Genomic DNA, 122,714 nt, shown 5'->3' on the forward strand with positions numbered 1-122,714 from the left:
CCACACACGCACTTTTTGCAGCAGTTTTAAGCACTAAATTAAGTGGGTATGTGATCTAGGAAATTCTTACAGTCCATATTCGTAATCAGTAATGAAAAGAACCACCACAGAACAGACACATTAAGAAAAGTTAATGGCAATGAAGTAACATTTGAGAAGCCAGTACATGGGATACCACTAAAACTCTACCACTGCTAAAGTCATCCAAAGTACTCCCTCAGTACTTAAGTAATCATCTCTCTTTCCCAGAAGATGAGAAGATTTTTCAACTACGAGGAAAAAAAAAAAAAAAAAGAACGTTCCTGGCAATACATTGGATTCCCTGTATTAGATTCACAAATAAAGTCAATTAACATCTCATTCCATCTTCGTTAATCTGTTTTTAACTTTGCTATCTTAAAGTGGTGTATTTGGATGAATAAAAAAATATACATGTTCATCCATATTTCAAAGGTTCTCAGCATTTTCCAAACTTTATCTTGAACATCCAGCAATGCAGTAATTGAAAATGCTTTTTTCTGCATTTTAATAAACTGCAGTCTACCAACTTACACCTCGATCTTTGTTCTACCCATCTTGGAATGAAAAATTTCTCAACAAATGTAGAAATACCATAAAATTAGTTTCAAATATACCATTGAAACTAATTTTTATAACAATGAAAGGACTGAATGATTTTTTTTCCCCCCTTACATTATTGAGCACAAACGCTCAACAAGTAATCTGTTTCCTTGGAAATATTTACTTACCTCTTAAAGAAAGTGTGTTAGTGTTGTGAAAACACGGTAATTGTTTACTCCTCAAAATACTCAGGGAGGGAAATATTAGCTCCAAAATACAGCAAGTTTAAAAGGAGTATCTACAACAAAATGGAGCGCAGCACTGAAATCCTAAAATAACAGGAATAATCTCCAAAACCAGTAAGACTCATCCTGAGCAACCTAGTTAGTATTTCCACATGGAGTTCCAAGGAATTGTGTAGACACACTAAAGCTTACAGGGATCTCTACGTTGCAATCCATTACATGACACTGACGTGTTCAAAGCAATTTGCCAAGAGTCACAAAGCATGGTGAAGAGTTAAGCTGAGACTGATACATTTTACAGACTCAGACAACAGAGTTTCAAGAAAACTTCAAATTCCAACCATTACGTCCAAATTAATTGTACAAGAACACTATAAGCCAACCCCAAAGGAGGAGTGCTCCCTTCACACAGCACCAAGAAGTTTGAACCTTGTTCTTTTTTCCATTAAATAGGTCAATCAGAAGTCACAATCAGTACAAGCTCAGTTAAATGGGCTCTTGTCTCCCAGAAGCCCTTAGAGCTCGGAAAAAAGAACATAGACTACACAAGAAGCATAAACCCTAGAACTGCTTTCTCCTTAATCCTCACTCCGTGGCAACTGGCAAGTAGCATCCGACACAAAGCCTAGGACTACAGCAATATTAAATGCAACATGGTATGCAAGAGTTTTGAGTTACAAACACCACAATATCACCTTAATCACATATTTGCTGTATCACCTTCATAGTTTTGGACTCCTTATGTCGTAACCTCATATATAGCAGCACAAGCCCAAGGCTTATTTCACTAACGCTCCCACTCTTCTTGGTATACTTCTGACCAGGGGTGAAATCTTACCCTCACCTACTAATAGAAATCAAGAAAGCATCTATGTATATATATGTCTGTGCATATATAACACAAGCAAAGAAGATCTGGTGCAAGGACATGCTCGCTTACTTGTGATCAATTCAGATTATAAACTAAGAAATAGGGGGGAAAAAAATCTTGATAAAAGCATCATACGTCTTGGATTAATCTTTTGCCACGTACAAAACACTCTCAGCTCATTCAGCAAGTCTGAATAGCTCTTCTCCAGCTGAAGGCAAATCATTTGAGTCCAAGTAATTCTTAAATGTTCTGAGACTGCACAGTTGCATACAAAGCAAATTCTACTACTGGATGCAATGTAAAGACATGCTGTACCAAGAACCTGGAATGTAAACCTTACTAGAAAACACAAATTCCTCATTAAGACAGGAAGTACAAGACTTACTGCTCTAACTGCAGTACCAACCCGTAGCAGCATATATGCAATGACAGTAGGACATTAATGTTAATGCCTAAACTGCAAACCACAATAAAGCTCTAAATTCTTCATCTGGCTCCAATGGGACAACACTCCTTTAAATAATTAAGGGGTAAAGACCAACAGAATCCAGAGTGATAAGTCCTGCTATTACCCATTTTCCAGAACGTCTCCAAGGTTTCTGAATGTCCTTATAAATGCATTTAAGTTAAGGTCCTGCACTAAAAAAGACACCAAATAATTTGCATAGGGGCTCTTTCAATATTGATGTAATCCCACCATAAAGAAAAATGCAAGTGACAAAAGGGAACAAATGATTAACAGTTACCTAGGATTTAGGTAGATCTCTTCATTTACCAAAAAAGTTCAAATCTAACACCAAACCACACCAGTGTTTTAATATTTGTGGCTCCTCCACCAGTTTAAGCCACAGAAAGACATATCCTGTGCAGGTTGTCAAGTGATACCTCAAACAGCCTAGCAAATTAAGCTGGAGAAGAAATCCTGTCTTCTGAAAAGAAAGGCAAAGCCCCTAAGCACCAAAGCTTTATTATAAAATGAAACAAAAGCAGCTAATTAGAATCCCTCAAATACTTACCCACTGTAGAAGTAATACTATGTAACAAATACCTAAACAAGCTGAGTGGCTAAAAGGATTTATGAAACCGCTAGAAAATACAACCAACAGGGATTTCAAAAGGTCATAAGCATAATTCTTTGCCCTAAAGGAGCATCAAATATGACATTCTGACCCAGGTCCATCATCAAGTTGACTTGAAAATATCTTCAGAGATAAGGATTCCACAACCTCCTTGGAAAACCTTTACTCGAGTTTACTTGCTGCCAAGTTTTTCTGAATACTTTATCTGAACTCCTGTGTGGCCATACAAAACTTACTCCTTGTCCCAGCCACCAAGATCAGAAAAAGAAACTTCCCTTCCCTTTCACAGCCATCCTTTATATATTTATGTAATGTAAAATGCCTCCATCAGTATTTTTCCAGACAAAAATCGTTTCAGAACTTGATACCTTTCCTATAGCTCTCCTCTAAGCCCAAATTCTCCACACATTTTTAAAAAGCAGTACATAAACTGCATAAAACAAAGTTTTCTAACTAGAGGTTTTATACGGGAAGAATGCAAACCAAGTTTGAATACCAAAAGTACGCAGATATTTAAATAACAAAGTAGCCTGTAAGATAAAGACTGCCATATTTTACCTTATATGTAATGTTAACCTACCTATTCCTGAATTTGCTCCCGTGATTATAACCACTTTCCCACTCAAGTCACGACCCTGGAGTATTTCCATTGCAGTACTGTTTCCATCATATTTTTGTCTAGTAGTAGGTTTTACTGGGTTATCTTCAACCGTAAAGGCCAGTCTTGGGTCAAGATAGGTAGTCCTTTTGTTTATATGGCTGCAAAAGAACACAAAAATTCAACTGCTTGGACCCTTCTGTACTCTGCATTTAGATTTTAAATGTATTTCAACCACTGTTGTGTACATTTATAGTGTATTACTTAAATTCCCCAAAATCAAATTATTTTTTTTATCATTTTTCCAATTGTGACAGCATCCATTAATAATTGTATTCACACACTTCACAAATCCATTCTGAACTTCATGTGAACCCCTGACATAGAAAGCAGAATTTTGTCAACGGAAAAATCTCATTGTATTAGGGAAGATCATATTCTCTTAGGAGCTCTATAAAATGGGTCTACTCTACTCCCTTGAAACAATATACCAATGAGAAATGTAGCTCAGTACTTTTTTCCTAAACAACTGAAAACAAATAGCTTCACATCAGCTGCTGTGCACAATTTGGGTCAGGCTCACTTTTCCAAAACTGAGTTTTAGTTTTCTTTAGACAATTATCAGAAAGAGACACTAAGCAACAACTTTCAGTCTTTAGTCCTTAATTACAGGACAGAGGCAACACTTACTATTTTGGCCTATGAATACTCTTCATTCTTCCAATTTAGTTTAAGATAACTACCCCTTTTTGACCCTGCCATTGAAAAGATACAAAAAGGAAGTGTTCCCAGAAATGTCTTTCTGCTTCTGTGAACTTCCTCCTCCTTCACCTTTCTAAAAATCTTTGCTAGCTTAATCCCCATCCTCTTTTCTGTCTATGCTTTACACTGCAAGTCAAGAGCTGCAAGAGTCAAAGCTGCAGCAATTTTGTTTTCATCTGATATGTTTAAAGCATTACTGCAATGTTAACAATCATCCATGAAGTTCTGGATATGTTTTTAAAGTTACATATACAGAGTTTACCATTAAAGGCATACAAACAAAATGAGTCTACATTATCCAACGGCCAGCTTGGCAAGTGCCTACAATGTTCCACCTAAACCAGTATTCCCGTGCACATGGAATAACTCAGAAAACCACAAATGTGTATTTAGTTACAAATGTAATATCTGCATATGGATTCTGAAGTTGTACTTATTTGTCTTTTCGGCTGATATTGTCACAGTATCATAACTCAAAAAGGCTACCTAACATAAAACACAGTTGTCCTGCTTGGCCATATCCTATCATAAAACACAGTTGTCCTACTTGGCCACAGTCTATGTTCTGATACACTTACTCTACAAAATAGACTTGTCCGTTTTCATCAGTCTCCTGCTCCCATCCATATGGCAGACCTAGGAAACACATAAAACATTCTGTTTTTTCAGGTATTAGAGTACACTCAGATTTGAAGTTTAAGTGATTTCTCAGACAGAAGTGGCAAAAATCTGCATTATTTCTTCAGGTAATGAAGCTACCTGCTGCACTTGAATATCGGAACTTGAAAGAAGGACCGCTTCCCTAATCACATGCAATTGCTCTCTAACAAAATTACAATATACAGGAGATCTGGTACAACTAGCGTATTAAGTATAACCTAAAAATTCTTTATAAAGATTATTTCATGTTATAGCACAAACCAACAAAATGCAATCACGCTTCCTTGTACACACACGTGTCTATATCGCACACAGTTTACTATCTATCACTGATAAAGTAAATAGCGAAAACATTGAACTAAATGTAGGAAAAGTTACATGTAACACATAACAAAAGTTGGAAGATCAGAACCCTCAAGGGTATGGGATATGTTAAATCGAACCTAAATGATTCTATAAATGATTATGTATATAATATATAAATTATTATATATTATTATTATATATTATATATATTATATAATATATAAATGATTATATATTATATATATTCTAAACGATTATATAAACTTGGAAGGAAAGATAAAAGGACAAAAATGACAAATATTTACAAAATAAATTCTTGTATACAGAAGTACTTATCAGACGGCCTACCCAATATTTCTAATCCTGGCTGAAAAGTATTCCATTATAATTCAATTGGCTCAAAATCTAGTGAAAACATTCCATTATAGTCACATTACCGATGCCAACACAAATACGGCTTGCCAACAGTATAGTACCCCTAGGTTAAGCCACATAGACGTTTCTGGGAAGATCTAATTTAAGACACTGATCCAAGGTCCTTAAGAAGGCAGATAGCTTGGAAGTGTCCTGCAACATTGGCCGTCTTCTATTCTAGCACCAACATTCAACTGGATTAGGGAAAACAAGTAAAATGAAAACTAATGTGACTTCCTTCTGTGACAGGGATATTCTTTGAATAAATATGTTCTTTGAATAATATAATCCAACTATAAATATTCTCTGATAAGCACCAGGATATCAGAATGCAGAGAATTCCATATATGCTTAACAAGCCACAGTAAAACAATTCCTTTATCCTGGAATTAGTACTTTGGCTTTATGGAGCAATATAAGAAAGCCATAAAACTGCAAAATGATCAGTCTACACAGACACAATCACATAGGTAAAACCCCACTGAAATCAGCTGTGTTTTGTAAGCTCAGTTTGCCTAGGTGACTACCATCAACTAGAAGATCAAAATGAGTTCTAGTTCCTGGCCAAACTCCAACTGATGTCTCTAACATAATTTCAGTTCAGTACAAAAGCTTAACACAAACCTCCTGCAACACGTTTCCTCTTCCCAGACTTAGGATGCTCCCACTGTGTTTTTTCTTCCAGGTGGCTGTAGGAAAACAGAAGTTTAACATTTTTTAAAAATTGCCTAATAATTTTTCTGATGCAATCCAGTTTTTTCTGCATACAGTAAATACTGTTTGCTTATTTTTTTTTTTAAATACAGTTCAGTGGCTTGTCTTCCACACAAAAAAAAAGAAGAAACACATCAATCCCTTGTTTAAGAAAGGTCAAAACTGCTGTTAGAAGTTATCAGGCTTCCATATTGCCACGGTTCTGAAGGAAAAGTAACTAACCAGAGAGCACAGGAGTCTATGAAAATGCAAATAAATGTTTGACTTCCAATCTAAGTTTTTTTGCTTACAATGAGAGGAGAGAAAAGCCAAAAGTCATTAAAGAATAACATTAACAGGCTCGGAAAATATCTCAAAAAGATGGTGATCTTTGGCAGGAAAAAGGAAGGAAGAAGCAAGAAAAGAATTTATCAGAAACTAGTAGAAATAATATTAGAAAGTTTTCAAATGACAGAAGCACCTTTCTGTAACTCTTGTCTAATAATATTGATTTGCAAGCTATAAGGTAAAAATGTCCGGATTTCTACACAAGCAATTGCAGCTTTGGACAGATCAGTTTATCCAGAGGCCTTAACTAGCAGACTATTTATTTAATATGGGCAATAATGCTATCACGTATCTTCTAATTCAGAGATTTTATTCAATTAAATCACTATAACAGAATGAATATATTCTATCATAAGATTTTCTGCAACACAGACTAATAAGCAAAGTGATGTGCACATAAACAAGGTCCTAAGATACCCAAAGTACTGAAATCAGACTGGATATTAACATCTTATCTTTCATTAAATATTTCAAAATAATAACCAAGCTTTTATATTAAGAGTCAGTCAGGGATTACTTGAAAGAGTGTCCAAGTTGATAGCGGTCCAAGTACAAAATAAAGACTGACAGCATTATTGAATAAGATACACAAATAATCACTAAACTACAGATCTAGTACCAACAGCAATTTACACACAACATAAGCAACTTTTCCTTCTTATAATAATCATGCCGTTAGCCCACAGTGACAGCATACTGTATGACAGGAACCACAGCTGGTGGTCTCAGAATAAATAAGTACATCTGCATGACCTACAGTAGCACTTAAACTTCAGGACACTCATACACTAAAGACACAAGATCCTAAGTTACTCCTGTCTGATCTGAGATACAGAACCAAATTACCATAGCTTGACAAATGCATGCCCACCGAGCTCCGGTAACTGACTGTGTGCATACCTAACTCTTCACAAAGACTTTTAAAAGTCTTAAACCAAAGTACCCGTAATTCCTGCTAAGTTTAAAGTTCATACTGATGATGAAGGTTAGAAACAAATAGCCAGAATACACAGAGATATCACAGATACAGAGCTTATATTAAAGGTAGCAGTAGCGTAACACCTCTTAATTTTTTTAGACACACCGGGCAAGATTTTCAGCCAGTAAAGATAAATGATTGTCATCTCATTAAATTAAACTGAATCAGTTAAGTTTCACAACAGTTAAAAAACAGACCTATTGAATTGTTTGTGTAAAAATTATGCTCAGTAATAGCTTATTATTCTGTAGGTTTGCTACTTTCACTTTGTGAAAGAGCTTTTTCAGTCAAATGAAATATACCAAAGTTTAACCTAAGAAAAACACCTAGAGAGAATCTGCAGTGTTTTCAAACCAACCATGGATAAACTAAAGCATTCTTTCCAGTGTTTTGTACAGCAGAACTTGGGAGGAAGACACCAACTCACCACAGGTGAGAATGCACTATACTTTTCCCCTTTTTTGGTGGGAGGGACTAAATCTTGCAGCTTTAAACAGACTGAAACAGATTCCAAGATGAGCATGGCTACAGAAATCGCAAGAGAGAATAATATATAAATATATATTCCACTAAGCTAGTTAGCCCTATAGCACATCCCCTTTTGTAATCAGTGAGGCTGCAATCACTTTCAGAGTGGGACAAGCAGATGGTGCCAAATGCAAATTTTCATCTGTTGTCAGAGCTGTGGTGCACTGAAGAGCTAAGGGAGAGCATTTATAGCTTTTAACTTGCATCATACCTGCTTCACCTCTATTCCTACGAAGAAGAAAACTGAGAAAACTACAATATTGTGTAAGGCTTTATTGCCCATACGTATAAAGATTATCCACAGAGCCACGAAGTGCACCGCAACCACTGTGTGACAGCTCACTCCCGCACCCAGGAGAGCCCAGAGCTGCTCAGCGTCCCTCCCGCCGGAGACCGGTGGCCGTGGCTCTGCCCGGCGGGGGTCAGCCTGCAGGGACCCCCGCGGGGCCCAGCCCACGCTCCCCACTCCCAGGCAGCAGGAGGGAAACCGAGTCACACGCAGACCGGTACCGCCACGGAGCCCGGCTCCAGCTCCGGCCCCCGCCTGCCAACGGCGGCAGCTCGCCCCTGAGGTAAAGGGCGGGAAATGGCGTCTCCTGCCCTCCCCTCGCTGAGGGGGCAGCAGCCGCGGCCCCATGGGCGCTGCCCCAGGGCGAAGGAGCATGTGGTCTGAGGGCTGCAGGCGTGCTCGCCCCCCCTCCCTCCCTTACTTCGCGTAGTAAACCCAGCCGTCCTTGGTGGTGCGCTCCTCCCAGCCCGGCGGCAGCTCCTCCTCGCTGTCCGTGTCCTCCAACCCCGCGTACTTCAGCGCCGCCATTGGGACGGGGGCTCGGCGCAGCCCCGCGCCGCCGTCGGCACCGCCCCTTCCGGCCGGCCCAGCCAGTGGCGCGGCGAGGCGCCCCGGGGCACCATGGGAAGTGTAGTTCGGCCCCGGCCCCGGGGCGGGGCGGTGAGAGGCGGGAAGCGCGCGGCTCTTTCCTCATCCTGCCCGGCTGAGGCTGAGCTCTCAGTCTGGGGGGTTTTACCGCTGACACTGAGTTTTTAACACCCAAAGGGGCCTGGATTGAGCTGAAGTCGTCATGGATGGCACAAGTATATCAAATTTGGGGGGCATTAAGTGTTTCTAGCCTTCTGTTTTCAGAGATGGGCGCGAATACAACAGGGCCCTGAAAACCAATGACTAACAAGCTGTTCTTTAAGCTTTTTGACATTAGTTGTCACCTCCTGATCTCTGGGATGAGATTCTGCGCTGTGGTGGCATTAGCCAGAGCTCCTCAGTATCACTTTGCCTGGTGAGGACGGCCTGGACGGAGAGAAGGACCTCACTGGGCTGAGGGAGGCTGCAGGCGGCCTCAGCCACCTGCCTGCACAGGCCCTTTGACAAACCTCTGTCACCTGGTGACGTAAATACAGCCAGCTGCAAAGAATGAAGCACTACAGGTCAGTGAATTGACTATAGTAACTCCCATCCTGGCAGATGAAGCCCAGGCAGCCCACTTTGCAGCCGAGACAGATGAAGTACCTTGTCTGTTACCTTTACTTAGCTGACATGGTGTACGACCCCCGACCTGCCCCGCTGCTTTTCATCCCGTGCCCATATGCTGACTTATTCATACCTATTTATATAACCAAAGCCAACTGTCATTGTCATGCCATAAGCGTCTTCCCATTGTAGTCCTTCGGCAGGTGTTCTAAGCAAAAAAAAAAAAAAGTCGAATGCAGTTTTGGACAGAGACTGTAATCACTGAGGACTGCACCAGGTGGCAGTGCAACCCCACAAATGCACTAAAGTGCTCTGACTCCTTTGGGTAACATTTTTATGCACTATTTGAGACACTGACCTATATGGCTCACTCACTCTCCACTAATAGCATGCATACCTGTCTAGCAAAAGCAGCCTGAACTTTCTCCTGCCCTGCTTCTCCCATCACTTTTCAGGTTCCCCTGAGGAATTACACCAACTAAATTATCTCCTCCTGCTAGAAATAAAAACTCACGCATCATTAAGAGCCTGAGTATAAAAAAAGACTGTGGCCATACACTGTCTTGGGTAAACATATGGGAAGGGAAACTTCAGTAACATGCTCACTTCTGGTCCAGGAAACTGCTGAAATACTCCATAGGTTACGGAGTGAAGAAATGTGCCAGGTCTCAAGAAAATAAAGTATTTAAGTCAATATTTGAAGTACAGAAAGAGAGTATTAATCTAGCAGTAGAGCTGTAGGAAAAGTTATTTTTCGGTTTTCTTCTTGTTGCAGTCTGTTAGAATTCAGCATCCAGCATTCCATGAATTGTGTTCAGTAGGAATGTGGAAATTAATTGTCTGACAGTTATCCCACCCCAACCATCTGTATTGCATAAAGTATGCCTTATGTCCTAAATGTAAACAGCAGCATTACAGCATTTCAGTGCTAAGGGTGTACAGTGTACTTCAGATTAGAAAGAGAAATAGAATCTTAAAACAATGAGTATATATGTGTTCATTAAATAGAACCACTGCCTTTCATGTAAAAATATTTATTGAATGAAAAAGCAAAGGCTTTGTTTGACAGACCAATGTGGATATTAACAAATTGTCTTAAAGTCCTTGGGACATGAGTAATATGATACCACAGAAGTCCTATGGGTTTATATTGTTTTCAGTCCAATTTCAGTTTCTACAAAAATATTTAAGAAACCCCATACTTTCCTCTTTGAAAATTAGAATCAAGTGATTCCAACAGTTATGATACTTTTCACAAACATTTCTTCCCCTCTACTTTTAACAACCTCCTATTTTTCAGGAAGTTTTCACTGGGGGAAAAAAAAGTCACAAGTTTTGATAATTTGGTGACTTGGGTTATTTACTTTTCAAAGTAAATAGAATTTCAAAGAATTACTGTTTCAAAGAATGTTGAAATTCAACCATGCATTTCAATTTCAAATTCTGGCAAAAGGAAGATTCATTCTCTTTCAGAGGGTCAGAGAAGTCCTTTGCCATCTTTTCCAGCTTTTTCTTTTTACATCAATTACCTACATATCTTACTTATATAATCCAAATTGCATCAAGAAACTTCATGCAGACATATGAGATTTAGGTATGATTTCAGTGAGAGTCCATGCAAGTTCAGGTTTCTGTCCATATTAAATTGCAGAACTAGTTCTGTTAGGTTTCTCAAATGCCAGAAAGCAATGGCCATGATTTCTGTAAGAGCAGGAATGTAACTTTAGGACACAGATTGAGGTCTGTGACAGTTTTACCACAAATTAAGACACTTTTTCAGATGCTAAAGTCATAGGAGTAACACAGCCTTCCTCCTTATTGCTTCTTCCCCATCAGCTTTGTGTTAGGAAAGCAAGAAATTATATCTAAATTGATTGAGTGTACACACTTATCTTTGAGGTATACAGTATGTGCATTGTTCTGCTTGTTTTGGGGGGTTTGGGGTTTTGTTTGGTATTTTTTGTAATAGCGGTTGTGTAAAGTTACTATTCGTAGAATCATTTTCTTGCACTGCAGAAAAAGAATGGATCTCTTATTACAGTGATCTTGGTCATCATGTTCATTGAGGCAGGGTAGTAAATAATCCATTCTGCTTAAAAATCTTCTGACACTTGCTTTCAGAGTCATATTTTAGCAAATATTGCTTCAAGGATATCATTCTGATCCATTGCTGCAGCAATCCTGTAAATTAATTCTTCTGATCATTCTAAGCCGCACAGACCAAGATTAATTCCACAGCCTGCCAGAAAGTGGGTAAATTAAAATGAGAACACATTTAGAAATGGTTGCTGATTTCACAATAACACAAATGTCAATTAGAACCTTAATCTCATTTTCTGTTAGCCATACTTTAAACCATCAAAATCAAATGTATTCGTCTAGCTTCTCCATGAGAAACACTGACAAAAATTTGGTCATAAAATTACATTCATAAGCCTAAGGCAGCAAAACCTTAAAATTTCCTTAACATTAGTCGCAGGCTTATATGCTTTGCTGAATCATGGCCATTGTCTATCAAAGATCCGAGTACTGATTTATCTGACAAGGATTTGGGCACTGAGAGTTATCTGGACAAGAGAAAAATAATCGTGACATATTGCAAAAGCATCCAGATGACACAGCAAAAGGTTGATTCACTCTTTTGATAGAGCATGTGTCTATTTGTTAGAAATCATAATTCAGGAATGTGACAAAAATCTGAACAGCCCTCAGATCATAATTTTTCAGGAGCTGCCAAAACATGTTTGCATAGGCTCCAGCTGTTTCTTTTCAGGTGAAAATTCTGCCTCTGTGACTCATGCCTTTCTTACCTCAGCATGAGACTAAAGCAGATAGTCTGCATAAGGCTATGTTTTAATCCACTGGGACATAATAAATGAATATTTGAGCTACTGCCTAGTGTGTATGTGCCATGTTCTTCAAGTGAATGAATTATTTTTTTGTCTTTTTTTTTAGTGGAGTTAAACTCAGCTTTCCATAAAAATGTTTACAAGGTCACTTTTGACTTTCTTTCAAGTTATGAAAACTGTTTAAACTTTTAAAATCCCTGAGTTTTTACTCAGGTTTATTTTTAGAAATATCAAGAATTTTATCCTCCTTCCTTACATATAATAACATCATTTTCAACATAATTTTAAAGTTAATAGGATTCAAATAGGCCTTGTTGTTGATGATCTTCCAGTTTCTTCTGAAAACAACAAAAAGAACATTTTGCATATGGAATCTGTTTATGAAAACTATTTGGAAACTGCGGAGTTGGAATCCCAGTCATAAGAGTTTCTGTGTCCACTTTTTAAAAATTATATTTCCAGAGAAAAAAACATATTAGTAAGATGCAAAAAACTGTGAAATACAATTCTGCTTGGAAACGCTTGTTGGATCAGTAACCTCAGATAGGCCATGTATGAATATTATGAAGTCTATCTTTTATAAATAATTCAATATTCATTTGTTAAGAACATGCACAGTGTGGAAATTAATGGTCATATTAGGGTCATTAAGGGTCATACTAGATGTCCTTACCTGCAAATTCTGATATGTTATTAACAGAAATATTAAACTTGTTCAACACGATTAAAAATTAATGGTAGGAAGTGATATTTAACAGTTTTGGTATAAATGCTAAACAGGACAAGATTTTATATTTTTATTCATCATTCAGAGAAGAACTTTCTGTCACTCTCCAGAAGCAAACCTTACCCACTGCAGAAAAGGAAATGTCAAGTAATTCAAGATGAGGCAGTGTTCAGCCAAACTTTCAGCCTATCTATATGTTATTTCAAGAGCTTATAAATTTTTGCCATATACACTAGTAATTGTCCATGATATTTGTTTCTTTCTAACCTGAGTATCCTTAGCCTTGAGAGCTCTCATTCCACCAGTAGTGGCATTTAGAGGGACAAACAGACTGATAATAAAGAATTTCCTTTCTTGCATACTGCATGATCAAGAAGTGTCTTTTTTCCCCATATCTTTAGATGTATATCAGCATGCATGAAAGCCTGTTAGGTAAATTCCAAACTGACCCAATTCCAAATTTAGTGTCAAAATTCATCATTCTGGAAACATGACATTGCAATGACACTGACCCACTCATTGAAGGCAGTTGTAAACCTCCCGTTAGATACCGTATCTCAGTTAATCTCCTGCTACATTGGACATGATGCAAAGTCAGTTCATTCACCCTGGATTCTATATCCATCTTGGAGGCAATTAAAGATTGACGGAATATTCTTCACGAACTGGTTAAAAAGAAGAACAAACAATAGTCAAGCCTCCCTAGGTACAAAACCCATATTTGAACATACAGAGAAATATTTACTCACACCTACTAAGTAATTATTCATCTTCCAGGCTGCAAAATTGGACAGTGATAAGCTAGGGGGGAAAAAAGAAGTGGAAGTCAGCTATCTAAACTCCTTTAAACATTTGGTTTTGATTGCTTTGCACAGACAAGAAAGAAAGAGGTAAATAAAATTAATTAGTGAAAGAACAGATTAATGGCAAATTTCTTCTACCTCAGTGCGATGAACACTTTTATTCACTCTTGGTTTTGCAATCTCTCTCTGTGTTCAGGGATACTACTCCCACATCTGAAGTTAAACATGGAAATGTTTGTAGCATCAGACATGGAGGGTATAGGAGAATGTCTGGTTCATTTTTTACTATTAGTCCAGATCCTACCTGAGGCAACGGTGAGAAAGCTAGAATATGCATGTGCAACATTAGTGGCAATGGAAGAAGGGGAATTACCAGTATATTTTAAAATGAATGTGAGAGTTGATATTTGACCACAGACATGAAAAATACGAAGTTTTCATTCTGAGGTATTTAAAAGCATTCAGATGATTTGTCTGTAATTTCTCAGGAGAAATCAAAGAGATATTGCATAACTAAAAGAAAATAGAAAAATCATTATAACTGTTTATAAATATTAATCACCAGTATCCTTTCTTAATTAAATTAGCTCTAACTCCTGATTAACCTCATCTTTAATGGGCTTCACGCTTATAGCAACGCGGATGCAGTACATGCACAATGAATGCAGTTCAAACACAGTTGTTGTTTAGATTAAACTCTAGCAATTTTCTTAGAAAAATTGTTCTCTCCAAAAATTATTTCAGCACAATAGCCCATTTTAATGAAGTAACTGCATGCTCCTTCCCTTGATCTAGCAGGTTAGTGACTAGCACTGCCTTATTTATGAAAGCAACTCATTAGAATAAGTATTGAGCACTGGTGATACACAGTCACTTTACAGCGCTATGAAAGAAAAGGTATTATTTAGATACAGGATTAAGAAGGTCAAATGGAAAAGACTTTCTCTCCACTAAACAAAGCTTTCTAATCCATATCAAGCTGCTAGGAAAAAACAGAACTGCTACAAAGAAAAACAGTATTTCTCATAAATTTTACAAAAATACTGTAGTGGACTTTTTTTTTTCCACAGGCTGGCTGCTGGATTATGTCAAGGAATAACAGGAATAATATGTCAGAGAAGTTAGTGCAGTATGGACGCAGTAAACTTATTTTGGAAATACTCTGAAAAATCTTGAGCTGATTCTGATCTTGCTTAAACTATCAATAACTGACATAGTGACATTTCACTTGTGAGAGATTTGAATCCAGCTTATATTTTAAAAGAACTTTAGTGTATAATACGTTTGCATAAAGAGGTATCATAAATCCTTCTACACTCCCCTCTCAGTTACCTTTGGATGACTGTATGCTGTTTGTTTACCTGTTTGAAAACCTTGCTCTTGTGTCCTTCTCTCTCTGAATCTCTAACAGTCACCCCAGTGAAGCACATCACATATGGTTTGCAGTAATAACTTTATATCCTTGGTAAAACTGTGGGAATTCTTCCTCAATGCACATTACATAGAGCCCTGTAACAGCATTTCAAGCTGTCCAATAGAACTTGATTTGAAAGATGCTTCATCAACTGGTTCAGGATATCCATATGTTTGGCGTGAGTGATACTGTACCTCTTAGAAAAACATCCACGAATACAGGGGAAAGGGACAAGCCATCTAAATTCAGCTGAATTTCATTCATATTGCACGTGATCTGCAAAAAAACATATCATGAAAATCTTGGTGTAAGACCACCTATAACAAAAAAATGATGGCAAAACAGTTCTTAGGGCATGTGTGGGTTATGACGGGCTAGCCAGTAGGTTTAGACACAATAGAAAAAGGGTCCTCATATCAGGCTTACTGAGTGTCAGAAGGGACAGAGAGAAGCCTGGCAGCACAGACTAGTGACAAACACCTTGTTTTTGTAAAATTTCTGTGTCAGTCATTAGTCATGTTTCTTTGTTTGAAGTTAAATGGTCTACAGTCTCTGAGAGCTGAAAATCTGTCCTGTAGAGTCAGCCTTGCCATCTAAATAAAATAAATTAAATAGCGTGAGGCCTGATGCATGTCCCTGAGGCATTTCACTGGGTACTTCTCCTTAGTAGTCTATTATCTTCTGTTTATGGTCCTTCAGCCAATTTTCGCTCTGCCTGAAAATCAATTTGAATTCAGTAAAAGTCTAGCAGTACATTCATTTACATTCCTGACATCTACTGATTCTGTAATTCAGTAACAAAAAAGCAGAAACAGCTGCTTTATCTACTAACTTAGTGTTAAGATCATCTAATGAGAACAAAAGCATTTATGGAAGTGCAAATTAATGGATTCGTTTGATTTCATTTCAAATGTTACATAATGCCCTGGAAAAGAGAGCATTTCACTGAATGGTGTGTCCCTATTGGAGAAAAATTTCAAATGGCTGAGATCTCATCTTGGCACCACGTAGCTGGATTTTCAAAAGGGCTTAAGTTATTGAGTGTTGAATGCTATTGAACCTTGGGTCTTGAGTCTGAATGTACTCTTAAAAACCTGGTCATGAGTTCCCTTGGAAGTCTAGCTTTTATTGTACAAGATGTTTGAATTAAGGTATTCACCTTTCTATATATTCACAGAATATATGTTCTGTGGTTTTAAAGAGGGACCAAAGGGAAAGTTACTTCCAAAAATAGTCTGTGCTTGTTCAGCCTTTAAAAATGAAAAATAGATCTTTAAAGAGTAATGGTTAACAATGTGTCCTCATTACTCATGTTTAAATTGCTTTTCTTGGCACAAAACATTTCTATGCTGGAGCCTCTATTCCGAGGTTGGAAAGAATCCAGCATTTTAAATCTTTGATCAAACTCACAAAACTCTTCACAATTACTCTATCTTCGGTGGTAAAATGAAACCCTCAAAATGTGTTAATAAAGGTTTTCAAACACACACTTTTGTATCTCTAAGCCAGACACAAGACTTTAATAGGGATCTTCTGCTACAAATATTCAACAAGTGTTTGGAATACTCACGTGTAGGATATGACAGTGTTAAAAAGCAGATCTCAGACCTCTCAGCTAAAGATCATATTCCTGAATGTTTTTCACGTTATTCATTAGCTTCTAATAACAACTGTGATTCCTCTGGGAGTAGAGCTTGATAACATACTATTTAACTTTTTCCTCAATGAAAGTCAATTGTATCTTGATCTTACAGAAGAATGTGAGGACCTGTCCTAGTTCCTGACACAAGACAGGGAGCAGGGATGCCTACATACCTACATACAGCAGTAGTATACATACCACTGTCAAGCCTGAAGGTGGGAAGATGCACAAGTAAGAGAAGCAAAGTTTCTTACCTTACCAAGATATTTCCAGCAAAGTTTACTGTAGTTTGACAAAAAGATAGTATTAAAATCACCTTTTAATGCTGTCTGGTTGACATGACAGCTAAGGAAGACTTGTGAAAGAGTCACAGATTATAGCAGTTGGTGTGCTCTCGCTTTCTCAGGATTTAGTTTAAAGACAAAGGATGCACCTATAGCATCTGAGGCAGACAGCTGTTGTCAGCAGAGCTTCTCAGCTCCACGCTTAGTGACTACATAGCTTCCAAAAAGGAAACTCATGTCTAGCTGTCTCAGGACATGTAATTTAGAGGATTTGACACTGTAGACGTACCCTATTCATTCTATCCTGAAGAGTATCTGTTCTCATCAGCTGTTTTGGAGAGGTTTTGGCTTGTACAATTGCTACCAGGCAAAGTTGATCAGAGATCAACTTTTAATTTTTTTGGTTCCTTTCTCCTTACCCTCCTTCCCTGGATCCAATCTCTCTTTCTTCTTCCCTCCAAGAAACTAAAATTAAAAAAAAAAAAACAACAAAAAAAACCCTCACAATTTTCTGCTTAGTTTTATCATTTTTCCCCTGCTGGTTTTTTGGTTTGACCACAAAACCAGACAACCCATTATTCACCCAGCTTTACTAATGAGCTCCTTTCTCATAGTCTTTGTACCCTGCATAATGAAGAACATCTGCATCTTGCGTAAAGCTTGACATTTCCCTGCCTATTCACCAATAGCCTCTTTCTCTTTTCTTTCAATGACTGAATGGATTAACACTGCAATACTACTAATGCAATGCATGGGAAAGGAAACTGGCAGAGTCTCCAGAACATTCTATTCTTATCACCTTCCCTTAATATTTCAGTAGAATTACCCAATTCATATGGTAATCATTTCCTTCTAATCAACGTTTCATATGTAACCTTGCTTATTCACTCCTACTTATTCCTATTTGCCAAGAAAGCTGAATGAGACTATTGGGGGTATCTGTCTTCCATGATATTGAGAACAGATTAACAATGCTGGCAGCAGACTAACAAAAAGATGTTTTTCATTAATTAACACTTACAAATAATTTGTTAAAGGTTACACGGTGCTTAATGTATGCCTTAATAAACAGCTATTACATGGCCCAGCCAACCAATAAATTGCTTATAACTATAAAAGCTCTTCTGATGTGCTTAGAGTACTTCTCAACCTTTCTAAAAACAAAGGGCCACCTACTAACCTGAGAAAAATGCTGACTGCCTAGTCCTGTAGAAATGGAGTATTTTGTGCATCACTGCCCTAAAGTGTTTCATATGAATTTATTATGGTTTATCATTCATAATAACATATCCCTTTTTATTTTGCCTTGACAGTTTAGTCATGTGCATAGGATTGTTTGTGAGACCATTTTTTTTGAAGGGACAGAGACCATTTTGCAGCCTACCTTGTGATGTGTGGCAAACTATTAATTATCTAGGTTGAGGCATAGTGATGTATGGTACACACTGCTCATGTAAGGTGCTATTAGCAGTTTCTTTATTAACTCTTACTAGAATTGTACTCATGGACTTAGATTTCAGTCATTAACATGACTGAACAGTTGCATACACACGTGTGCGTGCAGATACAGTTTATATTTCCTAAGACCATCTGGTTATAATTTAACACTAGTAGAATATCGAGTTTCAGTAGGGCATCTAACGAAGAATGAATAAATCTGGATTTAAAAATTTGAAAAAAGGCAGCGAAGTTTGTCTTCTGATGGGTAAGGACTATATTAAGTCGCCTAGTGTTCCTGCTATGTCGGCAAAATCCAGTGGATGTTACTTAATTGCCATATATTGGCAAAAATATTGTACAAAAAGTCATAGCACTGTGCAAACAAAAGTTTGAGAAGATTCACATGGTTATAAAATCCCTGTAAACCCATTGTCTTCCATTTAATAGCAGAGTATACAAAAGAAAGGCAAAGCTGTTTTCTTTGTTGCCTGTCTCTGATGTCAAAAGCTGCGTTTGGTCCATATGCATTCCAAGATTCCATAATGTAGTCTGGGCTGATCCCAAGAAATGAAATGGATTCTCCACAAGATCCATCCACCTTGACAGGATTTTTTGGCCAGTGTCAAGACAAATGCTTCCTTACAGAATCTCCTGAAAAATATTTTCTTAAAAAGGATATTTACATGTGATTATCGTATATTTACTAGGGAAAATGCATGAAGTAGTTCACATTCTTTATAATGAATATACCAGGAAAATGACCTATGAATATGTATGTAGTCCTATGTCAGTTAAACTCAATAGAAATAAGTAACAAGAAAACATAAACATTACAGCTTGTTTGAAAGATCCCTTGTCCAGACTAAACACACCTGCCAATTCTTTAGAAAGATCTCAAAGTACTGCAGCAGTATTTGTAAAATTTTGCACCTGATAACACTTCAAACTAGTTCTGTATGTTCCATTTTATAGACATGAGATGCAGCCTAGGAGATTAATCAGTTAGAATTTAATTTCATTTAAAGCAGTGGAGAAATTCCGCTGAGGTTTTTGCGTAGAGTTAGTACTAAAGTTTTCATGAACTGGAGACTAAGCAACGTTCACATAACTGTCTTTACACAATGGATTTTATGAAATGTAGGATTTATGGTGGCTGAAGGGCTTCTTAGCAATGCCTTTGAACCATCTTTTATAATGTTCCAAAATGGTTACAGTGATTCTTAGTAAGTAATATTCTCGGCAAATGTTGTGTTTTAATCAGCAAAAGAACATGCTAAATGGTTGCAGTTAATACATAGAATGATTAACAATGAGTGGGTTGATAATGTCAATAACTCCAGAGCCAAGATAAAGTTAGGCATGAGTAAACATCTTGGAAGATAATGTTTGAACCTCTGACCTTGGCGCTCAGAACAGAGGAAGCTGTTTCTCATCTAGTGTACCAACATAATTATGCCTAGAGACTACAGTCTTAAATCTTTACATTAGCCATATTTTTATAGGAAATGGTTTAACTACGTGTAGCATGTATGAAATATATTTGCAATAGGAACAGAAGTAGTTTTCTCTTCTTTCCATTTCTCTAACCAGTTAAAATTGTAACATTACAAATATTCAATACATATTTGAACCAAGACAAATATCTCAGTCTTCAGCAGACTACACTGAAATTAACTGAATAGTGCCTTCTCAAACCTGGACAGATTTCCAAAAATAAATTCACATGCAGTATCCATGTTTGCTCTTCACCATATTGTTCTCTGCCTAATTAGGTACTAGGCACAGTTTGTGTTATGCTTTTAATCTTGATATTTTTCACATTGCTTTAGCGAGCTTAGACTGATTGCTCAGCTAAATATATAAGATGATAATTACTTTAACAGCATGTTAGATTTATAGGGCAGTTCAACAGTAACTCATTATTGGCTACACTAATTACGTAGCACACACTAGCATAATTACTCTAGATGTACTGGAGTAAATATGAAATATAATATTTATCAGTTGAATGCTTGGCATAGCATTACCTGACCCAAGAATCAAAAATAGAGTTAATTTGATATGGGCTTTTTCATAGGAGGGAAATACAGTGTCTCTGTCAGAAGACAGGGTAGTTCCGGCAGGGACAGTCCTTGCCCTCCTCACTCTCCCAGCTGTCATCTTTGCTCTCTGGCACCTGGATCCTTCAGCCTGGTCAGTCCCTGTGTCACTCCCACATGTGGTCCAACTGCCATGCTCAGGATGGAGGGGTACATTTGTTGTAACTCATCACACCCCCCAGATCTGACTCTTGGGAAAGAAAGATAACCTGGTGGCTGAGATATGGGGTCCAGAAGATTTCATTTTCTTTTCCTTGCTTGACAATGCTTTATTTCAACCCTTGATTTCTTAATGCTCCAGCTTCCCCTTTGTAAAATGGGGTTAATAATCTTCCTTTTGTCTAGACTGTAAACTTTTTGGAACAGATGCTTTATTTTACCATGTACACAAGAAGATCCTGAGCACAGGACATGCTAATACTTTAAGTTAGAATAAGTAACTCTGATTACATATAGGGAAAAATTAAACAAATCAGCCATCTTTTGAAAAGGGCTAGTTCTGCAGCTGCTGGGCACTTCTGGTTAAAGCTGATTTTGCCCTAAGAAAACAGCTTTCTTTTTTAATCCTTACCTCTCCCCTTTCTCAAGAGTCCCACAACTCTTTATTCTCTTTATCATACTCTTTTTTGCACTCCATTTCTCCAAAAGCAGACAGCAGGACTAGCAAGGACACATTTTCCCACCAACGTGTTGAATTCATGGTAAATATGTTTTTGTCCAGACAGAAACTGTGATCAAAACCACATTTCAACAGATTTTCTAGGTGTCTTGAACAACATCTCACAGAAGAGCAATACCCCTGATATTGCACACTCACCCCAGCTCCACAAAAAAAAAAAAAATTGGCAAAAGGTACCCCAAAAACTTAAAGAAAATCTCCTAAAATCCTACGTATTTCAAATCAGTCCTACTGTCCTCCGCGGCGCTCAGTGGAGACTCGGCGAAGCGCTTCAGCACCGGGAGCGACGGACAGCGCCCCGCCCAGCGCTGCGGTCCGGCCACAGCTCCATCGCTGCTGGCCCCGGGGAGCAAAAAACTCACCTCCAAAAATAAATAAAAGCCCAGCTAGTAGCGAGCTGGCCATTATGGAGATCTGCGTCTCCCGGACCGGCAGGTCCCGGTGCCCCGGCATACGGCTCTGTGCCCCGGGAGCCGCCGGCGTGTGGGCGGTGAGTGCTGTCTGCGTGCGCGGGGGAAAAGCGTGGAAACAGCTCCTGCAGCACGCAGCAGCTTTCCTCTCTCTGGGTCCCAGCAGAGCAGGCAGGAGAGCCGCTCTCGCGGTGGGGATTTCTCAGCAGGGACCGTCGAGAGACAGCAGTGATGTAGCAGATGTCACCGGTATTCAGGGCAGCCAGCACTCATGGGCGTTGCTGGGCTGGGAGACGAAATCTCTTGCTGCTGAGGTACCCACTTAGCCCACTGAGGATTCACGCTTCTTTGGGGGGATAGGAAATCATAGGAAAAATATTAGGGTTGTCTCTGCTTCTTTCCTACTTGAGTTGATGTCTGAGTTTAAATACCTCCAGAAATGAAACCAGGGTGACAGCCAGTAAAAATAGAAGAGGAATGACAAATTCCTGTTTTGACCCAAAGTCTGCTGAAGTAAATTGAAAAACAGTCCTTTCCCTTCAATAGTTTGCACATCAGGCCTTCACACCATGAATGGATTGAGGGATTTCACTAGTGAATACATCTCCAAAGAAAACACCACTAAAACCTAGTTCTGCTTCTGTGTTTCCTTCATTGGAAGGCAAAATTCACTGCTATTGAAGGAGGAATCAGTCTTTTCATTTACAGCTGAATTTTCTGAAAAAGCAAAAGGACCTGGCAACACCATCTTTTGAAGAGCCATCTTCTGCAGGAGCACTTGAGAATGCTTGCCTTAAAGCAGATTGTACTTCAACATTTGTGTACTAAGAATTTGCGATAAACTGGTTGAAACCCCCTTGATTTCAACAGGAGTCTTTCCATTCACTTTAAAGAACTTTGGGTCGTGCCCTAATAATGCAACAATAAGATGTTTCTGCTCCATTTTCCCTAAAGATGTACACTTTATTTTTGCAAAATCATTACCATTACATGGGCAAATAATGTAGTACTTTAGTAGAACAAAGAGAAATGCTGCTGTGCTACTGAGGAGGTTGAATATCCCTGGAAAAGCTATATTTCATTATATTTGTTTAAATTACAGAGAGATGGCTTTAATTTCAAAGGGTTTATTAATTACTAGCAGCTCTCATAGCTGTGATACGGTACAGAAAAAAAGACAGCTCATTTAAAAGTACATTGTTTAACAAATAAACCACCTCTAGAGGCTTGTCCCTGCTGCTCTGCTGCTTTTCTTTTAACTATATTAATCTTTGGCTATTCTGACAAAAGGGATCTCTGTTTGTGGAATTTTCCACATTGCTTCTGCATAAGCATAGAACAATAAATCATGGTGCTTTAGTACTTGTATCATGTTCCCATGATTTAGGTCTGAATTTGGGTTCCCATTTAGGTGTCTTATGGGCAGCATGTCTAATTAACGGTGCCATCTGCAGACGCCTGGCCATACTAGATCAGAACAGGCTTTATTCACTACCAAAAAAAGTTTTCAAACTTTTTTTCTACTTAGTTGACTGCAAGTATGAGCCAAAGTAATACTCTGAATGTCATAGGGTGATTTTCTCAATAGAAACCACAAGTGTTACAAGTTTGCTCAAACTAGATTATTTACATTCAAACACCTGTACTATAAATTCTTTTCTGCACAGACAGTGCAAAGAGGCAGAAGCAATGTTCTGTGTGCACCCCAGCCGCTGGGCTATTCCTTACTAGCAAGTCAGAGTTTGTCCATCTGTACCGTCATCTCTGGTGCTGCTGAAGGAGAAGAGGCTATCTGTCACACTGCAATACCGTGTCCCTCTATTTCTCCGAGCCTATACAAAGCTGCAACCTAAGAGAGCAAAGATATCTTTAAAATACTCTCAAGCCATCCCCTTCTGCCTAAAACTTGGCTGGGGGGAGGAATGCTGTATCAAGACCATCACTCCAGGGAAGTTATCTTTTGTTTAGACAACACCAAGTGAGATTGGTGTTATATTTGTCAGTGCAATAAACTGTTTCTAAGGTATCCATCATTTGGTTTCCAAGATCTAGTGCTGTTTTTATCCTTCTCTAAAGTGATCCACAAGATGGAATTTAACAAGAAAAGAGAAGCTATGGAGGCTTTGTAGGAGAGAATCTATAAAAAACCTATATAGTAAATAGAAAATCAATAAAGAAGGAAATATTTCCAAACTTTGAGGAGTAATTGCAGGCCACAGAGGGGAAGAAATAAACAGAAAAATAGAGTTCCTTTAAAGAAGAAAGCATGCATAGTTAAGCCTTACTTTTTTTTTTTTCCCCCCCAGAAAATAGTGCTGGTGCTTTTAGAGGTTTAGCTAAGCCTACATGGGCCAAATTCTGCTTCAATTTGTAAGCAGTCATCCAGCTTCTAGGACAAATGCAAACAATCTAAGATTATGCATCATATTTTTATTTTAAAATTGGATCTCCGACAGCCTATCTGCAAGTTACTTGGTCACTGGTAAAGCTGGCCTGATTCATGGCAGATATTCCTTTTTCATGTGTTGATAGTCATCAGTAACAGCATTTGAGACTTCTTGAAGAAGATAAAGGTGGAGGGACAAGGCCTGTACTAATGAGAAAATTCTCATGCAGTTCAAATGAGGTACAGCAAAACCCCTTTAGTACTTCTGTTGTGCATAGCAGAGAGGTTGCAAGGCAGGAGTCTACATGCCTGTGATGTGTCCTGCTCCCAGTGGGCTAATCCAGCTCCTACTGGAGGCTTTGAGCTCACCTGGTACACATATGCCTGGACTGCTGAGCACAGAAAGGTGGCATGCAGAAATTTTAGCTGGGATTATGTCTTCCAAACCCATATCTTGGAGTCTGGTAGAAGAGAACTTTCTCCTTTTATAAACACCCCTACAGTGGAAGGAACACAGGTTTCCCAATAGCATAGCCATCTCTGTAGTCTGTAAAGCTGGCTTAATCCCAGAAGAAGGTTTAAACTGGAAATTAAGACCAAGAGAGCTGAAATTTAAAACTCTTTCCCAACTTTTTGTGGATTTCCAGTTAGTTAGTAAATAATTTTACTATTTTCCATTTTTAAAGCTTCTGCTGCTGAAATCCATAGCATGCATTACTGTATCAGACAGCCTGTGCATCAAGCACAGCCAAGAACTTTTCACTGCAACACAAGCATTTTAGTGGGGATGGGTGCTTTATCTATGCTAACGACCTTGGGCTGAGCTTAAATACGAGCAGAGCCTTCAGCTGAGGCTCTTTGCTCCTACAGAGGAATCTCCCTAGCTCATTGATATTCAAAGGTAAGGCTCTGTGATGTTGTTTCATGTTGTTTGCGTATACAATTACTGTCCCTCAGCAATTTCACAGATTTAGGTAGTTGCAGTGTGCGATTCAGATAAGCCATATGCCCCCGTGACATAGCAATAGGTGACTTCATAACTAGTCTGAGATTACTAGGGCAACATCAGTGCCTCAGAAACACTGAGTGCCCCACAAGGTACTAGGATGTTGCTGATGGATGGAAGGAGTTTAACAAGGCTAAATTTTGCATTGGTACTAGGGTGAGTACTCAAGAATAGATCTTTAATGTCTTTTACATTATAGACCTGGCTATAGAAGCCAACTACTATGCTCCTAGAAAATTTTCCTTCCCAGGGGTTAACATGCGTGCATAGAAAAGAACCTACAGAGAAAAATAAATGGAAGGATTAAGTCAAGAGAGAAAGGTGAAAAAGGTGAAAATATCAATAAATAAACATACTGTGCGTACACACAAGGATGTAAGGTCAGGTCTGAGCTTGGCTTTGGACTGTAAGTTTGTTCCACTCCAAACGGCTCTACTTTGAGCCTTACACTCCCTACTAAGCTCTCTAATGAAGTTTAGGGCAAATCAACAAGCCCTGGGCTCTGCTGTGCAGTTTGAAAAGCATGGGAGATGCTCCTGAGCACCTCTCAGCTAATATCAAAACTTTCTTTTCAGGAGCAAACTGAGTAGGGTAACTGTAGTACAGCTAAGCTCTTGGCTGGACGCAGGTGCCAGTTTTTCTTCCATATCAGAGGCTCCCCTTGCTGGCAGGCAGTGTCAGCAGGCTCCCTCAGATGATTTAATAGACACAGGTAGGGTTGAGGTGGTCAATAAGAGAGAGGAAGGAATGAAGCTGAGTTGTTGAAAATCCTGTGAGATGTAGCACAACTGAAAACAGACCAAATGATACTGGGTGTATATCATGTGTAATGAACAGGATGAAAGAGTTTCTCCTTCTGACAGCCTCTGGTAACTACAAGCTCTTACACTAGAAATAAATTACTGCTAAAACACATAGCAAGGCAGAAGCAAGGAGATGTGAACTCTGCAAGGGACAACTTCTAGCTCTAATAAGAGATGAGTTGCCTAGAGACCGAGTAGAGAATGGTGACCTAACCCTTTTCCACCCTGTACAGTAACTTGACTGTGAACATCATCTGTTATCGAGTCATAAAGGCTGGGGAGTGAACTCGCTCATTTAGGTGCCCACAGCCAGCTTTGCATTCCTTTAGGGCAGGAAGGTGGAAGAATAAGACCCCCCCTGGGGTGAGACAAAGGAGGAGGGAAATCCATAGCCACATCAGATGCAAAGTAGGAGGACAAATATAAGTATGAAATAAGCAGGGAGAAAAATCACATACTATTTAACCTGTTGTGGTGCTGTAACGCAAGGAGTGGTTTTAGGGATTTTTATGTTGTCATATCATATATTCAGGGCACCATTCTAGAGGTTTTTATCACAATGATTGCTTGGTCTGTCAAGATAGAGTCCAAGAAACAGTTTGAGTTAAAAAAAATAAAATCTTTTTTCTGCCTAAAATGAAAATTTTGTAATATTTGTCATAAAAAATAAAAAGAATGTAGGTTTAGCAGCTGAATGTTGAGCACTGTTTGAAATTATTATAAAGTCTTTCAAAATAATTATTTTCTATTTTCTTGCAAAGATGCTAGTAGATGTTTGGACATGCTACATTGGACCTTTTTCCCTTATCAAGCAACTAGAAGCAGTATTACAGCAATTGCATTTAAGTAGCACTTAAAACTTTGTAAACTCTGCATTCTCCTGTTATACCACTAGGTGTGAGTGTTGGAGCTTTTTCTGTTGTTGGTTTTGCAGTAATGTGTATAAAAGTTGCTGTCATATGTCCTGTTGAATTCGCAGTCACCCGAGCAATTTCCAACTGAATTGTGATGACTATCCAGTGTGCAAATGGGAAATCCCCAAGTGACTGCCCACTCCATGATACAGCACCCATCTGCAGGGCAGAATACCCCAGATGGATATGAAACTCCAGCTCTTAGATCCCTTTTGCCAGCTGTACATGCATTTACTGGGGAGCAGGGGTCCCTGGTGCATAGTTTTGTGTGACTTTTGCAGACATGAGGAACCCAGAGTTGAAATTTGAAGGGAAAACATCACTGGAAGACCTCAGAGGATTTCAGAGGCTAATTACAGGAGACTGGTGTAGAGAAGGGAGCCTAATCTACTTGAATGGAAAAGATGGGCAATACCACATGTTTATTGGGAGAGAGGAAAGGTAGGGAGCAAAGGTCTAGGGCCAAGAACTGGTGCACCAGCAGGTCAGAGCAGGCCCACCAGGTGGCAAATAAATACTCATCCTCACTCTGAGCTCACTTTGCACAGGCACATTCAGTCATTGAGAGGGGAGATAGTGGCAGTTAATATCCCAGGACAAAGTTTGTTTCCCTGCTGTGTTTCTACTTTGTTTTCTGTCTGTCTTGCTCCCATTGCAGGCATTTCTGGAGGAGTTTTTTATCCTCCTACCATCTCCTCTCCAACTCTATCCACCTGAGTTTTCCTCCATTGTTTTTCCTGTTTACTTTATGTCCCTTTGTTATCTTAATGAAGCATTCTGCTTGGAATCTTCAAATTGATTAGTGATTTCTGTAGGATGGGTTTTGTCTTTGTGCAGTAAATCACTACTGAAAAACCAGTTATTTCTTTCTCTGGTACCTGTATCCACTGGTGAATAAAGGTCCACCAATAATATCTACAAATGTTTCCAATTCCTGCGTACAACTCTAGAAACTTGGCTGAAACAGATTGAATAGGACATAGATTTATAAATTTCTCAAAGGTAAACAAGTTCTGGAATTTGTGGTGAATTTTCAATTTGACCGTAGCTGTATGGATATGCTGAGATACTGACCTATTTCAGAAGCCAGAGGTAAAGAAGCCATACAAAATTACTGCATAAACTGACAAAAATACAACTACAATTAAATACCAGTAATTGCAAATTTATTGCATAATTTAAGAAAATCTTGCACAACTAAAAGATAAAAAGTAGGAATTAGCCTCTAAGCAGCAATATGTTTAAATACTTAAATGAAATTCCTTTACACAAGAGAGAAACTGCCATTTGTAACATGAAGGCAAATCTCTATTGTGAAGTTTAAGAACAGCAAAAAATAATCAGCACATTTTACTTCATTTTCAAATGTCAGGTGCTAAATTGGGAAAATTTGCATCTGGCCAAACGAGCAGTGGTTTGGCCCTACTCTTTTATGCCAATCAGGCATGCTGCCTGCTGTGTGCAGAGAGGTGAATGAGCAGTGGTGCTGTGCCCAGAAGGGGATCCTCCCTCTCTACTTGTGCTCTCAGGCAGTGTTACTGTCTGAATTATAAAGCCTCTTCCTGATCCTGCAGGAGAGAAGGTTTTTGCACATCTTAAAAAGGCATTACATGGTAGAACCATGATCTAATCCCAGGCTGATTTCTTCTACGGAAATGTTCCAAACAACATCTAATATTTAACTATAATTGAGACATTTAGAAGCAAATATGTTTAGACTAAGTGATGTTTTAGAACAACTACTTCCCCCATTTTCTAGCAGTGTATCACTTTTAACTCCACGTAGTTTAAAAATTAACATCAGATTTTTCTGTTTCATTTGGCTTTCTTAACCCATAGGTAAAACTCTTGGTGACAGACCCGTCCTGTTAAAATCTGTAAGGATGATGGTCATTTTTCACAGGAGCTCACATAATCCCAAAGTTCCTCTTAAGCGCTGGAACTGAAAGGATCCCTACACCTTATATTGGCACATGTCACAATACAGCAATCTGTTGTAAACTTTCAATAAATTTACTAGAGTTCTGAGTTCAAGTAAATACTGTCCTACCATGGAAACATGAAGTACAGAAATAGAAGGTGAATTCCAGCAACCCAAACATCAGGCTGAAATAATATGCCAAAACATGATACGATGCGGGTCAAAACATAATATATATTCCTGTACGTAATGAGAGCACTCGCTAAACATAACATTTTTAGCATCTGAATAGAAAATAAATTAATAGAGAAAAATTCTGTTTCAGGAAAGAGTACAATGCAGGAGATGGATATTTTTAACTTGCCACTGTCCAAGTGGGAGGGGTTACTAAAAGGCAAAACTGCATGTTAATAACCCAAAACATGGTCATGGTCACTTGTATATGTAATTATGGGATCAGAAATTCACAAATATATCTTTTGGCAGTACGGCAGACTTCATCTGCCCACTTGCCTTGTGATGATTGAGAAAAAAAGACACAGTTTTCCCGCTTCCCCCCATTTGGTTGGGCACGATCCCAATTGAAGTACTGTAGAGCCATGCCATTGACATCAACAAATTTCCCTTCATTTATCATGTCATTGACACCCAACCAAAACTCAGACACTCTAGGCATACTTTTCTTGCCATAATCTCTCAGAGCATTTGTTTCATCATTATTCCTTGGGATAGCCAGTGTCCCTCCCTTGGCTATGCAGTCTTCATTGGCTTCATGAAAATGTTTGGTGCCTTCTGATGTGAGGTAGCACTTCTTATGGGCCTTTGTCCCACGAAGACAGACTGTGAATAGATATTGGTTTGCATGTTCAGTAAAGCTATAATGTTTCCTAAAATGATAATTTTCTAAAGGTATGTTGGGAATTGAGCAGACAAGTCCCTCAGCAAGTGAAAGGCTCTTGCCTCCACAGAGTGGGCCTGAAAGTAGCAGTAAGATCAGGCTTCCCTGCTATTCCTTCTATTCATGTAGGACCTTGTATGCAGCCAGCATGTTAGCGTGCCTGTGGGAAGTCTGAACCGACTGTTCACAGGCACTCTGCAAAGCACCTTGCACTACAAGGGATGGCCAAAAGCTGAGCATGCTCTTATAGCGGCTCTAGAGAAGAGGCACTTAAGAGGAAGGACAGACATAGCTGTGATCTTAATACCATGACGTGCTTTGAAGAATCTTTCCTGTGTTTATGCTGATAAACCTCAGGCCATGATCTTGAGCCTCAGATTCCCTCCAGCAATATAATTCTCTCAAGGTTTTGTTTGGGTTTTTTTTTGCTTCAGAATGCTAAAATATAACCCAGGCTTCTTGGCAGTGTATCTTATATCTTCTTTTAGCAAATAGCCCTTCTTTCACACATTTTTACTTCATTTCATCAGTCTTAAAACTGATGGAATGAATGAGGTATGGATGTTTGTATTGCTGGCAGTTGTGATTGGTCATCAGGAAATCTCTACTTTATAGTAAAGAGACAGATCTAAAGGTCTTTTCATATTTATGATATTTAATGCCAAAGAAAAGTAAAGTTTTGTGCATTGACTAAACCTAGTTCCTAGCAAACAAAGGCAGGACAGAAAAGTGCTATTTTAAATGTATCCTGCTCACCAGATGAATATTGAAATTCATAATGCAAATCTCTGTCTGGATGAGTGATAGAAGTATATTTCCACTTGCAGAAGAGGACACATTTGTCTCTTTAGTTCTTAATTTCTGGTCTTTCCAGCAAAGTTTATACCTTCGAACTCTACATTCAAGTGAGGTAAATTGACTTAAATCTTTTAAAAAGTGCACACTTACTACTGTGCTTGCATGACAATCTGAACCAAATAATCTAAACATTTGCATTTATAAATCTGTTTTCTTTTAGTTCTACTGGAACATATCAGGGAAGTCTTTATGTAAAGTCCAAATGTACTAGAATATTAATTTGGCATATGCTCTGTAACTGGAATTGCCTTGCAGAACTGCTGTTAGAGTTTTTCCAGCCCAAGGTATGTGTGGGCAGGCTTGCAAGTGAATGCTTAAACTTTGCTTTCCAGCTTTCCTAATGCATATATGTGAAAAACTGATTCTCCCAAGAAAAATACTTACAAGAAGAGAATGCTCCTCAAAGGAGTGTTCCTTCTGAGCTGAGGAAGGTAGCAAAGGTCTTGAATAAACTCCTGTAACAATTATTTTTAGAATCCCGCATGTGCCTACTTCCAGATTATTTCATTTATTGCTTAAACTCATCGTGTACTTATATTAGAAATATGTTGTGAAACAATATGAACATCTTCTGTCCTGATGTTTTTTTATAATCTGTTTCTAATTCCTGTCATCTGTTCTTGTAAGAAAGTATGTATCCGATCAACAGGATATGGAAATCCACTTTGGACCATATACTATATGTCTCAGTTTTTTAGTATTTCCAGTTGTAGTATTCATTGCATTCCTTAGCTGCATTTTCAGGGTCATCATTTTATATTAGGGCTTATCCTTCAAATTTTTTACCTTCCAACTGCTAATGGCCAAAGTGATCAACATATTTGCTAAATGTTGAATTCTTTAGCAAATTTATATTCGTGGGAAAGATCAGAATCTTCAGCAATGCTGCAGTTATGATAGAGACTGGGTCTCTTTAGGGAGAAAGTATGTGTTGCTAAATGACATGTAGCAGCACTTCACAGTAGGTAGAAAGGAGACCTAGGAAATCCAAGCAAAAGAAGAAATATAATTGTAACGTGTCTTTGAAATGTCCATAAACTAAAAAAACACCTCCCTTTTCAAGTATCATAAAGCCATTAATAAACACAGTCAGAGATAGAGGGGTGATAGATCTCTTTTTGCCAAATTTGGAATCCAGTTGAAGAGTGTGGGTTCTGAATTTAGAATATAGCTCAAAATAAGTTTTGAGGATAGAAAAATCTCCTGGCTCTGGTTTAATTTCTAAGCCACTGTATGCTTACTCTCAAATTCCATCTGGAAGCAATACAAGAATTACTTTTAAACAAGAGTAACTTGTCTAGCACAGGCTCCACTCTTTTAAGAAACTTATAAAGTTTTCATATAAGAAATTTAAAATGAAAAATATTTTGTAAAGCTCAAAAAGCTCTATGTAACCCAAAACATAAAACAGGACAAACCAGATATTACCATCCCTAAGGAAAATATGTTCCATTTCATGTGAATGATGTCATTTCCTCTTGTAGTGTCCTCTTGTACATGTTTAAATGCCAAGTTTTGTGTCAACAGCTATGAAAAAGCACAACTGTCTAGTAGGTGCCTGTGTATTTACCCTTCTTATTTTGTTTGGAAATTTCCATCTAGCTTTTTAAATACTTAAAGGACTCTGCACGTTGATATATGGGATACTTCTGAACTCACAGTGGGTATTACTTTGAAGTTTTATGGCAACATTCACATTAGAATGTTGCAAATTGCACGCTTTAAAAAGGCTCAGTCATTTTAGCTTCCTTTTGTGGGTATTCTCAGCCTTTTCCACAAATATTTTTGCCTTGATAGTTAGTCCATGTTCATATCGAAGCTGAGGACCTAACTCATTGACCACCTAAACTCTCAAACCTAGCAGCTCTCATTGTATTGCCTTTGTCTGATTATACCTAAAATTGCACCTTGTGGTTGTGCATAGCAAAGACAAAAGCAGTTCTTGCTACAGATTAATTGCTCTTGGTGAAGAACTGTCGCTTGTACGCCATTAGTTCAGACTGGATTTTACTTGAATGCTTCCTTCAACATTGTCTCACCCTTACAGCTATGGCATACCATGCTTTTAAGGTATGAGTTGAATTTCCCTGTCACAAATCCCTATTAAAGAGAAGGATGGGAGTGAAGGAGAGAGGAAAGGCAGTGATAACTTTTGGAAGCCATTGACCAGTGTAAGGTGCTTTACCTGTCTGAAGTGCTTGCATTTCTTTCAGAGCATTTACTTCTCGCCACAATTTGTCAATCTGGGTCTTTAGGTCATCTTTTTCTTAAATAAAAGAAATACAGATAAATGAACAGATACACAGGCCAAAAGAATATTTTAAAAAGTATATGTTAAGTAGCATGGGTTTCTGCATTGCTGAGATCTTTTGATTTCTTTTAAAGATTTTTCCTTAATGAAAGGATTCCTGCAGGGCTCCTATAAAAAACAGGAGTAACCCACCTTTACCTCTCACCCTCATAGTTTAAATCTCATTTTCAGTTGGACCGTATCCTAGTAACTGTTTGAAAACCATGGATTGTTGCAGCTAATCATTATTTAGCCTGCCAGGACCCAAGTTGTGTTTATTCAAAGAAATGTTATTTCTGTGAGCATGAAAGTTTCACACAACTCTTGTTTTAACGCAGTGAGGGAGAACTAATATAATCCAACTTCACAGTCTGAATGTATGCAAACAAGCTTGCTGAACTACTATTTCCCCTCCCCAGGAGGAGCGTTCCTTTCTCCGTCAGTACAGAGAGGGCCTGGTGACTTTAGTCACACAAATTTAGCCTAAATCACCATTTTGTAGCACTTATAAAAGCACCGAGAAGATGGTGGGACAAGAAAAGAAGCTAATTTGCAGATAACTTCATTTTTCACGTCCTCTTTTCCATTCTTTTTTCTTAATCATTATAATATTCCACCACCATCAAACAACTAGCAGGCATGTTTCCATTGCAAAAGATGACAACGTGATTGCAGCAGTAACCAGACCTTCCAGAAGCCACAGCAATGAACATGAGGAATAAATAAGCTCTTCCACACATAGCAGAACTAACAAAACCACAGTTTCTGCAGATCTGTGTTACATCACCTAATCCTCCAGCTGCACCCCAGAAAGCTCATCTCTTTTCCATACTCCCTACTGCCTGTGGGGATAACCCCAGCTGTCCTTTGCAACTCCCTGCTTCCCCAAGGCAGGACTCCCAGTTCCTCAATCCACGCTCCTCCCTGCGATTCCCAATTCACAGTAGCCTCTCTATGTCCCCTGTCTGCTTCAAAAGAGGCAAAAAGCAGAACAAGCTGAGCTCCTGGTACAATCTTTTCATAGTGAGACACTAATGCAGACCTCTTCTTTTTGTTTTTCTCCCCCCCTGCCCCCTTCATAAAATAGTGGGTAACTTATCCTCAGGAGCTCCATTCTGCCAAATTATTTCAAGCTAAGAAGCAGTGGAAGGTTGACAGACAAATGTGCTGGCAAAACAAATGTATAAGCAGCCTGTCCTTAGGACACCAGGCTAAAAACTATAGAGATTCAAAGGAGAAGGAAGTATATGTAACTGTATAGCGCCAGAGAAGTGTAATAATTTTGTCCAATGGTTTTTGTCTAAGCTGTGGTTTTTTCATTGACTAGGAGTTTAAATATTTGCCATTAGTTTAACCTCCGTCATACCATCTTTTATTAGAAATAAGTCTTTAAATTAAATACACAGACATTTCCAAACAACATTCAGCAGTTTTTTATTTGCTCTCTAAGCTTTGCTCTGGGAATTTATGCTTTATCTTTTTCTGCTAATTCTTTTTCATTAGTTTGACTTGCCATTTCACAGTACTTGTCACACAGGTAAAGTAATATTCCACAAATATTAGACATTCTAGAACAAAGCCCCTCAGGACGTGAATATTTTATTCTGCTCTTTTTCACCATATGTACATGAATTTCCATTCTTCTGGTCTTAGTCAATACAACTATGTAACTAAGAAAGATTGGACAGTCCCCTCTCAGCTGTACCTCTGAGTCCTAAATGTTGACAGAGATGAATAGGCATAACAGACCAATATACTTACAATTGTTATACAACTCTATTTCCATAACTCGTCCTGCCACCTTATTTTCAGCTTTGCTAACTCACATAAAAATATTTTAAAGACAGATATAATATACACTCAACTGTCCTTTATTAATAAGCATTTGTATAATGTTAGTTTGTTTTATGCAATGCTATTTAAGTACATAATAAACTTGCATAGTCTATAAGCTTCTATTCCTCCTCCCAGTTAAAACCCAGTACCTTTCACTCTACGTTTGCTGTGCTTCCTGGCTTTGAATTTGGAAGCCTGGCTGATGGTCTGATCCAACAGGAGTATGCTTATGAGTAGAAAAATCGTAAGTCCAGTTTGTGCCATGTCTCTTCTAAGAATTTAACAAGAAGCTTCAAGAGATTCTGTTTAGCAGCTCTGAGAGCAAGTCACATAGACACATCTCAGTAGGGACTGACTGAGGTCAGTTTTATAAAAGTGTAGTGATAGGGTTGGCTGTGCTCCTTGCTTACGAAATGTGTTTAATACTTAAGCTCACTGTAGCATAAGGCACCCCCTTGTTTTCACATCTCATCTGAAATTCCTATTTCCGTTTTGAGTTCAGCTGGGACAGGTTGCTTCTACAGAGGCTGTACCAGCACTGAACAGTGCTCTGATTGCCACTAATGAGTGCCATATCTCCTGTTTTAGCTTTGAAGCCAAAACGTACTGAAAAGAAGACAGATGCTCAAAACCACCTTGTGCAATGCCAGCCTCAAGGTGAGGTAGCCAAAACATTTCTACAAATACAACAGGCTCACCCTCACCAGAGCACTGACCCAAGCTGGCTAAGTCACAATAGTCATGATCTTACTTACATTGAAACAAAAAAAGAACTTACTCATTCCTGAGTAAATGCAAGCATTGCAGCTACACACACACGTATATACTCTAAGATCACATCATGTGAGGAGTGCGCTTATTTATTTATGAAGAGTTAATTCATAGATATGACTGCATTTCTGATTTAGAACAGGATGTGCTATCAGCAGGGTCTAAGCGGGGGAACAAAAGACAGTGATACTCTTCCAAATGTTCCAAAGTCCTGACTATATGGTCAGAGGAAGAGATGCTACTCTCAGTAAAGCACAAGATGCTGGAAGCAGGACAGGTCTCTCTGGATTCCAGAGAGCTCTCTGCGTACGGATCTCTTTCATTTGCCCTTGGGCTCTGTTGAGTATTGTGGGGCTGCCTTTTAATTGAGGTTGCTGTAAGTACTAGAACCTCTCACTGAATTTTTGGTGAACAAATGAAATTGTTGCAATAATGTGCCCATCCATCACACTCTTCTCCCCCCAAATAAGAGAGGGTTTGTTTAAAATGTTGACAGTGACGTCATCACTGGGTGATAGGCTGCTGGCGGAGGCAGTTCATGCCCCTCAGCGCTGCTATTCCAGACGTTTCTTTGCCATCTCTGCCTTGGTTACATTCTGCTCGCATTGCCAGATTTTTTCAGAACTGTAACAGCAAGAGACATTACTTAATTAAATAAAAGCTGTGATTTAGGGACATGCTGCTATATTATGTGAATGCATATTAGCTTTTTCCAACCCCCACATACAGTCTAAAAGCACTTCAGTGCTTATAATGTAAAACACACCTACGCCATCTTTTTTGGAGACCTATAAACAGTTAGCTGTATTCTAATAATCTATAACTATTAAGCATCTATTAATCATTAGTTAATAAACTTTTCATAAATGCGTCCTGATATGATAAAACTTAGTTTCAGTGGTCCTGCTTCGAACTATTGAAGTATGTTGCATTGCGTAGAGAAACTTCTGGGTCAACAATGTGAAGTCCTCAGTGCTATTATGGAGCATAGCACACCAGAGATGGTTATTACAGGGTCCCACCCATCCAGGTCTGTCTAACAAATCACTCACACAGCTGCTCATTTCATGATGCAGTTAAATGTGGAAAAAGCTGTCATTCCAACTAGCACACCAGAAACTGAAATGTGAGCTGCCAGAGAGGAAAAAAAGGAGCTTTTCAAGGGTATAGTTCAAGATTTAATCTGTCATTTGGATCTAACCCTAAGTTCAGGGTTGATCCATATTTTATCCCAGTAATATTGGGGCATCAATATAAGTTAATTAAGGGCAGACAGCTAAATCAATAACCACCTCCAGTTAGTTTTTCACTTGGTCCTTTCTCAGAGGTTGTGGAATTGCACATGAAGCTGCTCCTGAACCACTGCAGACTGTAGCCTGACATATTAAACTACTGCTAATTTGGGGTTACCTCAGTAAGGGAGCGATAAACCCCTGGAGCTGTTTCACGTGGAGCCTAGCTGTCCCACAGGTTCTGAGAGAGGCAGAGCTGGCAGTTGGGGTCAGCAAGCATTTTAGCGTGTGTGCTGAAGGACTCAGTACCAGCATGTATTTGTTCCTGCTCCTAGGAACTTGAGTTTTCTAACACAGGCTTTATTTTCTTTCTGTGAAATGAGTCTGACAGAAAAAGATTTGTGCTCTACTGAGGCAAGCACGCAACTGGCTTGAAATGGAGCTATAAAGAAAACACAGATTTAGTATTCTGAGAGTTCTTGGCCAAGAGCCTGAGTAAAAACCTGTGCTTTTTGGAGGATGCCATGTTATGTCCTTTTAAGAATAGACTGAAATTCTGTTTTGAAAGCTTCATCCCCCTCGTTCAGTAGTTTCTATGAGCATTTTACCAGTCTGCAAGTAGCTCAGCTGGACTTCAGTCCTGAAACCTAAATCACAAAGCTGTCCTGGCAGCTGGTGTGAGAGACCACAAGGGCATAGGGGCTTGTTTGGCTAAAGTACCTGAGAAATAAGTTTCATACTTATGACCGATCTATAGCAACTGAGGAAACAAGTTTAACTACTTGTATACAGTGCGTGGGCAGGAGAGTCAGAGAGAAGTCAAAATATGTTGCTGAGAAGACAAAGTCCCAGTGCTACTGTGAGGAAGCAGGAAATGGAACCACGCAGGAGGCCTAGAGCCTCACTGAAGTGAGTACCTGGTCTGTGTATGGTCTTGAAACCAACATTATAGTGTTATTTAGAGTTGTAATTTTTCTTTTACTAGCATAGTATAGGAACATAATACAGCCCTATACACATATATGTAGGTGTAACTTTTCCTGGGACAAATTATTCCTCTTTCCATATCAGAATGTGCTATACAAATATAAATAGCCTCATACCTTTATAGCTGCATCCAGACTAGGATGGGATTGCACTCTTTCATTTACACCCATGTACAGACAAAATTGTAGTTTCTCTTGAAGTGCTTAGTTCATTTCAAAGCACTCCTGAAGTGCTTTATTTGATAAGAGTAAAAAGCCATATGCAAAAGCCATAGTTGCTGTATTGCACAGGCATCTGTTTTTATGGCTCCCACCTCATTCTGCTTGCTTTCAGACAACTGAACCATTCAGAGCATAAGCATCCTTTGGTAAAAGGTTTATTTCAGTTTCTCCACAGAGGTTTTTTAAAGTAAGAAGTCTATTCCCCTCAGAGACAGTTCTACCTTTATATGCTCCTGTAAACTGGCTCAGAAAAACTCTTCATACAGTTGTTTTTTCCTCTCCATTCTCAGCCATCACTGGGTTTGTGGAAAGAACATGCAATTGGGCACAGAGTATGAGAAGCTGGTGTGAGATGAGGACTGAATGCTGGGCTGACATCCTGAAATAGGTCTGGCTGCAGAAGCTATTTGCTGCTGTGTGGAGTGAGATCCTATGTAGGGAGATCATGTCCTTTACTTATCTCCTGGGGTAGTTGAACTACAAATAAAACACTACTTGTAAAAAAATTTACAGTCCCCTCCATGCTTAGGAGCTAACTGAGTTATGTTTGACCAAATGGGAAACTGATGGGCTGTATCTGCTACTGAAATCAAGGAGAACGTCGTCTTTTTTTTTCTTTTTTTTTTTTCAGCATTTCAGTTGTGGAAAATTCAACTCAGGGTTTGAAAAAAAAGCTTGTATGTGGGTAACTATTTGTCTCTTCTACCCAGAGCATAAAGAGAAAATGAAAACTGATCATAGCTGTTGCCAGGTTAAGGAATTTCAAGTGGGGCAATCTGAAGAGCCAGTATAGCCAACAAAAGTAGATAACACAAAGGTTAGTAAAAGGTTTATCACCTCCCATGCATCAGTTTTTATGACTGTCTTGGGTGGTAAATGGGATCCACTGGTTGATTTTCATTTATTTTAATTAAATGTAACAAATTTTGCAAATTCTGCTAGTCACGGATTATGTCGTGCTTGGAAAATTACTGTGTGCTTCGTTTCTTTGGCCTTGAAAAGTCTTGCAAAGTCTTTCTTAAGGATTTGATCTCAGTCCAACCAGGTATGAGGCAGGATTATGGCTGACATCCCAACACCAAAGTTATTTAGGGGAAATTTGTACAAACCAACTGTGTGTTTAGAAAAGGGAAGGGCTAGCTTTATGGTATGTGAGGCTCTGTGAAACTTATTAATGATATTTTTGGGTTTTGCAATCAGTTCAAGTTTTTTCCTGTCATGCTAATTTGCTCTTTTGAAAGGAAATTTTCTGGCTACAAATGATCTGCTCTGTTAGAATTAAAGGAGGCTCCGGGTTTATTGCAAAACCAGACTGCCCACCAGTGACCTGCACTGAAGGTCACTGAGCATTGAAATGAGGGCATTCATGTCTTCTTTAGATATGTGACGCTGCTGTCCCAAGTGCATGCCTCAGCTTGGCCCTGCGGCACTGATAATGGGATTGATCAATAAATAGGCTTCTTGACGTGGTATCTTTCAGTTCCAAACCTAGCTGTTATTACCTACAGTTCTGGTGCTTTTCACTTCCCATACTGCAAATACAAGCTTAAAAAAATGAAGAAATTTGAGATATAGATAATATATGTGTATTGAAAAGATGAATCAGGGCAGTATTTCGAGCTCCCGGAATAAGTGCTTTTTGTATCTCTTATTTGGGGTCTTTGTCGCAACAGCATCTCACAGCTGGGTCTTAGCAAGAAGAGAGGAGGGCGAATAATTTCCAAGAGGTAGCAGAAAGACTTGTCTTGCACCTATCAAACATGTTTAAGGCACATATCATTAACTTGTCTGTGACCAAACTATCTCACCTGTACTCCTTTCATTCTCTTGTAACGGCAGTGAATACAGATCATAGGTTGTAAAGCTGAGAAAATACTGCTTATCAAACTCAGAAGAGATTCAGAATTCAGAAGAGATTAAACAAATTACATGAAGCAGTGTTAGCAAAGCCATTGCATTATTATTATTTTTTTGGTTACCTATCCAATGCAGCTCTGCACTGATAAGTTGCCTTCTTACAGGGTTCAGATATTTCAAAAGAGTGGCACAGTTGCCAAATTGTTTTTACTTCAGGCCTTTAGCTGCAAAAATAAGTAGGTGTTTTGCTGACTGTTGTTGCCTATTTCTTTAGGCAGGAAGGACCCCAAAGAAACAGCTATTTATTTAGAGATAAATGTTTTGATGGCTATGTGAAATATGCAAAGAGAGCAAATCATAATCCCTCTCAAAACAGAGACTTTTTTACAGATCAGCTGACTCTGTGTCATTTCTAAAGATAAGGGACTTTAGGAGAAAAATTAAAGCAGTTTCTTTTCAGTTCAGGTGCAAATAAAAGAGTTGAATGGGGTCTTTGAAAATGCTTCTCCTGCGGACTTGGCAAAGTTTCCGTGTTGGGAATTACTGGCAGGAGCTCAGCTTGTTTACCCTTTGGGATGTGTGTGAGAATGTGTGTGTCTCTCTCTCTTTTGTAAACACAAATTACCTGTTGTGCTAATTTTTCTCCTGTAATATGTGCTGCCTTTTTTCCTTCCTGGAAATGATCTGAGAACATCCTGAGCATTTAATTTCTCCCTTCAAATATTTTATTTTTGATCATCAGTGTCTCCCTAATATGAGGTTTTCCAGCTGCACATTAACATGATCTTAATAGGTTCTGCTCATCCTTACCTGTGCCAGACAAAACGATTTGGACAAAGCCTTGATTTAGGTGCTGTGAAGCTCCCCAGACAGTCTGAATTGCACATTCACAGGTTCATAGCAGGTTACCAACAGTGCAGCTTTGCACACTGCCAGTAGGGCCAGCCAGAGTAAGGATTATGCTTTGGCTTGTGTAGATGTTTGTAGGATTTTCCTATACCAGCTGGAAAATCAGACCTTCTGAGGAGTGTGATCATGTCTCCCCTTGGTGGCTGCACTTCACTGAGGACTCAGAGGTTCTGCTCAAGGGATGAGGACTTCTACTTTGACAATCCAGAAACTTGAGTTCACACCTCGTGAATGGCCATATGACCTTTGAAGTCCCTAACTCCTGCACCATGGCCCTTCTACAGAGGTGCTCTCAGAGACGTTCCCAGCACTGCTGCTCCCACCCAGCCTCTGTGGCTGCCCACCAACAAGGAGATGCTTCATTTGGGGACTGCCAGCCTGGCTCGAGGCAAGGAGCCAAACCATGGCTCTGCAATTCAATGCTGTCACAGGACCTGCAAGCACTGACCCTGCTTTATTGTGTCTTAGAAGCAGCACTACCCCCATGCACAAGCATAATCAGCTCATGCACCAGGCCCCAGGGTTGGAAAACATGTGATGTGGTCCAAGTCAAACACCGTTCTTTCAAATTTAAAGGAAGTTTTTTAGCTGCCTGGTCAGGAAGGAAAAATAGCACTAAATGTAAATGCTGGGGAGATGTCTGCTTGTCTCTGGAAGCAAACTCAGCAGTGAGAAGTGGAAAGTGCCCTTGCCTTGCTGGAGGCTGGGAAAGGGGTGGTTGGGGGCAGCGCCTAACTCCTACATAGCAAACTTCTGCGGAACAAGCCCTACCAGCACACACCGTGCACGTCTACTAAGAAAGAGCATTCGTTTCTGGGAATGCTGCCCTCTTGTGAAAGGTCAACAGTATAACATTCCCTCCCATCTTCAGCTCTCTTACCCTTAAGGCTGTGTTTTGATGATACACAGATAAGTTATGTGCTGTTTCTGTATTAGATGTCACTTCAAACGCTGTCCTTAAAATTTTCCTGATTACAACACAGAAATCAGCTTTTTCAAACTCTTGGTTATTTTCCCTGCTGAATTCTAGCTTAGGCAGAAAGAACCATGATGAGGTAGCACAGCATTGGCCTTTCCTGTTAGCTGCTGTCCTTAAGGATTTTAAATCTTAGTGTATGTTTTGGGTGGGTATTGTAGCCAGACTAGCATGGCCTCCAGTGCAAACTAGCAAAACACATACTTATTTAGCTTTCTGCTCTGATATGTTCTGTAGCTTGTTTGCTGATAGCACTCAAGCTATCTAGTATAAAGCCAGCTTGCTAATGTCTATATAAAACACACTCACTGCAGTATCTATGCAGATAGACCCTGGTTGAGATACTGGCAATATTTAATGAGGAGAATTAGTCTGTTTCAGAAACTGTGGGATGTTCTAGATCCTGCACTACATGTTTGGGAGAACCCCAGAGTTTTTAATGCAAAGCTGAAGGGATCAGCAAGAAGGCAGCTGCAGTTATACCTGAGAGGGTGCACTCGCCTGAAATTTAGGAATATTTCAGAAGCAGGGGTTATGGGTCTGGATGTGGCATTCTTTGGGATTCAGAACAGAAGGAATTAATGATATAACATTTGAACTAGCTAAAAGTAACTGTTGGCAATGAAAAGGGGGATACAAATCCCCACTTCTCTTCATCTTCCTGAAAAATTGGATTCCTCTGGTAGAGTTGGGGGATGTGGTAAGACACGTGTGTCTCTGTTCCCTGCTTGGGCTGTGTGTGAACCTCATGTCCCACTCTGAGGATCATTGTCCATCTCACATGTATTTCCAGCCTGGTGCTGCATCCTCTACCTCCACCACGGCCCCTTGAGCCAGATGCCGCCAGAGAACCTGAGCTGTGGGTTTATAGTGTAGGATTAAGCAGCTGAGGATGTGCAAGTGGCAGGGCCACACACCCTGGCAAAATATACAGTGTTCTGGGAAGCTCTTTAAAGAGGACTTGGTTTGCAAGCAAGATGTGTGTAAGCAAGATTTTTAAGTGAAGGGGGAAAGAGATTTGTGTGATCTCCTGTATCCAACTACAAAGGGAGTTGATGCTCACATTCACCCAAAGCCTGAAACCTGGCCTGTACTTTAGTGTCAGAGCTTCTTCCCAGCACATGGTGCTACACATTGTGCATTTTTGTCTGTTGTGTGACCTTACACATCAGGGAAGAAGAGAGTTCAAAGACTGCATTCAGACTTGAAGGTTTTTGAGACTGAAATTTGATTCCTTAGTGGCAATTAGAACAGCAGGAATAAATAGGCTATTTATTCAAATATTTTCAAATAGTACTTCCAAATGGAAAATATTTTGGCATTTGCCAAGAGATTTAGATGCTGTGTACATGTAAACTTCACAGAATTTTTCATTATTTCATTATTCATTCTGTCATGTACATTCTTACTGCAGTTAATTCTCATTTCCAGCAGATGTCTTAAGTGCCCTAGGAATGATTAGGAGAGCTGTGATTTTTATATTGCTTATCCATCAAAATAAAAGAGAAAAGACCAGGCTCTCCTCTGTCTGCTTAATAGTCAGGGTATATCCATTTTGTTGTATCACCTTAAACCAGTGTTACCCAGTAGAGGATCAGGCTCATCATACAGTCTGATTATACAGTTTCTAGAAGCTTCATTACTGTAGGAAGAGCAGTTGCAGACAGATACCCATCAGGTCAAACAGTTGGGGTTTCAGAAGGAATGGGAGATCATTTATGCTGGCTTTGTCAATATTGTTTCCTAAAATAATGCTATGGGCTCTGCCCAGATTAAATCAGCTTCCTATAAAAAGGTGAAATGATTTCACGAGTTACATGGACATCTGACTGATTAATGTGGGTGATTAACCTTCTAAAGATCTTTGACTCTTAGTATCATAAGTGTTTGACACCATTTCAGGGCAGCAGGAGAAAGAACAGGTTAGGTTTGCTTGGATTTGACATTCACTGCCCGTGTTCATTCTTGGTGCCTCTCCAGCCACAGGACAAACCTTTGCAGCTATCAAACCCCTCCCTGCAGGGCCAGGTTCCCTGTTGACACGGAGGCCTACAGCTGACAAGGATCTGCCAAACCTTATGCTTTACTTTGCTCCTTGCTCTGTGCTTCTCCTCTTGCAGCACTGGCAGCTGTAGGCAGCTCAGTGCAGTGCTGGCAAGCGCAGGCTCAGGCTGCAGCCATGTGCCATGGTTCCTCTCCTCTCACGTGCTCTGGGCAATCACATAGTGGAGAGAGCTGCTGTTTTACAGCTTTAGCAAGCCCTGTGCTCTCACTTGCTCAACAGACTTGCACGTTACTGGAAGGCTTTCAGCCCACAGAAATGGGGAAGGGGAAGTTCCTGAGAGATAAATTCTTACTAAAGGCAACAGAGTTTTGCCTGCGTAAGGCCAACGGCCTTTGCTCTTTCTCTGAAAATTAATGTCAAACAGTCAGGGCCCATCTCCCCATGCACAGGAAAAGTGGTGCCAGGTCACCAAAGCTGGACGTGTACAAATGGGCCAGTAACACTTGTGCAGCACTAGATCTGAGCTAGCCCAGCCTGCTGAGATGGCAAGACTGCTTCCAGATATGAGCTGGCAGGTTTGCACAGAGCTACATGCAGCTACATAGACTTAACAGCTTGGGTCTCCATTAGTTTGAGGAACTTGGCACTGCACGCTGTTGCTTGATGTAGATGCTCCCCAGGTTGCAAGCAATGAATAGTCTCTGTCAATGCAGTCCTTTTGCAAAGGATCTATTGTGACCAGGAAACAAAACAGCTGTTCTAAAGAAAGGCTAGCAAATTCATCTCTCAACGCAAGTGCTTGCTTTACATATCCAAGCTTCTTATACAACCTGGCACTTGATGCAGGAGCTTGGCCGGCCTTTGCATGCTGCCTCTGGCCGAGCAGAGGGCCATGAGTCCCCTGGAGTGTCAGAAGCAGCACAGCTGCAAATGCAGAGGAGCAGCTGTATTCTCTGTGCAAGGATTTTCCATTTGGTACTTCACTGACTTGCTCTAGGGGCTCTGTAAAACCAGTATAAACCAATACTGTATCCTCAAGAAAGGTAGCTGGGTTTGGTAATGCATATAGTGTGTTTTAATACAGAGAACTGAGTAAGGATTTAAAAGAAGAATCCTGTGGGGGTTTTTTTCCACTACCAAAAAAGTTATGACACGGAAATAAATATTACTCCCTGAATTTTTAATACTGTAGTTATGACTAGGTTTATTTAGATGACCAATCAGCTCGATGCTGTCCCTGTCAAAGCCAGTGGTAAAACTCCTGTGAGATTCCAGTTTGAATTTACTATCTTAATGGGAATAAGGAAGGAAGCTTGCAACAATTAGCCTTTTATTATCCTGCTTTGCTTGATGATTAGCAAACAGAACACTATGTAATAACTTTATACATTGCTGACATATTGAACAAAATGCAGATCAAAAATCTCATATGAATCATATTATGTATGCTTTATTAAATTAACCTACAATGCCAGGGAATGTGCTGCAAGAAAGACAATATTGAAATGAGACTAACATTTAATATGTGAACTGTGAGAATTGGTTAGAGGAAGTGTCACGCAGCACAGCCAGTGGCATCTAATACGTTTTGGTGAGCAGTTGCAGACTGATCATTCAGATGAGACCTTAAAGACAATTCCTTCTGTAAGTCTCCTGTCAGATGCCTATGGTGAGTCTCTGAGTACTGCCCCTCTCTAGTGACACACTGCATAAACACACCACTGATACGTGGGCCCAACATCACTTTATTATGGCACTCATTTTTACAGCCTAGTATGCAACACCATTTCCCATCTGATCCTCAGGTGGAGCAAGGCAGTTCCACCCGTGAGGTGAGGATGAGACAGATTGTCAGGACCTGCAGTGTTGTCTGAATCCAGGCACTGCTTGTCAGAAAAGGCTGGGTTCAGGAGTCTGGGTTGTTCCTTTCCCTGTGATGTCACACCAGAGGCAATCAGATATATGTGCAGACGATGATCAAGAAAATAGTAGAAAATACTTATAATGGCCACATTCAGTGTTCGTCTAGGCTCTGAGCTATCATATGTGATGAGAAAACAAGGAAAATTTAGACTATTGTCTCTCAGCTGCATATATTTCTGTGGGGCTTTGCTGACAGGGTCTCAGCTGAGGGTATTTAGCATAAGGTTCTGTGCATCTCCTTTGCTTTGGAGCAGATACGATTTGAGACACAGCTTTCAGCCACGAAGGCAAAACTTCCAGCTCAGCTGCTAAGTTTAATCAGGATTCCTTCAGTAAGTGGAGAATTAAATGCCAGAGAACCATAAGTCCTTAAACCAAATGGCAATGATATGGCATTGGACAATTTCCTTAATTTCATTTTTCCTGTCTACAATAGAAATGATCCAGGAACTTAAAGGGATGCTTTTATAGGACCAACGAGATACTTGGCGAGTCACAGGAGGCTTGGTCTGATTTTTATTTTTTTACAGTGGGAAAATATTCTTAATACAAAATGCAGACGCTAGAAGGAAAAAACAGCAGCAGAAAAACAGAAAAATAATCTGCCAAAGCAAACTGACTTAGAAAAGAAAAACACTTCACTTGTCATCATCTCTTCTGTATTAGCAACAAAAGAAATGTTTTCTCCTAGAAGCCTCTGGAAAACATCACTGATCTGACACATCCCCCAGGCCACATGATGCCTGTATCACCAGAAGACACCCCAGTCACCATTCGGCTAACTTCACCCACCAGCCTTTACAAATATTGTTTAGTCTTTAGCTTATCACCTGTCCAGCCCAAGGGCTAGTCTTTTCAGGGAAAGTACAGAAATCCTTATCATAAATAATGCATCTAGCGAATCTGCTGTCTCTGTTCTTCTAGGGCAGCTAAGATGCTGCATCATTTACTGCTGCACTATATAGTGAAGTACATCTCTCCATGTGGGAAATGTATTTACAAAGATTACCCAGCAGAAGAGCACAAAATGATTTGTACTGGAACCTGCAGCTTATCAGGGAAATGCTGTTTGGCAGGGACACAGCTAATGTCTGGCAGAGCGTAGCACATTTCCAGTGCTGGCGGTTGCAGAGGCAGAGCTGATTCCAGCAGGGCTGCAGGTAGCAGGCGGCTGATGGATGGCAGCCTGGCCTTGGAGCTGGGACAGGCAGAGCGCCCCTGTGCCTGGCAGGCACAGCCGCTTGCAGGAGCAGTGGGCACGGGTGCCACAAGTACTTCACAGCTGTAGCTCTAAGAGCAAACCAGCCCCCAGAGAAGCGCTCACCTTCTCTTCCCCAACCCCTAACCCCTCACAGTAGAAGCATTTTTCCTTCACTACTTTCCCAGTTCTTTGGGGCTAATTGTAGCATCTCAGCATGGTCACTAAGCAAGAAAAAAAAGCTCTTCCAAACAGATCCAAATGCTCCTAATCTCAGAAGTAAAACAAGCAAAGCCTCAGCCCTGCAGCCCTCCCTCAATCCCAAACCCCATCCCCAAACCACAGCCCTCCTCCCCTTTTTACAGCTGGCAGTCGCTGTTCCTAAACTAACAAGTGGCATCTCTTAGCCCACCCGTCTAATCCCTGGCTGCCAGTTTGCAAATTTGTTTAGTGGTGTCTGTACCAAACATTAAACATCATAAGGGTTCAGAAACTGCAAGATTAGAGAGTCTTCCTTTGTGTTTTTAGATGATGTTTTAGTTCAGTCAGTTTTAAAGCTTTTACCAACAACTGTGAAGACTGTTCCTTTCTAAATGAAAGCTGATCTTATATTATGGCAAGTGTTTGAGTTTTTAAGGGATGTGCCAATCACTATGAAGGCTGTCAATGCTTGTTCCTGGACTCTTTTTCTCATCTTGCCCAAAATGCGTGCAGAAGAGAAGTTCCCGTATGTGAAGAGTTAGTCTACCTGTGTTAAGTCCACCAGGAGTTTGTCTGTCATTCTCTGCGGGGGATGCAAGTGGACATGATCCAGTGTTCTTCAGGAGGTAAAAAATTAATTTTCCTGAAGTGCTACCAGAGAACAACGCTGATTACTCAGTATTGCAGGGACTCTAGACACCCTGCAGAGAAATGCTGGGACCCCCATGCCAAACCTGGTGAGAGGTGGGGGGCTGTTAAAGCGGATCCGAGGAGGATCCTGACTTCAGCAACAGCAGTGTCAGGCACCCCTTTATACAGTAAAAAGCAGCATCTTTTGAACCTTCCGTTTCGGCTTTGTTCAGGCCTGGCTGGCCAGGGTAGGAAGCAATGGTGCAGCTGCCCCATTCCCCTCCCAGCTCTGTGCTGATCGGCTGTTCTGCAGCCTGGCAAACACGCATGGTTTCATAGAGAGAGAGAGGAGCGAAACTGAGCTCTGAGTACTGAACGCTTTCCCTGAAATGAGTCACGTTTCCAGTGATGTAGTGAAAAACAGAGAGAGACCAGAAAGCCTTAGAGGCTGCCGCACAGGAGTGCAACAGTCTGGGCAGTGACTAGGCTCCACACCTCTAACAAACCCCCCCACAGCCTCCCCTTCACGCAAATAAATCAACATGATTTATTTGTAGATAACATGCTGCAAATTCTACTCACTCGTTACTCTTGGGCAGAGACATACACGATTCGTTGCTTTTTGTACATTCATCTTCTTAACTCTTCAGCATCTGCGCTGCTCTCACACCACCTCCCAGTTTCCGCACAGCACACGGGAGGTGAGGTGCCCGACACAGCAGTGTCACAAATCGCAAAGACCAAGACAATGTTCAGAAAACCATGCCATTTGCTGCAGAGGTAGTTGACAGAGAGAGGGCGGGTAAACATGAAAGGAATGGCTTCGGATCAACCGAGCCCAACTGGTCAGCACAACAGCTCAGACTGAGGAGATAAAACTACATTTGCATTTATACTCTAACCTCTTCTCTCAAAAGAGAACATTAGGATGTTTGCCTAGATGGTACAAATTACTCGGGGGAAAAAAAGTGCTTTGATGCAGATAGCAATTATAGTGTGTTGATTGTTTTGGCTCTTTCTGCAGTGAAACAACAGACTAGCTCACACCAAGGGACTAAGGTGCTGCCAGGGGAGAAACTCCTGCACAGTTCTCTAGGAGCTGGAGGTTTTAGGCAATTTGTGTGCTGGGAATCGTGACCATACTAGAAGAATCTTTTCGGACAAAACCCAACCAAGATTAATCACTAAGCTCACAGAAAATGAGAGGGGAAGCACAAAATGGAGGATGAGGTGAGACCCAGGGATACTTGTTATCCTAGGATGATTTTTTGCATTTTATCTGGCCAGATGCCACCCAAAGGCAGCCTAATGCATCCCTGCTTGCCTGGTAGCAGCCTCTGTGTGTTAGACTGTGTGACAGCCGAGTACAGATGGCCCAGTGGGAAAGCTAGAAAAAGGCAGAGCTTCATTAGTAATCACAGAGAGTTTGCAAAAGGCTATAGCTGTTTGCTTTCAGCCTTATCCTGACCCTGTGATTAGGGATGCACTGGTCATTATTTGCTTATTAAGACTCAAAAACAGAGGGCAGAAATTGACTGTGCTCCTCTTCACAATCAGCTAGTGTTCACATGAGCTTGTAGATTATAGAGCAGATGCAGTAACTACTGAAGTGAGACTTTCCCGGGACATTACAGGCTTTAGGATGTCCTGTATGACTGGAATGAACCAAAGCTAACATTTTCTCTTTGTTTAGATATTAAACTGAAGCTCATTGAACCATTTCTTCCTGTCATGCAGGGAGACATTTAAAGCCATGTACTCAGGCACATGCTTGAGGTGACCAGGAAGGTTTGGTATCTGTAACCAGTTCTTTGAAAGAAGAGGTGTAAGCCTCCTTGCAGCCCTGGGTTAAGACCAGAACCCAGGGAGAGTGGGATTTGAGATTATTCCCTTAGAGCATCTTCATTTCTGAAAGGAACTGTCTCTCTAAGAGTAACTTGTGTGTCAATCCATCTCCCAGTGCAATCTGAGCGCTAAAATTCTGGAAACTAGTTTCTATCTGTACCACAATGCACTTCCCTGAACACTTCATGAATGTTCTTATATAATGTTTTGAATTTCTTAGACTGTAACATTCAACATTTTATACCGAAATTATTAATGTTCTGTAAAGTAGCACCCTCAGCCACTTTAATAACCTCAATGTACTCTGTAATAAAAAAGTTCTTTGTATATCCCTCAGTGACCAAAATGGAAAATAAGACCTCAGATTTTCCTCTTAACCAATTCCAAGTCAGTTCCCTAATGTGACCATAATATTAGAAAAAACATGTAAGCCAAGGATAATGCTATGCTCAATATTTTATTTATATTTTTATGTAAACATAATTTGCTTTGTAGGCACAATATAACAAAAGCTCTAAAGCAACAAACACAATTAAACAGTGTTTCAGTTCACTTCAATCAGGCTTAAGTTAAAGAGAAGCTTTCACAGTTCCTTTAAGGCAAATTGAGAAATAATTTGTTTCACTTGAAGAAACTATCCAATTGTCTTAGAGTTGTTTAAACAACACTGTCAGTAGTAAGCACAAACTTCATTTCTACAACAAGACTTGGTCAGTAGCAAGTCTCAGCATCGTCATTTTGTATAGGATGCCCTCTACCACTTCAGACGCAATACTACTGTTTGTGGTACTCTAAAAGGTACTTAGGGCTTGTGGGCCAAATTCTGCTAGCACAAATCCTGCTTCCAGAACTGATAGCTGAAAAATTTCCATTCATTTCAGTAGTATCCTTCCTCACCTTCATATATGCCATATTAATACCAGTAACACACAGAGCAGAATCTAGTTTGCTGATGATAATACTCTTCTATGTTGCGCTTAGCTAGATCCACAAGTACTCCTTTGTACTCACTGCAATTACCTGATATTCTGCTGATCAGAAAATGGCCCTAAAATTGGTATGAATTAGCATGAAGAGTATTTTTGCCTTGCTAACAAAACCAGAAAGAACTAGCCAAAATTATTTCATTTGATTGTTGTCCCCGTGGTGTCTGTGGCCATGACCAAGATCACCCGTCTGTATTTGTCTTGAAGGGTAATTTAACGGTAGAGCCAACCATAATGCGGTTTATAACAGAAGAACAGATTTGCTATTCTGCTTGCCCTACTAATTTAAGGCCTTGAGAATGCCACTTTACTGCCAGCTCGAAGGTCACCAGCAATATTGCTCACTTTGGCGTCAAATCAAAATTCCTAGTTATGTTAAGGTTTCTTGCAGGACAACATCATTACACTAACTGCAAAACAAAATCGGGCATGTTTCCTACCGTTGTCAGCTTATGAGTCGTGAAAACTTAATGGCCTTTCTTAAAAGCCCAACTGGCAAGCCCAATGGAAAACTCGCACTGAATATATACTTTTTTTCTGTGGACAAAATCCCTGTTTGGGCCTGATACGGCACTGGAAGTGTAGGCAAGCCCAGCTTGAAAAGAAAATCAACTATAGTGAAGTTCTGCATCAACATCCAGAGAAAAATGAAGTTCTGGTTCCATTAATATTTCAAAAGCTTTTTTGGCATATTTCTCCACAGTTATTTCTTCTCATTAATTTTGAATTTGTTTAACCCAAGGGAAACTCCTTCAGAATGAACATTCTGCACAATTATCTGGTATTAGAACAGCAACTTCATGAGTACAGTGTAAAGAGATGGACATTAATACTCAGGCAGCAAGATAAAACTAACAGAAAAAACAAGAGAGAATCTTCTAAAACCACACATAAAAGTCATCCAGACCCACAAGTCCTTTCACATTGAGAAAAGCCTCCACTTTTCTATATAAGCTTTTAACTTCCGTCACTACAGGATACTTGTAGATTTACATGAACAACTAGCCATGCCTGGGGAAATACTTTCTTTTGAAAAAAATATATTAATTCAAAGATATATGTCATTATACAAGGTCTCTGACATTCCTTTAGCATTTCTACTGTAGGTGATTGCAGTTGTTTTAAAATAATTGTTTTAACAAGACAGTTGAGGACCTGAGTAGCTGCTGCTTGGACAGGTGAAAGACATGGAAAAAAGATTTACTTTTGTCATGTTTAGATATAGTTTCCACTAGTGGGAGGTAGATAAGACTAGCTGGTCTCTGAATGCTTAATCCTGCAAATAATTACAAACATAACTATACATATGGAGCAGAGCTTTTGACAGAACTACTCACCTAGATAAAGTTATCCCTGTGCATAATTTCTGAAGGGATTAAGGCCTAAAACTCATTTTTACCAGGGTTAACTTCTGTAGGAGTTCAGCTCCAGCTTGATAGTTGATCGATAGCTGATCATTAGCGATTTCAGAGCAGTAAACTCCGCCAACAAATTTCTTTACACATACTGATCCTTACCAATATGATTTAAAAATGAAATTTAAAATTGGTTTGGATTTTGGACACAGATGAGGCCATGTGTCCTCAGCAGAAGATGTTGATCTGTCACTAACAATGTTCACTGCTCCAGGCAATTAAAGTTCTGGGTCTAAAAAGAGCGGTTTGCTGACCTCCTCCTTTGCCTGTAACGTATGCGGTGATAGCTCAGATCAACAGGAAAGCATGATAGTTGGCACTCTGAATGAAGTGTTTAATTACTGGTGCTGATGACTAACGTGATTATACAATACTAATCAAAGTCTCTCAATTAATGATTTCTTGCACAATTTCAGATTCCAGAATTCTAAATGAGGTATTTTTGAAAATGAAGATAGGATTGCCTATAAAATGATAAAGCATGACTGAGGGTAATGAAAACTCATCTTTTTTGCAACTTTTATCTGTGGTTCATAAAAGGAAAACTATTTTAACAGTGAAAATCACAAACTTAAAATCCTCCCTCCAGTTACGAGAATCTTCCAGACAGCAAGTGGGGATTTTTTTTTTTTTTTTACTGTTTCCAACTTGCAAAAAAAAAAAAAAAAGCCCAAACTCCCCAAATAACTTTATGCAAAATTTTGGAATTTGCATGAGAAAGATGCCCATCTAAAATTACACAGTAAGTTAGTAAGGCTTTTAAACTGGAACAGAAAAATCCATGGGACTCCTACAGGGAAATTGGGTATTACACAGGAATGTCATAATACTGCACTGGATGAGAATGGCACTTGAGTTCAAAACAACAATGATCAACAGCTCATAGCTCAGCTGACTGCAGACAAATACAACACACACTGTACTACAGCATTTGTTCACTGATGCACAGAATAGATTTTCCAGTCTTGTTCCCTTCTACTTCATTAATCTTTCTGCTTCCACCGCCTCTGGCTGTTACTGGATGAATGGCATGCGTTCTTTATTCTCATTGTCCCCTTCATGGTCTTCTTCCTCCTCTCCAGCCTCACTTGTCTCTGTGCTGTCGTTGGCCATCTGTAGGAAGAAAGACGAAGGACATCACAGCACCTTTCACACTGTTTTATTCATTCTTATTTCAGTTTGAGTCATTTGATAATGTGACTTTATAAATGAAGACACCGTTGCAACACAAAAATAAACATTCTGTCTGTGCAAAACTTTTGCTGGCACCACTCCACTTCCAGCTAAAATTGTAAGCTGTTCCCTCAGGGCTTACAGCTGAATTACGTACGGAACAGAAAGCTGCTTTGCAGGACAGTTGCACAAGTGGACTCTGATCTGTGCCGTTGTAGAAAAATGGTATTAAGGCGCTCAGATAGGAATGTGTTGGAAGTTCACAGAATGTGTCAGACCCCTAGTTTACAACTCCTTCTGTATCTGCTCCTCCAGAAACAGGTAACGCTATTCTTTAATGCCAGCTAATGGATGGGATCTGGTCCCACATGAGGCATGGTGTCATGAAAACTCAGAGATAATTGTTTTATGTAAAAAACAACAAAACTTTATAGAGCAGTGGATATGTAGATGCTGGCAAAATATACCCATGACAAATCTTGGATCATAGAGGAGTGGGGAGAAAACTGCCTTTCTATATTTTATTGAAAATGTCTGTACAGGCAGTAGGCAATTGCAGAAATTTGTAGTTCTGGATGGCATTTAAGGAGCACATTGTGGTTTTTTCACATGTGAATATTTATTACAAGCTGTGCAAAGGTGCAAGACTCTCCTGTACTTCACCCTGTCACTTTGACTTGTCTCTGGAGGCACAAGAGCTTGGTTAACTGGACAGATGGTGGTGTTTAACAGCATAGATCAGTATGACTGAATTCTCTTATACAACTTTACCCCTCTTCAGACACAAGAAGATTCTTGTATTTGCTTATAACTATTTCAAAACCAACTAACCAAGGGATCTATTTACTTTTTTTTAAGAGAAATGCAGTGACATTGTACTTTCCCTGTTTGATTACTAGCATCTGCTGGAAATAAAAATAAAAATCTGAAACACAACCTGATTTTAATGGAGAAAAACAATGCTCTTAAGTTACTCATATTTTTGAATTAACACCCTTTCATGGAAGTGTATCAAATTTGTTCTCACCTTCTAACCAATGACTACCATGAATATACAATATCAAGAGAACAGATGGAATAAATGTATTAATGTTGTGTTACGGATTCTTGTTTACAGTTTTAAGATGCAATTCAGCCACAAAACAATGCCCAGTTTCCACATGTGTGGTCCCAAAAGCCACCTTTTCCCTTGCAGCAATTTTGTATGAGATGTGGAGCCAATTTTAGAGTAAGTGTGAGTAAGAGCTTAACTGTAATTCTAGGTTCTTTTCTGCCCTTTTGAAACAGGAGATATCTCAGGTCTGAAAGCAAACTTCATAGATCAGCATTGACTTGAAGTCAGTTTTTCATTATCTTCTTTACTGCTCTTTCCTACATCATCAGAGAACGTTTAGGCATGAGCCTGACTTTCATTTACTACTGCTCTCTGGCGTGTTTCAGTACCATGTTGAGTGCTTCAAATCCAGTGGACCAGAGCTCCATCACAACTATCTTCCTTCAGAACATTTCTAGAAGGAAGTATTTAGATATTATACTTCATATATTATAAAAAAGTAAAAGAAATTCCTACCTTGACTTTTGCATGGGAATCAGAAAGCACTTCTACGTTTGTACACTGAATTAATATTGACTGTCTCTTTCTGTTCAATCCACTTATTTTTATTAACACAGGAATTTTGTATTACGTGAAATGTCTATTTGTTTTCCATCTCAGGGACAGAAATAGATGTGGCAGTTTTACCCTAAAATAACACTCGCAGACACGTTTTTGGAGAGGCAGACAGCCATTCAGTATAGAAAAGTAACTGCTGGGACTCTAGGAATTACAATTATATTTCACTTTGGGTTAAATATATAAATTATGATTATTGGTTGTATTTAGGTGCTATGGATTTAGAAGAAAACAGTATTTAAAAAAATAAATTGTAAAGGACACGTCTCCAGAAGTCACCACCATGCTTTAAGTTGTGTGACCAAACACCTTTGTACTCACCAGGGGAGTGGGTGCTTTCTCCACATCAAGGATTAGTTTTCCTATATTTCCTCGGTCGTGGATTCTCTGCATGGCCTCCTTCACCTGGAAGAAAGATAATCTATTGAAAATTTTCAGGCACACACTAAGAGAAGGCTGAATTCCTTCCTTCCAAACCAGCAATACATTTAAGGCATGGTCATGTGCAAGGTCATTCAAATAGCTGCTTAAAACAAAATTAATAGTTAAACACTTTCTAGTGAATTTGTAAGGCCTGATTTTTGCATTGTTTGCCAAAATGGGATGCGAGTCTTGATGACAGTTTCTGAATAGCGTAAGACATACATAATCTTAATGCAGTACAGAAGTAATGGTTAGCTGAGGTGCAGAGAGAAATACAGGCTCAGGGAGTCAATCCCTACAGGTTGTTCATTAGATTTTATCTTTGCAGAATATTTATCATGAAACCCTACTTTCAGTGAAAGTATGAAATGTTTTTCTAATTGAACTATGATATTTTTCACTTCTTTTTTGTTCCGATAGAGGGAATGCCGTATCCAGGCAGCGGTTGTGATTAATGCAATACTGTGGTTCTCACTGCATAATTGAGTATTTATTTCCTTCTTTTTTCCGCGCTCCCCCCACCCACCCTTTTTTTTTTAATTTTAAATAAGTAGTTTCCTACAGATACCACTAAGACCAGACATTTAACAGCTGGCTGCAATTAGCACATGTGAGACAGGAACAAAACCCTCTTCTTACTAGTGCACCGGAGAGGAGCTTATTTTGATGTATGAAGTTTCAGAACTCATGAGAGCTCAGTGTTGATGAATTGAAATTGTGTGTGTTGCCCTGAATCTTCAATGTGCAGCGTGCAGAGCACCATTAAATCACTGAAAATTGCAAGATGTCAAGAGTTTCCTCACTGTCATGGTGGGAAACTTCAGGAACTGAAAACGTACACATAAAGGCTGTTCCATCTCCCCATCACACCCTTTTTTTGCTGGCATAACAGGGTATGTTGAGACAAGAAAGAGTTTTATGTTAATAGGATCTACCATCTGTGACATAGTTTTATTGGATATTTTAAGAATAATGGCATAGAAGTTTGAAACAACATGCTAACTTGGGAACAGGTGGGTCCCACAGTACATTTAAAAGCTTGAATTGGGGTCCAGGCACCTAAGATCATTACTGAATGTCTAATATATCAGGAGGTATGAGATTTTTAAAGATACCAAGCGAATACAGCTTTCAACTTCCAATTAAATTTAATGGATGCTGGGCACAAAATGTCTTTACCATCTGTCGGCCTTATTTTGAAAGCTGACTGCAGTGAACGCAATATTACAACCTTGATTTTGCCAAGTGGGTCCCTCAATTAGTAAACACCAGACTTAAAAACAAATACCTGTTAGAACAAAAGAAAAATTCCACTGCAAAAAACAATGACTTTCTAACTTAGGGCATAATTGTAAATTAACCTTGGAAAATACAATCTTGGGAATCCCACTGGAGAGAAGGTTGACCTCTAAATGTAGTCCACAAAAATCACAATAATTTTTATGAAGTTACCTTTGAGCATAAACAATACCTAACTATCCTATAAGACTTGTTCGGCACTATGGACAATATTCCTTTAAGAATATCCAACAAAGACGCTGAAGAAGCAGCAGCTGTATTATTTTTCATGACTCTTATTAACCAAATCAAGCTTTTAGGAGTCTATAGCAGGGCATAAATAACCAACGTAGATGTGACAGAATTGGAGAAATCAGCAAACACACTTGCCTGTCCATTGAAATTTATTGCCAGGACATCATGTGGAAAGCGGGGTATGCAACATTTATTTTAATTTGTAGCCTGTCATATTTAGCAAGGCAAATTTGAGAAAATGTGCTTTCCCTGCATTTTTCACATACACAGTATCAAATTTAAGACTCTGGAGGAAGGTTCAGGTTGTTTCCAGGACACTTGTAAGTAGCCTGCAAATGCAAACAGCAGGCAGAGGCAAAGGCAACAATAAAACTTGTAACAGTAATAGTGGCTATGGAATCCAGATGGAGCTATTCAAATATATACACAATTTGAAAAAAAGTTAGAAGAGCTGATACAACATCTGTATAAATATAGTGCTATTTGCAACTTATCTATCCAGTTAGCCAAATTCTGTACGAGTGCAATGCCATTCACTATACCACGTCTGAGTTAAGAGAGCTATTTTATTTTTTGAAGTTTGCTTCAAAATAAATACCACTTCCAGTAGCAAGGATCAAAAGGGTTTCCCTCTTCTTGCAGAACTGCATCCCTAAATTACTTTTCAACAATTATTCTATATCGGTTGCTGTTTGCATTTGTCAGCTCAAATCCACGTAAATGGATCCGATGTAAATTCGTTTATATGGGTGAGTTTATTTAACTTCTTCTTGCGCAGTATCATTATCAGAGGGCTCCTAGATTGGAAATAGTTCAAAGGAGTATTTACTAATACAAAGAGCTTCCATTGGAATGCAGGACAAAAATTCTGCTGGCCTTCATTTGCTTTCAATATAGCTCAGCCATTGGAGGGTCTGGGTCTAAACTAATGCTGAACTACAGATTTTAGCCTTGAGAGCCCCAAAACTGACACAATATGCGTTACAGAGCTCTGCACTGAAACCAGAACTATTTTTACACATTAGTGGACAATTGGAAAATGCTTCCACTTTCCATGTTATTTATTTAAGGAAAGCTGGCAAACCAGTTACTGAAAAACAAGAAAGATGCAGAATGCTGCACAGCGAAGCACGGTCTGATGCATCCAACACAGGCGCTCCTGGGCAGCAGTAGGGGAAAATGATTAATAGCAAAGGAAAAAGAAAAGGCATCCCAAGTTTGCCTTTTCCCTCAAGCACACTTGCATCAATTTGTATTTTAGTTTGACATACTGTTTTTAAGCGTACTCTAGAGTAGAATCATCTTCCCCTATCTGTTCAGTCTAGTGGAAAACAATAACAAACACAGGAAAAGGACTTTTCTAACTCAGTTGGAAACAATTTGCATTTGCTTTAGGGAATATGCTTTTATAATTTGAGAAATAATTTTGAACAAGTATATTTCTCCCATCCCTTTCAACATATCCATGACGGTACCACTTATAGAGCTATCACATATCCTCATTCAAGTGTTCTGCAGCAATGACAGTGAATCTGGAAATTAAGATAACCTATGTAATAATGAGGTCATCTGTAAAACAAAAAATATGGTCTAGAAAGACAAACCCAATGCAGCTCAGGGTCCTTCACAAGTCATGCTTACCGTGCCCTGTAAGAATTATTCAAGTTCTCATTTTCCATCATAACTCCCCAAGTGCTGCAGATTTTCTGAGCCTTCTATGAGCTCTTTCCTCATACCACTCTGCTGGACCCCGGCAGAGAGGCAAGGAATATAAAATATACAGAGCTTAACTGGGAACGTACAGAACCACTGTACTGTTAGCATTATGGCAAAATTTAGCAGCTTTAACATTTCTTAGAAATTTTTAATCTATTGACACGCACTTGCACATTTAAAAAGGTGTTATGCTACCAATGCTAACAACAATTCTTCAAAGAAGCCTTGATACAAACAGAGGATTAAAAACAATAATCACAAAGCTGTAAAAGAAGGCCTGTTGTGAAAAAGCCTACTGAAGTATATTTTCCTGAGGGGATGTTATGGTCGGGATCTCGGAGCTTCCCTTGGATCGGAGCCATTTCTGTCCATCTGTGTTGTGTATCATACTGAGAAGAGCAACAATTACTGTCAACAGACCTTGGTAGGAGAGTAAGGGCAGAAATGCCGTCATATTACTGGTCAGAGAATGTTCTAAAAGAGGTTTCATGACAGCTGTGTTCTCTGGAAGTATAAAGTTTGATGGCTGTACTGAATCATCTCCAACACCACCGGAGCGCCTCTCTTGGGGTACTCTTCAAAAGTATCAAGAACTTTGGATATTGTGTCCTCTTTAAAATCTCTTATTCTGTTTCAAATAGGCTCATCTTCTCCAGCCTCAAATCTTTTCAAAATCAAGCCGAGGCACTTATCTTAACCAGCAATGGTAATTTTCAGAAAATTGTTTAATACGTTCATCTCGTACTAGACTAGATTTTCTCTGTCTTCAAAACCAAGCTGTAACAACAAGCCTCCCTAACAATTTTTATACAGGTAAGTATTGCAAAAAGTTAGTATTTTTAAAAGCCTGTGTACAAACTAAAACAGAAAAACAAAGAAAAAGCAAGTTCACCAGCACACTGGGTTCTAGATTCAAGGGACAGATATCTGCCTTGCCTTCCTACTTTCAAAATTCTGAGGTCTACAGGCTTTCAAAGACAATGCAGGTAATGATATATTGTAAAGAATAGGATTTTGAAAATTCTAACAATGGGTAAGTCTGGAATTCCATGTGGGTTTAGCAGATTTTTAAAACCTGGATTGAGAAAGCTCAATATTTGTTCCTCCCAATAAGAACTTTGACAATAACTGGATATGCCAATAGTTGTTCGCAAAATCAGAAATGATGCCACACTCAGGGTAATGGCATGCAACATTCTGCTCAACCTTCCTTCTCTGATTAAAAAATTGAAAATTACTGAATATTATAATCCTGTCCAGTTCATACAAAAGCAACACAAAGAAATAACCGGAAAATCTCAGCACATCTCAGGACAGTGCTTTGACTAGACAGGTGTATCTATTTTGGGTATTGTTTGCGTGTTTTGGCCGAGTGTTTATTTCTGTGCTTTGTGATGGGGAAAAGATTAGTTTGGTCTTTACTTTGTGGTTTTTTAAAAAGATACCTTTCCAATGGAGTAGGTTGCTAAAATGATTCATTCAGTATTGCCGATTGTATTGGAGTTGGGTAATTTGATATAATTTTAGAAAGACTGATTATGTACCTTGAAATTACTGATGCTTAGGTCTTGATGCTACCTATTACCAAAATAAGCCGAAAAAGATGACACAAAAATTAAATAATTTTTAAAGTTTGCCTGTGAAATTTTAAAATCATATCTCTGTAAAAAAAATAAATTGTCACTGCAGCAAAGAAAATGTTTTCAACTAGGCTGTAGTTCACAGAGATGCCTATATAGTCTCAATTAGCTAATTTAGTAGTTTCACATTAGCTCTAGATATTGTGAAAGAGAAATAGCATCATATTATAAATACAAAAGATTTCCTGTTTTTTCTAGCAATGATATGCTAAATTGATGTAGTATCTCTAAAAGACAGACAGATTTCCATATTTCTGTAGCTAAAACCTCATGGCAGATCATGGGATTTGCAAAGCTTTTATTTCACAAAAAGCAAAAGAGAATACTCTACAACAACAGCCATAAATTATTTTCCTCTACTGAATACATGATCAGTGTATGCACTAGGAACATGGTATGATTTTATTGTAGTCGTTCTGTCACTAGTGAACTGATAGCAATTCTAATTTAAAGTAAAGTACAAGTCTGCATTTAAAAAAAAAAAAGAGAAAACCAAAAATGATTTTGATTTCTTACTAGCATTTCTAAAATAGTAAAGTACTAATAATAGCAGAGTACAAATAGTAAAGTACTAATACTAAGCTCTTAGGCATCACATTATATCCACAAATGACTTGCATAAGTTTAATGAAGTGTTCTGTCAGCAATCCTGACTAATTTGCAATACATTTCTATGTGAGTAATATACATTAAAAAAAGCACAAAATTAAGCATGTTATCACCTGTAACCACTCAGACCGGAAAAAAGATCTACATACTGAAATTAGAAATAGCAGCCACAGGACATTTTTTTTACTTAAACAGTTTCTGCAAATCTAAAAGCGTGAAACATAATGTGTATTCCAAACACAGCAAGTAACATAATGTGCTATCAGATTATGACATTCCATTTGGATATTTGCAGCTAGCTTCTGATTACATTGGTTTTCCATAGCTTTTGATGGGAGTGTGTAAAACCAGTCCATTTTAAATTGTCTAAAGGAATAATTTTCCTGAAATGCCTCTTGTACACCTGCCTTAATACTAGTTTTTTCCTATGTTGTCCTTGGATTTTTCTTGTTTGTTTTTAGTACTATGTTCTCCCCAGGTTAAATTAGTAACTGGGACAGATTTCTTGTCTGGCTTTTCAGCTGAAGTCATTCATTTCAGGTCTCCACCTCTACTGTCCTGGTAGTGATGGCACTGATCCTTCAATTCACTGAGTCTGCAACTGAAGTGAGACGAACAGTGCGTTACAGAAGACGTGATTTAACCCTGGACCCCCACTACAGAACCAGCTTGAAAACTGTACTGACACTATGATTGCTTTGGAAAGTTCCTGAACAGAGCTGTCTTCCTGGATGTAAGTCTGACCCTTTTTAAATAATATATGCCTGAAACAAACAATTATGCTCCAACTTTGCATTGCTACAGGCAAGCCTCCATTTATTTATCTATCCATTTTACTTCAGACTAATTTGCTGGCTCTTCTGTGTTTGAAATCAAGAGCCAACAGTAATCTCTACTGAGGTACTGATAAATTCTTGCTGACGTTCAATTGTCTCTGGAACTTGATTTTGTTGTTAGAATATAGCAAAAGCAGTCTACTGCTTTATAAATATAGGAAAAGTTAAATGGAAAATGTATTACTAATTATCTGTTGCACCATTTCACAGTGTGAAAGATAAGTGCAAGCCTGCCTAAGAAATGGATGCTATTTTCAAGCCCTTGGATATTATTTTAAACATAATGATCCATTTCTGTACTTGGCTCTTATAAGGAACCAATCTCAGGAGTAAAATAAGAGAAATTGCCAAGTTGGAACGCTAAACTGCTCGCTATGCCAATATAAGACACTGGAGGCTTTAGGCCCCTGTTAGTAATATGGATGTTTAGTAGAGAGAAACAATGAAGGCAACATGCCATGGAAAAACTTCCTAGTGGAAATGTCAAAACATAATGCTTTCATCATCCTACATGAAGCTGTTCAGCTCAGTAATATAATGAATTTTATCAACTTTTTTTTTTTAGCAGTTATGTATTTACTTCAAGGAAGGGAAAAAAAATGAATTGAAAGACACTGTTGCAATAGAAGAGTGGATATTCTTTTAACTCCATGAGGCTGAATGCATTTTGTTGCACAAACCGCCACCTACAGATTACAGTTTCATTTTTGCGGACACCTTCTTTACCCCCCCGCTCTCAGCTAAGGCAGGTTTATTGGGTGGTGGCAAAAGACCGTGTACTTTCTTTTCTTGGGTCCCTCTGCTGATGGTGGGTTTCCCTGGGCTATATGAAAGGATTTCTGCTTACAACAAAAGAATCCTTCATTTCCCTTTTTGGCAAATTAGGTCGTAGTATGAAAGGCTAAAGAATCTTATGCCAAGGTTACAAATTTAATCCAACCTAGAAGTGAAATTAGTTCAATTATCTGAGTGTAATCTGTCAAACTCAACAATCATTCTAACGCTGTGTAATAATATGTTGTCAAAAAGGTGACCAGCACCCAAATAAATGGAATGTCCCTCACCCCATTAGTTCCACCCCTTTAGGTTCAATATTGCTTGTTTATTTTCACACAATCATCTCAAAGAATCACCTTTTGTCCTCTGATTACATATTGAAAATGTGCAAGCCTTCCAGCATGTCATGGCCTCTAGCCATGAAATAATCCCCTCATCCATTTTAACCTGCACTGCAAAGATCACCCCAAAGATCTCACTTTTCCAGCTACATCCCTTCCATCTTTAATACTTCAGTTGATTCTTCAGACTAACAGCGAAGACTTAAGTAGCAACATTTACTCTGCATCTGGTCATCAAGCCAAATCTCTTCTGTGCACATCACCTCCTATAAGCACTTCTACCCAGTATTTTTTAAGCACCCACACGATTTTTCCTGTGCTGCATTTACACATAAGAGATAAGCCAAGAAAGACATCTCCGAAGCTCGTGCTTTAGTGACTCTTTACAGTAATCCCCAAAATGGCAATGTCACTACACTCCTCAAGTTCTTCCTAATAGGTCCAAAGTCTATTTCATAGTGCTATTGTGAAGTTCAGTAGACATTGGAAAGGAAAGCACTCAGCATGACAGCTACTTTTTGTGGACAATTTGGAGTATTCAGTGTATAAAAACAAATTTCACTCCCTGTTCCACTGGTGTAACTTCCCTGACATCACTAGTTTGCATGTGAATGAGAAGAATAGGTATTGGGAGAGGATAAAAGTCTCAGTTGATAAAGGAACACTAGCAGTGTTCCATAGGCTTCAATTACTCGAACACACCTTCTGTAAATGAATGTTATCCTTCAAACATGGTTTTCACACATGTCAGCAGTTTCTGACCACTCCAATCTCAGCAGACCATGAACTTTCCATTAGGAGAACTCAGTATTTTCCTTATGAAAGCCAAGAGAGATTCCTCCTATTACCTTCACCCTAGTCCTCTATGCAAGCTAAAACACTAAGGAGAAGTTTAGCCTCTGCATTACTTCTGTGCAGGGTCTCTATGATAGAGCGAAGAGCTGTCTGCAAGAGCATTCCTTACCAGTAATTAATTTCCCTCTTGCTCACTGTTGTGTGTCTGAGAAGCCTGCAACTGCATCACGTCTGCAAAATCACATGGACAGGGTCTCCATGGCGACAGTGTCATGCGGTATGCAAACATCAGCTGGCGAGTCAAGGTTACTTTGGCAACCCAAGTGTCACAGGTAATGATCCAAATCTTGTTCAGATTTATGAAAGAATAATCTGAATTAAAAACTTGTCCGTTTTTCATTCTAGGGCTGGTTCTGTTGCTGTTCGTAACAGACTATTTCAATGAGCCCAGAGCTATCTCCATTAGAATTACAAACACTAATATCAATAATATTTATTTAAGCATCATTTGTATGCAGTAATGAAGAAAAAGATGCTTACTGCAGTCTATTCTAGCTGAGATACCACACGAGCAAAGCTTTAATACTATAGCTTTCATTAGTGCTGTAAGGCAACATGATTTTTATTATCAATCAGACTCACTGCTGTGGTCTATTACAAAGCTATGTTGTCTTTAATATGAACTGTGAGCTGCATTATAATTGCAGATGCTCTTCTCAGACCTGCAGAGAGTTTTCTTTCATGTCACTGGCATATATGGCTTTTAAAACTGAACACAACACTCCATACAAAGGAAAATCATGTAGTCTGTCTTCTGGATTATGTCTATTTAGCGTTGGTCTGTGGAGGGGAGGAAACTCAAGAAACCAAGGATAAGAGTTTCTTAACTTGCTGGCAGCTGTGAGGCAAGTGACCTTGTATATTACTCCATGCGGGTTTTGCCACAGCGTTGGGGCATGGGAGGCATGGAGCAAAAGTAAATCCCCTTTAGGCTACATTTGCCCACAGCCCTGTTACCCTGGCTTGGGCTAAGAAAAGGGACAGGACATGGATCCCTGGATATCCTGTGACACACACACACAGTGAGCAGTCACTGGGCCCCTTTGCACTAAGGGCTGTGTCCTACTCTCAAAAGTGACATCTGTCAAAATTGAGTCCTAGTGTTTTGCTGGCATATTTCCTCCTCGCTAATCTTGAAATGTCTCTGTCATGTTTATGCAATACAGTTTAATGGAGTAATATTTTGTTGGGAAACATGCCTTTTATTTTAAAAGCTTTTTTTTTTTTTTTAAATGAGTTTGCAATACTTTCCTCTCTCAGTCTAAGTCTTCTGTGCAAGCTTTTGCAGAAAAGCTGTTTGCCTGGGTGTGATTACTGACAGTTACCCTACCACAGATGCAGTTATTTGCACAAAACCATCCTTTTGCCGGTAGGGACTGTTTCCCTCGGGAGCAGTGGAATAACCTGTATTGACCACAACACACTTCTGCACTCATGACAGGAATACTTTCCTTGTACTGCGTAGCAGAACAGCTAGCAGAAAAACGCTTCTAGTATTTAACTGACCTAACTGCTGTGACGAAATCCTCCCATTATCTGTTTGCGTGGGAGCTGGGTATGTGGGAGGCTGGCAAACCCGCATCTGTAATTGGCCCAGATTATCCTCTCTTTCCCAGGCTGATTCTCCTTTCTCACCTACACCATTAATTCTAAAGAGACCTCTCAAACTCTCTTTGTTCTCCTAAAGGCTGAGGGTATGCAGCATCTTGCAAGACAGGTGGAAAAGAAGTGTAATATTTACAGGATTTTGCACAGGGTGAATACAGCCAGCTCTGAACATGCAGAAATCAAGCACAATGCAAGAGGACACATCAAACTCAGGGTATCTGGGGCCCAATTTTCATAAACACTTACTGAAAAAAAAAACGCACAGGGAAAACATGGATAAAATTAAAATCAACTGCTAAAGTGTTGAAAAGTTAGTATTGTTAGCAATGATTTTGAGCTTATTTGAGTATTTTAGACACAGGAGTAGGAAAATAACTTGGGTCATGGAGTCTTTTTCCTTGCTGTGAAGCTAACACGTCATGTCATCCTGCTAGTATCCATCTGAAATATAAAGCTATTTTACCCACCTCACCTCAGTTATGCTGAACTTTCGCACCAATGGTTTTGCCTGCATACATGCAAATAGGAGGTAGTTTTTAAATCCCTTTCGTTCCTCCATTGCTATTCACAGCTGCAAACAGCAGCTCTGGCCTCTATTCCCTTCTGCTGCCTGTCAGCAAGGAGAGACCTTTTCTCTGGAATACCTTTTAGCCTCACTGTATGTTGCCATGGCAGCAAGACTAAAACCAGACCCAAGATGAGAAAAATGTCAAAGGAATAAAAACTGACGCTACAGGCAAATTCAGACTCTGAGTCCTCCCTCGGCTACTGAAGATATCTATTAAGTTATACATCTTTTCAATAGAGAGCTACAGCTGCAGAACTGTGCTGTTTTCTTTCTTTCCTTATTCCTATAAGCTCCTGCTGACGTCAACGAGTATTTGTTTTGCCTCAGTAAAAATCAAAGAAAAAGAGATTTAAAGCCTTGTAATTACAGAATAACTGAGCCAAATCTTGCCAGCTTTTACTTACAGAGTAAGGGATAACAGGCATAAAGCAGAAAAAAGGCAGAACCAACAAATTAAATATTTAGAAGTACTAAACAGCAGTGCCTAAATTATCAATTTGGCGTGAGCTTTACTACATGGCAAAAGAGAAGAAAAGACCTTGAAATCTGACCCACCAGTACAGAGAATTCCATCAAGTTACGACAGCTCAGGGCTATTCAGCAATTTGACAGTTAAAGACTAGCATTCTAGTTGCAAGCAAAGTGCTACAGAAAAAACATCTCTGTAAAACTATATGTATTACCTTAGAAAAACCTGCACAGGGTGAGAAGGAAAGCTATTTTTGATTTAAACTGCCACAGCACAGCTTTTCCCATTATCACTTGTTATTAACATAAGCTTGAAGAAAATGGGATTTTTTTCTGCATTAATATGGGAAATAATTACCGTATTACTTTCAAAGTCAAGGGTTGTTTCTGAAGGGTAGAGATTTGGTGAAGAAATCCCTGGAACACACTTGAGCAGCAAATCCGTATCTTTCAAATCAGGATGAAGTTTTAAGGATCCTGTGCTGGAATTTCTTTTAGAGCACCATCAAAGCCAAAACTCCTGGACCCAAAACTTCTGCAGCAGTCTGTCTAGTCGACAGCACAATCCAATTGTATTGACTCTATGCTGAGATTAACCAGTCTGAAGATGAGCACAGTGTTGTGTGGAATGGATACAGAACTACTGTGATAGAGTTAAAAAGCTCCTCAAATCTATTAACCAAAGGGAGATCCCTCCTATATCACACTTCTGGTTGCCACTATGTCCCTGTGAGCCAGTGCCTGCCAGCTGCTGAGTCTTTGGGATTGCTGGTAGAATTTACGGTAGCATGGTCCCAATTTATACTAGGAAAATGGCTTCAAACGCATCAAAGCCTCGAGCAGAGGAGCTCAGATCTGGTCACCTTTATGGCACCTTTCTCCATTTTGAGGAACAACGCATCTTGTAGTATGTTGCAACCAACCGTGCACACAGGGATGCCCCAGACACTCCTGAACCTTGGGGTATTCAAAAGTGTAGTGCTTCAGATTCCACTCCAGCGCATCTGGTTTGATCCACTGCAGCAGCTCTTACACTGGGGAAAATTCCTTTGGCTGCAAAGCAGCTTCGGCAGCCTCAGGCAAAAGAAACAGGCCCTCTGTATTTGGTTAAGATGCAGCAGTCTCCTGCTTAAATTGAATTAATGTACAATATTCAGTTTGGTGTATTCCTGTATTCCATCACAATCTGTTACAACAATTTATGGCAGGAAATAAAGTTTATGACATTCATCACTGTGCAATTAAAAAAAGGCATTTTACGCTGTTATCGACTATCAAGCTCCATGACATCAGTTTTTACACTCTTGCCTCAGCATCGTTGCCTTGTGATCTCTCTGAAAAAACATTTGGAGAAAAATGCACCAACCCACAAGTATGTCTCATTTGTTCTCTTTCACATAAGTGTGCTCTAATAGAGTACCATTGAACTCTCCCCCTCCTCCACCCCCAGAACATGCCGACTTAATCACAAGCATACTGCTTTGCGTAGTGTTGTATTGTTGTTTTTCTAATTATAATGCCTAGACTGTAGAAGGTGGATGCTGTTGATTTCCCCGGCACAGCCTTGCAGCAGCAATCCTGTCTGGTTGCGTCTCTGTGGGAATCTGGCAGAGAGAGATCCCTCTTCACACACAAGTGAAAGATCAGACAGCCCTTCTGGAACTGTATTGTTTCACAGCCATAAGAGAACTCAGAGTCTGAAATACTTCCAGAACCACAGCTTTTCACACAGACTGTCTAGACACTTGCAGGACACTATTTAAAGACGGAAGAATCTTTTCTTTGACACCATATTCTGAATTGCCTCTGAGCTAATGAGCTGCGAGGTGTTCCAAGCCAATCCACGTCTCAACTCTGCCTCTGGGCAAACGGGCACAAACATTGCTGCTTGCAGGGGTTGGGGGGAACCCAAGAAAGCAGTTTGCAAAATACTAGGTGATTCCTGAACATGCATTTATCAAGAATCAATGCCAATTCTACCATGTTTTTGTACATGAATGCAGTTATACCAGATTATAAGTGAAATACCAAAAACTAGGCTTTTTTCTGTAGGGCCTTTGCTTCATTTGAGCAACACTTGGGACTGTGGGGCCCCGATTCCTGAGGTTTCCAGGCACAGCAGACTTCACATTTATGGCAGCATTAAACCTTCACAGTGACAGCATCTGTTGTTCCATACTCACGGATTTTTTTTGTGGGTGTAACCCTGCTTCACTGTATGGCTACGCGCAAAACATCTGAATTATATGCCTTGGTTCCTTTGTCTTTATGACAACATGAAATATTTACCTCGTTCGTAGGAATACTGCTGTGTGCTAGTGCATCAGTCAAGTGGCTCTTTAAACCCCACTACAGCTTTAGTGTACAGGCTACTACAATTTTTACTGTTCAGAGACAAGTAATACTGGAAAAATTATTCCAGAAAGCTTAAAGTGACTGTTCTATATTCTGTTTTTCTTATTTCTCTAACAAACAGTCCCTGTCATGTTAGATGCTGGATACTGGTGTAGGTGAAACCCTGTTCTGACCTCATATGACTCTTCATATGCTCCAAACGCAATCAAATTAGGGGGTAAAGCAACCTGTGGTCACCCAGGTACACTGAAGCGTGAGGTATGAATAAAGATATTTAACTCTCATGCTTGTCAGCATCACTGATTTTTTCCAGTATTTCTCACCTACACTTTTAAACCCAGTATCTTAAAGCATTACAACACGCATGACAGTAGTTTCCTTTTTTTGTTTCCGCCCCTCCCTTAACTGGCCCTCTTTTCTTTGTCTTGCAGTAGTAGGGGCTGCTGACTGTGCCTTGCTTTCTTCTACTTCTGGAACCTTGCAATAAGATCCTGCTTCATGCAAAAATGTGCTTCTTCCTCTACTCTTCGCAAATGACAGGTGATTTTTTTGGAAGTTTGTGACCAACATGACTTCTGCCACTGTAACTTTTCATCATATTTTCTAAACAATTCAACTGAGCCAATTTTTTTTACTCCCAAAGACCTTCTATCACATATTCCTCAGACTCTTCCTTGTGCTCTATTTTGAGCCATTTATTTCACAGTATGGGATCTTAAAATGAGTAATAAAAAAGATTCCTGTACTACCTTGTCTGCTTATTGCAAGAACTCTAAGTCTTCTTTTTTACTACTATGGAGAAGAAATTGTGCTCTGTTCCAGAACCACTATTCCAAACCATGGGAACTAAACTTACTGGTTACAAAATACAGTAAACATTCAATCTTCCAGATAGTAAAGACGTAATCATTAAAAAGCCTTGACAGTATAATTTCCAAAGTCTAAGAAGCTTCATATACAAATCTACCAACCAGGATCAGATTACAAGAGCACACTAATATTGTGTCTTTGAAAAAAGCCTACATGTTCTTTTGTAACAATGGATTCTCTCCAATAAAATCCATCCCTAATCAGTAAACCAGTTATGTAAATTCTTGAAACACATCAAGGTAAATCCCAAAGGTCTCTAAAGATCCAAATGAGAAAAATATTTCTCCTTTGGTTTCTTCTTTTTTTTTTTTGTTTGTTTCAGAAAGTAGTACCATGAGGATTGCAAATCTAATTATTTGTAAGTCCTCATCATATTTTTTGATTATTCAAAAAGCTAAGTCACATCCTGCCATTGGGTGCCACTCCATAACTTCATTATAATTATACTTAAACAAAACCAAAACCCACCGTTATATTAAACTGTAACACAGTTGTAATGTTAGAGAGTACGATTCATCCTTATCCTCAGTTTGAGCTACATCAGTTTACATAAGATTGAAATTGCTCGTCTAGGTAAGATGAAAGGTATTTGAATTTATCTTGTTCACTAGTTGACAGTTTTACAATATATTTTGCAGTAATATTTGCTTTATTACTTAAATTTCTCCTGCCACTATTAAAAAATGTCTCATTCTAAGCCTATATTAAAGATCTTAACTCCACTTAAGTATTGTACCAATGTGATTGCTATAAAAATAGATTTTTTTTTTTTTACAACAAGGTTAATGCTCACGTGTGAATACTCAGTCTGTTTGACATTACATTGTATTGACTGAAATCAAATTGCTTTGGAGTTGGTAGCAGGGAGCCAAAGTAGAAGCGTTCATGTGATGGAACGTCACTGATTCAGCTGAGACAGTTTCTCATCTAATTCAATTAAACTTGCACATGTAGATACACCAAAAAAACCCCCAAATGCCATATATACTAGCTACAATAATTCAGGAAAACAGGCAAGAACTGTAATAACAGACATTTTGCTAGCTCTAGGCTAATGTAGGAACTCTTAGAATTACGCTGGCTGTTTCCTTTAAATTGAAGGAAAAGATACAGCATTGTGTTACTTCTGCTAAAGAATTCAAAGGTTACGCCCTTTTTCCTCAGGAAGGTTTAAGATCTTTAAGATCTTTTATCCGAGACATAACCGTAGTATGCAATAGAAATAAATCCAGGTTTTTCTCAAGGTTGTTGGTATTTGGTGATATTACGGAATTCACTTTTACACAACCTTTATTCTACTAAATGGAATGTATTTAAACAAAGATTTGGAGCTGCCTGTGATGTGCCAGGCTTTCTTTCTTATAGATATGGCCTACATTTTCCAATGTGTGCACTTTAATACCGCATTCAAAGCCTAAACTTTGATACTCAAACTAGCATATTCAGTAAAATCAAAACAGTGGAAAATCAGTTGCTCATTTGAAAATCTTAAATCACATTGCTTCCTTTTAGTATTGTTTTCTCTAAGCCAGTGATCGTATCACACAGATCTTCCCTACAAAATATCTTTGTGTTCAATCATTCATAGCAGGCTAATATACATAGGAAACTTTTAGTATCAACAACATATCTGCGTTGCTGCCTTGGTGATAATTTATATCATTATCTGTAATGTGCAATGATATCATTACTAAACTGCAATACCACATAAAACTCTCAATTATCACATTAAATTTGGATTATATTATGCTAAGAGATATCTTTATGCCCAAGAGTAATTTTGCTTTTAAAACTCATCTGTGTTTAAAATGATTGAAAAGAATACATGAGCCATTTTCATTAGGTGAGAACATTTATCTTGATTAATGATTGTTATGCGCTAAATTAAAGTGTTACTTCGGATACAATCATTGCATTTTGTTCAGGGTAAAATCATGTTAACCAGAAAAGTAAACTTGCTTCCAACTGAAGTTCCTCACTATGCTTACAAAAGGAGAATTTAATCATAGTATGCATTAATGTTGTAACATTTTATAAAATCTTAATGCTTTAAGACTTTAAAAATCACGTAACAGGGAATTTTGGATAATAGAAAAAAAAATCCAAATCAGAACAGCCTAATAATCAGGTGGCATCAGAACAGAGTTGTACATAGCGTGTGTTGACACACGCTCTGTGTGCTGGACACGCTACTACTGAGCAAGTGTCCATGACCAACTTTCACCACCAGGGAAACTGCATGAGTCTCCTGGTGAACCCCAAGAGCGGGTTTAAAGCACAACCTGGAAGATGCCAGTTTGCGCTGACTGTGATAGTCACTCTCTTGCTCTCTACAGAGTCATGAATCGGTCCGTGTTGTCATGACCCAGTAATGAATCTCAAGGTGTGCAAGGTACGACTCAAACACTGCAATACACTGACTCATGAAGTTTAATATTCAACTGTCCTTCCTAATAACAATCAATACCAGTGATGGATCACCTGGTTAATATGTAGAAGATGACCTACATAAAACCACAAAATTATCTCACTTACAAGTCTTGTGGATAAGACAGTAATAAGTGCTTTTTTTTTGGGTATCAGCAAAGTTGTATAAAATGGAACACAAAACTTGTGTTCTCTTTGCAATAAAGAGAATCTAGTAACCTAATTAGAGTATTAGTATGAAAATAAGAAAAAAAAAATTACAACAACTACCCAGGAATGAATTTTGTGCTACTGCTCATGAGATTTCCAAAAATTCTACCAGTCTGCCAAAACTAGTCATCAACATGATCAGCTGCTGAGAAACAAACTTGGTTTTGCTGATGGAACTAATGATTTACTTTTTCTTTGGCTATTATTACATAGATACACTGATAAGCAGATCCCAGGAGAATAGCTAGAATGTCCACTTCAGAAATCATTTCTAAAACCAAAGACGCCCAATTAATTCCATTTAACAGAGTTCTGTGTCTACTAACAACTAAACATCCTTCTGCTACAGCTAAAAGCTTACGTCAACATTATCTCTTTATAAGCCAAGCACCCAAAATCCCCAGAAATAGAAAACTGTGAGCTGGAATATACAGCAGAAATGCTGAAGGCATAGTATCTACTGATGTTTCTCACAACAGTAATTTTGCAGTCTCTGCAAACATCTTATTCCCTTCTGCTCTATTAACTTTTCTGCTCACCGGCAGCCATGGAAAATGGCCACCAGGACCAATGCTGCCAATGTAGCGTCATTTAGACAAAACTGACCCAACACAGTTAAATATAGAGAGATATTTTCCTTATTCTCATCTCCCACTCCCTTTTGATTCTTTTCAGTGACTCCTTAGATGGCTTTCTAGGCATTCATTGAATAATGAAGTATTAGACTCATAGATTATAGCAAGAAAAAAAACCCAAAATAACTATACTGATTTTTTGCAAATCAGAGGCCAAAACCTCATGCAAAATCATCAGGGATCTCTTCCCAGTCTGAAAATGGGAAGGTTTCAAAGGCAGGAGGGATGTGAATTATATGTATTCTGTATTGTACCAGACATGTAAGGATAACATCTCTCAGCTCTCTCAACATCACCAAGCAGACTTCATTATTTCTATCTCAGTTTTTTAAAAATCCTTAGCACCTGGGAAAATAGGGTTTTTTAAATTTGAACTAAGACCAAAAGAAATTTCTGGGAGAATGAAAACAAACACTAGAATTTTTTGATACCAACCTCAGATTTCTCCTTCATGGTACCCTGGGAGAAAAGCGGAATTTCTCACATTAGCAGTCCCTGCCAGGTCAACTTGAACAACCGAGAGCTTTCTTTCCAAATCAGTCAACTAATTAACAAAGAAGCGTGAGTGGAATTTTTTGACACAGAGGAAAATCTGAGGTTCTATTCACAGGCTCTGTGGCTTAAACTACGCACACTAATAGCACATAGCACAAGAATGAAAGAGCATCTAAATCTGTCTTTGAAAACTTAGTTTATAATATTTCCCCTTTAGTACCTGCTATTTATCTAGTGTTTTTCATTTATGGCATCCAGTGGTTATTTCTCTGAGTGTCTCTGTTCCCAATGTTAAGAATTCCTTTCCAGTTAGTGATACTACCAACTCTGTGGAACAGGAGATAAAGTAACTTTCTGTTAGAATCCATTTAAAATTATTTCTGCTGGTGGATGTAATATATTGACATATATTTGATCAACCTGCACACAAGACTGGGAGAAGACAGACAGATTTTTCATTGCATTATCAGGTAGAAATAAAAAGGAATGGATTGAAGCGAGTTTGGATCAAGGGTATAAAAGCAAGTAGCTTTTGTTCTCTAATACTTCATGAAGAGTCTAGAAATTTTTTTTTGAATAGGGAAATGACTGCATGAAACCCTGTTTCACTTGAGAAGAGATTAAATTCTGTAACACAAACAGTAAAAATTAAGTGTAAACCAAATGCGTTAAGAGTCAAACATTCAAGATAAACATAGAAGAAATACACTCTTATCTCCTGGAGTTATGCACACACACGTTGGTGTTTTTAAAGGTGTCCTTGATGTCTAAAGGATATCTCCTCTGCTTTGGAAAAGCTTTCCCTAGTGAGGTCTCTCGTTATTTTCTTGCACGGGTCCAGTATCACCAGATCAGTTCAATACATAAGGATTGTGTGCCAATTTATTACTTAAAAGCCAGCTAATATACTTCAGTAAGCAGACTACTCCTGTAAAATACTGCTTCTCCACAGTAATTAATCAGCAGCTTGCTCCATGTAACAGGTTTGTTCTTATTTTTTCTAATAAATGACAAACCATTTTTTCCCCATATAAAACCTCCTATTGCTAATTTAATTAACTGGAAGCATGTGACTAGTTTATCTTTAATAGTGCACACTTTCTTGAGCGGAATATATCAATGCTTCCTATATTATTTTCCTGCCTATTTCCCCCTCCATCAGGAACCGAGTCTCCATGCTGTTTTCCTTTGGCCCGCAGTGACAGAACACGTTACCACTGTGGCACACCAGGGCAAACAGAAACGACAATCTGTCCTGACCTAGAAACACCTATCATGACTCACCACTGCACTTTCAACTTCCAGTGTCTTATGCCTTCTAGAAAAGTATTTTCTGCCTCTGTATCTCCATAACTAATTAATTCCTAGCAGAGTGCTTACTAAGTAGATTAGAAAAGTGCTGTAGCTGCGGGCTGTATTTATGTTAATTGAGAGAGGGTTAGTCTCACACTAGTCAGCTTCTAACCTTTTTAACAGCAACATTTGAACACTGAATCAATGTTCATCAGAAATATTGCCAAAATACTGTCCCACATCTGCCACTTCATTCCAAAACATTAAGATACCGTTCCCCTGAAATGAAACAGCTTACTGAGATTTGGTAGAACAAATACCATTCTGAGATTAGAGCCCCCAATAAACGCACTGAACCACAAAGGCTCAGCCCAGGGGCTTGGCTGGTAGAGGCCACAACTGGAAATTACAGAGATTTTCAGGCTGATTCATGATCTTTCCAATAACATGCTGCATGACATCAGGCAAGTGAAGATATCCACTGTCTTTGTTGTTACGTATCTATTAAATTAGAATTATAGCATGAATATTCTCAGCATGCACAAAGGAACATTCTGAAGACTCTAGATGGCAAAATTGTTTAAAGACAGGTCTTCAACTGGTAGGCTAGATGAAACAAGCTAAATTTCAAAAGGCGTAAAGAAAAGAAAAGAAAGCACAGAGCTGAAATAAATTACTTGTTTAATTAAATTCCATTCATGTAGCTTGAATTTCATGCAGTGTTTATGAATAATGTATAGCAATTGAAAATAATTGACTTCTGCTTACAGACTTAACAAGTGAGGTCTGAGTTTCCTAAACCAGCTCATTTACCCAACCTGATTTTGTGGTAATCGCAGCTAATGTCATGTATCTGAAGCCTTATTATGAAGCCACAGTGCCTGTATCTAAGTCTTGTCTTGCTTCTTTTTATCCCTCTCTTTTAATAAAATCATAATCACATTACATTGCCATCAACAGTGAGTGAAACCAAAAAGACTACTGGGTCATGCCATCACTTGCTGATACAGGTAGGAAGGGTAGAATGAATTATGTCCTGTTAAACAGCATTAAATGGGGAAGAAATGTAAATGAAATTATATAGGCATTTAGTACGAACTTAATAATTCATATAAAAGCAGCGAGGATCCCATCATCAGGTATACACACTGTTCTAGAGGGAAAAAAATTGCAATACCTAATTAATTTCCAGTACTTTCAAGGTATGTTTCATTCCTTTAAGTATAGAACACTAAAATTATCTGGAGTTTTAGTTAATATTTACTTCAGACAAGTATCTTGGTAAAAAAATCTTTGCAAAGTCTTTATTAAAAATCACCTTACTCATGACTCAATTTTCATTCATTTAGAACTTGTGTTCATTACATTCAATGTCAGTGAGGTAAAATTCAAGCAGAACAGCTTTCCCCTTAACTCTTCCCAAAATTTGAAAGATATTTTGGCCTATAACTGTGTATAATTTGATCGTGAACATAGAAGCAAGCTACCCTGAGTTAGTCAGGTTTTGCTCCTCAGTCTGCTTTGAAACCCGTTACATGAGTAAGACACAGCTCCTTGCATTTTTGTAAGCTTTGATACCTGCGTGGAGCTTGTATTAAACTTATGGTAGACTTGTTTGTATACAAAGAAACAACAGTGATGTACAGATAAAACATTTAAATTTACTTTGAACTACAGATGTTTATTTTATACAGTCAAAGGGAACAGAAGCTCACACATCGGAAGAACAAAGAGCTCTATGGCAGTATCACAGGACAGGATATACGCAGTAAATCAGGAAAGCACCTCGTGAACAACTGCAAATGAAGTACTGTCACAGAAATATTCACAATATAGAACAAGCAGACTCCGCGTTGTAACGCGAGAGGAACAATCATAGAAAAGGAAACACCAATATGTTCGTGGGAGTTTTCACAGGATGAGTTACCTTTCCCCTCTTTCTGCAATATAATACTGCATAGTAAATTTTTCTATGCTTATGGAAAAATTATTCTTTTCTGTATTTCAGGGTGGGTTATTACTTTGGTTATAAATGAACTTCCAATTTTATCATGCTACTCGATTATTTTGCATATCTTGAAGAACCAATACAAGTTCCAAATGTTATAGGAGTCACCTGACTTCAAAAAAAGGTGTAGTTTCTTCAGCTGAACAATCTGTTTTCATCAAGCAGAAAAAAAAAAAGGAGAAAAACCTGCACACGCCATTATTATATTATCACAGGAAAAAAAAAAAGCAAAACAAAACAAAGACATAAGATGGCATTTAGTATTTGTAACAAGGTACCAGCCTGATTTGATACTATTAGATTGCCCTCTTACTACGTTAAAAGTAACTAATGGGTCAATTTTCTCTATGTCTCACTATAGTGATACATGAAAGGCTTTTTGCCCTAAAGGTAAGATCAGTGAAAGGTATGAATAGTTTGTGATGAAATTGAAGTCTCTGCTTTAGGGGATTCACTGTTATTATTCTAATACCACAGGTTACAGATTTCCTGTCCCCCCACCTTGAACACTGTTTATATCATTGATAAAAAAGCATGCGCTAAGATGGTAATTTATACCAGAGGATGAGTTCAGTGGAAAAAAACAGCTTCACAGTACCCGAATCCTTTGAAGCTACAGAGCAGTGGTTAAAACGGACAGATTGTGATGGCTTTGCCCTCCCCAAAACATGTTATAAATTCTGTATGGAAAGTGTTCCTTTGTCCAGTTCTCATCACTGGACTGAACTTGGGAAGGCTGTGATCTCAGATGTAGGGTTTCTACTGCTTTCCTTTGCATGCTAATAACATGAAACTAACATAGAGAAGAGAAACTACGTGAGAACAGTAACATAGGAGAAAATGTTTCTTTTAAAGGAAATTACAGTAGCAGCAGGTATTTCATAATGAGACTATAATGTGACCAGTTGCACTGCACTCCTTTCAGGTGTAGGTTCTTAAACACAGCTTGATTTTTCCTTAGCAATTTACTATAGAGAAAAGCTCTGGCTTCAAGACAAGGGAATCTCACTTATATAAAAATTATATCTACGGCTAGACCTGCAACATCTCTCATAATGATTCAGCAAAAAAAACAACCCTGAGGAGACTGATGATGCAGTGATCCTTACAAACTTAATTAGGGTGCAAGGCTCTTTCCAGTCAAAAACATTCCATGCACTGACCACGAGGCACAGTCGTTAAGAGTCCTCAGATACCTGCATCAAGATCCACGAGGCCTGATCCACAAGGGTATTTAGTGCCTTGATCCCACTGATTTCAATCACAGCTGAGTGCCAAAGTATATTCCTGGGTCTGGGCTACAGTTGTGGCATTAGTAAGTAAGGAGTTGTTAAAGACATTATTACATTATTGCTACGAACCAAAGACAGAGGGTGACGTTCAGTGCCTACTATAAAGTACTGGCCTGATATTCTAGTATTATCAGATTATACTCTTTTTTTTTTTTTTTTTTGTCAGTAAAAACTCCATTCCACGGGTTTCAGTATCTTCATCATTCTAACAGGCCCTAAGGCAGTACAGGTCTTTGATACCATTATCGCTATGGAACAGTGCACTCCTTTAAGTCATTGGAGAGACAAGAATACAAGGAATCCTTTGGTACACAACACAGTAAGGATGTTTTTCCGTAATCCCACTGGTCCATATGGACCAAAATAGCCCAAGTCTGAAAACTCTGACATACCAGGAGTCCTTTCTGAAACAGGCAGTCTAGCGTGAGGGAAAGGGGCCTACAGATATTCTGATGACATGGACCATATTTTGCACTGTCACCTTCCTGACTGGCCGTTCATCTGCAAGAATTGGGGAGTTTTCTTTTACATGCTCTCAGTGCTATTTTTAACTGCTGTAAATCACCAAAGAAGGTGCATATAACTTCTGTGTCAATAACCCATTCTACCTTGAGTATGTATTTTCTTTTGCAATTATAAAAGCCAAAGAAAACAGAATTTTAATAGAAAAGTGCAACGTGTATATTTTTATTCAACACACTAGATTTTCTGAGAACCTTCAGTTTTCATCCTCCTTAATAATCTAGAACTGTCTACTGTGTAAAGCCAAAGATTCAGAAACCCTCAGGACAATGCTAATGCATAAATGCACACTACAAATTAATCAGAACGAAGAAGAGCGAGTAACTGCAAATTAAGGATTAGATAAGTAGTTACTAACAAAGAAACAGCCACAGAGCTCAACGAATATTCACTGAATCCTAATTCTGGTTTAAACTCTACTGTTTGTAATGAAATAATATCTCACCAGACAATCAGCTTTTTACTACAGAACAGCATTTTAAGCATGCACCATCTACAAATTATCTCGTCTTTTAAACACTTGAATGCATAAACAAATAGCTGCAAAATATCGAGACATCTCAACAGCAGCTAATTTATTGTATGTCTTCACTCATCTCATGACGAATAATTCACCAGTTAGACTTCCATTTTAAAGTATCTATGGATTTTGTTACCGCCTCTCTTACTTAAAGCTTTCTTGCAGTAACATCCTAAAAAGGCTCTTATGGCCTACTTGAGAACAGACTTGACTTTACTAGAATTTATGAATGTAAATTTGAGATAAAAATTGCCCTTCCCAAGCCAAGAGATAACACAGCAATACAAATAGTTCTGTTCCATAGCAGTAGTCAAGGTCCTGATCTCCCTTGTGTCCGTGGCAGTCTGATGCACTGAAAAAAAATGAAGTCTAGGTTTCCATCCAGAATAAATTCTGCCCTGCTCACTCTTCGGTCAATCAGTAAATTTGTTTAAGCAGACTGTACTGAAGAGGCAGGACAATCCTCATCCTAAATCTAAAGCCAGTGAAACTAGGAGTCCTTCCATTGACTTCCACGGCCTTTGGGTGAGGCGCTAAAACAGAGAAATCGGAACACTGGGAGGATTAGATCCTAATTAGAATGATCTCACTGACACTCACACAAGCCTCCATTGTTCAACAGGAACCGTATCAAGCTAAGTCTGTCCAATAATTTGTGAACACTGCTATCCTAGATATTATTTGACCATCAACTAGACTTCACTTAGCATACACTACAACATGACAGACAAATGGGAATCTAATAACTTTCTGTTATTAGAAAGTATTATTAGAAATCACAGTACTACTGCCACTTGAAACCTTTTAAAAGGCAAAATTTCACTGCAATTACAATATTCTCTTACCAATATATTATTTTAAATTCAAACTGGGCACTCCTACAGAAAGTATTAAGAAATAGATGTTGTTGAAGGAACCACACCAGGCTTTTAGAACCATGAAATCATTTTTAGACGGTTCATGGAGACCTATTAAAACAGACACAAACCCTTTCTCTGGGTGTTCTCACAAGCACTAGAATATAAAGCCCTCGACCTGGGGGCTATCGTGCAGGAAGTGCTCCTGTAGTGACCAGCCTTAAGCAAGGGGAACGCCACTGTAGATATAACTCATTGTCTTCTAAGACTGCAAAGATGCTTCTCAGTTCCGATACATAAATGGCTATTGCAACTCATACAGAATTAAAAAGATACATATTTTTACTGCAATACAGTTTTGGAAGAAAACCAGGTGTCTTCCACGTTGGCTTTGGAGAATCTACATTAATTCCTGAATTCGTATTTGCACAAGGAAGGAATACATGAAAACAAATGCAGATGCAGGGTGACTAAAGCAAGCTGAAGAGATATCTTGGGGATATGCCTTTCATATATCTACATCAAAACTTTTACATATGTGATGGTACATTTAGGTATTTAACATTAAACATTTGGAAAGGTGTCCCATGGTTAAGGCTCCTCTGGGATTTTTCTGTAAAATATTTTCATTTTGAACGTCACTTGCTGGAGTCAAGCTCCTCTCCATGAGAGAATTACTAGTCAGAGGACAAACAGATTCTCTCACGAGCCTCTGGAGGGGGTATGTTCTGCCATTGAAAACTATTCCATCATTCATTTTCAAGTGCCATGCAGGGAGTCCACCCTTCTGCACTCTCTAGTTAAATATATTTATTCTCAATGCTCTTATGGGTAACATCAGGAAACATCAATGGTAAAAATTGGTCATATTGGTTTAGTCTCTAATGAATAATACTGAGAATGGTCAAATGAAAGTCGACGTTTGGAGAAAATCAGGCTTACTCTATTGTAAATGAAAACCAATCAAATGTCAAACTCTGAAGGGGGGAGATGTTAGAGCTATGAAGTTAAAAAAAGAAACTTCCCAAACCAGAACAAAAATATATACCAATCTTTCCTCAGTCTGGTTGCATCCAGTCCTCAGCTGTGACACATTTTCCTGTGCATCATATTAACTTCAGAGTCAGCCCTAAGTTATTTTTATACCCCCAAAAATATATCCCCAAAATTATAATGCCCTGAATGAGTAATATTTCAGTAATACTTTGCAATAAATTAAGGACACTTATAGCAGTGTTATATCCCTGAAGATACTAGCCTGATGTTTCCTTGGTAAACTACCACATAGCTCATGGGAAGTGAGCAGGCGTGATAAATGAGCTGTAGTTTTCTAGACTGCGCTTGTTAACAGATGTATTTACACATTTCACAATCCAACGGTAGGGATGGTGCATGTTACTGCCAAATGGTAGATGAAATGTTATCAAACAAGTCTTCCAACAAATTCCCATCATGTTGACTATTAAGATCAGCCTGCCATGTGTAATTTTTCATGTTTTGTCCTCAATCAAGATTTTTCAAGCCATTGTTACTATTTTAATTATCCTTTTCTTACTCACCAACACATGAAAAGTATGTATTTACATGAACAAAGAAACTGCAGAATGCCTGTCTAGAGCCTTGTGCTACTTAAAATTTTTAAAATACTTTGTAATATTATTTAACAAGTAAATAAAAAAAACCCCACAAACCATCAAAACATACCGAACCCCTAAATCTGATCCCATTTCTATTTTACACTGCTCTTCAAAGTGCTCTCCCTTTCAGACAGCGTCAGAGCAATTTTGTCTTGCCTGACCCAGCTGCTCTGCATCAAAACATCTGATTTCCCGTAAGCAGTTCGACTTCTCAGTGCGGGTTAGACGAGAATTAGCAACCAGCTGAACCCACTCCCATGCCACTAGCTGGTCAGCCCCAGGTGTCACTGAATTGGTTTAGTGACAGTGCGGCATCAGGCAGAGGCTTTAGAGAAACAGGAATAGACTCCCTGGGGAAGGCACAGAAAAGGCTTCCCGGAGAAGTCAACATTCGTCTCTGTTTTCTGGAGAGGAACAAGTGGAGCCCGTATCACGCTGGACAGTTTGCATCTGCTGTAGCACAAGAAGCGGCATGCTGGGGCACACTGGGGCAGATGTAGTGACAGCATAAAGAGATGTATAGTTCCCACATTAGTGTGACCTGAGGCAGTACACGCCTTGTCATATAACCTGGCCCAGACATGTAGGAGCCCCAGTGAACACACAATGCATCCTGCTCCAAGAACTGTCCTAGGCTGTGGAGTCCCACCACACAGCTCTGGTATCTCACCTGCGCCCATGACAAAGGCGACGGCTTTAATGCCACTTAAATGCTGGGCTCAAACCCCTGCCCACGGGGCATTCAGAACTGTAACAAAATATAATATTATGAATTTCTTCAGTCTGATGGTTCCTGGTGGATGTGTTCAGACACAGAATTTTTTGGCAACACCATCTGAAGAGCAACCACACAACCATACAATGACAATTCACGTTCAGCAGAGCTCTTGCAGATCACGCGTCTCAGTGATGTGTCATGCTCAGTGCACTTCAAACCCATAAAAGAGAAAAATTAATCTGGTAGCACTACTATAATCATGCCATTTCTTGACATGTTATGTACGTCCACACCTCTAAAAATACTTTACATTCGTTCATCAGCGTCTTAAGTGTAAAGACCTCAGGAAACAGTGCTTTCGTCAAGGGGCTTGTAATTGCCCAAGCTACAATCGGATTAGTTTCTTTAACATGTCTTTAAGCAGAGCCGAGCAATTAGAAGGAACAGAACCACCAAAAAAACCACACTTGAAAAAAAAAAATAGCTTATATAAAAGAGAATTCCGATTTGACTGCCCATGATACGTTTTCATTAACTTCCTGAAAACCTCCAAGCTTCCAAGGTTTTCGAGCACAAATATACAACTGAAACTAAAGCTTATGTATTAGATCTTTTCCTCAGAACATATTTTAAGTTGTTTTCAATTATAATGTCTGCATTTCACGCTGCACTTGTAACAAGTTTCATGCACTTAGGGAACAGAAATAATTTTCTAAGATTGAAACCCCACATTTATTAGTAGTATTTACAATAACTTTACACAGAGCATTTGAAACTCCAGAAATATTTATTAGAGAAACGTGTGAATAATACTGGATCATGGAGTTTCTGAATAGCAGGGGCTTTGGAGACAACTTTGGCACAAACTAAAAAGAGAACGCACTAATAACTAAGAAAACATACTTAAATCTAATTTTAGACCTAAAAGTGCATATACTGCAGAAGTTTCAAAATGAGAAAAGACATTTTGCTCCTACCTCTTCCAAAGCCCATAATGAATCAACCACAGGCTTGATCTTCTTATTGGTATATAGATTTAGGAGTTTGTCCATCACACCCTTGATCAGGCTGCCTCGATTCTGTTTGAAAAGTAGGTTCAACAGAGAAAATCCCGCAATGACTTTGTTCTCCTCATACAGCTTGATAGGATTTACTTTCTCAACCTGCCACCACTGGAAAGCAATAAACAACAGCAGGGTTAGAAAATCACTTTTCAAGAAATGTACAGAAAAGTTCAGAAGAAAACTGTCTGGGCAGATGCGACACACGACTCATCTGTCAGATCTGAAACAACAGCCAAGAGAAGCAGTAAGGATTTTATGTATGGAAGAGGCAAAAAAGCATGCAGCTGAAATAAAACACAGCCTTGTGTGTCGTACGATTAGGGCATTATAAGAACGGTGAGCAGATCTGGTTTTAGGATGTGGGTCTAGAAGTAAGGAATTTGGACCTCCCTTCTTAGTTCTGCTGTCCTCCTTTGTTACCTCAAGAGAGCCAAGTAAGCTTCCCAAATGTTCACAAGCAACTCCTGACTATTACTCTTCTTTCGAAAACAAGGAAACCCTGCACTGCTTATCAACTACCATTTACTTTTCATTCATTATTATGTTCATGATGTTTGAGCAAGCTTCATGGTATCTAACGAAAACATTTTATCTCATTTAGCCCAAGAGCCTCCTTAAGACTGAGATCCCACTTCCTAGCAAGTTTTATTTGAATGGGTCAGTTTGTAAATCAAAGTGTTCATACAATTTTGATGAGTTAATTTTACAGTATAGTTACATAAACTAGTTAAATGTTCACGCAAAATTTGATATACTATTTTTTAATTTATTCATATTTATTCAGTCAATAAACACCAGTGCTATCAGAAAAACACTTCCGTTGAAATTGATTTCACTGGGCCAACCTATCCTCCAAATTACATGTACCTGCATATGCTTATATTAACAGCAAAATGGCTGCAAAGTAAAGATTATCTTGTTTTAGTTCACAAACACATGACAACAAGATCGTGCCACTACAACCGTTAAGCGTAAGAGGCAAAGAGAACAGCTTCTTGATACAGTCTTTGATTTATCTTGTTTTCTGTTATATAGAAACTTTTGAAGCTAATTTCTCCTGGGAAGAAGTTGTTGCAAGAAGCTGTAAATGAGCCCTTGGCACAAAGATCTTCAGTCAAGAAGATCTTCTCCCTCTGCTTTTCTTGTCTGAAGGAATCACTTTCACACCTAGTTAAATTATTTCTCACTAGCAGCTTATTTGATATATTTGTCCCTTTTTCAATGTCTAGGATTTCTGAGCACATTGGTGTAGTAAGCTGAAGGAAAAAAATATTGAATCTTGGATTTGTTTACATCACCAATTAGGAAACAAACGCGACATCATCATCTCTTTGATGTCACTTGAAATGAACATGGAGAACTGAAAAATGTTCTTCTCTATGGAACTAACTTCTGCAAAGCTGGAAATGACTGGACACAAGCTCCATCTTAAGAGATATTATCTCCTTTAGTATCTTTAATTCAATGCACTGTCTTGACAGTGTTTTCAGGCATGAGGAACCTACAGGAACCTACAGTTATCCATGGGTAGGATGTTCTGCCATAAGTAAATAACTAATGCAGTCTAACTTTAAAAACTTAGCTGTATGAGACACATATGCCAGACAGCTAACAATTTAAACATGCATTGCACACAGATTCCTGTCTAGCTGTCGTATCAGGAGAAAACATGTCCGACCACATCGCAGTCAGAAAAACGCTCTTTTTAGCAACATCAGAAGTAACAATTTAGTAGAGATAAATGAGAATGATAAAGATGAAAGTGCTACAAAAAAGACTGAAGTTAGAGGAAAGAGCAACATCACAGCACTGGGACACTTACTGATTTTGCAAAACTGAAGAAGCTTTTTGTCTCCCCAGTAACCATGTTAGATGAACCTGTAAAAGATGAGTACATTCACACAAAACTTACTACATGCTGACAAACAGGCCATGTATCATATGTAAAATAATTTCCATGGTTCATATTTAAGAAAAAAAATAATTCTCCCCAAGTTTAAAAGGGATTAGTAGACATCCTTATTCTCTGAGAATAAAAATCAAAGAGACCAGGGTGACCGAGCCCTACAAGTTTATAAGTATTCTGAGAGGAACAAAACAATCTATTAAATCTTCCAAAACCAGGAACAAGTTAAGTGCTACCAGGCATCACGACACCAAAACTCTGCTACAGCTCCCCCTGCAGAAGAATGCCATTTGTCTCCCATACGTTATTATTCAGCAGTCATCACCATACAGGTGTCCTTTCTCTGTAATCTTTAAAGATACATTTATCTGACCACTACATGTGTGAACACACACGCATTGTGCACTACAAACTGTTAAGAAGAGTAATGACAATTCGCTGGCAGGGACTTCCTTACGAACAGGGAAGCAGGTTGGCTTGTACAGCCCAAGCAGATACCGAGTGACAATGCGCTCGTTATCGCCACCCTGCTGGCTAGATGGAAGCCCAAGGAAGCAGGTATGCTCATCCACGATGCCACTGCACCTTCCACTGACATACAGATACATTCTTCATTTCCAAACTTTAGCAATCCCTTCAGCTGTCCTCCTACAGAAGCTTGGGCTGCTTTATCAACACACAACATGGCAACCTGGCACAACTGCAGGAAAGACATGTTTACTCGGCATGTGGAACAGTCCGCGCACATCGATGGAAATTTGTGAACAGAAGCCTGGGCCTGAATTCTTCAAAGTCATGTCAAATAAAAACGATAGCATTCTTCCTGAAATCTTCCTCCAGGCTTCCCTCCCACAAGAATTATATTACAGTTTCCTTGGCCACACTGTGATCCCAAGAGAGATCCAAGTTTTCTCCTACACTTCTCCTGTACCACACAATAGTGTTTAACAATCTGAAGCACGTGTTAGGTTTTACTTTTGGATTTTTTTTTTTTTTTTTTTGAAGAGTTTCTTCATATTAGCTATTGTTTCTCAATAATTTAGTCCATGCTCCCCTTCACTAAAATCCTTGATTGGAAATGGTCAAATTGAGAAAGCATAACATGGCGGCCTCCAATTCTGGAAGGAGTGGCATAGGTGATTTTAAGCTTTGCAAAGCTTTGGTTTTGAAAATGTACCTAGCTTTTTGCACTCACCATATAAAATGTAAGTTCCAAGTGGTTTGAGAAGACTGAGGCCTTTCCCAGTATTTTCTCCACAAAGACAGTCCAAAACGATATCAACTCCATCTGTCGAGATTCTAAAAAGCAAGAAAGAAATCACAGAATATAGAATCATAGAATACCAGGCTGGAAGGGACCTCAAATCTCACCTTACAATAGACCCACAGGACTGGTCAGCCAGCATGATACAGGCTGACTTTTAACACAACACTAAGATTTTCCAGGTACTTGAGAAAGAACTCTAAGGCTGAGGCTTTAACTACATGAAAAGTTCCTCCTCATCAAAAGACAATTCAAACTCATTCAGTGCTGGACTGCGAGTTTGTTGTGCTAGCCAAACCACGCCTTTCAGGCTTAGACCAGTGGGAAAACATCTCATTCTCCCTTCTTGAGGGCTTTCAGTAAAATTATATCACCAAAAAACAGATGACAGATATAAAGCTCTTTTTGAGTAAATGTGAATGTCAGAGAATGTCTTTTTTTTGGTCAATGAATGTCAGAAAAAAACCAATCCACTTCTTTTATTCACATCCTATACTCGTTTTCTGAATTCCTAGGAAACAGCACTTTTTAGCCTAGCTCTTCTCAGATAAAATTATGTCCTTTAAAGTTATTTAAAGAGTCTTCTGTTACAGACTCTGTATCGCCAGCAAAGAGTTAAATCGAGCATAAAGAGAAGTCACCAAGAGCTGGAAACCCAGCTCTAAGGATACAATCAGGCCATAATATAGAAAGCAGAAACCATTTCAATAAATAGTTTGCATATTTGTAATTTTCCAATAAATAGCTTTGTGAGTGCAACATCAATATGATGCTGAAGAAGAAAAACAATACACCCCAATATCCTGATGTACTTTTTCTTTCTGGTAAAACATCAGCCTGCAAAGTCCTATCACTAGTTTGATCTAAGTCTAATATCCTACCTCCTAACCAAGCAAACAGCCCAAGCAGTAGCAAATTCTCAATTAATACTCTTAAACAATTATGCAAATTACTGCTGCAGACAGTACAAGAGAATCGCGACCTGGAGACTGTGAAATGTTTAAGGGGCAGTCAACAGCATCTAATCCCTGGGAACGTCCATTAGCTGCTGATGACCCTGCCTTCCACAGTGGTGTAACCACAATTAGAAGCCAGGGAAAAGGTAAAGCTTTATGGCTTGTAATGCATCTGTTTCCTCGTAAAACAGAGGTGATACTTGGACATCCACTGTCTACAAACAGCTACAAACTCAGACAACTTTATTCTTTGGTACTGCTGCCATACGTGGGGTAATAAATTGTTTATACTCAGGCCCCCAGATGAGCCTTCACTGTAAATGAATAATGACTTTGCAGTTGAACAGCTTTTGGTGGCTTCCACAGTTGAACTGATCCCACATCCCCTAGGAACATTTCCACAGTCCTCTCACCTCTGTGGGTTGGGGCTTTTTTGTTTGTTCATTTGCTTGGGCTTTTGGGGGCAGGTTTTCTTTTTTTAGACTTTGCTCCCTGATGAAAGCTCTTCCACGGAATACCCCAGTCACCTGCAATAAAGCAGGTTCCTACCACTACCCTCTCTCAACCACAGGCCCACCCCTTCCCACTCACAGACCCTCAAAGGAAGAGCCTTCCCCTTCCCTTAGGGCTGCCCCTGACTCAGTGTACACCAGGCAGGCGAAGGCAGACGCGCCATATTCCCTGCTGGCCAAACATTTTAAGCAGAACACAGCACACAGTTGATAGCCAGCAAACCAAACTACACTGTCCCCCCCAGCGCCTCTTTCAAAAGACAATCTAGAAATTCAATTTATCTTTATAGCATTCTCAGAATTACCACTGTACTTTTTTAAAAATTATTTTAAATTATTCTTTCAATGTAAAAATAATTTTTTCAAAGCAAAAAATACACCAATCTAAGAGCACTGGCATATTCTACAGGATGCCAATTCTGACTTTTAATCAGGGCTATCAATTCTGCTAATACTACACACTTCCCTACCACAAAAGCAGCACAAACTAGCTTCTTGCATCTATATTTTATCTTTCGTACCCTCTGGTTCTCTGCCTCATCGGTCTATTGCGAGGTGAAAAAAGTACGTGAAAACGCAGGATCACCAAAAGGGATTTTAACAGACTTAAACAGAATTCCACCCCTTCGCAACCAGGTCTCCTTTTGATTTCAGTAATTACAGTCTGTTACACAGAGTCAGGGCTGGTGTCAGGGAACTGTCCCAAAAAGAACTGTCCCGATGAAGGGCAGAAGCAGCCAACATTATCTGCAATCACAAAGTTATCAGAAGTTAAAGGGGCTTTATTCCCTTTTGGGTTATTTTAAGCATCGATTTCTGTTGTATCTGCTCCCACATCACATACCCACTTACATCAGATCTCCTCCTACCCCTGCCAAGAGTTAAGATTAAGTTTGGTGTTGAACTCTCATTAATGTTTTCAAGAGTTCTTTCTTGCTGAATCAATATTTGTAAAGTGGGGATTGCTAGAATTCAGTCTTCATCTCACCACAGCAACTTTCCAGGGGCAGCAAAACACTTAGGTATGTATATTCCCCAAGAGAAAGGCTACCGAAGGGCTGGAGAAATGCGCTGCAGTTCTTCTGAGCTGTAAGAAAACGGCAGGGGTCTCATCAGCTGGACAAGTCCTATCTTTTTTAGTGAAACTTCCCATACAGAAAAACTTTCCTGTGATATAAGATGGCCTCTGTGATGGATCATTTCAAATGTCCTCTTAAGCCCTTGGGAGCGCTCCAGAAACAGTAGCAAGACACCCTGCTTTCTCCTCCAGCACCAGTCCGGGTTGCTAACAGCTCAGACAGAAGCCTGCTGTATGCCGAAGGCCCTCTTTGAGTGCTGGTAACCCTTGTACTAAGAGACCTCCTGAGACGCTGCACGTCACTCCCAGGAACGCAGAAGTTTGAGAGGAAACCTGTCAACTCTACTACCTTGGGGTGCCCCGTGAGAAGTTCCTGTTTTATACCCAGCTACATAATCAAGTATTTTGACAGACACAAGATGAAGGGAAAAGATTATTCTTATCTGTCTGACAAGAAAAATCATTTTTTACTAAGATTTTCTTATCAATTCCAAAGTTCTGCCACCTCTATCAACATCAATATCTAAAAACAGACAAATTGGAAAACAAAGTATTTGAACGCATGTAAACAGAAACACACACGATGACTTCAAAAGGCAACAGCATGATTCTAATCTGAACACAAACAAACAAAATCTAAGGATCTGAAATTAAAACAGACATCATGTGCGCTGATATCAATCCCTGGCAGAGGATAAAAACCCAGGCAGATGGAAACACACCAGAGAACTCCAAAACCTGGATAACTTACAGATCCTCTGAAAAAGTCTTACTCAGTGCATTGCAGTGAGCTACTACACATGCAGACAATAGCAAAGTACAGCCTTTATTCTTTTTCACTTAATTTGCTTTGCTTGCAACAGATGTCCAAGTATGAGTGTGGACCAGTGAGGCTTATGCTGATTATAAAGAAACAGGGAGATGCTCGCTATCTTGTCCCTTGTAGCGGACAGATGGAACATCTGGAATAAACTACAGTTCCCAAACTCACAGATCTCATCTCTTCCCATGAATATGAGCGTCCCAGTATCTTCCATAGTATTTTGCCAGGTACTATACAACCCTTACTCAGGAAAAGAAAAGATTACCTTTTTACTTCTTGAACATAGTCTGCATTTCTGTCAAACAGGTGAGTTACTGAGTCTTTGATTGCTTCATGTTTGAAAGATGAAGCTGTTCCAAAAACAGTAACATTGGGAACAGTTGAACAGAGCTGAGCAACAGCTTGACCCTGCAAACACATCATTGCGTTAGTTTACTGACACAGGAATTGGTTGACAGACTTTACAACTGCCAATTCACTCATGACACAGCAAAATCGAAGACCAAATATGTACAAAGACTTCCCAAACTAATTTCTTGCCAGTGCAATGCAGTTCAGCCACAAGAAAAGAACCCACACTTAAATCAAAAGGATATTCTGAAGACAAAGCAACTGCAGGGATAAAATGAATTTAATCTACCTAAAATTGTATTGGGAAAGAGTTCTCCTTGTTCTTTTAACAAAGGCAGTGTAATTTAAGGGAAATGGCAGTAATTTACAAGGACCACCAAAAATGATTACTGAAAGAGTGCATGAGAAATATTTCTCGTTTTCTACTTCGCATCCCACGTGCATTTCCCCAGAGCCCCTGGAGCAACATCCTCAGTCCTCTTTGCACATCATACCTCAGAACAGTGCCGACCGCTTCCACAGATGACCGAAACCCTCTCTGCTCACGGAGAAGCCCTTGCAGCATCTGATGCCAGAAGAGAATTTCTGGCCAATAATGTAAAAGTATTTGGCTCTCCTGGTACTCAGATACAGCTTTTATTGTTCAGGATTTTGCAATGCTAATACAGAAGGTGCAGTGTAGTCACTCCCAGTACAGCATGTAGCCTATTGTTCCCAAGCAATCATATTTTCTTACGGTTGCAAGTCAGTATAACAAATACTGCATAGTAAAGCAGACCTGGTTCACCTCTTACTAATAGCAATAATTATTAGTGATTATTTAAAATGCAAGAACAGCTATGAGTCACACTAACAGGTCTACTTAGGCCAGTGCCCCAACCTCAGAACTGAGCAACAGCAAAGGGGAGAAAATGGCCTAGAGCACATACAGGGAAATCATTCTCCTACTGCATCCTCTCAGCTCCATGCTGTAAGCTTATTTTTCCCTATGTTGATGTTTAGACAAGCTTGGAAGAAGTTCTCGCAGCACATAACATGCAAATTTCATGTCATATTTTTGATTTCTGGGCTTTGAAACAAAACCAGGTTCCTTCTAATGCCATGATGAAAATTACAATACTGAAAAAGATAAGTCATCTGCTCTGACAGGTGGCCCCAGCTTCCTCCCATCTACGCAAATCTATACACACATCCTCTCACACACACACAGGTATTCAAACACTGTAAATACTCCCAAGCAACAGTAATTGGAACAAGACAGAAAAAAAAAAAAAAAACTTTCTACCAAAACTTGCTTTTGCCCTACTTCATGCAGGTATTTTCCCAAATTCATGCAGGTGTTCCTTAGGAATTCAAGCTAATTGGGGTAAAATTCTGAGTGGAAGAGTATTTGCTGGCCGGAGGCATGGAGACAAAGGTACTGAAAGGATTCTGCCTTCACGACAGACTTCCAGTTCACGTTCTGCGCAAGAAACTAGACAAGACTGACATGTCTCCCTCTGCCCCAAAGCAAGCGTCCACGAACAACTATCTCACAAGCCCGCTGCGCACAGACCCCTGAGAGAAGCCAAGAGGAGCAGTGTGCTCCTGCGCGCTCACTGTGCACCAGCTACCGGAGACCTTCCACGAAGGGAGATGTGGCCTCTGCAGGCACCTCCAACAGGAAGATCTGGTGTCCAGGCAGGAATCCAGCAGCATCAGTCAGGCCCTAAAGCTCATTGTTTAGACAGGGCTTGGGGAGTCGGAAAGTTTGCACGTTTAAGTGTCTGTAATTGACTTTCCAGCTTCGGGCCTCAGAAGGCTTTACCTTCTCAAAGTTATAACCTCTAATTTCATGAGGCTGAGAGTAGAAGGGAAGCACTGTATAAATACCGAGCCATATGGATTTCAAAAACGATCCTAACAGGTCATCGTTTTACAACCCTGGGTTTTGTTTTAGTCTTAACACACTAACAAATGAAACACAGACTTTTGGTAGCCAAATTCTGCCTCTTGTTGCAACCACATTATTCCACTGGAGCTAGCAGGGTTATATGGATGTGCCCAGAAGCAAGGAATGGCACTGTCATTCTAAAAATACTGACTGATGGAATTCAGCAGATTCTTAGTTATATTTACAGTCAGAAAATTGTAATTTGTAAACTGCATGCATTACCAATAAAGTCATCCATGGATAAACACATTTCTGTTCATTCCAACCAAAACCCTTGATTATTAGTATGTAAATACCAGTAATCAGTGCTTGGGTTTTATTTACGGTAGAATAATTAGATAACCCTGCACACCCTGGAGGGGCTTGGCATCCTCACATATAATGTTCAATGTAATTGCTAGTAACAATCCTCTGAGCTGAACATTGCAAGAGGACAGTATTATTATTTATATACGATGGCATCCAGGAGTTTCGATTGGTTTCCTGCTGGGTTAGTCAGTAAAGAGCTGCACAGCAAGGCACAGTTTATGTGATCCTTTGGACAGGTACCGATAGCCCCAGAGAAGAGAGCAGGAGAAGAGATACATTCTCATTTTACAGATGCGAAATGGAATAGCACAGCAAATTCTACAACCTGTCCAAGAGCTCAGAGAAACGTACAGCAGGACGCAGATATGAACGCTGATTCATAGCATGGTAATCCAATACCAAATATAAATGACCTTTTCTTTTTAAAATCATCCACCGTCTTTCCTGGGTTGGAATCCTTAATCTCTTAGGAAATCATAGGAAAATCCATTCCTGAGGGACCTCATCTCACAAGATCTAATGTCTTCAGGGAGCAGAAATACTGCCCATCTCATACTTCATTTCTCTATAACTTACCGTCTTATTCTGAAGCCCAGGTTTTAGCCTCCACAGACATTGTAACTTAAAATTACAAGAAAAAAAAAATCTGGATTTTATATCTCTGCTTTTCTGAAGTCATTTTCACTGGCCATCCTCTTTTCTCACTTTCTGCGTCTCCCAGAAAAACATCACCCATAGTGATTTAGGTAAGTCAGTATTTTATAGTGTATGCTACTTGAGAGAAATTCTGACATTATTGATCTATTCTCTAATTAGTTTTCTGCATTTTCAATCTAACTTGGGAAGATGAGGGATAATGAGTATATCCTGAATCAAAACCACTGAATGTTTAAAAGGTCAAATATTAGAGTAGAAAACATGCTGATTTTTATCATGCAGAAGATGATTAACATCTAACAAACTGACAGTCAGATGAATAGGAGAAATGCACAAAAAACCCAGGACGTGCATAACTTACTTTCCTCCTGACTCAAACTCCTTAGTACACTCCTCCCTTCCCCCATAGAGATAAGCTCATCACCTAAAACCCAGGATCAGAATACTTTCCAGGTTTCTGGAGATATTTAAAGCCTAAAACTGACTCATATGACCAGTCCTTTTATAATTGGATGAACATCACTGAAGTATTTTGAGGCAATTCCACAAGACATTCTTCCACGGCTTTCTGAAGCTCTTAATTTGACATTGACTCTTACTTATTTTTGTGTGAAGTATTCTTAGCATTCGTATTTCAGAAATCTTGGAATAAAGGCTGATATTGGACCTTTCATGCTTTCCCCACCAAAAAAGGAGAAATGAACTCAACCTATGAACTCAAACATTTCGCTAATTTCTGTGGAATTCGACTAAGCTCCAAAACAGCGGTGTGGCTACGCAAGTCACTCTTAAGTCTCTTTTCTAATCCCTCAAGTCATCTAGCTACCTCTGGATTAGTAGCCAGTGTTTCAAGTGCTATACGTTTTAATTGCAAGTATGCGAGGCCCTGGTATTGAGAACACCCATAGCTCACAAATGAAGTATGCAGCAAGGGGGTTGCAGCTGGAAGGAAGCACATCCCCCTCCCAGGCCCGTGGAGGGGCAGGCGAGGTATCCACGCCGACTCCTGCCCCACTGCACGCTCTCCCCGGGAAGCACCCGGGTCACGGGGGTACACGAGCCCTCTCTGGTCTTTTGGATTCCAAAGCCATTCCCCTCCTAAAAACCGCTTGGTGGTAGACTGAAGCAAGAGAGCTTTCCGTCTCCTCCCTGCCCAGACAAAACCACATCATCCCTGCTACCAGCTTTCACCGTGGAGAACACACAGATATGGAAACAGGCAGCAGGTTATCAGAAATAGCGTATGAACTCTAAAACCTTGCGAGAGGGTGTCTAATTAGATAGGCATGATTTGAAAAATGAAAATAAAACTCTTCACACATTTAATTTTTCATATACGATGCAAATTTCTACATATAAGTACAGACTAGATTCTTGCTTCCTGAACCTGTGAAAATTAGTAAGTGGCAAAAAATAATTCTCATTTGGACAATTAATTTAACCTTTAATAGGATTTAGCAGTCTTTGAAGAAGACTACTGATCAATTGCTTCACTGAAGGGATAGACGTGGTTACAAAACATTCCCTTACAACAGAATTAATCTCCTTTAAAATATATATATTTTATATACTACTTATCATGCGGAACTCCACATGCTGAGTCCTCAAAGAAATTAACAAGTTGGATTAAAGTATTCTGTGGAAATGTACATCTCCTAATACTGGATTTGCGTAGGAGTCTTGTGTCTCTTTAGCTTCAAAGTCTGTTTGATGGATTCCCTTTCAAGGTATCCTGTCAATTTATAAAACCAGTATGTTGAACCTAATCCACATACACAATTATTACAGAATTTATTATAAATGGATATGCTTAGAATAGTTTTCGTTCCAGTAAAAAGACTGAGACTTCTTTACATTCCTTTGCTTTAAAACCAATCTTTAAACCTGTAGGATTGCAAACTCTCATACAGAGATAATCACATAAAAGAACAGAAAAGTAGATTTTTAGGAATAAAAAGTGAAATAGACTGTTCTGTGCATTTAAACAATTTCAAACTATAAAAATAAAATGGCATTGACATTTAAGAGTCAATATAGAAAGCACGAATAGAAGAAAACTTACTAATCTAATTATCTTATCAATACTTACTAATTTCACTGGATGAAATACAAATAAGGGGGATAAGTTAGTGGATTTCCAAAAGCGTCTGACCTGATGGCAGAAGCCAGACCGCACTCTGATGTGTGAGCTGTGCACTGAATTACAGCAGTTACAGATCACAGTATACGTACCTTCACCAAAGCATCTTTTTTGCTATTACGTAAACTGAGCCCAGCTTTATAGCAGGAGAGAACAAAGCATCTAAAAGATATCACCCTGCAAAACTACATCTATTAGAACCAATAGCACCAGTAACAAATTATCATTTCTATGATATATTTTTGCAGCCCAGAGATGCTACAGCATTTAGAAAAAAAAAAAATTCAGACTTAATCTTGCACAAGAAACCTGTCTGGAACCAAACGTGAAGAGAATCCACATTTCCAAAACTCTCTGATACCACATAACCATATCTGAAGGTGGTACGCAGTACACTAACATAGCAAGAAAACTGCAAGAGAAGACATCTGCTAGTCTCCTGGCATCAACGAAAACTGTCCTCTGGTGTTAGAAGTCAGACACACAAAACTCCTTCTCCTGAAGGTGTCATTTTTCCAATTACAGTAGAGGAAATTGGAAACCAAAACACTAAGGTGAGCATTGCAGAGTGGGCAAACTGAAATGTGATTCCTGAACAACAGTAAGGCAGCATCTGCTACACTCAGCGCACCACAAATAAGTTTTGAAGAAGAGGAAGGAAAAGAAAGACTCATCATGAGACAATGATCTCTCTTACCCTCAAAATCTCTTATTTTCTGCAACAATTAGCAGGGCGTGTTTTTTCCTACCCCCTTTCAAAATTGTGCAACTGAGGTGCATCCAGAATTTGGGACTGAATCTCTGTCTGGTATAAACCTCCTTCAGTTGGGCGGAGCTATGACAACACAGCGCAGCCAAGATCCTCGCCCAGAGGATATGTGGTCTATCTGAAAAGGTGGTGCAGCCAAGGAAGAGTTAAGCGCTGCCCATCTGTGACATGACGCAGCAGGGGATTCAGGGAATTCACGAGTGCAGGGCTGAGAGAGGCAAAAAGAAAGAAAGGCCTTCAGAGCCTGCAGCCTGCTTTGGCCAGGGAAATTGCTTTTTGTGTGACACTTGCCAAGCTTTTGTGTTTGATTAATAGATGATGGTCTGTGGCAGCATCTGGAAATAAGACTCAGGCATGGCACTGGGACTCTCCCGAGCTGCTGGGGAAAACACATCCACTGCTTTACAGGCATCCAGCAGCACAGGGCAGCCCAGCATGGAGATCCCCCGTCTGGCTCTAAGTGAGCAGCCTGGGTACTTAGAGCAGCCTAGACTTGGTTACACAGAGCTCTGTGTGAGCCGATTTATTCCCTTCCTCAGGTGCTGGAGATGAAATAAGAGGAAAGCACTTGGGGTGTATTCATCAAATGCAGAATGGCTCTGAACTGCTAATACGGAAATAGCGAGTGCAGTCCTGGGAGGTATCGAATAAAGATTTCAGCAAACTGGGAAGTATTAATGCCACTGTACAGTATGCTGGCCAGGACCATCAGAAGAGCGGAGTAAATTCTAATTATTCGCATTCAAGAAGGACTGACTCAAACACAAGAGTGCTATTTAATGTGCTCCTACCTGCTAGGTGCAGACAGACCTAAATTCAGTCTACCCATACAATGTTTAAAAGGATAAGGGATGCTGTGAGACCTATTTTAAAAGGCTCTGGCTTCCATACCGGCTTACTGCTGCTTTGCTGCCAACCAGCTCAGAGACTGGGAAATGTGTATGTAACTGCCTGGACCAGTGTTTGCAGGATGACCAAGGAAATAGACATCTGACCTTACAAAAAAAAAAAAAAAAAAAGCAGTATGAACAAACCAACCTGCTTTCAGCCTGAAAAATACAGGCCAAGGAGAGATTCGATTCTGAGCTTGTTCTAGCCGTAAAGACACCATCCTCCCAAAAAGATCTGAAAGAAGTGCCCCAAGAGGAAAGAATAGCTGATTTTAATTAATGGACAACACCAGCAGAAGAACAAAGATACATTAACTGACCACAAATAAAGTCTGGAAATTGAGAAAGACTTCTCACTGAGCAAGACAGAGCAGAGAGAATTTGAAGGGATGAATACATAGGTAGCTTTTTTAGGAAAATTGAGAACTGATAACCATTTTAACAGCTGCCTGTGATAGCAGGTGACTATGTTTACTAAGGAGTGCCAGTTCTTTGTCAGATAAAATACCACCACTTCAGTGATTCAGTTTGGAACACATCCTCAAATATTTGCAATTTATGCAAGGGAGACACAATAAAAAAAAAGGGTTCCTGCCAAGCAGTAACCAATCCTGCCAGGATGACCTAAATCTGCTGCCAAGTCAGATTTACCCTTCAAATTCAAACACAAGAGCTGCATCTGTAACTTACTCTGCTTGTGCTTCTTCTGCTGCTGAGCCTGAAAGGGAAGGTCAGATCATGGCTTTGGGATAGCAATTGATGCTCCTTCATGAAAGGCAGCTTAATTTTAGCACCTGTAAGATCAAAATGCTAAAGAATTCGCTGATAATTCTGCCTTGCGTCTGAGGGGTTAAGTGATGAAATTGAAGTGTTTACATAATCTTGGTAAATGACCAAAGTTTTGTGCTCTAAATATTCAGAATTCAAACAAATAAGCAAGTGCGCATAATGGCTGTCTCTCACAAGTATGAATCCCCAAAAGAATTAATTTTACAGGCAGGTATCATAGAGAGAGAGACTGAATTTATTAAAGCCAGAACAGAAGAGCCTAAGGATTTTTGCTTTGGGTTTTTTTGTCTGTTTTGGATTTTTGTTTGGGTCTTTTTTTTTTTTTAATACAACAGTCCTATATTTGTACTAATTCAACTAATCCAGGATACAGTTTAAAAGTTTACATTAATAATTTTCAGAGCAACTTTATAATCTCATACAAGCCTGTACTGTGACTTGCACTGAATGCACTGACCTAAACAGTCTTCATTTGAAAGAACTAATTGCTCCATGCAGCAGATCAGTCCCAGCGGGGTGCATGCTACTGCTCGGTTTTCTCAGCGTATTTTCTTCAGTCGCCACTTCGCTTCACTTGAAAAAAGACGTGGGAGTATACTTGTGAAGGGAGCTACTCTACTATTGTCTTACAGTCATTTCAAACACTAATTACAGCATTTTACAGTTAAGTTAGGCCAATATATATCCTGCAGTAAGTCATATGTTCTTGACAACTCATATTTCTGAGCATTAATTTCTATGAATGTATAATAGGAAGTTTTTGAAGTTCAGTGTGAGCTGACTTTCCCCTTATTTTAGCAATCAGTCCAGAAGGACACTTAAAACATTTCCGTAGATTTAATCATTTAAACTCCATTTGCATTACACAATTATATCTTTTGCTAATTATTGAACTGACCTGCTACTCCATATAATGGTTTAAGCAGAAGCGTTAAGGGTCCTGCCAAGCAGAGGCCTGAAAGGGAGCGTATGACAACCACTGTCCTCGTTAGATCTCAGTCAGCAGCAGCTCAAGCAATCAGAACAGAACAGAACGCTTTGCAAGGCATGAATTTCTTGCTGAAGTCCCATTGAATGATGCAATGCAACTGTCAGCCTGTACTTTTCCTAAAAGGCCCCTGAAACTCCTCCAGCCTACTTCACTGTCGAGGTTGAGAGCTGAGAGTCAGTCTCTCTTCACCGCCCCTGTCTCCAGAGGGAAAGAGAGACAGGAAACTCAAACCAACACCAAAGCAGCCCCCTTTCCCAACAACGAAAATCAACAAGCCAGTCCCAGGAAACAAAAGTAAATATAATCTCTCCTTTCAAACCCCTTTTCTAAGCACTGCAGCAGGTCCTCCTCTTCAGCTGGAAGGCTACAATATACCAAGAGCATCACAAGCTGAGTTTGTGGGTGTCCACCTCTCTCCTCCCGGTTCACAGAAGCAAGGTGCTTCCCTACAAATAGCCACATCCCCTACCATGAAGATTGCATGAGGCCCTGACCTTTCAGCTGGGCGGGTGGCAGGGAGGGGACTCATTTGGTGTATGGAACAGGATTCAAGCCTCTGTAACAGAGAGACAGGTACGTCAGACTTTTTTCAAGATAAGTTATCTTGGTACATTTCCTTTTTCTCTACATCAGCTTCTGATGTCCCCTGGAACTTCTGAGAACAAGTAAACTCGCTTATCTAAAGCATCCTGTCAGACATTAAAGGATACTGTCACATACTAATCATACCCCAGGCACTGATGGGAAGACAATTGCTATAGTTACCTCACTACCAAAAATATCTATGAACAAAAATAGGGCCACATAAACAAACTGAGGTAATAAATAAGTAAAGGTCCTAGAGAATTTTCCCTGACTCAATTTATTGAAAAAGCTGCAGGATCCTCCTAAAGGGGACTGTGGAGCCAGAACAAAGAACCTCACAAACATTTTTGAAGCAACAAGTTCTTTTTCATAAACTGCCTGAAGCAGCTAAAATAATGATCTTGCATAATGAGAAAAGAACAATTACAAACTTCTAGTCCCACAGGGAGCCTATTGTCTCATTAAAGTGTTCTGGAATTTCTATGACATTTAGAAACAAACTGGACAGGTTTCCCACTCGCTGAAAGCAGGAATGGGCCTTCTATCTATTAAAGCAACAGCACAAAAAATACCTCTTCCCATAGCGAATTCAGTGCCGGTTTTCTGTTTTATTAACTAAGAACTTTGTGAGAATGATTTGTTTGATTGAGGCTGTTAAATTTTTCAGAGGATTAACAGCCAGATTATTAGAGCAGTTTAAAGAGTAACACAGACCCCTCTGAAATCTCTACGTCTAGTTAGCAGAAAGGAAATAAGTCCATGCATCTCCAGAGGCATGTTTTCCCTGTAAGACCTAGCATGCAATGGGAGAAGTCTTTCCTTTCCAATTCTAGACATACATATCCTTCCCTTGGAAGGAACAAGGGCCTGCATGAGGCGTTCTCCCTCAGCGTCCTGTCTCCCTCTCACGTACAGTCCCCCCAGCATCATACACCGACCTTTATCAGTTATTGCCCAACTTCTCTGTTCTTCCTGCATCTCTGGTCTTTCCCTTGGAAACCCTGTTTTATTTAACTACTTAGCAGGTGATGGATCTGGTTTCTTCTTGTTCTCCTGGCTGCCAACCAGGACCCGTCCTTCCTCCACCTTCTCTCAGAGGAGGCCCACAAGCAGCCACAGCAGAGGACCAGTCAAAAGCTGCTCATTGAACAACTGTGATAAAAAGAGAGGCAGCCAGCAGCTCCTACAGGAACAGCCCAGCACAGGGGCTGGGCACTAGTGAAGAAGACCACGTGAGAGTTGGTAGAGCATTAACGGTGCTTCAGGAAGAAAAGGAAGAAATAACAGAGGCGAGAGTGAGGTTAGAAAGAGGAAGACAGAAAGAAATAAAGAAATTTAGCAAGGACACTTTATCTTAATAAGGAGAAGCAGCTCATTTCCTTTAGATATGTATATATGCGCAGGGATTGCCTTTGGGTGTTTTGCTAATTCTGTGTAGTATCAGCTGGGTAAATGGCCTTACAGCTAAAGCTGAGCCTTTGATTCCTGTAGAATATACAGTCCCCCTGAATGTGTGGCCTCGTGTTGCTTTAACGGTCCTGAATTCCACACAAAAAGATTTAATACTAAAGAACAATAGTCAGCCATAATGCTCTAGGTTGTACTGTGCCGAAGCATAATACGATTATAAATTCCATTCATTTACAGAAGTATTCCAAGAGGACCATTTACTGCAAGTAGGATTATCGTTAGCTAAAAATACTTTGTACACGGAACTCATGAATGTATTCCTTTGATTACAGACTTCTTTTATATGTGAACCTGGAAGAAGGTCTAAGGGCACAGAATTAGGGATAAGGTGTTTGGGACTGCCCACCAGACCTTAGTAAACAACAGAATATTAATTTAGCATAAATAAGGCATAATAGGAAAACAGAAGAGGTACTCCAACCTGAAATGCTGAGATCTGCTCATGTTCTCATGTTGTAAAATCTGTCCTGTGGAAAAGGACTGCAGAATTTCAAATGTAAACGTACGCCCCTGTCAGTATCTTAATATTTTGCACAAGCTTAAATACTTTCCAAAGGAGAGAGATTCTCCTAAAATATAGTTCAAGGAACCGGTAACACAAAATGCTGGGTTTTTTTATTTCATTGTATGACCTGGTATTCCACCAAACTCATCTTACTGTTGCTTTGCCCATGCAACACAACGCCTCCTTACTAATGATCCAAACTATGACCTGCAGCAGCTGCCACTGACTGAAATTCAGCATTTGAATATTTTCCTCAGGCTTGGCGTAAGAATTCTTTTCATTGCTCTCAATCCCTCTACAACAAAGGAAAAAAAAAGAAAAAAAAAAAGAAAAAGGTCTTTCACAGAGAAAGCATCACACACACTCACACATGGTATTTGCAGGAGTATTCCAAGAGGGCCACTTACTGCAAGGAGGATTACAGTTACCTACAAATACCTTGCACAGGGAGTTGATTTATTCCTTTCATTACAGCCTTCTTTTACATAGAAGTACAAGGTGCATAAGTTCAGCAATGCAATGTTTGGGACAACACTTCTGTCGATCTCTGACAACCGACTAGGGATTTTTGAAGGGTTTTTTGGGTAGAATTCATTGTCAGAACATTTTTATTTCACCAGAAGTTCCTGCCAACCATTGACATCACCATTTTGATGGAAAAACAGATGCAGTTCTTCCCATCACAATCCCTCACACAGGGAAGTCTGATACCGAATCACACTGCAGGGTCTGGCTCATTTCAGAAATGGAGATGCATGAGACTGCCTCAGTTACCTGGGGACAGGAAAGTAAGAGAAGTTCCAACTTACCACCCCACCTCCTGCTGAGTGAACCAGCACAGACATGCCTTCTCTTAGGTTAGCAACTTCAAAGAGCATCATGTAGGCAGTTACAAAGTTCATGGGAAACGCAGCAGCTTCAGAAAAACTCATGTCATCAGGGATCTTGTAGACAAATTCTATTGGGGTACATACAACTTCAGCCCATGCATTGTAGTTTACAAAAGCCATAACTCTGTCTCCAATCTACAAAAAAGGAAGAAAACAATGTTGAGGATATGGCTGCAATTGAGACTTACAGGAAAAAAAATGAATAAAAAAGGAAAAAAGACTATAATCATATTGATGAGATGCATGAAACAAGCAAAATTACACCTAAAATAATTTTCACTTTGCTTTCTCAGTCTTCACATTAATTTAGAGATCCTTTTCCTCTCTGCGGATTGAGATGAGGAGGCCTCATATTCTGGTAGACAGAGCACATGAAAGGGCTCGGAAAACACTCATTGAGAAGATAACACCGTCTGTATCCACCCTCTATTTTTATTACCTTAATAACTGATTCTACCAATACATTTCCATGATCGTCATTTCCACAACCACGTGTCAGAGCAGAATTTGATCCTGCAACTTCAAATAAGCCACCCCAAACATCAGAAATGCAGCTCTGGATTCTGAGGCACTACGAAGCCTACAAAGTGACTTTGGCAGGATTTAAAGGAGCAATGAAATATTCTCTTTGAAGGCGACATTTCTCTACTCAATTTCTTTGGAAAATATACAGTAGTGAAAGGGTATTTCACTAAAGGGAAATAAAGATTTTATGGTAATATTAGACACAGTCGGTTGCTCCTAGGAACCTTTCAGAGGTCCAGGCACATCAAATTCATACGTTTGTATAATGGCCTTCACTGCAGCTTCAGGTTTTTAAAATGGAGATAGTGACTCCCCACAGATGGACATGAATAATAACCAGGGAACTGGAGCTCTGGGGCTCCTGCCGGGGTACAGCCAGACCTGGAAAGCAACACTCATGTAAAATTAGAAATTGGTCTGCTGGGGCTACTAGGAACAGCCACAGTGAGCAAACGTTTGGCCAATGTATTAAAGCCTTCCTAGGCATGACTCTCACAAACTCTTGCTAACAGCTTGTCACCAGCAGCCCCTACACATATTTTACCTTGTCTTAGACCTCTTTGCCTTTCTATAATACAGCAACAAAAATAGCATCCTTAATCATGAAAGGAGCCACAGTATCAGAAATAAGAAAGGAATAGCACCAAACTTCAGGAATTCCTGTTTTAACTAAAATGAACAGCAGCTGTCCCTCTAAAATACCTTTGATTATCTGCCTCATATTCTCTCTCTTACGTTCTATTAATACCCAATAATGCCTTAGAAATACTACAGATTGTTCTTGAACAATTTCAACTATATTCCACAGCAATGGAGTAAAGCACAACAGTTTTGCCTCCAGGCAAACGTTTATAGCCCAAGCACATTCTGGTCTCCTGAGTACTTGTCATCACTTTGACTTTGGGGTATTGTGGGTTTGCTGAAAGCTAAGGTGCTGCTGACAGCTCTGAAAGGTTTGTCTCTTTCAGGATGAGGATGCTGAATCAGAACCGTCATTCCAATTTCAATGAAATGCCTCCTCCTTTTGAAAAACACATCCAAATTAACAATGCCTTGCTGGTAACCACTCTGTGGTTCCCTTTGGCTGTTAGAGAAGCGTCTAAAATCTAAAGTCTGCTAGGATTAATTAGTGAAGATGTTAATGTCCTTGCAAACAAACATAAATGATTACCATAAATAATAGACAGAAGTCCCTGTTGTTGATTCCCAAGGGTTTTCTTGGTAATAAAAAATACCATATTTTATGGCAAACACTATACAGAGCCTAGACATCATGTCAGATTAGGCCTTAGCTCCTCAGAATCATCCCCACAACCAGAGAGATCAGGCCTGATACATTTGAGCTCAGCTTTTTCTATTAATGGGAGAAGGAATAGGCATTACACCATTATTCCATAAAAAAGGCCGTCTTTCAATGTAAAATATGTTCTTACACATTGCTGTCAAAATGGACTGCCATTCAGTGCTGTCATTTGTCATACAATAATGCAATCGTAGCAAGTGAAGACGACAAATGGCTGGCAGTATCTCAGGTGCAGTATCTCGGGCAGTACAGGCTAAGGGCCAGTAAGACACACTTTTCTAGAGCATGAAATGCCCACGGCTTTAATGTGACTTGAACTGGGAGAGATCTACAAAGGGAAAGAAGGTCAGGAGATGTAGGGTGCAATCTCTGCCATTCCTGCCACTGCTATGGACAGCACTAACAGCATATGTCAAGAAGACAACAAGCATCTGTCATGCTCCTATTCTGTGCATGAAACCCATAAAGACATGTTCTTGCATCTTGCCCATGGTACGTTCTCCTGTTGATGGGTCTGTACCTGTGCACAGCAGTTATTCTGAGTGTCGACCCTTCTTCTAGATCACTCAAATACTACCATGGCTATGCAAATTATAGCAAAAAAATAAAATACCACAGCTTGCTTCTATTTCAGGGAGTACACCAGAGCACAAACATGTTCTATAGTCAGAACAAAGACATAAATTTAAAAGAGAGCCAGTGTATTCAGTCAGGTGCAATGTTATTCAAACGAGTAGCATATGCTGTAGCTTCATGACGGCCTTCAAAAATAAGAAGAACTTTTAAACTGAGAATGCTGATCTAGAGCAGAGACTTTCTATACTCCTTTCACAAAATATTCTGCGATATGGAGCATAACTATAAAACAAAGATACTAGAGTGGAACAACTGAAGCAGTAGAGTTTTTCAAACAGCAAAGTTATTGTTCAGTTATCGTTTGTCACAGAAAACACTGGAAAATTATGACTTGTTTCAAGGCAGAGATGGGGCAGGAGGGAGAAAGTAGAGAAATGTCTCAAGAAATGATCACTGAGACCCTACTAGAAACTAAATTGGCCATTATATTCACTCAACTGAGATATTTTACAGCTCTTCTAGAAGAGCAAAAATGTTACCTTTAAATAAAAATATTGTAGGTAATTGTCTTCTTAAGATCAAGATACAAAAAGAATTCAGAGAATTCAGAAAATGAAATCACTTGATGATGACTGACTCAGCGAATAGCTAAGATTGGATTGACATGCATTAACTCAGTTTTTATTTCAAAATTTTTCTATCTACTTAGGAAATAAAGTGCAAGATTGGAGAGAATACAGATGTTTAACATCAACCACAGAACAGGAGGTACGAGAGAATACTGTTTATATGTAATAAGAGATACCAAAGAGTAAATACTTTCAACCAGTTATGAAAGCATTATTATATACATTAACTATTTGTCATTTACCACTACTCTGCTAGGTGAAATAGATCCTTTTCCTGAGTAATAAGTCATATACACAGAATCACGGTCCCAATTTTATCTGCATCTCATGAATGCACATGGTTGTAAGAAGCAACACTTACTGTAGATGGAGCTCTCGTTAACTCAAGATCAAAAGCTGGAACTAGAATCAGCAGCGCATGGGCTTTGAGGAACAGAGCAACAATGATTGCAAACGGCCAAGAAAAGAAACTTTACAGGTTAACTCAATTTCTGTTACTTTAAGAAAGTACATCAGTCCTGCTTTCCAGTTCCTATTGAGCCATCAGGATACGCACATGGCACAAGTGACTTCTCAGGAAGGACTGAAGGAGATGACAGTGGTGGCTTTAGAAACTAATTCAAGAGGTCATTCTCACGCTTGGGACGCAGCGAGGAAACATTGCCCTTTCAAATCTCAACAGGGTGATGAAGGGTGCTGTCGCTGGCAGACCAGAAGGGATTAGGGACAACATACTCGGTGAACTGGTGATTATTTAGTCTTGCTCTGAAAATAAAGAAAATATTACCTCAAATCCTTTCACACTGTCTCCAAGAGCTTCTACAATTCCAGAGCATTCAAACCCAGGAACAAGTGGCGTCTTAGGAGGGTTGTCAATATTCCCCTGTCGCACCATCAAATCAATAAAGTTCAAACCACTGTAAAACACAGGGGAAAAAAAAAAATAAAATCAAGACCATTACCATAGATCAAAGCAGAGGAGGAAAACTTGACCTGAATGATGGGAAAGACAGAAAACTTCAGGGCAGCATTAAAAAGCTGGGCTCCACAGCATCAGAGGGACCCAGCAGGCATTCACATTCTTCATGTGCGGGACACACTGACTTGACACTGTGCTGTATCGGCCTCGGGCAGAAGTGTACACGAGCAAGGCAACCACATCTATCACTAGCCCCAAAGCTTACAAGACTGTTTAGGAGTCACACATAGAAATCCACAAATTTATAAATTCAGTACAGTGGAAACATTGTGATTTCTATGAATGCATTACTAGCTGGCAAGTAAACCCAGTTCAATTTAAGAAAAAAACCCCAAACTTCACACATTACAGATGTTTTGGGCCAAGAGCAACCTGATGTAACTGTCACAACCTCTGAAGTGACTCCAGGAATGAATCTTGTGCTCATCCCAGTCAGGACTCCAAACTTTGACAGGAACGTATTAAGGCTGTTGTTTTAAAACTGGTCCTCCTGGATCACTTTTGTGCAGTTTTGCAAAGGGTATTTAGGTCTTTGGAGCCCTCAGGGTTGCTGCTCAGAAAAAAAAAAAACAACAAAAAAAACCAGGTCCTCCCTGTAGTCTCAGTTTTGCAAAAATCTTGAAGCATCTTTGCTTTGTCTTTTCCATGCTATCCAATTTTATTAAGTAAAATTTTTTGGTTTTCTAGGCAGCCACCAAAAAAAAAAACCAAACACAAAAAAGGTACCCTTTATCTACTATGTGCAGATACTGATTACTGGCACAAACACCACACAGAGTTAAAACTTCTAAAACTCCTAACTAGCTAAAATCTGTTTCAGCATTAAACCATTGTTCCACAACACAGCCCTGCATTTATTGTTCGCTGAAATTGCTGCATACTAACTCCCCTAACTATGAAGCCACACATACAGCCAGTCCTACTCATGCATATGATACCAGCAACTCCTTGGATACATAAAATTACCGATGCACACAAGTATTTATAAGATGGTGCTTTAGTCAAATACTAATCAAGACACAAACAGCTTGAACAGACCCAACAAACAAAAAGACAGAGTAGATGCACAGCATAAGCGTGAAGACAAGACAGCATTCATCAGATGTAGGTCACTTGGGGGGTGGGAGGGGAAAGGAAATTCCTCCAAATCTACATTTTTGCAACTGTGATGGAGGGTTTAAGAGCAACCCGAACCCAAAACTTTTAGCTCTGTAAAAGCAAGATCATAGATTATTTTTGAAAAACATGACTTTGATAATGTAGTTTGACAAACTCAGGAGGAAACCTAAAAATAAATAAATAAATGATAATTAAAAAAAAAAAAAAACAACCAAAAAAACCAACACAAAAACGCAGCATGCTCATACACAAAGTTCATAACACTTAATCATATGGAAGGTTAGGAGGGGTTTTGGCACAGTTAAGCTGGGAGCTTTGAAATGATTTTGGAAAAAGCCACTTCTTATCCAGTGGCTAAGATCACCTTCTACATCACCACTGTAATGTTGACAATGAAAGAGAAATTCCAAATAACAAAATGCCTGCCAGGCAGTCATCATCTTGCAGGGGGGAATCACCACAAAACCCAAAACCCCACAACATACATGGTGGCAACCATTGTCTATGTACATTAACTTCAGTGATGATCTTTTGAGTATCTTTCCACACTGTGAGCATTTTTTAAAAAAGTTTAACTTTTACTACATTCCGACAAGAAAGGGCAACTGGAGGCAGAGCTGTGATGCAGAAACCTGCGTAGGAACATGCACCATGACGTCATAACAAGTAGGCAACAAGCAGACAGATGGATATGGCAAAGACCATAGCTAGTTGATAATGACATGTGATTACAAACACATTAGTGCAGCTCTTTTTAGAAACAGTCATTCTTACAAAATAACTTGTCAGACAATTTTTGAAAGGGCACATACTCAGTTTTGCATCTAACGACATAACACTAGCAATTCAGTTCTGTTCTAGTTCGATTTCTCTTTCGTCTGTCTTCATCCTCAATAAAAGGCAGCAATATTAAATAAAACAGAGAGTTCATCTCTATTGCGATGAGCTTCCAAGACTTGATGCTAGAACAGGTGTGATAAGGAGAGAAAAAACACTACACAAGGTACGCAATATTTAAGTCACGTGTTTTTACCATTTTAATTACTAGCTGGAACGTAGAGTGTTGATCAGCATTTCTAGTAATTTCTGGTCACTTGCCAGAGAATTTCTTCTTCACTTCATCTTTTATTCACTCCATCTTTTATCTCCTATACGTCTACGTGTTGTCACATCCCTGCTACTCTCATACATGCACTTGTTTCCATTCTCTCCACTTTCAAATAAGGACAGAAATAAACTGTTTTATTTTACCTGGTAAATTTGAACACGCCTTATCAACACGAATAGACCTGAAAGCACAAATACCTTGTATGGTAAAACCAGCAATTTTTTTTTCCTTTGAATAACCTAAAGGACCCAATGATGAACATCTACTTTAGTAAGTACCTCCAAGATACCCAACTTTATCAAGTCCTTCATTGAGATTCAACCTACAGCAGCCACAGGAAAAGGGAAGCTTGGCTGCACAGAGTATTGCAAGAAAATAGTCTCATGAAGAATAACGGTTTTAGAGAATAAGCACAATTTATCTCTTGTATCAGTACAAACCAACATAGCCTGTTCTGTGGTGTAGCCAGAGAAAGTGACTCCTGAACTTTAAGTAAGGGCATATGCAGAGGGAGAAGTGTAAATGCTAAGTTACCCAGTGACAAAAAGCACACAGTTTCTTGCAGTTGTGTGGTTTTAATCCTAAATCGAGAGCTGGATGCAAATGACAACAGGGAAGGATATGAATTACCAAGATCCATACATTGACATTGGGGTTCTGCAAGAACTTCTCTGTGAAAGAGCAGGGATATTGGCATGAACTGCGTAGACCAAATTACCTATGCATCTCTGGAGACAGAGTTTATCAAACATAGAAGTATCTTTGAATTTGACTTTCTAAGTGTACAATGCTCTGCATTAACATCAGTTTTGAGGATCTTTAATATTACTTCCTATACCTGTGGTTTAGGTTTGCTGCATTTTTTTTTTATTTTTTTTAGGCGCGGAAAGGTGGGCAGATAGAAAGCTGTATTCTAGACTTCCTTCACCATTGGAGCAGCAACGGTCAACTTGGTTCTCCTTGCTCTGCCCCATGCACTCAAGGATGCTTAATACCTTCCATTGCAAAATACCAAATCAGGCAGACCAAACTTCACACTTTGTTTTGGAGACGTCCTGCTTTTGATCTGTCCGATTTCATGGTAGAACTCCACTGAAATTAATTACTGAAGTTAATGAGCTACAACAGAGCAAATAAGAGGACCACTGAGTTCTACATTCTTAAAACCCTTCCTCTTACCCCTGGCCAGCAAACTGCCTGAAAATCTTTTTTTTTTTTAAAAAAAAAAAAAGGCAGAAAGGTTTAAAATTATCAGACCTCATGTTTTTTATCCAGAAATAGCCACAGCATATGAACAAGACTGCCTTTAAGAACAAAACTGACGCACCGTCCACTATATGCTTAGGATTTCTTTTATTTGCTACCAGTTTTTTTTAAAGTGCTGTTATCTCACAGTCAGTCAGAAGGGTCACTTCTGCCTCATTCCTCATGACGCACATCTATAGCGGCACGAGGAAGAAATAATTATTACAGAGAAACAGAAAAGAAAATTAAAGGCAGGTAATTACAGGACACCATTCCTTCTTCACACATCCTATATGAAATACCGCTTCATTTTTTTTTTCCTAGCTACTTATCTAATCTTTTAAACAGTATGTATACTAGTGTTCTGCAGACTACAAATTACAATACAAACAAATACAGCAATTTCAACTGCTCCATCATTATCAATCAAAAAATTATTTCAGGAAATATGCAGCAGCTGTGACTCAGCTTGGACATCGATGGCTGTTCCATTTCTTAGTCACTGAATGAGGCTAACACATGACTCATCTCAGCTGACACATTTTCAATTGGATCACTGATATTCCAGACCTTCAAAAGAATTATTCATCTGGCTTAGCCCTAATAGCAACATATTCTCCATCTCCTCCATTTATAGTACCATACTACAAAACATATACATATGATTTAACTGGTGTATACATATGACTCAACTGGTTTCATCCCCCAGTGAATGCAGAGACTACACAGAACTTGCACTTTTAACTGATCTACACTATTTATCATGCATGCACACATTCTTCTTAAAATAAAAATTATTTTTCTCCACAAGTTGATGGAGAAAAATAATCATCATCTATAATCACGGTCAACTGCAAAACTGATTCAACTAAAAACATTATTTGTCATCAATACATCTTCCTAAAGCAGCCCATCTTTGAAATGTTCTGCACCACGTGCATTAACACATCCATACTACACTGGGCAGAGCCGACAGGCATTTTTCTCACTCAGTCTCCCAGACTAGACTGCAAGTCCATCATCATCCTGATCAATCTTCTGTATTTACAGACTTGGGTCAAGAAGATCAGCAAATTGATTTTGCCTTGTTTGGAAGCACACTTCAGTGACCTGATCACATTTCAGCCCTATGGCCATTTCCAGCTAGGAATGACAAGCAGACACTACACAGGCTCCTCTGGCACGACGGGAAGCCTTCAAAACACACACAGTGTTCTGCAACCTGGCAGTAACTGTGAAGCAGCTGAGGGGCTCTACTGACGTCAAAGAGCAAACGTGCAACTCGCACAGGTCACTAGTGATAATGCAACCCTGCAAAGCAGCTGTAGTCGTGTCAGAGCTGAGTATTTCTATTTTACAGCCAAGTCTTCTTTTGCAGGTAACTTGCTTTTTGTGATACACACATACCTACTGCTTTGATGGAAGTAGAATTCCTACAGCTATTGGTGATTGCTGTAAACCCCTCAGCCATTTAAGAGAATATGCCCACGTGCTCCGAACATTTTGAGTTTTGCATGTTAACTTTTGTTAGCTCAATGGCTGGGGGAAAAAAAAAAAAAAAAAAAAAAGAATCACTCAGATAACAATACAGCCTGTTCTCAAATGGAATTACAGCCTTGCTTGAGAGCAAAATGAGCTACCCAGCTGCTACTATTATTTCTTATATTCACCTAGCATGGAATGCCTTGCATTTTCTATTGCGAATAATAGAGGGGAAAAAAAAAAACACAACAAATGAGAATGCAAAAAAATCTCAGCCCTTCGTTTATTAGTCCTCATTCAGATTGATAGATATCACCATTTTTCATGGACAACACCTTGGGGTGGGAAAATACTCACATAGGTCACAAACCTTATGATCCCCATAAGTACAGGACAGAAAGCCCAGTGTCTGAACAGGCCGAAACATTCAGGTACACTCACCCACTGGGATGGTCTAAGATCTGAGGCACATCAGCCAGATACATCATTCAAAACAAGCTCACTGCCCCATACCAGTATTGTTTTTAATGTAAGTTACTTCTAAAACAAAACAAGTTGGCCTTCACCTTGGAATTTATCTTCTGGAAGCACCGCGCTTTCACATAGCGGAAGAGGACAACAAAAGATAAAGCCCTGCCTAGGCGAAATTATTTGGTACTCGTTAACTTGTGTAAGATTCTAGCGTTGCTTCTGTCACTTAAAAAAATAACCCTATTTTCACGAAGGAACGTGTGCACTGCGAAGCAGCTATCTAGGAAGCACAGTCTGCTCCAATTGTCTGGGAAAAAAAATTAGCCTTCTAGGAAAGCTCGTTTCAAGATGCTACCGGCTTGCTAGCCACTTGTCAGCTGGGCACGGGAATGAAACACCGGTGAGTTATCCTCAGCTCCGGCTCCATGGAAAACTGTGCTGACTGAAGTAAGTGATTCCCAGGGAAAGAGAACAGCTCGGATCAGGGAAGAGGGACAGGTGCCCAGCAACGCACACATGCCGGCACCCACATTTCTCAGAAAGAAACCAACAAAACCCTCAACACAGTTGGCCAGTTTGGCTGGGTTTTTTTTTTCCCCCGTTTCTCCCTGCTGGTACCGTTAAAAAAAAAAAAAAAAAAAAAAAAAAAAGAAAACCAATGCCATTTTTTTCCCCCTTCACAGCGGCTACTGGCAGCGCACAGACCCCGGCTTTCCTCCACGCCCGCCCCGTCCCAAGCCACCCGCCCCGGGGCCCCCTCCGGAGCCACAACCGAAGGGACCCACCACCACCCCCGGCCCCCCAGCACCTCGAGGCTGTGTGGGGACCCCCCGGCCCCTCGCCCGCCCCAGGCAGCCCCTGGCCCCCGCCCGCCCGAGGGGGGCCCGCTTCCCTCAGCCGCCCCACAGGGAAGGGGAGAGAGGCGATACTGGACCAGGCTTTGACGCGGATCTTCAGCTCCCCCTCCTGCGGCTCCGGCATGGCTTTCTTGGACACGCGGAGCTTGCTGAGCCCCCCGAAGGCGGACAGCACCACGGCCCTCATCTCCTTGGCGTCCCCGGCCCGCAGGCTGCCGGCGGCGCTGCCCTCGGCGCCTTCCTTGCCGCCCTCCTTCTCGATCATCTGCTCCGTCTCCTCCGCTCGCTGCGCTCCCTCCTTGGCCATGGCGGGGCTGAGGCGGCGCGGCTGCCGCCGGCTGATCCTCCGCCCGCCGCCGCCGTCGTCTGGAATGGCCGCGGGAGCGGCGCGGAGCGGTACGCCGGGTCCGCCCGCCGCAATGCACCGACTAGCTGCGCAGCACCATCCGCCGCCCCGCCGTGGCGGGAAGGCGCCCCGCCGTCGTGAGGGGAGCGCCCGCCGCCGCCGTGAGGGGAGCGCCCGCCGCCGCCGCCTGCCGAAAATCGCACCAGGTGCGATTTTCGGCAGGCGGCGGCGGCGGGCGCTCCCCTCACGACGGCCCCGGGCTGCGTGAGGGGCTGCCGAAGCCGGGGGCGGCTGCCCGGCTCCTCTCCTCAGGGGCTGGGCCCGCGGAGCACCTGGAGCCGCAGGTAGGAGCCCGCCGCCGCTGCCACCACCCCACCTCTCAGCCCACCGAAGGTGCCTCCACAGCCCGGGAGGTAAAGCCAATATATTTCCCTCCTGATACCTCCATCTTAGGCCTGGGGTCCACGCGGAGCCACCCGGGAGCTTGGCGTGCAAGCCTGTGTCATCTCATTGGGTTGGCCTCCACCAACACCAAGTGGCATCATAGAGTCATCCAGGTTGGAAGGGACCTTTAAGATCATCAAGTCCAACCAGCGCTGCCAACTCCACCACTAAACCATGTCCCTCAGTACCACGTCCGCCCCTCTTTTAAATACTTCCAAGGATGGTGGTTCAGCCTCTTCCCTGGGCAGCCCGTTCCAATGTTGGATAACCCTTTCTGTGAAGGAATTTTTCCTAATATCTACCCTAAACCTCACCTGGGCCAACTTGAGGCCGTTTCCTCTTGTGGAAATCGCAGCTTAAATCTGCACTCGAGGTGCCCAGGCCTGGACCATTGCTGGGGAACCGGCTGTGCGAAGCCGCTCTTTGCCCATTCTTTGCCCTGAAGCTGTTCTTGGGAACAACACAGTGAGTGTTCTCAGCAGGCAGCTGCCCCGTGACTGACAAACACTTGCCAGCAAGAGACCTGAGTTTGAAACTCTGCTGTAGTGAACAGTTAAGCCTTTATACAGTAGGTCTCATCCTGGTGATCGATGCCAGTGTTTGCAGGTTTCTGCAGGGAAATTAATCCTTTAATGGGAGCGCAAGCTGTGCTGTAAGGAGACTTCCACTGGCTCCAGCTTCCTGGGACTGGCCAGCTTTGGGGGCCCTAATGAGGTTCAGGTGTTAGCCACTTAGCCCTGTGTTAAGGAGGGTGGGTGCTGGCAGCCTCACCTACGATAGCTGAACCTGGGTTTGGGGGATCGATAGTTGTGGTTCCATAGATGTCTATAGTTTTGTCTATTGAGTTCAGTATTAGATGCCTGTATCAGTTTGTTGATGGTCCCTCTGTCTGAATAAATCCACTGCTTACATGCCTAAAATTGTGTATTTTATGGAGTTTCAAAATTCATTGCAGCGTGCTGTGTGTACAGCGAGCGTTCCTGTGGGCGTCTTTGTGGACACAGTTCTTCTATCAACCCCCTGCAGCAACTGAGTTCATCTTAAGAAGTTTGAAGACCTTTCTGACTCATGGTAGGGATTAGCACCACCATCTCTTAGGGCTGCACATTTGTTGCAGTCTGGGTTCATCAATATTCCTTAATTTCACAATATGCATTTATTTCATCTTGGGCTATGTATTCAGTATATTGTATTTCCAGGAAGCAAAAAAACTTTGAAATGTCTTAGCTATAATGAATAATGGGGTAAAACATTTTTGTTCACATTAATGAGCAAAGCGAGATAGCGTAGGAAAAGATAGAGTTTTTGCATTTCTTTCTACTTAGTCTGTAACATATTCGCGTTTTTTTCTGTCTGGTCTGTAAAAAGTTAGCAGACAGAATATTTTTTAATAGCCCACTTCTGAGAATTTGTCATCTAAGCCTGTCATAAATGAAGCAGTAAAAACGTACATGTTAGGAACAAAGGAGAAGGAGTACTAGCCACAGGGAAGCTTCACTAGCTTCATGAAGTTCAAACAGATTTTATCAAAAGTGAAGTCTGATGCCTCAAACACCTCTTACGTTGTCCTTAAGGTATGTTTTGGACAAAGATTCAAAACCAGCTCATTAACACCATCCAGAATTTTCTATGTGACGTATTAAAGTGATGCCATCCACTTCATTCTAAATTACAGCTTGTGGAGGGATCTAGCCATTTTAAAGGTCAGGAAGCTTTTTTCCTCCCTTGCTCCCCTGGTAATACCATGAATATTCCCTTCCCTGTTCCCTGTACTCGGCTAATTCAGTTCTGTAATAGGGAATACAAAGTTCTGTCACTTTAGATCTGGCCATTTGAATGCATGACCAGGCGGGCAGTTGCTGAATAAAGAATAACACGTATTTGACTCCAAATGATTCACTCAGCTGGCATGTTATTACAGTCCTAACTCAAATGAATGGTAAAGTGCAGAATGACTGGGGAAAGTAAAGCAGATAGCATGTGTCAACTAAGTGACATCTCGAATAACAAAGAGGCCGTGGGGCAGCTCCCTCGCATCACTCCAGTGGTCTGAAACATCCAAAGAAGTGAATCTGGACCTTTAGATGGTGTTTGTTTTGCATGGGTTTGCCTGCCATTGTAGTCCTGTTTTATGTTGATGACTTGGGAGTTTTCTGATTGACCCTGCCCATACTGATTTAAAGCTATCTCTATTCCTCCTTGGTCCGGAACCAAAAGTAATTTATCCTTAGTGATTTAACAAGTCAAAATGATTGAAGGATGCCCATTTCAACACGAAACACGATGTCTTGCTTATGGTAGAACTAGTGCTTGCGCATGTCAGTTGTGGCAACTGAGGTAACATGGAGCAGATATTTTTGCATAATACCGATTCCATTATTTTGATTTAATTCACAACCACTGCTTTAAGAACAGATGATGCAGTACAGAAGCTTACACTAAGATGTAAAACCAGGATTTATTCTGACAGTTGACTAAGTTTTACCACTCTGGAAATAGGCTGTGGGATGGCCATTCATATCACTTAAGACTTACATAAAAACATAGTGAATTCTAACGGTGCCTTTCCTTTGACTTCAGTGGCCGGTGGATGAGACCTGTAAAAGTGAAAACACAGGACTCGATTTGATGGGTGTAATCAAGTGGTGACAATATTAATGAATGTGGTGTGAGAAACTTAATAGAAGGAAATTGAGAGCTCTTTGCTCACCATCTTTATCTGCTGGTCAAGTTCGTGCGATCTATTCAGCTGTTGTTTGCAGTAGTGATTTTAAAAAATACTATCTAGAAAAGAAGGGAAAATGGAACAGTGTACTTGTGGGTAAATGCTGGCAGTTACAGTCAGCATCTCTTCCTGATTCAGATCCTTTATTTTCAGTACATAATCATTTATTCAGCAAAAGAACCTATGTCAGGGACAAAACAGTCTTCACAGATACTGTTCTGAGGGTTAGTGCTCATGGAGGGGAGCATCCATTCAGGATAAATCCAATTGTAGTATTACCATACTTTTGGAGTAAGATAGCTGAAGAAATAGAAGTTGTTACTGGAAACACAGACCATGCGGAAGGTCAATCAAAAACTAAAGTAGGTGAGTTAAATGCAAGGTTGGATTCTGTGTGGAGGTGAGGAAAACCAAACCAAACCAAATGATCCTTGGACCTTTGTGGAAAAGAACTATCCTATATTAGATACCTATTATGTACTTTGTATCAGGCTTTTTTGGAAGAACAATGAGGTTTGTATTCAAGAAGGACTTGATGTCATTGTATCAGTTTCTCTTCTTAGCAAGAAGATTGTTTAAGACCCTGAATCATGGCTAATAGCTTTACTCAAAGGAGGTAACACACAGAGGGCAAAACCAAACCCACAATTAGAATTAATAATATTGCATTTTTTATCTCCGTAGTTTTCTCTGGGGCATAAATCACATTATGTCTTAGAGAATAAAGTATTAAAAATAATTTTAATCTAAATTATGCATTTTTCTAATAGTTACAAATAACATTAGTAAAATCATATTGATATATATTCTGGCTGTTTTAATGCATAAACAGGACACCTTTTAATATGTTGTGTTCCAAAACATTGTTTTCTTTACAGTCTACTGTTATAAAACTCTGTTTAGTGCAGGGACACAAAATAAAATCCTCAGGACTCTCTTAACTTTTCAATCTTACTCAACATCTTCCCCCTACAGCTTTGTTTGCTGTAAAACATCCATGTTGCTTGACAGAAGAGGCATCTTATGTATTATTTTTTGAGAGCATGTTCAGAATACCTATTTCAGATGTTGTTATAGCCTATAGTCCACAACATCTCTTATCAGTAAGAAAATGGTTTTAGTGACTTTTCCCCCTTGTATCCATGTGCAGAATGGATTAACAAAGAAAGATATTTCCAAACGAATCTCTAGGAGTATGGAATGCTAGATTTATTTGTTCGGGCTTTTTAAAAACAAAGGAGACCTCTATTTCCTAAGGTTAATTCACATTGAGATAATTGTTTTATTTTATTTTATCTTAGCCAGGGGCTTTTTTTTTCACTGGTGGAGCTACATATGAATCATAGAAGCAATAAAGCAATTCCCTGTTTATAGCCACTGAAAAGAACTGTACATTTCCCTTCAGTAGATAGAAGCAGTTTAAAGCTCCTTAGAATCATCAGGAGCAATGAAAATGTGTTGTGTTTTAAATTAAAGAGGAAAAGAAATCAAAGCATTCACACAGGATTTGACAAGGCTGATATATGCCAATGTGACTTATCCTGTTGACTGCTCAGTTACTGTATTCCTTCATTACTTTACCAATTGTCTTGTATGGAAATTGTGCTCAGATAATTCAATGCTGGGTACAATAGAAATGAAATAAATGTATCACAGTATTGTTGATCTAGAAATAATACATTTTAAGAAAATTTAAATAGATTGTGAAATCTTTACATCATGGTGATGATAGTCATCAATAAACACGGACAGACCAAAATAAGCCCTTTTAACAAAGTTGCATTTATATATTTATTTTTACAGCCATACTATCCATTTGTTTAGCTAACTGAACACATGGTATAATGAAAAAAATTACTCTTCAGTATCTTCGCTTGCTGTCTGTACATTCTAACACTTCTGTTGTGTTTTCTGAAAGCTCTGAGTATTTTTTACACTGAAAAAATACTATTGTATTATTTTGATAGCAAAATTGAGGCTGTATGTTTCCTTTTTGGACTCAACTCTGAGAAATTAGGAAAAAAAAAGGTTAGAAACAATTACAGAGATGGGTAGTAAATCACAATGAGCAAAGTTACAGGAGATGAGTACCTTTGCACTGTCATTATTTAAAAACATCACTCAAGACAAGCAGACTGGTTATACTGTCCTGACTCCATCATTTCAACTCTTTGTGACCTGTTTCCCTCTTTGTAAATCTGAGGTGAATAGTGTTTACCTCATACAAATAATAACTAGTAATACGCACTTACAGTCCACTTGTAGTGCTGTGCAAGTGCTAAGTACCCTTAGACTTTTTTAGGATATCACAATGCCATCCCTGAATTCCACCAGGTTCAAAACGTTATTCATACCTTGTTCTTTAAGGTAATTCATAGCAAAAGTAAAAAAAATATTGCACGTTGCATTTCCTGTTGAAAGTACTGTGGTCAGTAACTGGGCTGTTATATATCTGGGGATGCGCACAACACTGTATGTACTTACTCATTCCGTGTGACTGCAGGCATTGAGAAAGAGTAATCCCACTTGGCATTTTTACTCAATTTGGTCTCAGTAATTATGGATCCAGAGCAACTTGTTAGAAGCTTGTGAAAAAATGTCTCTGAACTTTACAACAGAGCTGAAGTGTACAGGAGAATGAGAATTCAACCAATACTGAGAATAAGTTTGAAAAGGATATCCAGTTGTTATACTGGATAAATCCATTTGTTATACTGGTTATATCCAGTTGTTACCCACTGCAGTGCACAACACCATGAGGAGCATCTGCCTGTGAATGTTATCTTCCAGACTGATTACATCTAATAATGCATTGAATTTTTGATTTGACGGAAGTTACCATCTACATTACCAAGCTGTTTTACCTTTTAGTGGCCCTTGTTTTTTCTCTTTAAGTATTTGTATGTACAATACAGGTAGCTCCTGAATCTGCTCCAGAAAACACAAGTGAGCATTTAGGTTTGCTAAGCTGAGCTCTGTTTTGCTTATTTCTGAAGTTGTGGTCCAAAAGCCTGCAACATAAAGGTTGCTGCTCTGGAAGCAATGATGCCTCTAGCTTGAATTTAAACTTGGAGGCACTATACTAATTTACAGCTCTTGTGAGAGCGCTGTCACAGCACAGAATTTCCATGAGGTTTACAAGACAAAGAACTCTGCTTTTCCCCCACAAACTCTTGATGCAGCTTTCAGTACCGCTCTGGTCGTGCCCTCTGTGATGAGCCTTTTGAAGAAAGAAACAGGATGCTCTTCAGCATAATTGTGTTTTCTATGGAGTGTTTTATCATGGTCTGTTAATGGACTCTTTTCCTCAGTTCCATAGCTAGTTACTGCTTTCTAACTCATTGATTTTAATAAACTAACTGGGCATGCCACTGTATTCTCTTCTACTCTTCTTCTGGAAAAAAACAAAACCCAACCCATAACAAAAAACATAAATGCCAGGTTAATAGGAGATTGCTTTACTCTGAGCACTCTCAAGATGCTGATCGAACCATTCATTACAAAGCTAATCTAACATTCTAGGTTAGATCTCACTTGCGCTGGCAGAAACAAGGATTTTCACTAAAAAAAAGCATATAAGTTTGCAGGCAGGGTTTAGAACCTGTATTGTTTTTGCAGGGATGGAGTTAATTTTTTTCCCAGCAGCTCGTATGATGCTATGTTTTGGATTTGTGACCACAACAGTGCTGATAACACACCAATGTTTAAGCTATTGATGAGCAGTGCTTACACGGTGTCAAGGCCTCCTCTGTTTCTCACGCTGGCCCAGCAGCGAGTAGTCTGGAGGTGCTCAAGAAGCTGGGAGGGTACACAGGTGGGACAGCTGCCCCCAACTGCTGGAAGGGGTATCCTATACCATATGATATCGTGCAGAGCAATAAACGCCAGGGGAAAGTAGGAGGGAGGTGGGACATTCAAGGTTACGGCTGAGACCCTGCTTTCCTGGAAATGGTTAAACATCTGCCTGCCTGGGAAATAGTGAATAAATTCCTTATTTTGCTTTGCTTGCACACAAAGCTTTGCTTCACTTATTTATCTGTTTTTATCTCAAACCATGAGTTTTCTCAATTTTGCCCTTCCAATTCTGTCCCCCATCCCATTGCAGGGGAGGGAGCGAGCAGATGTGTGGGGCTTATCTGCCGGTTGGAGTTAACCCACAACACATCAAAAAGACAGCTGTATTCTTTTTATAGTTATTTTAACAGGGAAACTGCTAAATTAGGTAGGAAACAGGCCTAAAAAATCTCAATGCCTTTTCTACCTAAATAAGTAGGTTCCTTAGACTACAGTTAAACATGCTAGTGAAGTACTTTAGCTAAGCCTGTACAGTTGATAATGGCACTGTACCCAATATTTATAATAGCCCTAGAATAAGTGTTCTAGTTTTATAACTTATTTATTGCATCTGTAGCTGTATTTCACAGTAGTGGAAGATAACTGAAAAACAAGTACTGCAGTCTGAAATGGGGCCCATTTGCTGACACCAGTGTTATTACAGAAGAGGACTGACTGTGCCATTCTGTTTCTTAGGGGCTTTGAAGAAGTATTGGCTTAATTTCCAAAGTGCTTTTCAATCATAATCAGCTCAATGTTAGATAAAGGTGATTTCTGGAGACAAAACGAATGTAAATCTTGCGTAGCAAACCTTCAGTTGCAACCAAGACAAATGATGCTCCAGTCTTTTGAGAAATCAGATCTGGTCCAATAGACTCCACGGTTTCTAAATGCATTTGGAACTTCTGGGGGAAGAAAAGGTCAGGAGTTGAGAGGCTGTGCAGCTTTCTCACGCTTCTTTCACTGCTACCAAGTCTGTGTGGTAAGAGACATCTTAGTAGCAGGGTAGGACGTGGTTGTAGACTCAAGATAGGCAACGTATCTTGTTGCATAAGGCAAGCATTCATATTTTTCTCCCTCTAGAAACTTTGCGGATGGATTCCAATTTGGACAGCTTGTGAACTATCAGGAATAAGTATTCAAAGCATTTAAGCATGAATTGTAGAACTTGGCCACAGTGGACATTAGACCTTGAAGTCCCATCTGAGGGGTCAAAGTGGGAACTGCTTACTACCATGATGTAATCACGTTGTGTGATTGTGATTGCTGTGCATTTCAAAAATTTCTGTCTTTTTGAGACATTGTTAAAGGGTTTTAATGACAAAATGATCTTTTACATGGAAGCTTTAGATCATACTAGCTATCTCCCTGTATGACCTAACACAATTAGATATCCATGTAAACAATCATTTGCTTGATCTTTTGTCCAGTCTAAGAAAAACTGTAAGAAAATTTAGGCACTCTAGGTAAATCTTTTTTCATTCAGGGTAAAATGGAAGGGCCACAATTACTTCCTGAGCATGCAGCTTGATTTCCCCTCACTTTGAGATAATTTTATATCTGAAGTCTAGCTGCACGATATATCAGTTGATTTAAATTAAAATTGGAAACCATTTTAGGCAAGAGCTTGGAATGCTGCCACGAGTCATTTTGTGAAATCACAGTACAAGGTGGACTGCACAAGTGCTGGCGTTTGCCTTACTCTTTAATGAACTAATTCAAAATGCAGTCTACATCTACAGTTAAACAATAAAGGTCAGGAAGGGCTAACACATGGAGAGTGAAGTCAGGACAAAGGAAAACGAAAATTCTAGGGAAGTTAGTATTTTGCATGATGCAAATAGAAGAGCTTTGCCTTTTTTTGTTGTTGCATAAGAAAAATAAACAGAAACTTTTCTGCTTGATCTTTTAACCATGAGCTAAGCAATGTCCTTTCATGGTAGGTAACCAGCCAGCATTCGTCTTTAAATGTGGAGATGCTGACTAGTATCTGGAACCTCAGGTGGAGGAGAAGAGGGATTGTGTTACTAAATCAGATCCAAATACCAATACTATCTCAATAAAGCTGCAGCATCAGAATTATTTCTGCTGAATGTCACCCAGGTTTCCTCAGAGACCTTGAAATCAGTGGGACTGCCATATATGTGTAGTCACAAAAGACTATGAAGTAAGGAATTTTTCCAATAAGAGGCCAGACCTCTAGTCACCTTGAAGTCATCTCCTTAGTAGGAAGGTGGAAGAGGCCTAAACTACTTTAAAGTCTTTAACGGAAGGGTTTAATTTCTCCAGTTTAGAAAATATAAAGCTACTGTTAGAAGAGGTGCAAGAACCTATCCACAATTATTAGCTAGGTTCAGAAAATGTGAACAGTGCTCTAGAAAGTCAACATTGTAGGATTTTTCTCTTATTGCAATAAATTTGCAATAAATTTTAATGAGGTGGTGGAGGAGGGTGTTGAACTTGCTTTGAGGTAGGAACATGAAGGAATGGAGAGAGAAGGCAGTGCCCCACAGACACACCTAAGCAAAAGAATCTGGTATTATTTCATGGGAGGCAAGTACATCAAAAGAGAAATCCATGTGAAGTTGTTCAAAAAAGGTTCAAGAGTTACTTTTGAAAATGCATGCCCTATCCAAATAAAACCTTCCTTCAAGACAGGCAAGAAACCTTTTAAAAACCAGGGTGAGTGTTCAGTGTAGTGGTCTGAGGTACTGAGAACAGGGACACAGAACGATACTTCCTTTAGTGATGCTCCAGCTCCCCGCTACTGAGACTGACCTCTGCAGCAGACTTCAGAAGTTATACAGGAACGGTTGAACAGAACACCTATCAGCAAGCTTTCTGAATGATCAGGCAGCCGTGAATTTTGTGATGAAAACCCTCCTCAAAGAAAAATACAGAGCCAAGTATTGACAAATATTTGAGGGAACTGCCAGCTTTAGCAAAGATTCTGACGGACAGTTACAGTGACCACAGTCCACAATGCTGGTGAGCAACATCAGAAATGGAACAACTGAAGTTAAAAGGGAAGAGATCATTTTAATCATTAAAATAAGAGTAAATTAAGAGGCCTTTAGTTGGGAAACTGTGACATAGACATGTCAATGTTGAAAACAGCGACAGTACATTAGCCCCATCATACAGTATTGCTGCGCAAGAGACAGAATGGCCCCAGAAGGAAGAGATTCC

The 122,714-nt window shown here is 39.6% G+C and overlaps 3 protein-coding genes across 7 annotated transcripts in view; all 3 read right to left on the minus strand.

Moving 5' to 3' along the window:
* WWOX (WW domain containing oxidoreductase) overlaps positions 1–8,920 on the minus strand; it is a 531,298-nt gene extending 522,378 nt beyond the window's left edge. For all 5 annotated transcript variants that reach the window (XM_074582859.1, XM_074582862.1, XM_074582860.1 and 2 more), the window contains exons 1-4: positions 8,755–8,920; positions 6,121–6,185; positions 4,695–4,752; positions 3,337–3,515 (exon numbers count right to left, since the gene is read on the minus strand). In XM_074582859.1, coding sequence (XP_074438960.1) covers positions 3,337–3,515; positions 4,695–4,752; positions 6,121–6,185; positions 8,755–8,861 — 409 coding nt within the window. In that variant the 5' untranslated portion in view covers positions 8,862–8,920. The remainder of the gene's footprint in view (positions 1–3,336; positions 3,516–4,694; positions 4,753–6,120; positions 6,186–8,754) is intronic.
* A 19,219-nt stretch (positions 8,921–28,139) lies between these two features.
* CLEC3A (C-type lectin domain family 3 member A) lies at positions 28,140–35,127 on the minus strand. The gene is made up of 3 exons (XM_074586863.1): positions 34,936–35,127; positions 32,846–32,926; positions 28,140–29,744 (listed from the first exon to the last, which is right to left on the minus strand). The coding sequence occupies exons 1-3, from the start codon at positions 35,048–35,050 to the stop codon at positions 29,353–29,355; spliced, it is 588 nt and encodes a 195-aa protein (XP_074442964.1). The 5' UTR covers positions 35,051–35,127; the 3' UTR covers positions 28,140–29,352.
* A 14,852-nt stretch (positions 35,128–49,979) lies between these two features.
* Positions 49,980–112,654, minus strand: VAT1L (vesicle amine transport 1 like). The gene is made up of 9 exons (XM_074582869.1): positions 112,254–112,654; positions 105,703–105,832; positions 101,802–102,017; positions 89,869–90,011; positions 86,166–86,269; positions 84,887–84,942; positions 82,978–83,172; positions 55,109–55,192; positions 49,980–53,055 (listed from the first exon to the last, which is right to left on the minus strand). Exons 1-9 carry the CDS (start codon positions 112,481–112,483, stop codon positions 52,957–52,959), a joined length of 1,257 nt encoding a protein of 418 aa, XP_074438970.1. The 5' UTR covers positions 112,484–112,654; the 3' UTR covers positions 49,980–52,956.
* Positions 112,655–122,714: the final 10,060 nt, after the last annotated feature.

The sequence above is a fragment of the Larus michahellis genome, chromosome 4 (genome assembly GCF_964199755.1).
Source record: "Larus michahellis chromosome 4, bLarMic1.1, whole genome shotgun sequence".
Lineage (NCBI taxonomy): Eukaryota > Metazoa > Chordata > Aves > Charadriiformes > Laridae > Larus > Larus michahellis.

Bases quoted from the DNA above. Each gene is read 5' to 3' on its own strand.
- VAT1L (XM_074582869.1), bottom strand. From the start codon at position 112,483: ATGGCCAAGGAGGGAGCGCAGCGAGCGGAGGAGACGGAGCAGATGATC. The intron at 102,018-105,702 runs GTAATATTTTCT...CCTTTTTTGTAG, and splicing joins ACAGTGTGAAAGGATTTGAG to ATTGGAGACAGAGTTATGGC. The intron at 84,943-86,165 runs GTGAGTGCAAAA...CATCTTTTACAG, and splicing joins TGGAACTTACATTTTATATG to GTTCATCTAACATGGTTACT.
- CLEC3A (XM_074586863.1), bottom strand. From the start codon at position 35,050: ATGGCACAAACTGGACTTACGATTTTTCTACTCATAAGCATACTCCTG. The intron at 32,927-34,935 runs GTACTGGGTTTT...CTTTTATTTAAG, and splicing joins CAGCAAACGTAGAGTGAAAG to AAAAAGATGACCTAAAGACC. The intron at 29,745-32,845 runs GTAAAGCACCTT...ATCTATTCACAG, and splicing joins AATGCAAGCACTTCAGACAG to TCTGTCTTCGTGGGACAAAG.